A 121,436-nucleotide genomic window follows, 5' to 3' on the forward strand; every position below is an offset into this window, starting at 1 on the left:
TGCGAAGCAGCCATATCATTAAACAGACATAACTACAAGACCAAGACAGATTGCACAGATGCCATCTGATTTCAGTTTTCTTTATAATTGCTATAGAGAAAAAAAAAAAAAGCAGCTGTTCCAGTCCAGTTTAAATGAAGATGTACATTTGAAGTACCTAACTAATATTCTCAGCTGAGGTAATTTGAGATTCTCATTACGTTTATTATATAATACAGAATTTACATTGGTAAATATGTGGCTGTAATCTTTTCAGAAATCCAACTGCCAAACTGTCCATAAATTTTTTGGGGTAAAAAATTTTAAATCAAAATCCAATATGGTAGATCAATCCAGTTACAAATTTGCTAAGTCTTCCATGAAACATTACTATACTGGAGAAGAGTTTCAAACAGCTCTTCAGGTAAGTACAGCAATTAACAAAATCTTTGCTAGGTTTCAAGGCAAAAAAAAATTCACTATTTGACCTCTATATAAATAAATGCAAAGATTTCTTGCATTATTTTGGTTTATTCTGTACAAGTTCAGTAATTCATTTTATTTAAATATAACTTACAACAATTTCATCCAGGACCTTAATGAAAATGAAGAAGGTTGACAGTTCTAATATAGAACTTGCACAACAGTTATTGTAACACTGACTTAACAAGGAGAGGCATATAAAAAGACTTAGAAATCACACATTTTAAACTGAGGATGTTTTATCTCAGATTCACTATGAGGGTAATTCCTATTCTTTAGTATGCAACTTCATTCTTTACCTGCTAAACAAAGTGTACAAGTTATCACACCAAAATTTACAGAATAATTGACTTTGGCCTTGATTGTGCAAAGACCTATTTACACATTTGAGATAAGCAAGCACCTTCTTCCCTTTTAATTCTATACATGTGTTCAAGCTTTAAGTCTATATTTGGATCTACAAAATCTTGCAAGATAAAAAGTCTCTCAAATAGACACCTTGGACCATTAGAGCACAGTGTCTTTATATATGTGAACATATCATCTGCTAAATTATCCACTCTTTGCAAGGATGTGAAGCCTCACTTCCATAGTTGACTCCTCGGTGCTGATGGCTTTGTCTGCTGAAAACAGCTGTTAGCCTGGGGGGGCTATATCAAATCTTTGTGCAAAGAGATCAATGTGCCTCAAGTTGCCCCCAAATGCAACTGAACTTTTAAATAAGAGAAACATGTCCAAAAGTACATTAAATAAACACCACTAATTGGGTATTTTATGTATTTTTTTTTAGTTCTGGTTCTTAAAGGTAGATGGCAGATCATTTTAATGGAAAATCCGACCTCAATGCCAAGGAGTTAATGCTGTCTATGCACATCTGAAACAACCCAGTATACCTAAGGTTTAAAAATCCTTTAATTTGTCCTGTGACAATCTAGCAACGAGATAGATTTTTTTCTGAGTTAAATATTTAACCCACACCCAGAATGAATGCCTGCTATACAGAAGGCAATTATTCATTCCACCATTAGAATTTCTGAAGCACTGATAAGTTTGTAAGTACAAGAAAAGCAAGGTACAATTGCAATCAAATACATGACTTTTTACAGAAGGCCTCATTGTGGTAAATTATATACAACATAGTGTTCTCATTTTCCTTAAAGTGCTACCATCATTATATTGATACAAGACCATCTATTGTTTTAGGAGGTCTTTTAATACAGCACCAGCACTGGCATCAGGGGACACTGGCAGTGGTGTAAAAGTAGGCAATGCATCAGAAATAGGTTTCATAAGCAGATGTCCAGAACTACTAGCTGGCGTTATGAGAGGCACTGCTGCAGATCGAGGTGCTAAAAATGGATTTGCATCTGGTCTTCTACCCATTCCTGACACTGGAGAATCTGGAATACAAAAAAAACCAAACCAACAATGAAAACACCTTGTTAAAAAACATTCCTAAATTTATCCAATTTTTCAGCATTTGTTCAGAAAGACATTCTAAAATTGCCTATTACTCCGGCAACATGTAAGTTCTTGAAAATCTTCTTGCCATAGGCTGTAGACACCCTCAAAGACTTTTATAGGCTCTTGACTACCAGAGAATCCTTTAGGTGGAAAAAGACTCTTAAAATCAAGTCCAGCTGTTAACACAGCAATGCCAAGTCCACTACTAAAATTCTGTAACAACCCAAGCTACCCAAAAAAATGTGCACATCTGACAGGCAAGATGAACACCCTTTGCAGTTCACTTCACCTTAGCAATGCCAGACACAAAATATCTGCAGAAGTGGGGCACATGCACTAAAATGCAGAGCACAGGAAGGTTTCCCAACACATGGCACAGCTTCCCCAGGGTCAGCCTGATGAAAACCCCCATAAATAAACAGCACTTTGTACCATCCAACTACTTTAGGTGAATTGAAAAAGGCTTTTTTAGCTTCTCTATCTCTGTACATACGTATAATATGTAGGGGTTTGGTGTTCAGGGTTTTTTGTTTTTCTTTTGAGTTTACAGCTAAGTTTCAAACAAAACAAGCTTCTGCAAGCCAGTGGGCCTATATTAAGGTGAAGTCTTAAACACATATTAAAAAATTAATAATAAACCAGACCAGTAAAATTGAACATTTGAATCTTAAATGACTTAAAACAAAAGTACATTAATTTAACATGCTTAATATAAGCCTAACTGTTCTCTTTGATTTTTCTAGGTCAACACTCCTGCACTGCTTACAGAGATTTCATACCAGGCCATACACTTAACTGATTTTACTTTGGTCCTCTCTGAGCAACCAGGTTCTACACACCAGAGAGACACTGCAAAGTTATATTACTTGCATTTTTCACTCACTTCAACACAGGCTGATCAACAGGGATGCTGAAAATCAGGACTGGTTTCACTGCTACACCATATGAAGTTGTCTACACAGCAACCGTTTGGCTCTAACAGGTGCTGTTAAATCCTTCCCATATCAAAGGGAATTTGGTCCCTCTAATCTTCTGTATTGAGAGTTTAGAAAGTGAGGTATAGATGCAGTGGGAAGGAAAGATAGGAGAAGAATTAAAAAAAAAAAAAAAAAAAAAGACAAAGACAAAGTAGGACATGGTTGGGGAGAAGAAATCAAGTTCATAATTTACAAATGAGGAAGCACAGAATCATTAAAATCCTCATTAAAATTCCACCAATAGTTATTTATGTGCTGTGTAAAGATTTGGAAGTTACCTTGCATTTGACTGTTGGGTGGAGTACTGCTATTTTTACCAGTTCCTGCTGCTCCTAAAGGTTTCAGGTGATGAACAGAGAGCTTGGGTGGGGGAAGGCTTGGGCAAGATTCAGTTTCAAGGAATTTCACGAACAGTTCTGAAAAAGACTGTAAAAAGCTACTAGTTATTATATTTCATTGATGCTCTGGTGAAGAGTACTAAGTCAAAAATACATATATATATATATATAACAAAAAGCTGTTGACAGCCTGCAATCAATTTTGTACTTGTACTTGGTACTAAGCAGCTCTCAATGAGTGACAATGAAACTTATTTTCAAAATACACTCTTTGTTGTTGTCTCACTAAGAGGCATTTATAAAAAACTGATAAACTCTAGAGAAAACATACATACTCCTAACATAATTCCATTATTGATTTAAGCCAGTTATTTAAAGAATTACATGCTATTACTGACATCACAGTATTTCCTTAGTCTTTGCTCAACCAATCTCTTCTCTAGAAACACATAAAACCCCGTATTTTCTCTTAAAGCTCATGTATGCTTTATTTCATAAAGAATCTCAAATAAAGGAAGCATGGAATGATTAAGGTGTTGGTAGCATGACAAGATAAAATTTGTCTTAGTAAAGCCTGTATTATTCACACAAAAGCATTAATTTTTCTCTTTTACTTCTATTGTTAATCAGACCACAGTCCTTTAGTGGCCTCTGTGCCTGCACCATTTTAGGGGGAAAAAACCAATCCCTACACTTCAAGATGATTTACAGGAATCCATTCTCAATATTTCTAGCTCAATTGAGCAAAAAACCAAAGTTAATCCAAAAACTCCAATCCCTCAGTGCTTGGTCCTGGAGTACATTATTTATTTGCCTGCAAAATGGAAAGTTCCATAGATAAACTGCTCCCATGGATCATGCTATGAGATCTGCTATTTTACAATATTTGAAAACTTAAAATACCAGTTTTATATGCTGTACATAAGAGGCATTAGCTGCAGCAGCTGAAAAAGCTTTTCAATTTAAATTTGAAGGAGACATGGGAACACAGTCATCAAAATATGTGACAGTCTTCTATACTGTTCAGTATTGTGGAATTCCATACTCTCACATGAAGTCCATACTATAAGAACAATGAATGCAGGAAGTGGAAGAGTAGTTGTCTTCTTTATTAGCCCAAGACTTATCACTGTATAATTTTCAATGTCTAAATATTTCCTTAGTGCAGGAAAAAACCTTTTGCCAAAGCAGCTGCACAAAACAATTTACACAAGGTACAGCAGCATCAGTAAATGAAGCTCAATATACCAATAAACCAAACATGAGCATTAATAAGCAACTTCCCCATTTTTCCACTCAAACGAAGAAAATGAACGATTAATTCTTACACTATTAAAAATGTTCTGATGAGTTGGTCTCAAAGGTGTACTAGGAACACTCTTTGACCCAGCTCCTCCACCAAGCCAGCCAGTCACCCATCTTGTAACCCCTCTTTGCTCTTCAGATAACAACTAGAGAAATATTTTAAAAAAAACGAAGTTAGGAAACAACAAAAATAAAACAGCACATAAAAGAAAGTGAATAAATATGGACTGCAATGTCACATAACAATGTGGCACTCTTAGAGATAAATAAAAAATTTTATTTTTGTTAAAACCATATTCTCCACCTCCCAAAGACGGGCAGTCTAAAAACCTGGCTCTTTATTTAAGAGCAAAACCTCTCATTTTTCACAATAACTACTGGTACATATATAACAGGCTTACTTTTCTGTAACTGATATATTACAGCTACTCTACACAACAGAACAAAGTTAAATCCTTTCCTTGCTAAATTAGCATTCCTCAGCAAAATGAAATTTACCCTATTAAAACAATGTTATTGAAAGATTAGGGTCATCAGATAAAAAAAACATTAAAAAGTCCCACACAGAAAAAAAGGTGAGACAAAAGAAGAAAAAACACACTTTCCCCACAAAATGTGCAGGGACAGTCACATTTAGTTCAGTAGCAAGTAATTCCATTTCAGGTAAGGATACTGAAAAAAAAGAAAAGGTATGAAAAAAGAGAAAAAAAAAACGAAAAAGAAACTAAAAAAAGGAAGAAAAAAGAAAAAAAAATTAAGAAAAAAAAGAATGCCTAATTTTCTGCCAAGTATTACCTGATCAAGTTCCTCCTTTTTCAGTCCCAAGATACTTCCCATTAACCTTAACACTTCAAGACGTTTATTTTTTGGAGTATGAAAATGTCCAATAAAGAGATTTCTCATCAACAGTCTGCAGAACAAAAGAAGGAACTTATACAAGCTGCTATTGTGTAACAGCTGATACCATAGTACTGATGCATTTATTCCTCATACGCTTGCCTAATTTACAGTATAGAAATTAACACATCATATACAAATAACTAAAAGGTACCTCACCAATTTCCTCTTTCTGTAAGTTATTACATTTCTTACAGACTGTGGATTTGGACAGTATTAGCAATATTGTATGCAGTAAGGTGAAACTGAATGGCAACATAAGCAAATTTGGATATACATACTACAGTCAAGTAAAATGCTTGTTCTAAGATTTTGATTCAGAAGAACATTTAAAAAGAAAGCTCTGTGTACTTCCAAACCAAGACATAATGATCAGGACAGGGGACCTCATCTGCCTATCTCTGTTTCAGTTCTGCTGGGTAGAGAAGAAAAAAAAAGGACCAAGGAAGAGATTTACATGACATCCAGGTGATGCAGACACATGAAAAGGCTTGCTGTTCACACCTTGAACATTATGAAATAATTTCATTAAGAACTCTTATCTCCATTTGCAGAGCTCATGCTATGGAAGTTCACTGCTATTTAAGAAACACATCAGTGAGCCAAAGTCACATATCTATTGGTTTTACTAATCAAAATGACTATTTACAACCACCAAGCAATTGAAAAATGTCAAAATAATAAAAGTGTATTGCAAGACAACATTCAGAAGTACAGTCCTGTACTACTCTTGTGAGTGCCACATCTGCACATTGAGAGAACTAAAAAAACTTAGACCAAATCTTTCCTGAAAGACTTACTTGTCCACTTTTCCTTCTGTGCTGTTCATAAGGTTCATTAATTTATTTTGTACATCTTCTAACATTTCTCTTCTGATCTCACCTATAAATGTAATGTCACAGGAAAAGAAACAAAAACATAAACTTTGAAACATTATTGCAAAATTTATCAGTAACACATAACTTCAAAAATATTGCTATGAACCATAAAATCAATGTGATTTTTTTATAAAAAGGTGTCAAGTAAGTCATTGCTATTTGAAAGCACAAGCTGAAATTTCAGGAACAATACTCAAAGCTGAAGTACAGGAACACAAGTTAAATAAGCCCATTGCAGAAAGTCTGATGAACTGCTCTTTTCTATCTAAATAATACAGAACTGGAAAGAAACTCTTCAGCAAGGTCTGCAGTCCTGTGGTGGCAATCTTTTTCATAATGGTCAAACTCCATGCTGGCATCAGGTCTTTTTGATCTCTGCCCTTAACCTCCAATATTACCCAAGCCCAGGTATTCCGTGTACCCTACTAGCAGGTTGCTTCAGAAAGCACCAAAGGAGTTCTCAAGTTTCCTACATGAATTACTGGCTAGCAGAACAACATCAGGAGTTTGTTGAAGGCCTGCTCTGCTTGGACCTTTTCCACTCCTGTAATTGATGCAAGTTCTGGAAACAGCATGCTGGGACACACTGATGCATCACAGAAATAGTGTTGTGCTTTATTATTCAGTATACTGGCAAGAGAGACAGGCATATGCAAGATTACCCACACTTTTGGGAACAAAAACATGAATGGAAGAGATGAAATGCCACAGCTTTTACACGCCTAAAACAAGACTGAGAGAAAAATAGCAAACACGGCAGTCAGGCAACACGGCCTGCAAGCTGAATAAATAGGCCAGAATTATAAAGCAGTGAATGTGAGGTGGCCTAAGACCATAAAGACCACAAAAGCTTAATTTCTCACCAAACTGGGGTTCTGCAAGATACTACCTCTGAAGCCTAATAAAAGTACAATTAAGCCTTATTCACACACAAAAACTTGACAAATATACTATAACATGGACTGTCTCTGTGAGGGCCAACTCTACCCTACAGGTAAAAGTAGACAGGATGAACTTTTTCTCCTCTCCCTCTAAGAGGTTTAATGCTTACCTCCAAAACCTTTGGAAAAACTGCAGATCAACTTAGTTTTTGACAATTTTTGGGCTCATGTTAATTAAAAATGCTTCATTTAAAAACACAGAAGATACACTTTTGTTTTATCTATCTCAGTTAATATCTAAAAAGTTTCAACATCTTTTTAAGACAAATGACTTTTATGAACTTTTAAAGTCAAATAATCTGTGGTGCATGGAAAGGATTCCACTCATTTCCACACTGTCAATCTTTAATAAGTACATGCCACAACTATGTTGACAAAACATGGTTCCCAATTAACACCAGTAACTCTACGAGAACTCATAAAGAGATTTTGTATGTACACACATTAAAGAGCCAGTCTGTGAAATGGATACAACCTAATATGCCCTATTCAAATACTCCACGTCTTTATACAAACATTTTACCTCATAAATATGAATTTTATGGAGTACAGAATAGAACAAAATAACTAGTATCATGCTGGGAAAGTTCTTACTCAGGGAACACACAGTAATCTCCTCATTCAAAGCAAGTTAAAAACTAAAGCAAAACATGTATTATACAACAATATATCTTGTAACAACTACATCCATATGCATCAAAATCCACTCCAATAATCTGACAGCTCTTCAGCGCTCTTCTCTTAACATACCAGGGTGAGGCACAGGAGACTTAATCCATGGTTTTGAGGTTTACATTTACTTAAAATTATGCTACTTTGTAAATATAGTTAAATAGGACACCAATACTTGAAGGAAAACATAGCATATATAATTATAAAATGATACAGTTGCATGAGCATACATAGGTGAGTTGTTATTTGGATGTCCACAGAACAGAAGGGAATAAAGAGTTATACTACCAATTCCACAAAAAAGATAAACAAGCAGCATCTGAAAACAAATTTCAATTAAATTTTACACTGTTGCTATTTCTCTACAAAGCAAGACAGTTGTGAGTTGCTTTTTCAATTTTTATTCACTTCATTTATTCCTTTATGACGGATTTAAAGAAAGTATTAATAATTTAAATGAAATGAAAAATATTAATAATTTAAATGAAAAAAGATTTTATATCAAAGAGGATCAACTTTTCAGAACCACTACACAGCTATATTCCATCCAGAGTGACTATGCAATTTATCATTAAACATATTTTTTAAATGGAACATTTCCCTCTAAAATAGAATCTTACAGCTGAAAAGGACTTAAAACATGTACTTTGGGTGTATGAAAAGACTAAGTAACAAAAAGGTCCTGAGCCAAAATTCAGCACAGACTGCTGTAAACCAGACATTTACAGTCTCTAATAATTTGTTAACCATTTATGGCAATCCAGAAAACTGCATCTGGTACATCTTATACTTTTCCATTAAAATCACTTCTCCTGCCAAAAAAATCCATAAAGAAATCCTTCAAAAGATTTGGCTAAAAACCAGTGTCTGGGAATGTATTTGGCCAATTTGCAATAAGACATTTTATGTTTTCTTGTATAAATAGAGAATACAAAGTTATTTTTTTCTATAAAAATCACAATTTACTCTACAACAACATTAAAGTGCTGTTTCCTTTATGCAACAATTCCATTTCATTTTTTTTAAGTAAATTGCTTGCCAATACAACACTGCTTGATACTCAGTGTTCTCTCCCTCCTTCTTATGCAAGGGTTTAACTTCAAAATTAAACAGTAATGAAGAACTTCCCATTTAAGAGTGCATTATTTTCCTATGCCAAAGTTAATTTTTATCCAGTGTGTTTGTGAACTTTTGATGACAATGTCTGTAGTGAGACATAAATATACGGATCAGTCAGTTCAAAAACAGATCACTAGTTGTACATTATGTAGCAGTCTGAAATTTAATTTAGCTTGTAAAATTCATATGTGAACTCAGGGAGCACTTCTATGATGCCCACCTGGATGCCAAATTGCACTTAGAACTAAATTTAAATAAGTACCCATTTAAATATGTAGCAGAAAAGTAGTAACTTTTTTGTAGAGTTCTTGCTGGAATCTTGAAGACTTTCAAATGAGACCTCATACCATGTATCTGTCATAAGCAAGAATGCTTCAAGAAAACATCATTTATTACAAGGGTAAGACTAATTATCATTATAAAAGGAATAGTAATAATTAGTTGTGTATGTTCAAAGCACGAGTTACCACTGCATCCAGCAGAGATGGCAGTCACATCTGTGCAAGAGCTGCTTCCTCTACATCTCTTACCAACTGCACACCATTATCTCCACCTCACTGTACTCCTGTAACTATGTAAAATATGGTAGCTACTTTGGAAAATCTGACAACATTTGGTATTTCACCAACTTTTAAAAAAGACACAGAGCTAAATCAACTGTCTTGGTATTTACAGGGAAACCCCCCCCAAAACCAAAAAACTTCTACTGGGCTTTCTTTTGAGAAAGATGACAAACAGAAGGTAAATAGACTTCTTCATATTTGCTTTATAAACAAATAAGTCCTCAGAATGTGGCAAAGAATTAGTCTCTCATAGGATATCAGTTTTGGTTTCTTGGAATATTACATTGTCTCCCCAGCTGATTGAAATATTTTAAGCAGAAATGAAAAAAATGTACTTACCTTCTTTCTTAAGCTCTTCAATCTGCTCCTCTTTGATGTCCAGCTGCTCAGTAAGCCTGGATGCTGCATCCAGGGCAGCATTTGCCTCTTCCAAACTCACCTAAATAAGAGGGTAGGAAAGGGACAAAAAAAGCAGAGAGGTCACAATCACAATTATCCTAATACCACAGACATCAAACGTAACAGGTGAAGAGACTGCAATCACTTGTTCAGACAAATAACTGGATTGTAAACACCCTCAGAAAATAGAGGGTCAGCAGAAGAATGCTACTTTGCTTGCTCAGTGAAGAGTTACAATTTAGTTTGACAAGGTTTAATTTCATTATTTAGCCCACCTGCAATGATGCAACTTTTTCTTCTAGGTTTTCTGCTTTCTTCTTCCATTCTGCACTCTGTTTTTGGTGTCTCTCCAGTTCTGCTGAATACATAGCTTTTTCTTCTAAAGGATTAAAAATAAGAGACAAAACTCTTAATTTAAAACATGTAACTCATCTTGGGATATGCAATTGAAAAACCTCAGCATTATCATATCTAGTCTTCATGAGGTAGACCAATTCATTCCAATTTCATAAATGTGATACTGATCAACAGTTTCCACAGAATTGTTTATTTAAAGTTTTTAAACAGACAACAGATTCTGAGGTTCAGGCTATCAAAAAGGAAACGAGGTAACAAATAATTCAAAAGCACCAAAATTTGGTAACTATTTCAGTTGCAATACTTGTAATCAATGCTATTTCTTGACAAACCTTACCCTGTTGGAACTGCTCTAGTACCATCTGCAGGTTGGCCAGAGACAGTGCATACTGCTTCACTTGGTCCTGGGAGATGGTCAGCTGCATCACGGTTTCATCTCTCTGCTTGGAAACAAGGTTTAACTGCTCTTGCAAAGATTCAACTTGCAGACTAGCCTGATGACTTAATGAAAACAAGATACATTACTTAAGTAACAGATGTAATCACAGAGAAAATTAAATCCCAGCAAAAAACAGCTTACCAAAAATTTTTCAGCTCAGTTTTCAAAAATTATGGCATTTTCCCCCCTCTTTAAAAACACACAAAACCAATCTAAAAAGATATTTTAAAGAAGTCTGGCAACAAAATTTTGACAATCAAAGAAAAAATCCCAATTAACTTATTTTTTCTGAAATGCATTAGAAAAAAATCTAGTTTTTGTTCATTATTATAATAGCATCTCTACAAAAAAGAAATAAAAATCCGTATCTTCCCAGTTGTCTGCTTCAATTACTATGAATCAATAGGTCTATTATACCAGTCTTTACTTTTAAACCCAGCCTCCAAAAACTCAGTATATCTTGCTACTTTCTAGCAACTGAATGTTCCATTTGATTTCCAATTATGTAAAAATATTTTAGCCTCTCAGATTCTGCTACCCGTAAGAAATTCAATGCATCTTGCCCTATATGTTTACACTAAGAAGAAGGAAGTTCAGAGCAGTGTACACTTTCCATTGGTATCAGGCACAAAGTAAGAATGGGTATCTCGAAAGCAATTCACAAGGCATGACAGTCAGGTGTGCATTGAAGTGTATAAAATAAGACTCTTCCAAACTGAATGAAGCCTTGACTTGAAAGTAAGTCACTTTTTTAACACACAACTAAATTAATGGGTTAAGGATTTCTTTTTCTCATTCTAAGCACTGTTGACAATAGTTGCTACTAAAAGAAGAAATACTTTAAATTCTCAACAGTAGCCAAGTATATTTTAAATCATCCTCTTGATTCTCAGTAACAGCAGTTCATATATTTTTCTTTTCTCAAGTGCTTAGCATGTTACAGGATGGCAGCTCAGTATAATAGAGGCATTGGCACAGTTTAGTTTACTGTGATATTTAAAAAACTACCTGGCATTCTCCACTGCAGTAGATGAGGATGCAAGTTTTTCTTCCAAAATCAAAACCTTTTTTCTTAGCTTGACCTCTCTGTCTTCTGCAGCTAAAGCTTCTCTGGTGTAGGAGTCTTCCATTTCTAAAAGGTGATTCCGCAGCCTCTCCAGTTCCTGATTTAGGCGCTGCTCTTTCTCATGCAAATGCTGTACCTGTGTAGAACATACCTTAAGTTGCTTGAACTATCACTTCTAATAAAAAAAAAATTAAGCAAATGTAACACATGCCTATGGAAGAACATTGCAAGTGTACTAATTTTAAGTGCTTTTAACAAGTGATTGCTACTAAAATAATAAAAAAATATTACAGATGCAATTTCTTATTATTTTTTCATTTATTTCTTGCAATTATAAATTATTTGGTGGTACCTCACTCTGCAGGGCACTGCTCTCCATTTGCTTCTGTTTGAGTGCTACCATGACTTGATCTCTCTCTTGCTGAAAAGTAACAGCTTTTTCCTGCATTGACTTAACTTCATTTAACAGCTGATTCAATTCTCCTGTCTTGCCCTGTTGAAGACATATACAAATATTTCAAACATGGCCAACAGTTTTACCAGAGGCAAAGTCATTGCTAGGAAGAGTGTAAAATACTACTGATCTAACAAGGAAAGGGCAGGACATCTATGGCCCTGCAGCACAGAAAAATATCCAGGAAGAATATTATTTTGAACTTATCTAGCTTAAAGAGATAGTCATAAGTATGAACGTACATACCTGTTCTTTGTCTTTCAACAGCTTCTCAAAAGCAAGAGCTTTTTCCTTCATTGAGTGAGACTCAAACTCTTTCTCTTTCAGCATCATTGAAAATTGCATGTTAGTCTCCTGAAGTGCACGGAATTCTGTTTCTTTTTCTCTGCACCTTGCAACTATTTTTTCATTTTCTTCTTTCAGTTTTCGAATATCCATTTCTAATATTAAATTTCTTTCTTTTAGATTAGTTACAGCTTGCTTTAAAAGCTCATTTTCATTTTCTTTGTTACTAAGATTTTCACTCACGGAAAGTAACTGATCACTTTTAGATTTAATTAATATATCTTTTTCCCTAAGTGACTTCTGTAACACATCATGTTTTTCTTTGATCTGCCTCATCTCTGATTCAGTCCCTTCTTGACTCCTTCTTTCAAGCTCTGATGCTGTAGCAACAGAATCAGATAATCGCTGGTTATTTTCCTGTAGAGTCCTAATAGTTGAATCCTTTTCTTGTAACTTTTTTTTCAGCTGTTCCAGCTCTTTTTGAAGGAGTTTACACTCCTCACTGAGCGCTTCAGGAGGACTGTATTGAACACCTGAAAGCTGTGAAACAGTGGAAGCTGTTGCCACAGATGGTGTTACCAAATCCAGTTTACTCAGGAGAAGATCCTTAGTGTTATAAAGCTGCCCTATGCTGTGTTGAACTTGTGCTAATTCCTGACTAAAACTTTTCAGCTTTTTCTCATTCTGCTCATAACTCTGAATCAAGCCATTATAATCTACCTGCAGCCTTGAAGTACTATCGCTTTCAACTGAAATTTGTGCCTGAAGCTTCTGTAATTCTTCTTGGAGGTGAGCTGACTCATGCTGCATGTTCTGGACCGTGGTTATTACTTGTTGTTTCCACTCTTCCATTTTCTTTACTTGCTGTTTTAGTTTATCACGTTCTTGCAGAAGTTCCTCAAACTGGTTACTGTTGACACCCCCTGCCCCATTATCAGCACCTGTGCTGGATGTCTGCAAGACAGTCAATAAGGTTTGGCATTTTTGAGTTAGGGCATCTATTTCAATATCCTTTTCTCGAATGATACGGGATAAATTCTGAATAGTTTCTCTAGACATGTCTTGACTGCTGTTCTCAGATCTACTGGATAACCTTCGATTCTCCTCTTGCAACCTCACCAAAGCTGCTTCTTTAGCAGCGACCATGTCCATGATATTACGATACTCTGTTTTTAACTGACTGTTTTCCCTTGTCTTTTCACTCAGAACTGCTAGTACTTGTTCCCTTTCCAGAACATAAGCTTGCAGCTGCTGCTGAAGGGAAAGAACATCCTGCCTGTAGGAAGCTGAGGAAACTCTAGCATTAAGAGCTTGTATTTCTAAATCCTTCTCTTGAATGATTCGAGTAAGTTTACCAACTTCATCCTTAGACAACTGATCAATTTGCTGACTCAGAGAAACATTCTTTTCATTTAATAGCTTAATCTCCATCTCCCTTTCTTTGATACCTTTCACCAGTCTTTCAATTTCAGCTTTAGATAAGTCATGTTTTTCATTTCCATTTTCTCCATTAAGAGTCTGAACTTTGGTTTCCTGAAAAAGATCAGAAGAATCAGTCTGAATAATCTGTCTCTCCTTGTGCAACTGGGTTTTAATTTGTTCAATTGTTTTCTGCAAAGTTCTGATTTCCTCATCTTTCTCTAAGAAGAGTCTTTCATGTGTGACATTCATTTGTTCACACTGAAATCTGGACTCATCTATTTCCTTTCGCTGCTCCTGCAGAGATTGCTGAAGTTTCACTGCTGCTTGATTCTGATCTTCTATTGTTTTTTTGTGAACTTTTATTTCTTCTTCAAGATTATTCTTTATCACTTTTAACTGTGTTACCTCACTTTCAAGTTCAATAATAATATCTAAAGTTTTAGGCTCCACCCCTGGTGTAGATCTACTTTGCTGATCCTTAAGGCGTTCAATTTCTTCTTTCAAATGATTATTTTCTTCCTTCATGACTGCAAGACTTCTGTCTTTTTCCTCCAAGTTCTGTTTTAAGACATCCTGCTTTTTTGAAAATTTAATATATTCCTCAAGTTCCTGCTTCACCTGTAAGGCTTGATTTTTGTATTTTTCAATGAATACCTCTTTCTCTTTTATGAGATCTGTCAACTGCTTTTGTCCTCCTAAGCTAGTAGTCAACATCTCTTTTGTTTCTTGATGGTCAGTTTCCATCTGCTCAATGGTCCTTTTAAGCTCAGCAATCTTAAAGTCTTTCTCTTGATGAAGCTTAACCAGGCGCTCATGTTCAAGCTGCAATGCAGTGGTATCCATACTACGTGCATTTGATAACTCTTCAATAGTTTGCTTATAATTATGTGCTTGCTCCAAAAGCCTCTTCTCTGTCTCGTTTAATTCACTCTCTAACTGTCTTTTTTCCATTTTCAAAGCCTCCACAGCAGTGTCTTTTTCCAAGTAAACTTTCTTTTTCTCAGAAATGGCATCATTTAAATCCTGTTTTAGTTCTTCAATGGCTGCTATCAGCTTTCCATTTTCTGTTCTGAGATTAGACAGAGATTTCTGTAGATCTTCGTTTATTTGTTTATTTTCTGAAACATCGCTCTGTAGTTTTGCAATTTCTACTTCTCTTTCTTTTAGAATCAGATCTTGACAAGTAGATTCCTCATTACTTTTTTCTGTTAACTTGCTCAAGGATACATGAAGTTGTTCCTCTCTTTCTTTTAGTCTCTGCTGCAACTCTCCAATTTCTTTTTTACTTTGCGAATTACAGTCCTGAGCCTTCCTTAATTGTTCCTGAAGATCTTTAATATTATCTTGTAGCTCCTGCTTAGTTACATGCAAATCATTAAGTGCATATGAACAGTGGCTTAGCTTTTCTTTCTGACTCTCTAACTCTTTCATAGTTTTTGTCTTCTCAGTTTCTAATTCTGATACTTTCTTTCTTTCATAATCGATGTCAAGTTTCAGCTGTTTGATGATACTATCAGTTTCTGTGTGTTGCTTTGACAGCTGCTCCTTCAGTGTAATCATATGCTAGAAATGAACACAAAACAGAATTCATTGGGGTAGCATAACCAGCTGAACTATGCATTCATTCACATTTATCCTCTAAACAATAAACAATTTAAAAAATCAAGAGAAGAAAATGTTTCTTAGTTACCAACATAAGTTGGCAAGTAGGATCAACTAGTAATGATAAATTAACTAAAACCAAATAACAAATAAGAACAGATTACATTTCACTACAAACAAAAAAGAACACCACCCTTAAAAGAACCTTAACTATCTAAATGAAGAAATAAAAGAACTACTTAAAGAATAGAACTGTCAGAATTTGTCAAGACATTTGGAATTCAGCAAACATCTACTGCTTAAAAATAGAGTGGCACTACATTTAAATTTTCTGTATATTCTATTTTCAATTTTTTGTTTCAACATACTTGTTTGGATTCATTTCATAGGTGATTAATTGGTAAATCAATAATTGAAAACACATGGCCTGCAACTCAAATTTACAGGTCAAATATACTGAACTGTGACAAAAAGGTATAGTTTAATTCTGATTATATATAATTGGTGATTTTTTTACTCCACAAAAGCTCACATTATAAAGAACTTGCAATAAAATAACTTAAATATTCAACATAATTAAAAATTATAGAAGAAAAAGTTTCAAAAACCATTGTAATACATAATGTCATAAGACAGATCAGAATACTGCCAGGATAAATTTCATCAGAAATGTTGCAATGAAAAATCAGGGACTATTTAACTGGGCTTGTAACATCTCCTACGGATAGATGACATACTGTATTACTTCTTTGTCTAGAACAAGTGGGTTTTACTTGCACTTCTGAATTTCACATTGAGATGGTAGATATAGAGAAATACTGGCCCCAAGTATTTGTTTTTAGGCCTCAAAAGATAACTTCTATTTCCCTGCTATCTATGTTCAAAGATGAACTTAAAAGACAAACACAGGCACACACAGAATTCTAAACATTTATTCGGGTGTTCAATAATTAGTTGCAGTATGTATTACCTGAGTAGCTTCTTGATTCTGTTTGTCTAGTTCTTCCAACTCTGCTATTAATGTTTCTCTTTCAGCAACACTTTCATCTAATTCATGTTCTTTCCTTTCCAAATCTTGTCTTAACTGATTTATTTCTGAATTTTGATCCTCTGTATTCGAAGAAAGAATATTCTCAAGTTTATGTTGTGCACTTGTCAGTTCCTTCTCAAGTCCCTCAAAATAAAAATAAAATAAAAAAAAGTAAATATCAGACTTTATCTTGCTGAAATTATATTAGAAACTCTAAGCCTACATGAATACTACCCCAGTTAAATAATCTTTGATGTGAAGTATTTCTCTCTACCATTCACACATACACATTTATTTCTTCATCACTTGGTTTAGGAGTGCAGTTTATAAACTTCTGCACAAAAAGCTGTGGTATGGTAAGACATTATATCCACCTCTGAGGTTTGGATTGACAGCTGGGATAAACTATTATAACTGCAAGAGCCACCTTAAACATGACAGGCTGCATAGTGAGACAGGAAGCTTCAATCAAGGACATCTAAATTACACCATTATGACAAGTGCTATGGGAACTCTTGAATGCATGCAAAACACAGAAAAACTCAGCTGAAAAATACTACTGGATACAAAATAAAATAAACCAAATCTCTTAAGTCTGAGAGTTTATAAAGGACCAAGACAACAATGCCAAAAACTAAAGGTGTGTTATATTCTACTGCTTCACTTCATCGGTAAGACGGAATGCAGTATTATTATGATAACTACACAGAAGAGAAAGATTTCACAACTGTTAAGTGCCAAAACTAAAACATGCTACAGCAGAAGTGAAAAATGACTTATTTTACAGAATGAACTATTAGTACTTTAAAAATGTATGTTACAGCTTTCTAGGTAACAATACGATAGGTGGAATTTGAACGGTTTTCCTAGTAGAATGCACAGTGGAGTTTCACAAGTAAAAATGTATTGTTTCTATAAATTCTACGTATAATTACAGAATTAAACTACAATTATTTCCTTTTACATTACAATGTTATTTAAGTAGAAATACAAATATTAAAAAAAAACAAACAACAAGCTACCAAAATCTGTTTTCCATCAGTTACTATTGTTATGAACTTTTTTGTTGGCTTAATTTAGAAATTGCTTTACCTGATTTAAACTGGAAAGTCTTGCTATTTCATTTTCTGCTTCTATAAAGGAAAATTAAATCAAATAGAAAATTTACTACTTTTCAAACAACAATAAAATCTATTCTCCCACCTTGCCCAAATAGAACTCTGCTGCTCAGAAGGGAATAGTTTCACAGCATTTTGTGATACGAAGCATCAGTGCCATAAAAGATTCAAACATACCATCAGTCACCACTCAAAGCAGAGTATTACTTTCACAACTGATCCCACATTAGGGGGACTTTGGTACTAGAGTTTATTAGTTATGAAATATTAAAATATTTTCTACCTAGAGATATGTTTCTTAAACAGGTAGGTTAGTGTCTCCTTAAGGAGAAGATATTAGCAACTGAGTACCTTTATATACATACACAAAAATACACTTTTTGAATTTAAACAAACAACATCTATTGAGGCTTACTTCTAAAGAAAAGACCCCCTACTAAACAGTTACGGTTGGCATACATGATTAGTTCCCTAATCACAAACCCCTATGATAACCACGCTAGTACTAACAATTCTTTTCTGCTTCACCTTACTTCAATGGACAATGCTTTTCTAAATCAGCAATACTTTAAAGGCACATATTCTCATATTCAGTTTTAAATTCATAAAATAAATCGAGTTTTAAAAGTGAAAACTTGTGAAAATATATAAAAATAAAAAATAATAATAAAAAATCTTAGTTTTAGTACCTAACAATGCTTGCTGTAGGCTGACAACATCTTGTGGTAGTGATGTCTTTGACTGGAGCTGCTTCTGTTCCTTCAGGAGAGCATCTTGCTCTGCCACAGATCTTTGAAGCACATTAAAGTCAGATTTAAGCTTTTCATAATCTTGTGCTATTTGGGTTTTTTCTAGCTTTACAAATTCTTGCTCTTTCAGAAGATTTTTGTTTTCTGCTTTGGTAGAAGACAGTTTGTGATTTAATTCTCTTATTTCATCCTCTAGGTCCTTTACAACCCGCAACTCTTCTACCTGTCCTCCATCTAGACTCTGAGCTTTTTTTTTCTGTTCAGTAATTTTAGAATCATCCATGGCATCAGTGCTCACACCATCTAAAAGACAAAAGAGATTATTTGCAATTATTAACCACAACCACCACTCTAGATCTTTTATTTCTCTTCCTTCACCTCTTCTCCTGACAGGGGGAGATAGACTAAAACAAAGACCTGGTCACCATCAACAGAAAGCTTGGTTGAACAGGTTTAACATTTGAAGCCATGCTATACATATTACTGGTATAAGTAAGTAGCTTTTTGAATACTTTTACATGTCTGGCTCAGTATAATTTTACATGGTAAATGTTGCAAGACATATTTTGTCTGCAATTTAATTAGAATATATTTGATCCTCACCTCTCTTGCTGAGGAGATGACAATCTAATTTATCAAGATTTGGAATCTCTCAAATTTCTAAGAAAAAATTTACCAAATCCCAGCTAATTGAGATTGATGCAAAATCCATTTATAATTTAATTAATTAAATTTCAAAGACTTGCCAAATGGGTTATAGGGAACAATTTTCTCCAAATAATTTGCTAAATGATGCACAAAGGTTTTCAATTGAAGAAAAACATTTTTCAGAGTTAACCTTTTTACTGATCCATCCTACTGCTATACTATACTGACGTTTGTATTGCTGTACAATCTTCTATAATTTCAAGAGTACAAAAAGAGAGTACAAAAAGGCATTATCAGAAGAGTGCAGGGAAAAAAAAGTTAAACGAAAACACACTACTTGTGAATTAACTTCAAATGTGTGTCAGCTCAAACACTTGACCTTGCCCTAGTCCCTATTATCTTGTCAGACAGAATGAACAAAATAAAAATATAAAATACTCTAGTTCCTCAAAAGCCACTAGCAGTATTTATTTTGCAGGTAAGTGGAAATGTAAAAGATAAGGGACTTGTGCCTTCAGCTTCCTTAAATTAGTCCTGCTGATAATATGCACGTGAAGTGAAAAAAGATGTTACATCTTAACAGGCATCTGATTCTAAGAAATAAATTCCCTATCAGTACTACCTTTTAAGTTAGAGAAGCTGCGAAAACACTTTCCTTCTTTCCAAGAAGGGAGTAGATTTCTTGTTCCAAAAGGAGAGTATGTACTCTTTAGAAGTCCAAGTTTTACCAGGTAAATATAGAAGTTTACAGGCAAAGCTTACATATTTGTGCAAAGACTGGTCTCCAGGAAACCTAACTGACATGACTATTTTTAGAGAGTATGAAATACTGAAATGGCAACAAAAAATTATTTGAGGGAACTACTGAGCTTCTACATTGTAGTTATGCCACACACTAAGGTGTGGTTTATGGCGATCATAGAATCACAGCTTTGGGTTGCAAGGGCGTTTTAGAACATCTAGTTTCAACACCTGCATCATCGTGGGCAGAGGTGCCATCCACTAGATCAGGTTGTTCAAGGTCCTATCCAATGTGGCGACAAACATTTTCAGAAATGGGGCATCCACAACTTCTCTGGGCAACTTGTCTCAGTGTTTCACCACCCAACCTTTGAGCTTTTGTCAAGTAACCCAACTGGCACATAGTACTTCTCACAAAAGTTATTTTTTGTCCTGCTACTTTCTTATAATCAATTTGGTATATCTTATCCCTACCTATATCCAGTGTATATTGAAAAAACTACCCAGAAAGTGCAAAATTCAGAGCACAACAATTGGTATGTATAGAAAATGATCCTCCAGCATGATATATGCCACAGATGAAATGGTGTCATCCCAGTGTTCAAGCCAACCAGAGTGAATAAAAGATACAGGACACTTGTCTTAAACATGAAGCTGAACTGAAATTGAAATTTAAAATTCTAAACATGATGTATTTGATATCTATTGTACTGCTACAGGAATATGCAACATTTTAACCAAAATTCACTCTACATAAAACAGAAAGCATGGGGTAACAGAGACCTTGCTGTAACCGAGTCTCAAGTTCTTCAATTCGCTCTTCATATTCGCGCAGCTCTTCTCGGTGTCGGCGACTTATCTCTACTAACTTCTGTCTCTGGGCATCCTGCAATACTGACAGCTCATGCTGATGTTCATCTATTTCTTGACTTAAATTCTGTCTGAGCTCCTAAAAAATATCATTAGAGAAAAAAAATGAGAAAATACAGTACAGTGTCTTCTTATGAAAGAAATAATACAATACAAAAGAAAGAAAACAAGTTTTCCCCAGTCTAATTAAAGGATTTATTAAAGGATTTCTCACAGAAGTCAAGTTTCTTGATTTTTGTTGATTGGGATTTTTTAAACAGGTGGAAAAAAATTCCTTTAAAAAGTATGTTTACACAAATAGTATGCTCTACACAACACCAAATATTAAATCAATGTAAAGCAATTACTAGTCTTACATACAAAGTGGATGCACTAGGATGCATTTTTAGTAACTTTCTAGGATGACATATAAAATCCATATTTTGTACCTTCACCTAAAAAAAGGCAAGCTGCTTCTGAGAAGGGAGAAATTATTCTGTCTATCTAAAATACAGTCTCATAACTCATCAACAGCTTCACAAAGTGATTTACCCTTGTAAGTACTAATGTCACTGTTTCAAGCTAACATACTGTAATTATCAAATCATACAAACACCCTTCCTCAGAGTAACTGTTTTTAAATATTGTACTGCTGACTGAAGTGTTGCTATGCTATTACATGCCCCTGTGCATTTTTAATGCTGTCATAATAGTGCCAGTTAAAATATTTACAAGTCATGTGACTATATGCAAAACCATGAAGAGCAAAGCACAAGAAGACTAACTTGTCAGCTTACCTTAACTACATTTTGTAGTTTGCATATTTCACTTTGTTCAGCATCGTTTGTGCCTTGAATTTTGGAAGACTGAAAAAACCCAAACCACATATCCATATGAAAACTGTGATAAATACATGTATTTTTATCTAAGTGGTTCCTCTATCGATACTCAAAAGTAGAAAACAATAAAGCTAACATGAAGCAAAATAAAAATCCACTGTAATTTTGATTTTTAAAAAAATATATTTTAATGGAAATATTCTTATTTTTAATGGATTTTTATTATTACATTACAACATATAATGGGTAAAAGTTTGGAGTGGGGGTCTTATTGCTCATAGTAAGACAATGGGGTTGCTTGAGTATTTTCACATGGGAAAAGTACACCTCTGAAATCAGGCTATACCTTGAAAAATGGTAACTCACATCAGCAGCCGCTTTAAAGACCATGAATTATAACTGACATATCAAGGACTGGGAGAAGAGAAAGCATAAAAAGCATGCAAGTATACAACCATTACTTTGAACAGTACTGTGCTATCAATAAAAATCAGTATCGTAGCCAGGAGGATGGGAAGTATTTTTTTGAAAGGCTGAATAAAAATGAAACCCTGAAGTAGCATTCTAGGTGAATGTTCATGAAATCCTTTACCTAACTTGACAAATCATGCATAACAGCATTTGGAAATTAGTCACTGAATGTGTCCTTAGTCATGTGACAACATGAAAGGTTTCAGCTTTTCCATCAAATCACGTTGCTTCCATAAATTTTTCAGCATGAACTTTCAAAAGATCCACCAAATGCAACGAAAACAATAATCTGGAGGGGAGAGGGAAGGGCAGGGTAGAAGAGAAACCACTCACCACTGCAATCTGCTTCCAGTGGTCAACCTCTGATTCAAGCCTGGAAACTTCATTGGACAATCTGTTTATCTCTTGTTGTGACCAGATTATATCTCCAAAATCCATGTCATCTCTTTCAAAACCTGAGGAATGTCTGACCTCTGGAACATAGGAGGCCGATGCAGTGGCTGCTGGCAAAACACCAGCTCCCAACTGAGAATTCTGAGCAGCTGTCTGTACTTTCTGCAGTTGTTCCTGTAGTGCATTCTGTCTGGCTTTTAGATGGCTGATTTCCACCTGAATACACAAAATAAAATGCATTGTTTGAATAAGAAGAATATCAAAATACACTCCACTTTACCCTTTGTAGCCTTATGAAATGTGAACCAAACAACACCCCCTAGCACAAAAAATTGATCACTTTCATTAAAAAAAGAAAAAAGCTCCAAACATTCTCATAATGGAGAAAAAAACCACCCTTAGCTCAAATGTCATAAAGTACCTCACACAAAGACACAGGGTTTTTTTAGCAGCCAAGGTACACAGGCAGTACAACAATATCCAGGCTATATAAAGAGGGTATTAAATATATAAAGAGGGATATGAAAGTTAAGCAATATATGATGCTTTTCCAATTATTTTTATTACACTTAACATCTTTTATGCTTAACATCTCAGTGTAGTGAAAATTTACTTATTCACAATAAAGTGAAATTGGCTGCATGTAATTTTCTTGTAACAACTCTGTTATGTATTTAATAAGCAGAATTTTATACATCTCATAGTTCTGCTTCCTCTAGTTCCCACATGAATTTGTGAATAAATCAGAAATAAAACTCCCTTTTGTGTAACTCTCAGCATGCTGGCAACTTTCTTCATTTAGGTCTATGAAATCTCATGTTATACAATAGATTATGAAGCTGATGCTTCCATAACAAAGGGAAAGCTAGCTCATAAAAGCTAGCTCTGTTCTCTGTAATTGCATACATTAAGATAAAGTAATTGCTTCAAATGTGAATTTGTTCCTGTTGCCTTCTTTAAAAGTAACTGAATCAGAAATACAAAGCAATGGAGTGTCTCTCAGTGTTCTCACACTGATCCCAGAAACAACAGAAATTCTGACAGCTGCACAACAGTCCCAGAGCATTTTCTCTTGTTTCAACTATCTCCTGGCAGCTTGGCTTACATTACATGATTCAATAAAATATGTCTTAGTCTACTTTAACAAACCAAGAGACCATAGCTGTGACCAGCATTTCCACTGAAAGAGAACAGACACCATAACAAAGGCATTAAACAGCACAACAGATAAATTTATTGGATATACTCACTGAGAAATTTTACTCTGTGTCCTACCTCTTTCTGCTGAAGCTGATTCCGGTACTCAATAGACAACTGCTTTATTTGCAGCTCTGCAGCTTCATGTTTTTCTTCTAAGTCACTACAGACTTTTTTCAGTCTGTCATTCTAGCAAAAATGAGAAATGAATGTTGATAAACTCAGAACAGTCCTTAAAGAATCAGAAAAACCCAAAGCTACTGGACAGCAAAGCAGTTAAACTGTACAGATTTCTCATGTTATTTCATTCAAAACACAGTAACAGCAACGTGTGGGCCCAAAATCATGGTCATGTCCAAGCTTTCCATTTTTATATGGCATGGACTTCAGCTCACTTTCATAAAACAGTTTTTGATAACCAGAGATAAATGTCAAGAATTAAAAAACTCGGGGCTGAATTACAGCTTAACAAGATTCACAGGAAGAATTTAAGGATGGCCACAAAGCACAAATTGCAGCTAATATCCAGTGTTTTCTCTCTGACCTCAGCCAAGAGCAGATGGCAAGAAACTAGAAAGAGGACAAGAAGGAACAGTTATTCCCCAAAATAGTATCTTAACTTCACAATGCTCTTGAGGCCTGAAGGCATACATGAAAGTTGCTTATTTAGAGACATAAATAAAGTCACAAGACCAACAAGTCCTTTATGAGAGTGCAGAAAGTCACTTTCCCTGAGGGTACGTGAGATTTGTAAGTGGTTTTGGAGGAGCACGAGCAGCCTATGTCAGAATGACCAAACAGTAGGACAACAGAAAGAGAACAGAAGCCGGGAAAATGCCCACTCTTTTTAGACCCAAGCCTACTGCTGCAGTCCAAGTCCATCTGACAGGGCAGGAGCAGTCACAGTTAGCAAAAGAGGAAAACTTGCAGCACATGCAGACACCAATGAACATGTGTGTCCCTAACTCTGATGGCAGTTTGGCACAAAACCAAAGTCACACTCTAACACCACTGTTACCCTTGTTTCTGGATTTACCCAGGGACAAACAACTTCAGTGCAATATTTCAACTTTATACAAAAAAAAATAAAAATTCTATGCATTGCTTTAAATTACAATAGTGATCTGAAATTTCTTACTTCAAACTTTTGTGCTGCATTAATACTTTCTATTTCTCTGAGTCTAGAATTGGACACATGCAGTTCTGTCGCTGCATCTGAAAGAAAGTGAAAATTTTCATTTTAATTACAATTCATTCAATCTGTTGAAAGATCAGTTATTAATACTTATCTTACTTCAGACTGCTTTAATGTTCATTCCTAGGTAAATATCAAAAGCTGTTTTTATCAGAACACTGTAAGAATTATTTTTCAGGCAGTCTTTCTGAATTTAATTTAGTTCACTCATATTTAGACTTTAAATCAAATCAAAACCCTAACAGATTAGGATGAATTTAAGCTTTAAAGTAAGGGAGATAAAAATGTTTTACTTGACTATTTTGTGGCTCTGAATCTGTTTCTCATTTCAGACTTGCTCCTGACCTGAGCTGTGTGTTTCTCTGTAATGCCATGAGAAGTTTCAAAACAAGTATTAATTCCATTGAATATGTATAACAGTGACTGAATTTTCAGAATAAAAAAAACAAACCATCCACACTCAACAAAACCCACATAACAAAACATCAACCCCATAAGACTCATTGTCTCCAAAAAGGTGATATATCTATCTATATCATCACACTTTATCCAATAGAAAATGTAATTCCAGATACATTTTGATGATCAATTGTCCTCAAATTGCCTATGAGTTTACTTCTCCTATGTCCCACATTTAACAGACAGAAACACATTGCCTTTTAGCAATGAGAAATCATCCAGAATTGACTAAAAAGAAACCTTGACAATACTTCAAAATTTGAAATAAGTACAATTTCCAAGTAAATACTGTATTTCTTAATTTCCCACATGCTGTTTAAAACTGAGACAGCTCAAGTACTGTAGAGGCAACAATCTACACATGAAAACTGTGAAATGGAAGATGTACAAGTCCATAATCCAGAAACAACTAATGGGAGTCAAAACACTGAATTTAAGGGATAATATGAAAACCTAGGAAACTTTTACCAATTAGGAAATTAAAAAACCGCAAACTGTAGGGAAGTACTTGAAAAGTGTTGTTTAGGCCACACAGTATTTTAAGGTCTTTACAGAAGAATACTTGGAAGTCACTAGATTTTTTACACCCTGGAGTCTAGTCACCCATGCAAATGTACTGCTGTGAAATTTTTAGGAAACTGAGGCTGTTCACAGCAGTACCCAGCAGTGAAGTACACCTGGAAGTAACTGCTAAACATCAATACATCTCTCTTGCACAAACTCATGCCCAAATGTGTGAGTTCACAGTCTCTCAAAAAAGCAAAACAAACACCCTAGAAGACTGCACAGCTCAGGCACATAAAATAACTTCCCAAACAAAACTACTACGGATTTTGAAATTTAAAACATTTCTAAGTAATTCTTTCAGAAAAGTGAAAAAAAAAAAAAAAATTCACAATTGTCAGAATTTCTCTCTTCTGAGCATTTTACCAGTGCACCAAAAAGTCCATCCATATGAGACCCATTATATCAGCTTGCCAACAAGGTCTATACAACTTATGTTTCTATAACATTCTTTCACAATGCTTCATACATGAGAGATTATAAGCAAAGTAGCATTGCTTAATTTCACATTTAAGATGACTATTCAGAAGTCTTAGCTGTTCTTTGTGGTTTCTATTCTTAATACTTTTTAAGAAATCTAACTTTTAAAATAATTTATAGTTACAAGATGGTAAACAATACAAGGGATATTAATCTACTGATACTTATTACCACATTACACAACTACTTTACTAAAGTTTTTTTCAAAAATTTGTAAGCAAAAGTCATTATTAAAAATATGAGAAAAATATTATATACTATATATTATATATACATACTATCTATAGAATAGATTTGCTATTGGTTTATAGAATATCTTACTCTTATGTCTCTGTTTTTTTTTATGTTCTAACTTTCTGTTTTAAAGATAAATCGTTCTAGCCTCTAATCCTTATAAAGCAAGGGCCATGTTCTCCTACTTAGCTGTAGGGGAATTGTAGAACTCGACAGGTTTCTCTGGGCACAACTGAAATATAAACAAAACAGTGACAAACATTGAACCTTCGCCTGTGTGACACGTCAGACTTAGATCACACCAGTGGCAAAACAACCTCTGTACGACAACTCTACAGTTTTATGGAACCGGTGTAAAAGCAGCTAATTAACTGAGGGTTTAGATAAACTAAGCAAACAGAGAGGAAAAAGAGTGTTGAGTGCTTTCATTCCGGAGCAACATAACACTTCGCGGAATTCATAAACCTCTAAACAATAAGCTTAAAACAGGCTCACACCTGCTATTAGAACCTGGGAATGTATTTGTGTATTCCCCAGACCCTGAGACCACAAGAGCGGAACAAACACAAAAACAAAAGCAGCAAATCCAGCGGCATTCGCGAAAGGCACCAAGCCGCCAGCAGCTCCCTCCGGGCCGGTGCGCGCAGAGCAGGCCCCGCCGCCGTCGGTCCGGAGGCGACCGGCGGCCGGAGGAAGAGCTCCCTCGCGGAACCAGGCCCGTCCCGAGCCCCCCTTACCGCCCACTTCCTCCGCGCCTTCCAGAAGGATGTCCTTGGTGAAACTAGAGATCTGCCCGGTGAGCGACGACAGGCTGTCGCCCACCTGCCCCAGGGACTGGCCCAGCCCCGAGCCCAGCCCGCCCAGCCACGACGCCATCGCGGTTCGGAGGGCTCCGGGCCTCGCTCGGCCGTGCCGGGAGGCCGCTGCAGCCTGTTCGCGCGGGCCAAGGGGCCGCCTCCGCCTCCCTTCTCGCTACAGCGGGTCGCGGCTCCTGCTGCGGGCTCAGCACAGCGGGCTCGGCGGCTCCTGCTGCGGGCTCAGCACACCGGGCTCGGCGACTCCTCCGCCAAAGCCTCGCGCATCCTCCCGGCTCCTCCGGCTCAGCCGCTCCTCCCGGCTTGTCTTGTCCCGTCCTGGCTCAGCGACTCCTCCCGGCGGCTCCGGCCGCTGCCACCTCAACGGCCGCCATGACACCGCTCCCAAACACCATAGAGCGCGGCCGCCCGGGCTAGAGCGCCGCCTGGGAGGCGGATGTGGCGTGTCGGCGGAAGCAGAGGATGCCGGGATGGTGGCGGAGCAGCAGGCGGGGCGCGGAGGGCGGCGTGGAGCCCCGCGTGATGATGGGGGGCTCGCCCGCCGGGATGGACCTGGGCCACTAGCAAAACAGTGTGCTGTGCACGAGATTAGACGCGATTAATGTTTGAAAATATGTTCTCAAAAACCACACAAGATCCTGAAGCCCCGGCTGCTGTGGAGTACATGGAGGATGTACGTTTGGACGGGGAAGAGGTGACTGAGGGGACCTAATCGACGTCTATCAGAATCTTAAGGAGAGGTGCCAAGAGGCTGGGTCCGGGCTCTTCCGCTGGTGCCCAGCAGTAGGACAAGATTTCTGCAACGGTCAGGAACTGATGCACAGCAAGGTCCACCTGAATATCAGGAAAAACTACACTGTGCAGTGACTGCACGCTGGAACAGATTGCCTAGAGAGGCTCTGGAGTGTCCCTCCCTGGAGATACTCAGGAATCATCTGAGTACTGGGATCACCCTACTTGAGCACGGAGGTTGGACCAGATGATCCACTGTGGTCCCTTCCAACCCGACCCATTCTGTGAGTCTCGGTTGTATTTCCAGCCAGAACCCCAAAACTGCTTCAGTTCAAAGTTCCCTTTGTTTTCTGATCAAGTGAGGTATTTAAACTTGGGACTACAAGGAGTTACAGAAAAAGAAGTTTTGTATCAGTCAGAATGACACCATTATAAAAAAATGCAGATACTGGAAATAAAATACAGGGCAGCTGGCTCTTTAACCATTTCAAATTGATAGCTACATAAAAAGATGCATAATTAAAGCATCACATCAACAGCAAAATGAAGCTGAGAAGAGCAGGTGGAATCTTAGATTTCTTAGAAGTCTGGGAATGCAGCAGGTACAAAACACAGGTTCTAGAGTTTTAAGTGGGCAAACATTACCAGACAGACATGGAACAACCTGCTTGTTGTTTCCCAAACAGGATCTTACAGAGTCCTGGTGAAGGGTTCATGGCTGGCCTGCAATAATGTATTACCTTTTAGCTTGAATAGCCTCTGTCACTCACAGGCAACTCTAAGGCTGGGCATGGTATGTGGTCCAGGAATTTAGAAGTTAAAAATTCTTTAATTCTCTAATAAAAAATTGTTTTACCTCATCTTCACTGAACAGTTTTTCTATCAGGTTGGTAACTGATTTTACCAGTATATTAATTTAATGGTATACTTGTCACCCTTATGATTATCCACAATAAAACCAATCATACCCCACTTCAAATCCATTTCTGGCTTTTAAAAAAAAAAAAAGTAAGTATCAGAATTGTACGAAGTACAAGTGCTGTGACAGCATGGAATGTAGACATGTACCTTTATCAGATTTACTAATTTGCAATATTGAGTTTAATGGAGATGAAAAGTTTACAATGGTCAAAAGACCCCTTATCATTGGTTTAACAAAACTTGTATGGGTCCTCATAACAGTAAAGATGTGTCATTTAGTGTTTGGCTAAATAAATTTTATGGGAAATTCTCTTGGCATTTTTTCAACTAAGATCATGGATGTCCTGCACACATATAAAATATTAAGGGATGATAAAAATGTGGTTAATTTTATAATGCCAAGTAAGGCATATAGTCAATAAAGCAGCACAGAAAACTTTTTGTACTGCTCTTTTTATTTACTACTCTTGCAAAACTAGAAACTCTTTAGCGTAACAATATCATCCATTGTTAATTAGGGGCACTCTGTGCCATCCAGTATACTCTGTATTGACTAAGCTACAAGAGCAATGCATTGTGTCACAAAAAGAATGAGTATTCTGGCAGCGAAGCAGGAAACACATCAGAGATGATAAAATGTCAGCAACAGAAAACTATCCCACTGCTGTCTCTACACACCTCTGGTGCAAAGCCCACTGATACGAGGAATGAGATTTCAATGTTTGATGATTCTGTGTCCAATCTGCACATAAGGGAAAGCACATATGCAAATACTAGAGAGAAACATTAGAAGCTATAATCATATTTATTTAAAAAAGTGATATCAAATACAACCATATATATTCATGCCTATTTGGAGACCATTTTCAAAATATTGAACAGTGTTGCCATTTTCCAGTCAAAACAATGACAAAGCATTTCATTTTTCCCTTTTTAAATCTTTTCATTATTCTATGCTTTATATACACAAAATAGGCAAAAATTATACAGGAATCCAGAGCCAAAGATGTGATATGAAAACAGTCTTGACAAAAAATCTTACTGAAAATAATTTTTAAAATACACAACCATTAGGCAAGAGATGAAAAATTATTCCCTTACAAAATCCTAACTCTACACTGACTTGTACACAGGGGGTTTCATGTAGCAAAAAATAAAATTTTATCAAAAGCTTAAATGCTTTAAAGACAAGATCAAGTTTTTTATCTTTTTTTTTTTCATTTTGCTTTTGCACAGTGGCATTTGAACATTACATACCTTTTTTCAAAATCTTACAAGTCCCCTCCTGAATTCACCCAGTGGCCGTACTGAGGATAAGGAAAGATTAAAATAAAAATGTAGTTATAATTATTTTTTTGACAAAGAAAATAATGTATAAGCATTTTGATTTGGTGAAAGCAGTTGAAAAGTCACATGTTCTAACTGTCTGAAGAACTGTAACTGGGGAAGGAGCTGACTATGGCAGGTTAAATACTCCAGCATTTCCTCCATCTCTGAAATACAAATAAGGCAAAATGTGTGTATGACGATTAAAAAAAAATATTGCAGAAGAGCTCATACTTTTAAGATGAAAACCTGAATACAAGACAAAGCTACCACTTCTAAACTGAAGAACTAAATATTTGGACCCCGCCAGTTTGAATGCATTAAGTATTACTGTCACTTGAACAAGTGATTGTGTCTATGGAATAGGCATGTATTTATTACATGTTGGACTTATTTTCCTTTTTTTGGTAATGATTTGTGAATAATTATCAAGATTTGCCCGGACTTAAGTTTGCTGTATGCAAGACAGTAATGGCTTACCAAGTGAACATAATTTTCTATCTAAGCCCTTAAAAAAAGTTTCCACATCAGTTTTTCTTTTCCTTGGATTCTTATTTCAGTTCCTTCAAAAGTGATGTGCTGATAACACAAATTGCAAAATAAAACTTCTTTGTAAGTCTGAATTCTAATTCTCTGATCCTGTTCCCCTATACTGTATTTTTCAGTACAAAGGCCACCATTTTTATGTTTTCATCATTATTTGAGCCAATATTTAACACTAGAGATTTTCACATTTTAGAACTGTAACATGTTCATTTTTAAGCCTGTCATTTTTGTAATAAGACAAAGCAGCTTGCAAATTATAATATTTGTCTAGTAGACATCTGCACCCCCACCATTCTGTAAGTCTGTAATAGAAGCAATAGTCCAACATTAAAACACATCATAGATTTAAATTTGTATTGGTTATTTTCAAGTAGTCTGCAAAGTAGTAAAGTATGACAAGTAAGAAGAGTACCTTAGCTGAAAATTACACTTAAATTTATTTCAGTTCTTTGAAGGGCACAACAAGCACAAATGTTAAAGTAAGACAGTATTGTATCATACTAGTTTCAGGTCTAGAAAAATATAAGCATTTAAACAGCTAATATTTATACTTGATGTGCCTAACAAGAATTGCATAAAAGCATGACTGCATTACAACTCTTGTTCCTCCTGCCCTCACCAAGACCAAGAAAGCAGTTTGCAGAATTATACTTAGAGATGTAATTTTGGTATTTATTGTATCACTCATTCCCCCTGCCCCTTTGATTTCTACTGGAAGAAAACCATAATTTGTCCCATGGAGCATTCACTGGAAAATAGTAAAAATCTGTTGAACTAATGAAGTCTGAAATTCCCTCAAATATAACTTTTTAACAATAATATTAAAATATAAAAAAAAAAAAAAAAAAATCAACATCTACTGCTTAACAATGAACTTTGGCCTAAAGCTGTAACATGGGAAAAAGCCCAACCCTTCTGGTTGACAGGGTAGATAACACTGGAAGTACACCCTAAATTAGTAAATTAGAAGCATAGTTGAACTGCACTTAGACTATTTATCATTGAAAGAATGCACACCAAAAAATGACAGCAGTGTTTTATTGACAGCTTCTTGGCAGGTCCAGACATTTTGAACTTGAGACCTGGGTTATAAAATACGTACTGTCAGCAATTAGTATGAGTCTTTTCCTTGGGTACAGTTCAAATAGAGACCCTGTCACTCTCTACAAGTCCTGAAAGAAGGTTGTAGTGTGGTGTGTGTCAGCCTTCAGTTTGTACCAAGGGAGGTTCAGGTTTGGTATCAGGAAGTATTTCTTCTCTGAATGGGTCATCCACCATTGGAACAGGCTGCCCAGGCAAGTGGTTGAGTCTCCTCCCTGCAGCTCTTTAAAAAGAGGTGTAGTTGTGGTGCTTAGCAACATTACATTTAGTGGTGGACTGGCCTGCATTAAGGGTTGGTTTCTTGCAGGTCTTTTCCAGTGACAGAATTACATGAATTAACAGATGTAGCTGAAATTGCTCTTGTAACTGCTTGTCAATATAGACATGCCTACCTCATTCTGCTTGACATTTCTTTAAAAATCAAACTGGTAGTTGTTGAGTGACAGCATTTCCCCACAGAGGGAAATGGTTGGCCCTGTGATCACTGACTCAGCTGCACCTTTCAGGCCTTGACATTTTATATTCCTTCCATATTAAAATACTTGGGTGATGAAGTGACTGATGATGTGACATGAAAGTTCAAAGGCAAACCTCCATGTTTTAGTGATTATAAAATCATGTAGTTGGCCTGGCTTACAGTCAGTGAGATTCAAGGGACTAAGTTGTCTGGGTTTTTTTTTTAATATAAGGCTGCTAGAGCTACAGAAATAATAATTTTAGTATGTTTTTATAATAGAGGAGGATAAAAGGTCCAAGTTCCAAGTACTGGCATCAGATTGCCAGTCTATACCTATTTATAAAAATGAGTCTTATTTTAGAATTAGTTTATGGCACAACCAAAAAAGGAAAATTAAGCTGTGGTTAATTGACAGATGAGAAAAAAAAAAAAAATCAGTGCTTTAGACACCTTTCTTGCTTTCAGTTTCATAGAAATTTCAAACTGAAAGCAGAAAATCACACCCTGAAAAATACAGCATTTCAAAATGGCATACGCACACATGGACTTTTAAAGTCATTGTTCAGCTATATTATTTTGAGACATTACAAATAATTACAATATGTATGACAGGATTATTTTAAAAAGACAAAAATTAGTTTTTAGAAAGTAGTGCTGTCTCATGTCAAAATCAATATTGTGTAACACATACCAGTGGTTCCGGTTGACATTGGTGAAAATCCAGCACATGGATAAGAAAAACAGAATTTAGCCCAATTATGTATAATATCCTAAGCTATCAGGAAACCATTGCTGTAGACAAATCTTTACTGAGAGGTAAAAGCCCTTTCATGTACAGTACTACTTGATGCTGAATGTGTATTTCCATCTAGCTACCATTAATTTCCTACTAATTTGAATTAAATGTTACTATTGTGCAAAGATATAACTTTAGAATACTTTGATAAAGAAATTTTGGGTTATCTTTGAAAGATTCTTAGAATGCCTGTGCTAACTGTTAATGCTTTAACTGGACTACAGCTTATATACTCTATCTACAACATATTTCCATATAATTTATATGTAAACAGAATTTGTATTTCAAGCACCATTTAGGAAAATGAAATATCTCTCTTTTGTTGCACTGAAGTTCAAAGTCAGGTTTGGTCACCCTGTTACACATTCATCCTGGATATCAAAGCAAATGTCTTACAACCAATAACATAAGCTATCTCACAAACTTTGCTTCCCAATTTTTCTCAGGATCAGAAACAACATGATAAAAAATTGTAAGGTGCGTGAATAAAGGCCATTCCTGAAAAAACTGCAACATTCTGACAGACACTCATAAAAAGCATTTCAGAAAGAACATCCACACAGGCATAAATATTCATTCTTATAAGAGCTACTTCCACAGGGGTCATTTCAGATTGCAGGAATGCACCTTATGCATGTGGCACTGACTTTATGGCACCTAAATCCCCTCCTACCTTCTCCTAGTCTCAGTTACAGCTCTTTCATACTGAAAAGCCATAATGAAGGGTTGAGCTTGAAGAGGAAAAGACTCTGGAAGAGGTAGAAAATAAAACCTGTTCAACCCAATTGAGTATATGCTGCTTTTGAAGTAAAAAGACAGTGGCTTTAACAAGAAAGAGCGTAAGAAAACAATAATTAAAAGCAAAACAAGAAAACAAAACTCCAAGCCAAATAAGGCAAGTTATCTGCTAAAAGACAGTACATTAAACATGGGCCTAAAATTTTACAATTGGAATTGAAGGTAAAACCAAAAATTATTATAAAGTCAGAAATCACTGAAAGACTCGGGAGCAACATTATAGTCAACAATACACTGAAAATTCTCACTTGAATTGAAAAGTATGAAATTTATGGATTCTTCCTTGTTTCTCCTGCAGAATGGATAATTTCAAAAGTAGACAGCAGGATCAAAAAGCTGATGTTAAGTCATTCATAATAAAGAATCACAAAATAATTTAATATTAATGGAATTTAATTACTCTCCCCATTTTAGAGTGATCTATTAAAAAGAATTTATGAACATAACTTATTATTTGTATCTGTTTTTACATTAGTACTGAAGAAAATAATTTGATTCTGTTTTCAGCACCATTTGAATCTTCTATAGAACTCTTCAAAACAATTTAAACTTGCTTTTTTAATGCAAGCTTTAAATGCTTTACTTTTTTAAGTTACAGCTGCTACCCTTGTCTGACTTTGCATGAATAGTTCCAGTAATTTTAACACCACTACTCCTGTGAGCAGATGTTTTGTAGTAGGAGTGCTACAGTTCTCTACATTAGTGCAATCATTTTTGTATTTGCAGATCCTCTCTAAACTGACCTTCAGCAGCCCCCCTTTCATTCCTACTTCCAGAACTCTGAAATGAACCCTGCTTGTGCAACATTCACACAGTAGAATTTTAATGGAGACTTAGCGTTTTGACAATAAAAGGGAATAAAATGATGTTATTTCTCCTCTTCCGAATTCAAGTGGTTTCTAACAGACTCCAGAGACATATTCATGGCTGCTTGAAGCATGTCTTCTTCGCTCATATCACCACCTAAAGACAATACATGCAATACAAGCTGCAATAAATTCACAGTTCTTAATCATAGTTAAATGATTTTGTTGTTCCTTTCGTCCACACCCACATTTTTGTACCCCACTGACAAAATGGGTTTTGTTTTTAAAATCACTGAACATTTTGCAAATAGCATTTCACCAACAATAGTCACTTTGTAACAATACACACTGATTTTGGATCACCAACACCTAACACTGGTAAGGTCTACACACATTCTTCTGAAAATTGGTTCCAGTAATTTTGTCAGATACCAATCCAAGTTGTCATACCACTTTAAAAGTAATTTAGAAAACAAACTGTTGGGGTAATAGCAACACTCTTCAGTTAGAAATAGGATATTGACATTCAAAGGGAAACAGGCTTTTCAGGAAAGTGATCCTTTCCTTCACTCCCAATATAATGGTTGTAATACGCAATCGGAATGGCTGCTCAAGTGACGAAATAGGCAGACAAGGAAAATTAAGAAACAACACAAAGATGAAAAAGGCAGGTTAAAAAACAATACCTGTGCCAGGTTCTGGAGTGCTTGAGCTAAGAGTTGCTTTGTCCTGTAGGTTTGGGGTCTGATCTTGCTGCTGTAGCTGTTGTTGCTGTCTGAAAGTGTCATGCATTTGTAAGAGAATAAGATTAACATCAGCATGAGGCCTGAATCAAGTTCATTTCATTGTAAGGAAGGCGGGGAGTCAGAATTAGAAGCTGTTTGGTACCATATCACCCCTGTGCCCAAAATCTCTTTCCTCATTCCACCCTGCTAACCTTCAGGTACCTATCTTCCCAGTATTCTACTCCAAGCCACAAGACTATTTTCCCAGGATTCAGAAGTTCTGCATTCTTATCCAACCATGTGAAGTCTAACTCCTCCCATCCATAGCATTTCTCCCTGGTCTTTATTTCCTCTATTGCTATAAGACAGAGATAAGGAAAAGCTACAATAACTCGACTATCTATTAAGAAGGTTCACCAGAACAGTAACATAAAATATGTACAATGCTTTTGTGTGATGCACATGAGAAGCATCATTACCCAAAGCAAAGTCTTAAGAGAAATAATACTTTTTGTTGGGAAGGTAGTCGCAGAAATTTACAGGATTTCATTTAAAATACTTCTATAATGTATGTTTTCTTTTCTTTCTTCACAAGACTTTTAACAGTAGCAAGACTACTGCGTTATTAACAAACACTTTCTTACTAGAGGTTTCTTTGTAGGAACCACCTGAGAATAGTGAAATTCAGGTACTGTTAGGAAATCATGTTAAGACAGAAAAATTGAGCTGGACCTCAGTAAGAAACCCATCCACATCCCAAAAGCACTGACAAATACAACATGTACTTTCACATGCAGTTTTCTATCAGCTACTTTACTTTTCAAAATATGCTTGTCTTCTCCTTCGCAGTTCTTCTGAAGAAAGGGAGTCTGTCTGACTGCTGTGAGACGACTGAGGAACATTCTGTGGTAACGAGCCTGAGAGCTCACTTTGACGGCTACCTAAAAGCAGAACATGCCATAGCCTACTAATTATAATTTACATAATTATAAATATAATTATATAATTTTATGTAATTAATCCTACTAATTTACTAATTATAGTAAAATGAAGTTATATTTAATTTACTAACTTAAAAAATGTTTTCAAACTTGAGAAGAAAAAATACTTCTTGGAGAACTAAGCACCTAAAGTAATTTCACTTGATATTCTCTCTCATCACCTAAGGACTGTTTCCCTTTCCTCCTGCCACTCTTTGCCAATTTGTTCTTCCTTCCTAAGAATCAATGCCAACATGCAAATTACAACTTTTCAAAAAGCAGGATGGAGATAGCTACAGGCAATCCTGGATTGTCCTTCCATGCCTCACACCAGTCTTTCCAGAGATAATGACACATGCTGGAAAAAGTGCCTGAGAAATTGATTCCAGGAGGTGCTTAAAGCACTCTAAGAAATTTATATGAGCACTGCACCTTGCATGCTGAGCTGAATGGCTCTGCGAAGATCAGCTTCTTCATCCTCCATATCAATTTCCTGCCTACTTAGAGCCAGGGCTCTCTGAAAATTCTCTTCATCTTCGTCTAACATGCCTGTTCCATCAAACGGATGGTTAACTTCTATTGCTTGGTCCACATCACTTCTGGGTAGCCTGTGAAATTCATACATTCTTAGCAAAATTCAGATAGAGATTATATTAAATTTTATCATGAGGTTTAAATTAGTATGTTCTGCCAGTATAAAGCTAGGTTTAACTTTGGGAAAAACATTTTCGTTGTAAAAGTCTGTTGTGTTAACAAGCATTTTCCTGAAAAATGAAAAAGCACAAAAGGGCTGCAAGCAACTGCAGAGGGACTTGAACACATAATTGCCACATACTACCCTCTAAAGCAATGCACATGTTGACAAGAAGCTGTTAGTAAATTGTCAGAAAACGATAAACCCACAAAAAGCCATGACATGTTCTTCAAACCTACTGCTATTTAAAGTTACACAAGCAGAAGAGAGTGCATATGGTTTCCTTCTCAGCAGGCCTTGAAGGCCACTCCAAAACAACAGAACCTATGTAACACTTTACATGTCACTGCTAATTATTCCATCAATTTACATCATCAATTTAACAAAGGGGAAAAAATAATTAATTCCTCTGAGAAGTCTAAAGCCTTTTTATCAGTATGCAATTTGTTCACTACGAAAATTCAATTAAATCATTGCAGAAGCACATAAAATACTGACTTTATATGCTTTCAGTGATGTTTTATATTAGCAGAATGCATCAAAAATGAGCAGCACCATAACATTACAGTGAAATTATTCCAAAAGGGAATGCCGTATGATTTATATGATGTGGAATTCAAAGATCAGTTTCTCATTCTTTTCTACTTATGACAAAATGCATGGAGCAGTCTTAACTATAGAACAATTACTATTAACCATAGTTCATTAGACTTGCTAAACCATTTTCCTCCCTAAGTCAAAAATCTGCACTATAATATGCTTACGCACATGGAAAGACTCAATCGTTACCAAGACAGCTTTTACCCACTTAAAAATACATCTGTATGTTGCCTATCAACTTGCTTTTACTGGGTGCAATGGCAGTAAACATTGAACTAAATGTACTTGTTATTACTTCCAAATTACAAATCAATCATACTGAACATTATTGAAACAAAATCTTTATTTACCTTACCTCTGATCTCTTGACTGTGCTGCCTCTTCTCCAATCAATTTTGGTCGCTGCATCTGCTGTACCCGAATCATCTGCAGCAGCTGATCTGCCTCACAGTCTGGCAGGTCACCTTTTACTACAAATATGGAATAACCTGAGAAAAAGAAACCATAAGTCTACAGCATTAAAGTGCAGATATAAACACTCTAAAATGTACACTATATGGAATACAATCATGTGCAATATAAGATGCAAGACTCTACCTTCCATTATAAGGACTTGGGTTATTTCACTATTTCAATCATAAAACTGTGAATAGTTAACTGAATGCATAAGTTCTAAGAAATAATGATTATTACCTACTTTTAATTAATGAGATTTAACATCTACAAGTTACTATTACCTTCCTGTTGTAATTGAGCCAAGAAAAGTGCAAGATATGTATCTGATATTAGTTCTGGACCCATCAAGAGAGAGTTCAAGTTAAACCACTGTAATTAAGGAAAAAAAAAAAGGTTGAGAGAACAAATTAGCATGAAGATTACTCAGTAATCCATTCTTGTACATTGTGGTAATTTTTTATTATGGAATATCCGAATAAATTTAGTAAAATAAATTATCAAATAAGAGTTTTTTTGAGCATAATACCTATACTGCTAAAGGTTATCCTTCAAATAATCTAACAGGACATGTGAAGTGTGGATATTACTGCATGCTCTCTCCTATTACTGAATACTGGTAGCAGGGAAACATGTTAACACAGATAATCCTTAACCACTGTATTTTGATTTATTTCAGACATCATTCTAAAATTCTGCTTAATCCTAGTTTTAAACCTGAGACTAATGCAGTAAGAAATCCTTCATCAGTTAATGATACGTGTTAAGAAATTATTAGATACAGGAAACAGACACCAAATTATTTCCATTAAATACTTTCATTGAACATTACACCTTAGCTGGTGATACTGAAAACTAGTGTTTACCCTTCCTGCAGATAATTTTTAAACTTCAAAATTAATAAAAATTTACTCAAATTTAATATGCTGAGAGTACAGCACTATATTACAACAGGGGACTCTTCCTATAGACATACACAACTCATTTCTAGTTCCCCAGAGACCCTAACTAGTAATTTATAACACTTCTAAACAGAAACAGTATTATACTTACATAAAACTTCTAGAAAGAAAATATATTCAATGTGAAACAAAATATTCTACCTTTAAACTCCCATATAGTTTCCAATGAAGCTAAAGAACTTTTTTCTTAGACCTACTCATTCAGTATTATGCAGTTTTAACCAGAAAGCACCATTTTAGTTAGTGGAAGGAGAATTCTATCTCCATTCTCACAGAAATGCACTGATCTATCTACCCACACTTTCACATATGCACCCACACGTTTGCAGCCAGGCCCATACAATAATGTAAGTGACTATCTACCACCCTGTCATGCAATCACTTAATTTTCCAAAAACATTCTTTGCCACTAGGAAAGGGTAAGCAGACCAACAGTGTAGAAGAGTAACAAATAAAAAGTTTTGTAAAAAATTTGATGGACAGACTACAGTAACTTTTAAAAGACATTATGGAGGAGAAAGTTCTATGAAACTGATTTTGCTTTAACTGTGACAGAGGAGAAGCAGGTCAAATAAATCTAAGTCAACCCATTTTGTCGAATTTTCCTCACTACCCTCTAGATAACAGACACCTGGTATTGTCTTCATGTGGTTACAAGCCATGTAAAAAATTAAAAAGGCATCCTCCCTCCAGCTTAGGATGTCTTGGGTTAGAACACTGTCTCATAAAATTCCACCCAACATGGTTGCATTGTAGAATAAGGAGCATTTCAATAATTTTAAGATAACATCCAGCCTTTTTGATATCAAATAAACAAAAAATGCCTGTAAACATTAGCCATAAGTTTAAACTAAAGCAGAACAGTAGAGATTAGTTTTCTCACTCACAGGTAATTTTTCTTTTTTTTTTTTTTTTTAAATCTGAATGACAACATAAATAGCCAGAACTTGCAAAAATGAACCAAATGGGCAAACTGTCCTGTCCCACTATTACAGACTCTGAAAGCTGTTTCCCATGAAAAAAAATCCCGTAGAAATTAAACACCAAATCAGTTCACGTTGTAGAAAAGCTTATGAAGATCCAGAAAAATGACTGGCTACTGAAATAAAACACTGAATTGGTGGTAAGGGACATGGATATGAACTGAGTTGGTACATATGTACCATATACTAATATGGCCATTCCTTACCTTTAGTAACTATTTCCTGCTTAGAATATAATTGTTTCAAAGTTTTCTATAACAGTACAAAGTTCTACTTCCCCAAACCTCATTCTGCTGGATACTCTGAGTATCCATTATTGTCCATCAAAACGTTGAACTTTTCCTTGTATCTACTGCCCATTTAAATAAACAAAATGATTTTACAATGCCAATATCTTACTGCATTAAATCAAGTTTTTGAATTCTGTAGGGATCCTAATCATTGTCCAGGATTCCCCCACCCCGTCAAGTACAATTTTTCTTCAGTATTTCATGCAGGAGAGAAAAATAAAACAGCTTAAGAAGTCACATAAGACCCTCCCAGAGCTTCAGCTCCCTGAGGACACTAGGGAATTGATCCTACTGTCTTTTCCCAGGCTAACATTTACAATGACCCACCTGGCACTTTTGTGATAAAACAAACATTTACCCTTTTTTTAATATGGGACACTATTAAAACAAACTGCACAAAAGCTTGCAAAAGGGAAGCACAATCTACTTGCAATCACCTTTCCACACCCATTTCTGAAGTCAAATTTAAAATAAAAAAAGACAGTGTCACCTGTTTTCCTAACTTTCGAACTGTAAACCAGTGTTCCTTATAATTACAAATAAATGATTTTTCATTTCTGTAAAAAGAAAAACAAAAGGTATAAATAAAATTAAATACTCTAAAATCAGAGTACATAATAATGTTTAAGATCTTTGCTATCACTAATTTGAACTTATATAATAAAATTTCAGTACTACAACTACTGATGTTACATTACAGAGTACTCATACTGCTTTATAACATTCAGGAAATTGTCAACATCACTGAAATCTCCATATACCTGTGATTCTACAGATACTAAAATATGAAGGCACAGAGGACAGATGTTCTCATGCACCCCCAGAAAGGAAAAAATAAAAATAAAAATAAAATAAATCAAAGCCAGGGGGTAATACAAACACCAAAATGCAACAGACCATGAAGCAGCAACTTTAAAGAAAGATTTAAAACACATATTAAGGGTATTTTTTCTGTAAAGTAAAAACAGGGTGCTAAAAGTCTTACATAGGATCGATCCCAAGTCTCTGGTACTCTGGGCTGTTGAAGAGGATTAGTTCTAAACCCCACACTTTCAAGGCATTGCTTATAACCTGTCAAAAAAGAACACTTTTCATAAGTCAGACCAGTTCAAATCTAAGCTCAAGCAATACAACCATCTTAGCTTTAGCTACACTAAACAATTATACTGTTTTCATAAAACTTACATTTCAAAACATTGCCAGGAAACCTAGGAATCACATTACTCAAAATGCAATGGTCATGAATCTATATGCAAGCATAAAACTCATAACTTATCTAAGGAAAAGTAACAAAACCATGATTTAACTCATCTCTGTTAATGAGCTTACTCTGCTAAACAAAGCTGTAATTTCACCTTCCACAGAGACTTCATAAATTGTCATCTACTTGCAGTGCACTGCTCTACCCTACTTCCCCCCACCACATATAATCTCAATCTTTCTTCACAGTAACTGCTGGAGATTTTTTTTTCACTGGATTATCATAGGATCAGTCAGTTTATTGAGCTGAGCACCAACTCTTTTACAACAACTTCCTAAAGCTACACAAAATAATACTGTTAAGAGCTTCTAAGCTAACAATTCAAATTCCTTCCAGCAAGCCAACTGTGCCTCAAATGACAAAGCAATGACAGGACAAAAAAGTAGAATGAGGAAACATTTTTTTTTTCAGCTACTGAAGCAGCCCAAAGATAGCAGGAAAGCCAAACTGTTAATGGTTTCTTTTTAGAAAGAAAAGCAGACCAATCGACCATGAGGAAGAGAGGCTCTTAAGGAGTCTGGCAAGTACCACTGAAAGCTTGGGAGACAGACAAAGATGTCTAGAGCTCTAATCTAGGCAAAAGCCCCAAGTTGGTGTTCAAAACTTTTTTTTTTTTTTCTGGTCTATGTATTTATTATTGATTACTTTTCCCTTATGGCCTTAAAAAAAAGCAAAAACACCCAAGAAAATCTGCAGATCACTGTGATAACACTGTAACCATTGCTAAGGGCTTTCTGTCTATACTTTGAGAAAGCCATCTGAATTCTGCTCCTTCACCTACAGTCTGTGGGAGCCAAGGTCTACACCTGAAGTGCCCACAGCTTAGAAGTCAAGCTTATTGCCAGCAGGTGTCATTTCACAGCTCCTGAATCCACGTTTCTCTGATGTGTTTGAGGGCCCATGAACTGAAGAACTGCAAGTCACTGTTCTTAATGGAAAATACTCTGAACATTTGGAAGTCCAGCACTTAATCCCATTAAGCCCATGAACTTGCAACTAGATGGAAAAGCTCAATGCTATTTAAATGATATAAGAGAACATTTATTGCATAAATAGAAAATGGTGTCAGAAGAGAGCTGTGCTTACTTGAATTGAGAAGAATCCACTATCATCCATATTTACAGAAGGCTGCTGCTCAATGTGAAGTTGAGAGGGAGAAAAGGGAAAAATGGTATAAGCATAAAAGGTCAAAAATAATTGAGTTTTGAAAATAAATGTAAATGCAGATTCTTAAAGCAATGACTTATGTCTTTGTCTGTAAAGCTGATTACAATGCCTCAAATAGGCATATTAATTTAAAATTCAAACCTTTAGAGATGTTCAGTACTTAAAGGGCAGACAGACACAGGAATTTCTGTTCCTAACTGACACTGGCTACAAAAACAAAAGGCAAATTACTGATCCTCCTCATCATGACTGATCTTCCTACTCATAAGATGAAGGTAATGTAGCTTTTTGTAGAATTATCATAAAGTTGTACTAGTAACACTTGAAAATGTCACATCCAAGATACATGAATGAAAAGGCCTATAAATTTAAAAAGCTTTAGCACTAGAAAATTAACCTTGTCTAGCAATGCAAGAATAACAGGTCTGTGCCACACAATATAACATTTCAGGCAACATCAAGCAACCTCAAATGAAGGTAATTTTACCTGTAAAAAAGTCCTGTATTCTTCACTAGATACTCCTCCCTCTGCCATTCTCATCCTTTCTTCCTCATCCAATTGCTGTGCAATAGAGGATAACTCAACAGGACTAAAGTATTCCCCTTGCAGCAAATTATTCAGACAATGTTGAGCACACAAGGAGCCTTCTTGCTAATAATGGAAGAGAAAAAATTACCAATGGGAAAAAGAAAATGCAGAAAAAAAAACAGGTTATGCACACTCTGTAAAATGACTCAACTCTTTCATTCTGGCAAACTTCCTGCCCTCCCCATTCAGGCAAAATACCATATATTCTTTCAATCTATTACATTACATTACATTACATTACATTACTGCAAGCTCCCCCATCAACTTGAGGGGAAAAAACCCAACATGCATCCTACCTTATTTCCTCAAGAGAAATATATTTAATGTAAAAGTTGTTTTTGAAAACACCATAAATATTGGCAACCCATATGACCCAACAAATCACACAGAGACCCTGCAACCATCAGAACAAAGGATTCTATCCTCTTCCAAAGTATCAATGCTTGAAAAATCAAACAGTTTAGATCTCTACTTCCTAGTATCTATAACAGACAAGCTCATTATTTTTTAACTTTTCTCCCCTTCCAGGGGTGACTACTGGTAATCTGCTCTACATGTTATTGCCAAGAAAGTGATTAGGAGCTGGAGGAAGAGAAAAGCTCATTTTTCACATGAAATTTACAGATAGGAAGTAGATAAAATAGGGTCATTCCACTAGCTTGAAAATGTTGAAAACAATGATGGGGAAACAAGAAAAAAATATTAATTTCATCATATTAAAAAAAGATTTTTTTTATTTATAGACCCTTTAAATAAAAACCACTTCAGATATTTTGTTGTGCACCCAGCACCTTACAGATAATAGAGCTATAGTGTAGCATTTTTAAAATATCAGCACAAATTATAAAAGGCTGATTAACAATGTCAGTCATTTTAAAATTTTCAAAATTCAAATTTTTTTAAAATTTTAAAAAATCTCTGATCTGAATGAATGCATGACAGACTCCATCATTTTCATATGTGAGATAAAATATTTTCTTGTTAAGAAAAACAAAAACACAATGTAAACCAGCCAAAGCAATATCCATGAAAAGCAACCTTTTTCTACAAATATCTGAAAATCCAGGTGCAAGACAAGTAACATCAGTTTTAAAATCCTGCTTTTCTCTTTCACCCCTTCCTCAAGCCTGACCCACAGAGACTAAGAATACAAGACTATGCCTGTGAGGAATATTCTTTAAAATTCCAGAAAAGCATCATACAGATCATATGTAGGACCTTCCCATGATCCCACTTACAGCTGAAGCCTCAAAAGTTCCCTTTACTCTAGAATCTTCCTATGGCTTCATCACTCAGTTGAGCAATGAGTTATTAAAGCTACACTGGCTGTACAGCCAGGCTTCAATGGAATCCAGAAACCTCCTCCAGTTCATGCCCTTCCTGCAACAAGAAATACAAGACTAAACACCAGCTTCTGTCCCTCTAGGACCACATTCCTGCTGCTGGTCATATGACAAACCTGTAACAGAAGAATCTGCTCAATAAACACAGGCTTCCCCACTAGAATTATATAAAACTGGTTTACAAAGAGAGAGATAGTAAAATACAATATTACTTTGAAAATCAGTTGCATTACATGCAATCTTAATTTCACTAAAAGGACCTTTCTGTATTTGTACAGTATTATCTGAAAGCAATAAGCCTTACTTTGCATATCTAAAAGTTATACACATTATTCGCCAAATGCAAAAACCAGGTCCTACGGTATTTAACTGACACGAGCTTCCAATGTTTTGTACAGAGAAGACTGCTTCTTTTCCATAACCTGAAATTCCCTTATTGATACCTCTCCTGACATAAAATGTTGCCCTGCTTTCAGTGTTTTCAATTACTTGTATCTTATCAAGGACAAACTTCTAAGATTGGGATTCCTGAAGCCCCATACTTAAATCTTGCTTTCTGCAACTGTCATTTCTCTCTAAAAATGCCACATTGTTTTGTTAAATTTTCTTAATAAATACCAAGTTTCTCATGTCTTTTTATCAAAACAACTGGGGTGTGCAGACTCAGGAACACGCAGCACTTGTTGGGGGTGAAAAATATCCCGTAAGAAAAAAGGACAGTAATTCAGTTAGATTTTCCCTAAAATAATAGCAAATAAAAATATTTGGTGCTCCAACATAAAACACATACAGATGCACTTTAACTGTTTTACTAACTTAACAGGGAGCAGGTATGTTTCACGTGAGAGAACTGTTTACTCACCCTTCCCCAGAATGCGTAGGAACTACAAGTTACCATCACCTTGAAACTCTGAATGTACTATGCTTTGTCACTTCAATTTCAGAAGTTTTGTTATTAAACTAGAAAGCAACTTAGCAATAAGAAGTTAATTCATACCGTCATAGGCTAGGCCATGTAAGAAAAGAGTACATTTTGTTAAACTGTTTTCAAAGCCAGACTGAAGGTCACTGAAGCAGAGGCCAGCACGGCTGAAATCCAACACTCACCCTCTGACCAGCAGCTACTTAACACCACAACACTTGCCAAATTTTGCAACCCAAACCTAATCAGAAAGAAAACTTTCCATTTTTTACGGATTTCAGAACAGCAACTTTTTGAAGAAAGATACACAGCTATCTTACTTGACTTCTTAAGGAAGTCAATCCTACACATCAAAACAAAGAGAACTAGCATTAAGACGAACACAATAAAGATGGAGAGACACTGGGAAAGTGCAAGAAGAAAAAATCCAATTATTATCTGACCAGCCTTAAAACAGAAATAGGTCATATTTGGGAACCTGGATAAATCACAGCAGTTCACAGAAGCATTTGTCCTCCAAAACAGAAAATACTGTCCGGCACACAGAAGCACACTATATGAACTACGATTTCTTTATGGCTCTCCCACTCCCTGCTCATTACACCACAGCCAAGCCGGGCTCGGTGACGAGATGGGTCTGAGAGCACAGGGACAGCCCTGCCTACCGCTGCATATCCTCATACTCATTCCTCAGCCACGCGAGCTCTCTCTCAAGAAACACAAGTAGCTGCAGCCTACACCGCCCCACACTTGCGAGTTGTTTCCGCAGACCCCAGAACACAATCCGCATGCCAAAGCGGACGCCGAGGCTCAGCCCTGACTCTCCTTTCCCTGTAGGGCTGGGCAGCGTCCAGCTGGGACGGGCCATGGGCACAGACATCATCAAGCGAGGGCCGCGGCTCTCCCCCGAAGCAGAGGACAAGGCACTGCCTAAGGCTGGAGGGATGCCAGGGAGGGGCAGCGCGGCCCAGCCCGACAAAGGCCGAGCGCACCCCGGGGGCTCCGGGGGCTGCCCGGCGGTCAGCGCGGGGACGGGAGGCCCAGCCTCCGCCCCAGCAGCTCCTCAGAGAGAGCTCGCGCGCCTTCCCCGTCTCGGCGGCCCGGACGGCCACAACCGACGGCGCTGTGCCCAAGGCGGACGGGCAGCGGAGCGGACGGCAAGACTCCCCCCCAACCCTCCCTGGCTCCCTCACTCACCCGCTCGTGGAAGATCGACTCCATGTTTACTGTGGCGGCCGCAGCCCCCGCCCCACGTGACCCGCCCCGCCAATCTCAGCGCCCGCCGCCCCCCGGCCGCGCGGGGCAGGCCCCGCTGGCTGCGCCTGGCGCAGCCTCTGCGCTTGCGCCCCCTGCCGGGGGGGAGGCCGGCGGGCTGAGCCGCCGCTGGCCGCGAGCGCCCCAGTGCGGCAGCCGTGCCCGCAAGGAGCGACACGCACCGCCTGCTCGCTCCTCCGGCGGAGCCCCGCGCCGGCCCCGAGCCGCTCCCGCACCGAGAGGAGCAGTGCCCGGCACCGCCCGCTCCTGCCTTGTGCTCACCAGCTGCCCACCCTTTACACCCTCATGGACCGCTCACAAAGCTGCAGGATCTGCTTAACCACTATTCTAAACAAGCCTACAGAGGAAATTCAAAAAGAAACTTAATCAGGTTCAGTAAAAAAACCGGTCAACCACATTCTGAGTTTTTGGAATAATCCTTTAAAGGCTAGTTCATTAACTAGCAATAAATACACGGATTCCCCACCATACACAACAATAACAACACAAATGATTTTTGCATAGTTTATTCTATAATTCTTCCTCTCTTTTCCAGAGTAGGGAACAACATTTTCTCAATGCTTATGGACTAATGAAATTCCTGAATGCATATTAGTCACGTAAATAAATCAACTTCAAAAAGTAACATCACAAATTAAACTAGCACTGATGAATTGCAGATATCCTTTACTGTAGTATCCTCTCAGGGTAAAAACCATATTCCTGTTCTTTCAATATGTGAGATAAGATGATGGCTCAAACAAAAATGTCTTCCTTTTCATTATCAGCTTCTATCTCCATGTTACTTCTTCACCAGGCTTCAACTCCCTGTGTAGAAAAAAAAATAAGAGGGGAGAGACTAAAATTAGTATCTTTATTTTTAGAAAAATTATTAATAAATATAAGTGTTTATTTTTGTTAGTTAATATTCAACAATAGCTTAATTGAGAGTTACGTAAAAATTTAACTTTCCTTGCAATTGTTGTCAGTTAAAAATCTTTCCATATTGATAAACTTCCTACTTCTTTCAAAAGATTCAATGGATTGACTCCTCTGAATTTCCATTCATTTAAATGGAAGCACAGAGCAACTGACTTCTAAGGAGTTAAAAGACTTTTAATTGGATCAAAAATTAAAAATTCTACTTCTTTTAAATATAATAATCCATTTTCCACTTTAGTGGAAAGACAGGTGTGAAATGGTTATTTTTTAGTTATGCTTACAACTGTAAAAAAGCACTGAGAAGCCCTTTGAAAAATATAAATGTAAGTAAGAGGCATCATAAAGCATACCTTTTATATAATAAGCTCTTGTTTCTGAAGGCAGACAATCTTTCATCATTCCATCTGTCCAAATAGCATCCAATCACAAATCCTAAGGGAACAAGGATGTGAACCCAGTGTTCACGCACAGCTTGGGCAAAATTCACCATGACTGCTAGAAAGAAAAGTGTAACAGGTAAGAGGTACTAATAAACCTGTACTTGGAAACTATTGCATGCTTGGCACCTTTACTCTCACTAGGATTCTACAATGACATAATACACATGACAGCTGTCAAACACTTTCTAGGAGACACACACTGTTCTCAAACCCATACCTGGGTTTCTTAGAAATAATCCTAACTGTTGACATTGGGAAAAAGGATTTCATCCTAAAACAGGAGAGAAGTAGAACATCTCTTTAATTTTCTCATTAAAGCAACTCTACAGAAGTTAGCTGCTCTGCAAAACATTAGAAACACTTAAATAACCACAACTCCTGTAGATGGACACTTTACTTGTGTCAAGTCTCAGAGACAAGTTGTGTACTTAGGGTGAGCTGACAGATAAGAAAGGGAATTTCTAAAACAAGGAAGATCATTTCTAAAATCACAGAATGACAGAATCGTTACGGTTGGAATGGACCTCTGGAGATATCCAGTCCAACCTCTCTGCCAAGGCAGGATCACCTGAAGCAGATGACAAAGGGCCACGTCCAGGTGTTTGAATGTCTCTAGAGAGGGAGACTCCACGACCTCTCTGGGTAGTTGTTCGAGTGCTCTGCCACCCTCAATTTACAGAAGTTCTCCCTCGTCTTGAGACGGAATTTTTCGTGTTTTAGTTTATGGCCACTGTTCCGTGTCCTGTCGCTGGGCACCACTGAAAAGAGTCTGGCACCCGCCTTTGAGATATTTACATGCATTAATAAGATTCCCTCGCAGTTTTCTCTTCTCCAGACTAAAAAGGCCCAGCAAACCTTTCCAACCCAACCAAAACCTTCCAGATTAGGGAATTACAAGCGATTCCAGCGGAGTCTGTCACACACAGCCGCGGGCTCGGAGGCCCGGCCGGTACCGAATGCGAACACCGCCACCGTTCCCGCCTCAGCCGCTGTGGGGCGGCCACGCACCCAGGCCCTGCGGGAGCTGCCACACACCGCCCGCCCCGGGCCCGGGAGTTAACCCGCGACACGGCCCCGCCACCTCCCGGCTCAGCCGCCTCCGGCCTGCCCGGGACCCCGACCGCCCCTCCACGGACAATAGCGCCATAAACCCCACGGCTGAAGGGCGCTTCCGCCAGCCGCCGTGTCCCGGCCGAAGGGGCAGGGGACAGGGCAAGGCGCTCCCAGGGAGGTCCGACAGCAGTTCCACCCCCAACGCCGCTGCCACTGTCACTGCCGCCCCACACGCGACACCACCATTACCGCTGCTCGCGCCGCCGCCGGGACCCGCAGCGGCCGCACCAAGGGCATGGGGACGGGCGGGCCGGAAGACACCACGGGCCGCGCAGGGGCGGGGGGGGAGCGCCCTCCCCCCGGCGGGCTCGCGGTGGTTCCGCCCGCTACCCTTCCGCCTGCTGCCCCTCCTCCCCGCCTCCCGCAAGATGGCGGCAAGCGCGGCGCGGGTTGGGGGTGGTTGAGGGCGGCAGGTATCGGCTCTTTCACATCATCCTCCTTTTCCCCTTGCTCTCCTCGTCTCGGACTGAAGTGGGCGCAGGGCTCGCCCGCGTGACGCCGTCCCCGCCCGGCGAGACTCGTCCCGTCTGGCCAGACTCGGGCGCCGGGGCCCGGTGGGGCGCTGGAGCCCCGAAGCCCCCGGCCCACCCCGCGCTGTGCCCCTGGTCGGGCGGGCCCTGGGTTTGCCATCTCTGGGTGCCCCCATCCGGCTCCGTGGAGCTCCTGTTAACTGCACTGCTCCTAGGGATCCTTTTTTTTAATTATTCTTAATGTATATTGTAGAAAATCAACCTCACCTCTTTCTAATAAGAGCTGCAACAGTAGAATGTTAATACCTGAAACTTAATTGGTATCGAGCAGCTGTGCTGAGCAGTATTAACACCCTTAGCCTGCATATTTTCAGGAATATGTGAAGCTAGGTCTGAGTAACTAGAATTTTTCTTTGTGTCAGTCAATGAAACATTTTGTCCCCCATTTAGATTAGTTCTTTTGGAGAGTAAACACTTGGAGAGGAAAATGACATCGATTATCAAGTTGACTACGCTCTCGGGAGTGCAGGAGGAATCTGCCCTTTGCTATCTATTGCAAGTAGATGAGTTTCGTTTCCTTTTGGACTGTGGCTGGGATGAAAACTTTTCTATGGATATTATTGATTCTCTGAGGAAGTAAGTAGTTCAGTTCATACACCTTTTTTTAAAATAGGTCTTGGTCTTGAAAGTTTTCAAAATTCCGTGCAGTAGTATAATGTACAGTGTTGCTAAATGCAAAATTGTTCTCTTTTTTGTTTTGTTTTGTGTATGTTTTACCTGAAGGGAATCACACGGCTGAAACATTTTCTGTAAAAACTTGGGATTTTTTCTTGTCAGTCCAGTGAATTGTGTCTCTTAACTGTAATTCTCAAACTGCTCCATGTTTGTTTTGGCTTAGATGATTTGCTTGATTTTTATTGTCATAAATGTGACAGTTCAGGGGAGACTGACCTTGGCTTTCAACTAATTTAGAATTAGTGTAGGCTGAATACAGAGCAGTTCAACTCTTGGCTCTTGTTTCAAGTTGAACAGACTGTCAGGAAAACACATTCTGTCAGGACACCAGCCCTGCTAAGGGAAAAAAACCCTCCAAAATCTATCCAGACTTTAACACTGAACTTCTGCAGGTATACAGCAAGGAGCTGTGCTAATTGCCAAATTAGGACTGAAACATGAAATTTGGGAAAGAAACTTAGCTTTTTGTGACAAGTTGTATAGCACTGACACACTTGCAGTGTTCCAAATCTTTCAAGTGAGGATTGTTAGGTACTAAGGATAATTTATAATTTTTTTCAAGTGTCTTAGAAACGATTAGATAAAATTACCTTTTTTGTAACAGCCATCGAGAAGAATGCGTGTGTCCCACTTACTATGCAAGGGAACAAAAAGCTGTCAGTCCAACTTGTATTTTCATTTGTTACATGTGTTTTATGCCCTCGAGTTTTTCAATTATGATATGTAGAAAGGTTTTAGTCTAATTTTATGCAACACTTTCCCAGGAAAAAGAAAGTTTTTAAGAGTAATGAAGTTCCCAAAACTGATGTGCTACTTTTCTTAAATGATATGGTTGATCTATTCTCTGTTTAAAGAAATATATTTTGATTTGATCTTTATCAGTTAAGAATTGTTGTGTCTTTGGTTCTGTTACTTGGCCACTTTCATCAGAAGAAAAGTTGTAGTCTGTTTTTGGGTTTATAAGCAATATATAGCGCCTCTGTACCAATAATATTTTTGGTCCCTCAGTTAATTTGCTTTCTGGTGTCCACATATATACTAAGGTCTTTTTCATCAGGAGTTTGATGTGAAACATAGGTCTTCTGATCTTTAAAGTTATGCCTTCTGAAATCACTTGTGTATTTAAGTACTTAAACATTAGGAAACACCTGTAAGTTTTAACTATGATTTTTAAATCTGTCCCAAACCTTGAAGGGTTTAAATTTCATTGTTTGGCATTCAGACTGTGTATGTGTATGTATCTCAAAATAGCTCTAGCAGGAGATATACAAAACCATACAGAACTCCTTTCAATGGCTTTTGTTGGCCCTCTTCATACAGGCATGTACACCAGGTTGATGCTGTTCTTCTTTCTCACCCTGACCCTCTACACCTTGGTGCACTTCCATATGCAGTTGGAAAAATGGGATTGAATTGTGCCATTTATGCCACTATTCCTGTATATAAAATGGGACAGATGTTTATGTATGATCTCTACCAGGTATGTTTAAGTTGATACTTTCATACACAGCATCTTTGATGTGGTGGAGTGTTTGAATGCTCTGTACCTCTTTGTTTGTTTTAGTCCCGCCATAATACTGAGGATTTCACGCTCTTTACATTGGATGATGTAGACGCGGCCTTTGATAAGATACAACAGCTGAAGTTTTCTCAGATTGTGAACTTAAAAGGTATAGTTGTCACCACAGCTTCAGTGACTTAATTTTAGTGACAGGCAACAGAGTAATTAAGAGTTAAAGTAACTTTTTTAAAGGGTCTGAATTCTGAAATGCTGTGTGTTTTGTAGTGCTGAAGTCATTAGCCTCCTGTCAGTCTGTGTCAATTGCCTCAGCAGTTGTATCTAGAAATGGATAGAAATTTCAGGTAATGCAGAGGACGTCACGCCAGAGAATATTTAGATGTTTGTTTCTCTTTTGTGTTTTTATAACTTTTCTTGAAATTTACTGATGTCTATAAAAAGTATTTACTTCTAGTGGCAGATACCTCAGAACTTTTCATAACAAGAAACACAAGGGAATGCTTTCTAGAGCAGATTGCAGAGACAAAGTTACAGCATGTGCGTGATTTACTGGGGAGGTCTTCAGTGCCTCAGGTCATCCTCAGTGTAACGTATTGCTGGGACCTGTGACAATCAGCAGCTTTCCACTCGTGTTGAATGTAAAGATCAGAATAAAATAAAAACTCTCCTCTTGAACAGAGACACGTACAAGCTGACCACCAGCAGTTTGTCTCTGAAGTGCAGTATTTTACAGGTTCATGAATAGTGCTGCCAAAATACTTGCCTTCCTATTTGAAAAATAGAAAGAGGCTGTTGTCCTTGAAAGACTGTTGGCCCCTTTTTGAGATAGTTGTAGCAAGGATATGTCTGCCCTGGCAATTTTTACATCTAAAGAGTAATTTTAGTGTACAACTTTTTTAAAACAACCAACTGCTTTTATATTTAATGGAGGTGATTTGAAAAGACTAAATGGAGGCATTTAAGAATATACTATATGTTTAATTATTAATTATTACCGTGCACTTCATGCAGCAGAGCCAATGAGTAATGGTTGTGGGTGTCTCATTTTAATCTGACCAAGATACAGGCTGGTATCAATGACAGAATGCAACAGTGCATGTGAAAAGTGCATCAGGTGCTGAAAAATTCTGTCATCCTTGACTGCAGCACATGAACACCTTTTCTGCTATGGTTTGACTTGTGGGTTTGTCATTCTAGAAAGCTTCCAGATAGTGTAATTTATATAAGTTTTCCTAAGTACCTCAAAAGTGAATTACCTAGTAAACATTTAATGTTGCCCCAGAGAGGATACTGACTTTTCATCGTTGTGCTTGGTTTCTTGTGATATGTTTTTTATATAATATACTGTTATTTGTGTCTATAGTTACAGCAGCTCTGCAGTACCTCTGAGTATCAGTGGGAGGTGAAGGGAAGAAGTGATCTTTGTTTTAGTTTCTTTTTTATGGAGGAAATATCAAAGTGAATTGCAAAATATTTTGATGTTACTGGTTAGACAGGAAGGACACATTACTGCTTTTTCATACTTCATATGATTATTTTCTCAGTAGTAATTTAGGCATTCAGTTGTTTAACATTACTATCTCGGTCAGAGTAATTTTAATATGTGGATTTTAATATGTGTAATCTACCTAAAATACTGAAAACCTGTGTAGGCAAAGGACATGGTTTGTCAATCACACCATTGCCAGCTGGTCACATGATAGGAGGCACAATTTGGAAGATTGTCAAGGACGGGGAGGAAGAAATTGTTTATGCCGTTGATTTCAACCACAAGAGGGAGATGTAAGTTCAATATAATAACGTATTGTCCTTAGCTGGGTTAGGTGTGTATCATTTAGTGGGTGATAAAGAGGTGTGGGAGCATTTCCAAAAGTGCATTTCCAGTTCTAATAAGACCACTAATTTCATTTGCATCTAGATTAATCAGTTTGAAGCAAGCATTAGCTCTGTGTTTCTTCATTCCATTCATTTTTATTTATTTGTAAATTTGAAGCAGGAAGCATTCAGCTGTTGATTAGTTTGGTTTCTGTACATGCAAATATCTGGAATCTAACTGTCTTGTTTTTTTCTCATAAAATAGAAATGCAAAAAAGTGATATTTTGCCTTTTTTTCCACAGCCATCTGAATGGATGTTCCTTGGAAATGTTGAGCAGGCCTTCATTACTTATTACAGATTCATTTAATGCGACTTATGTACAGCCCAGGAGGAAGCAAAGGGATGAACAGCTGCTGAGTATGTATTGTTTGGGCTTCAAAAATATCAGTAATGTGATTTATTAGCCACTATAAATTCTTTCTCTATGAGAAATTCATCAGCATTTAAACTTAAGAATCCTTATTAAAATGTAGCAAGTTTTGAATTACTCTTTTCTGATGATACTCATCCTGTGAGTTAAATGTTTTCCTAACAACAATGAACCATATTTGAAAACAGTGTATTTTACCCAGTATCCTTAAATCTCTTCAGGGATTTTTAAATTACCTTCCTCAGCACTTTCTTCTTTTAAACTCCATTTTCTGTTTCTTTTTAATGAAAAGAAAAGAAAGAAATACCAAGGCAGAGAGATCTTCAGAGCTACTAAGAACACTCCAGCTCCCTTTAATTTTGGTGGAAATGTGGATTTTGATCTCTTTTAAAAGTTTCATTTGTTTCTGTGTTCAGTATACTTCTGAATATGATTGCTAGTGTAATACAACAAAAAAAATATAAAATCCAAGCCTCACCACAAACCTTCTAACTTTGGTTCAAAGTGTAAGTAGGTTTTTGTTTTGTTTTTAATTCTTCTTAGCTAATGTTTTGGAGACGTTACGAGGTGATGGAAATGTATTAATAGCCGTGGATACAGCAGGCAGAGTTCTGGAACTTGCTCAGCTTCTTGATCAGATCTGGAGAACAAAAGATGCAGGATTAGGAGTCTACTCTCTTGCACTTTTGAATAATGTCAGCTACAATGTAGTGGAGTTCTCTAAATCACAGGTTTGTTTTGATTTTAAAATCCAATTATGAAGAGTAAAGGAACATTTATGGAAAAGCTTTTCTTTTTAATGGTAAAAAATGGCAATACTGGGTCCTTATTCTGTAGTGCATGTTTGTGTCTCAGCTCTTTTGATCAAGTAACACAGCATCCAGTTGTGACAGTGGCATGTTTGTTGATACTGATTTCTGTTTTTATGATAAGAGCTTTAGCATGGTTTATAGTCATTCAAAAAGGAAACTTAAAGTACTTGCTTCAGTGTTGCTTATGCTCAACATTATTTCTACACCTCCTGAGAAATACTGAAGTAATCATATTGCATCCTGTACTTCATATCAAGCTTGTACTGTTGAAGAACTTCTATTTGTATAGATAACTTTCTTTAATACGTATTTTAGGTTGAATGGATGAGTGACAAGTTGATGAGGTGCTTTGAAGACAAGAGAAACAACCCTTTTCAGTTCCGCCATCTCTCCTTATGTCACAGTCTGTCTGATCTGGCTCGAGTGCCTAGTCCAAAAGTTGTTCTTGCCAGTCAGCCTGACTTGGAGTGTGGGTTTTCTAGAGATCTTTTCATTCAATGGTGCCAGGATTCCAAAAACTCCATAATTTTAACTTATCGCACTACACCTGGAACATTAGCACGATTCCTGATTGATAATCCTGCTGAAAAAGTCATAGATATTGAGGTAAGAGTTTTCTCTATAGCTCCAGGTTTTTATTGTGTGCCATCTGGAGTTATGTGGGCAAAACTGAACATAGTTTCCTTTTTAATCTTCTGGAAATGCTTCTAGTGATGAAGAGAAACCTGAAATCAGTATGTTGCATGTTTATCAAATTGTGGATAAATTTACATAAAAATAGGTCTCCTACTGAGAACTACAAAATAATTCTTCATGGTGTGGCAAATTTAATAGAGCGGAGCATGATTTTGCTTTTAAATATTTATTTTTAAACAACTCTTTCCTTTGTGTTTCTATTATAATAGAAAAAAGTCTGCTTGCAGTTGACGTACAGATTTCCACATATGATGGGTTAGTCTTGCTGGAAAATTCTCCAGGTTTGGATGAGGGGAGCATCAAGTCAAATTAGTATAATATATCTCAACAGGATTAGAAAGATAAGCAAATGCTGGGAATTAGGAGATAATTAATTGCTATTCATGCTTTCAAATTGTTTTCAATAATCTATACACCTGTGTCTACTTCTTTCTAGTGCACATTGTTAATTTATAAAAGCCTCCTGTTACTGCAGTGATAATTTCAGTACTGATGATGCACCTTTATATTGGTTTTACATTGGACTGAAATAATTGAATTACAGTATTAGATTTTTACTAGAATTCAGTTTATTCAAAGTGACCTGTACTCAGAAAACAAGAAACGAAATCTACCATGATTTTGCCAGCTAGTATGACTTTGGTAGGTTCTTCTGGTTTGATGTTAATAATAGAAAAACTAAAAAAACACTGCTCATCTGAGAGTATTTGTCTTCATTTGTTGGAGAGATATTTCCTCAACACATTTTCAGAAATTTTTGGAAAGCTTAATTGGTTTTAATATTTTTAAAAATGCTTTTATATTAAGTAGACTGTACAAATTGACACTATCATGATGCTGCCATGCCAAGGTACCACATTTTTGCCATAGTCTTGTCTTTTATGTGACATACAATTTATATTTACCTTTTGTACCTAAGGACAAATATTCTTGTCAGCAGCATAGAGGAGAAATATTAAAGTTGTGTCAGCTACTCACAATGACATGAATTTTAATTCTATCTGCAGTTGAGAAAACGTGTCAAGTTGGAAGGAAAAGAACTTGAAGAATACCTAGAAAAGGAGAAACTAAAGAAAGAGGCAGCTAAGAAATTAGAGCAGTCTAAAGAGTAAGTATGTTTGCTCATGATCAGAGTTGAGATTTCTATGTTGTCGTTCTATTAGGAACGGCGAAAAGAACGACACAGACTCTCAAGGGAGTCAGAACAGGAGAATTCCTTAGTTTATTGCTTCAGCCTTGTTTTATAGACTGGTTCGTGGAAAGTACAGAAAGGAAACTCTTATTGGTTAGTAAACTGCTACATCACCATCATTGGTCAGTGGTGAACAACACCCTCTGACTTTCTCTTGCAAAGAAAACAAGAGCAGGAAAACAACACCTGGCACGGCTGTTTTCTGTCTCTAAGATTTGTTTTGATTTCTCCTTAAAACTTCCCAGGCTACTTTCTCAGGCTGGACTTGAGAAAGCTATGGGGCCTGCAGTTTCTGCAGGCTCCCTGCAGCCTGCTCCAAAGATAGCATCCACACTATGTGATTATTCTGCTCCTTCAACACTTTTCAGGCCTAAATGAAAATTCAGTAGCCTTGTCTTGAGGGCGCTGAGGAGTCAGGAGTCAGGAATGGTTGTCTTTAATCTGTTATTCCAGTAGACCCAGTTTCATCTGCCATTTGACTTTCTTAGATACATAAACTGTCCTTGGCCTTGGTTAGTGTTATGTCAACTGTTATTTTCTAGTCAGTGTGTTTATATAATATGAAACCTGAAATAAAAAAAGAAGTGCTAGGTTTTTTTGGAATGTCATTTCAGGGCAGATATTGATTCCAGTGATGAGAGTGATGCTGAGGAGGATATTGATCAGCCAACTTTACATAAGACCAAACATGATTTGATGATGAAAGGTGAAGGTAGCCGGAAAGGAAGCTTCTTCAAACAGGCAAAAAAATCGTATCCAATGTTTCCAGCTCCTGAAGAAAGAATTAAATGGGATGAATATGGTGAAATTATCAAGTACGTGGTGGTAATGTATACTAACATAGTAGCTATGAAATAATCAAAAACTAGAAGGAATTAAATTCACCATTTTGTTTCTTTTGCAGCATTGCTATATGCTCTTCAAACTGCTAAGTCTTACAGAAAGCTTATGATAAAGATTGAAGCTGCAGAGTGCTTATCCTTGACCTGTGTTCACACCTCTTAGGATGTATTTTCACTCCTGGCTTTTTTTTAAATTCATTTGAGATAGAAGATTTTTAAATTCTTCTAACCTGACTTTTTTCCGTGTTAAATTTCACTTAATGTTAAATCTGTGAGGTGAGAAAACACTGATCATCCTAACAAAATCTAGTGATATTTGTCAGCTTTGCATAAGGAATACTTGCTAGAAGTCCTCAATTTGCTAGTATTTCGTAGCAAAGTTCTTTTTTAAGATAGGAAGGTTATATTTTCCAAATCATCTCTGTTCAAGTATGGAAATACTTGGCAGGTGTAACAAAATTGCTGGCAATAACAGTTAAAAAAAATTTAGTAGTAATAATCAGCACTGTTTGTTTTTATATTACGTAGTGCTTTGGTTTTACTCTAAAAGCAAAATGCCTTCCATTCTTTAGACCTGAGGATTTTCTAGTTCCAGAACTTCAAGCAACAGAAGAAGAAAAAAGCAAATTGGAATCTGGTTTGACAAATGGAGAGGAGCCTATGGACCAGGATTTATCTGACGTTCCTACCAAGTGTATTTCTGCAACAGAATCCATGGAAATTAAGTGAGTGACTTTGTTCTTCTCAGTTCTGCTAGAACAGTGGCATGGGTACAGTGCAAATTAGGTAAAAGGCTAGCTTGGATTTAAGAAAGTGGGAAAGGACTTGATTTTTGTTTCTTTTTTTCCCCAAGCTAATTTGTATTTGTATGTAGTTTTTCTGGGAGCACAGAACAGTCTTATGGTTGCCCATTCTTAAGAGATTTGGTTTGTTTCCTGTCTGATGGAGACAACTGGAAGAGATAGATGAAAATATACAATGTTAGCTTAGATACTTAAATATGTTTTGTTAAAAGGATAACATATTCAAATATGTTTATTTCATGGATAAGTTATTTTTTTTATAACTTTGTAAGTGGATTTTTTGAATGAATAGTGTTAGATACACACAGCTAATATTTGACAACTGTATTTTACAGATCCATAGTATACTTTGTGCTGACAGCACAAAACATGACTTCTGTTGATGTAAAGTAATTAAAAAATGTCTTAATGAAGTATTTTGAAGCACTCAAAGGTTTAATCTTTTAAATTAAAACATATTATTCTTGGGTTTTTAATTCAAACTAGAGCCAGAGTTACGTACATTGACTATGAAGGACGTTCAGACGGGGACTCAATTAAAAAAATTATTAACCAAATGAAACCAAGACAACTGGTCATTGTCCATGGACCACCTGAGGCCAGTCAGGACCTTGCAGAATGTTGCAGAGCTTTTGGTGGAAAAGATATTAAAGTTTACATGCCCAAACTTCATGAAACTGTAGATGCTACAAGTGAAACTCATATTTACCAGGTAAGATACTGGAATTTTTTAGTTGTGTAACTATTGTGGACTGTAATAGAGCTGTATGAGCAGAATGTAATCTGCTCTCTTTTCTTCGGGAGAGGAGAGGTGATACTACCTGTGAGTACAACTAGTTTTGTGTCATCAAGGCTTTTGTAGTGTTTTTCTGTCTTCTAGATAAGCATTCTCCAGAGGCTTATTATTCATAAGTGTTTGTAAGCTTGACTATGAGACCAGTGTGTTTTTACCTGAAGTGCAAAAGGCAGCATTCATATCCACGGGGCCATTGGTTTGCTTTACTGAAGTGTTTACAAATTTATAATGCCTATATTTAGAATACCATTGTATACTGGCTGCAATTCAGGGTTCTCTTTGGAATCTCAAAGAGCCTTAAAGAGCTAGAATAAAAAAAATGTTTCATACTTAAATAGTACCTAAGAGTGAACATGTAAAATTAGGAACAAGTTAATGATAAAAACAAATAATATACCCATACCCCACAAAAACTTAATGTGATGATTCTTGGAAAGTAAGGTTATGATAATGTACTGCTGTGTGTTATCCATGAAAATTAAATGCAATATATTAAGTCTAAATAAGAAAACTGGAATAGCTTGTGTGAATTATGTGAAAACTGTATATGGTCCCAATTAAATTTTTGAAGTTGTTTAGAGGGAAGGCTCTCACAAACACTTTTTGCAGTAGTCCTTTATTCCTTTGTTCTTTTAAAGTTAATACAAAAACATTGGTAGAATTGTTGAAAGATACTTCTGTCTCTTTCCAAAGAAAAGCCTGTTACTCTCTAGAAAGTAGAAAATTCCAGTTATTAAAAAGTCATCTGGTTATGATTTTAGAACAGCATGTTTTCTGCATGTAGTTTGTTGGTTGTTGGGAGGTTTTTTGTTGTTTTTTAAGCTAGTGTGTAAGAAATGGCCCAGGAGAAGTGCAGTGGCGATGTGAGTGAAGTGTCAGTGTCACAGTGTCATTTGAATGGGCTGTGCTGCACATGGGTGGGTAGCTGGTGGTTGTATCTCACACATGGTTGCAGACTTGATTGCACTATGGGAATCATGGACCTTCTAATGTGGATAACAATCTCTAAGAGTAGAGCTTTTTTAAGGATTAAAGTTCCAGAGTCCACCAGAGGAATTAGGGTAAGGGGACTTAAAAGTCTCATATTTATAACATCCTTTCTTACAAAAAAAGAGTAATTATAATTTTTTTTGAGGGTTGAAATTTACTATTCATCAGTAACCTAAATGTATCTATAGAAACTTCTGAATTTGCTAAGACCAGCTGAGGAACAACTCGGCTGCAAAAAAAATTTCTGTTTTTTTAAAGGAAATGATTACTCTTGCTGTAAATTTAAGTCAGGTTTCCAATTCTATATATTCTTTTTTTATTTTAGCCAAGATGAGAAAGGTGTTGATCTCAGCTGCTTTTTAAATTCTGATATGAGTGTTACACATATTAAATTTTAAATTATCTTGACTTGGTGATACCAGTTCCATCCTTTCTCTCCACATGTGTGCATGAATCAAAACCTTTGGAAAGATGGTGAAGAGAAACTTGCTGATCTTTAAACCTTGAAGTAAGACCTCTGTATTTTCCATGAAACTAATAGTACTTTTATTTTTGTGCAACCCAGGTCCGATTGAAAGATTCTCTTGTCAGCTCTCTTCAGTTCTGTAAAGCCAAGGATGCTGAGTTGGCTTGGATAGATGGTGTTCTGGACATGAGGGTTTCAAAAGTGGATACTGGAGTTATTTTGGAAGAGGGAGAGTTGAGGGAAGATGAAGACATAGAGATGCAAGTGGATGTGCCTTCTTCAGACTCGAGTGTGATTGCACAACAGAAGGCCATGAAGAGCCTCTTTGGTGATGATGACAAGGAGATGTGTGAGGAGAGTGAGATCATTCCTACTTTGGAACCTCTGCCACCTCATGAGGTACAGAAATTATGCTGGTCTGGATTTCTTTTATGAAGACCTCTGTACTCATTTGTCTTTTCCTAGTGCTTAGAGGTTGATCCTGTGGTCTTACTCAAATGAAAGCCTAACTGAAACTGGGTTTTCATGTTTGGGTTTCTCTTTCTTAAACCTGGTGCTGTTCTTTGTTCAGATTTTATGCTTTTCAGTGAGGATGAACTTTTGCATCCATTGAAAGTACCTAGCACACAGTACCATATATTTATGAAAATAAAATTTGAATTAGTGTGTGTCATATCTATAATTATACTTGCAGATAGAGAAATCAGTTGGTGTTAGTTACTTCTGGATTTTATTATGTTTTGTTGATGCTAATAAATACTTCAGATACTTGAGATACAGATCTTTGACATTCATACATCTGCTTCTATAGTAGATTAGATTTGAGAGTTCATGAAATTTAGCTTCTCTATAAATTTACCCTAACTCTTAAAATACTTAGCGTTTTAGAAGATAATATTTTATCCTTCTGTTGAATGATTCCAGTACCTTTTAATCCTAGAGTTGCTTTTTAAGATTCTGTTTCACAGTCCTAAACGCAGTCTATTCTGGGAGCTAGAGAACTGTGGAGACAACTCTAAAGTTTGTTTAGATTCCTGACAACCATCATAGCACACTGTACTGATCAGCAGTAATCTCAGTCCCTGGATCTTCATTGTAGCTTTCTATTTGTCTTCAATATATGAGCAAAGAAAAACCTTTTGCTTTTTGTGATGGGTAACTTCTAAGGCTTTTCTGTCCTCAAGATGTATTGCTGCAGGTGAACAGAAATAGATCCAATTTAGAGTCTATAGTCTTGGCTGCATTGCTGCCTACACAGTAATGAGATCTTTGGAAAAATGGAAGGTGTAAAATAAAAGTAGTAAAATTGTGTGTGTTGTTTTGAAGGTTCTTGGACATCAGTCTGTGTTTATGAATGAGCCAAGACTGTCTGACTTCAAGCAGGTTCTCTTGCGGGAAGGTATACAAGCTGAATTTGTTGGAGGAGTGCTTGTGTGCAACAACTTGGTGGCTGTCCGCAGGGTAGGTGTTCTGTAGTTTAATCTCTTTGGCAAATAATATTATAAAATAATACATATTATTTTAGTAATAAGTAAAATATTATTTTAGTAATAAAAGAAGCTTCTCATTAGTGTAAAGATAATAAATCGAAACATGTCTTTTGTTTCAGACTGAAACAGGACGTATTGGATTGGAAGGCTGCCTCTGCCAGGACTTCTATAGGATAAGAGACCTTTTATATGAGCAATATGCTATTGTCTAAGAAAAGTGTTGCAAAGGTGTTTTCACTTGAACTTTTACAGACAATGGAGGTTTCTCCCCGTTCTCACTTTTTGTAGTTTTCTAATTTATACAGGGAAACCTAATTCATAAGGAACAGTTAGCTGCCATGAACATGTAAATAACTGTTGTTCTGTTCTTCTGTTCTATTCTTCAACCAGTGTGTTGGTACATTCCATGTAGTTGACTCTTAAACTGTTACAACTTGGCATCTTCCACATAACACATTATAAATGAGTTTATGACTATGAATGCCTCTCAGGAAAGGTTCAATTTGTCAGGGTATGTTTTTTTTCCACAGATTTCCTGTCAGAGACTATGAAACATGTAAAAGTCATTGTTTTGTTCTAAAATAAGATTGGAAAAAGAACTTTGGTTTTGTTTGTTTTGGTTTCTGTGTGGTTGGTTTTGGTTTTGGTTGCTTGGGGGTTTTTTTAGTAATTTTGATTTGGGGAACAGTCTCAAATATTTTCCTCTTTTGTTTTTAAATTGAGGTTAGTTGAAGTACATTATTTACAGCCCACTTAAAGCTCAACTGCCTAAAGTTTCCCCAGTGTTAATCTGGCTGCATCTTAACGCTTTATCTGTTCCATCTTACTGATTTGTTCTGAAAGAGCATTTCATATTCTCATCTTCAGGATAAAAAATTACTTGGGCAATTACTCTGAGAAGATTGGATGATATTTTTGGGTAGTTTAAAATGCAGTAATTATTAGTAATAAAATTCAGAGTAACTTCTGTACAAACTTACAGAATTCATAACTCTTAGCTCTTGCAAAATGATGCCAATTGTAAAACCTTTTCTGGGTTCTGATTTTAATACTTTTCAAAGTCTAAAGCCTTTATCCATGCACTGCTGTTTGTTCAGAGTGCCATGAGCCATGATCAGGAAGAACTTTTCTCTTGAAATCTGAGTTCATGTGATGTATTCAATGATTTTGTGCCATGTTCTGTTCTAGCTGACAGTGAGACTTATTGTAGCTGCTGATGCTAGGAATTTACCTTACTTTTTAGGTAAGGATAACACTGTTTTGAGTTCATTAATTTCTCAGAAATTAACTTATGAAAAGAAATGGCCTCTTGAGTTTATTTAATCCTTTTCTCTCCTGTCCACATGTGAAACACCAGCTTTGGCAGTGGAGGGTTGTTTGCTTTTTACGTAAAACAGCAATGTAATATATGCTCCTTGTGTGTATGCTTAAATAAAACCTTTTGAAAAAGTTGCAAAAAATAGGCCTGTGGGCTATCAATGGAAAGATTATTTACTTTGCAGTTCATTCTCAACAAAAATTTTCTATCTGATCTGCAGATTATTCTGTTTAAATAAGTAGCTTAAATGTGAAGATTGTATTAAGCATTTGATAGAATTATATACTAGAAATGTAAAAAACTTGAAAATACAATACTGAGTGAGAATGTATTTTCTTAAACAAAATCTAGAGATAACTAGATAGCTCAGTGCTGTGGATTTTTTTCTTAACAGTCTAGAAAAATGTGTGTTTCCCTTATATTGACCACCAGAACTTCATATAAATGCTCTGGTTTTGTAGCAATGCTATGTAAATCCATATGATGCTGAATACTATTGTATTACTACTGTTGCTGATACTAGTGAACTTTTATAAAGTGAGTTACTTTGTACATAATCGTATTCGCCTTAGGACTTTTACCTCCAGGGCTTAGGATAGCAAGGGATCACGTATGCCTGCATGGAATACACTAATAAAGAAAAAAGGACCTTAGGAAGTCAAAATAGTACTATTTTTTAAAAAAAGGATAAAGACAACAGAGTGTGATGATCATAAACCTTTCTATCAGTTTTGTTTTTCTAACCTACTCATACAAATTCAGCTAAGATTACAAAATGTTAGTGTTATCAGTCACTAAATTCTAGTGTGTGCTGACAGATAATCCCAAATTTGTGTCATCACTGTGGAAAAGGCTGAAGTATTAGCAAAACAGCTGACTTCGTATTTTAGTCTATTCAGCATGAGTGTGGCTGAAGTGTGAAATCAGACCTAGAAAGCTGACATGCAAGGTGAAAGTTGTCAGCTAGGATTGGAGTTCTGGACTTCTGTAGAAAATGTATCTCAGACTGTACTGGTGCTGTGGGGCAGGTGTGGTCCTCACCCAGGGATTCAGTGTTTGTAAAGCAGTGTGTGCCTCAAGCCATTGCCCATAAATTTTGCCTATTCTGCTGTCAGTTCCCTGATACGTTCTTAACTATGATTTTCTTCAGACAGTAATTGAATTTCTCTGTATAATTTTCAGAGTTACTAGTCTGGTTCTTGTTTTTATCTCAGTTAAAAGATTAATTTCCCCTTACCTTCACAAAATGTCAATACTGCCATGATCTGTAAGTTGTATTTTCGGGCTTCTATATTTTCTTCATAAGCAGTAGAACTGTGACAGAGTACCACTTCTTATTCTGTGCTCTGTTGCTCTTGAGGGTAAGAGCATTAACTTCAAATCTAGGTTTGGTGTTCACCAGTTAAAAATATTTCCTTCCAGGGCTTCTGGATAGTTCCAGTTCCTCAGATAAGAAGAGCCAAGGGTATGTGGAGACACAGGAAAGGTGGAAACTTGCCTTCTTCCATCCCCCAAGTCTGTAGTACTTGTGGTAATTTCTGAGCTTTTGTAGTCTCTTCCTGTACCTCTGCAGTAGAATGTGAACATGTGTTTTAAACTATTAAGGGAATGAAGAAGCAGAACTCTAATGATAAAAAAAATAATTCTAACATTAATTATTATTCTGTTCCTATTATCAAAACATAGCTTTGCCCTGAGTTAAATAACACTGTGACAGTTTCATTTTTAATCATTTTACTTTGACAATATGGGCTGGAGGTGAAGTGAAGCTGAAAATCTTCTCAATCCTTTAACAATATTTAGATTTAACCAGATTCACTTCTCAAAATATGCTGTTAATGGAAATGCCCAGCATTCTGTCAGAGTTACAGTCTTGTGGGAGAATTTGAGATCTAATTGCTGCTATAACTTGCTTGGAAATATAGGGATTTCCCCATATTTCTACTAGCTTTTATTTGGAGTCAAATGCTATTCATTAGGAATTACAAAGCAGAGACATGCTCCCTCCCCACCGTCCCATCTAAATAATTGTTATAGATGGTTGTACCCTAAAACACTTGTTTTGTACAGAATCAAGATTTCTTTGATAAGGCATGACATGTGTTAATACTTCAGGTAGGAAAGGGGAGTGTATTGCCTGGGGACAACATTTAAGCTTGGTTCTGGCCAGGATAGGGTTGATTTTTGCAGCAGCCAGGTGGAGCATGGCCAGGACCCAGGGGTTATTCCATGCCACCTCAGGTCATTTTCCAAGAATGGGGAAGGGGTCCCTTCCTGGCTGTGGTTGGGTATTGTTGGGCTCTCTTTGGTGCAGGGCTGAGCATTCACTTGGGAATCACTCACTTCCCTTGTACACTTTCATTATTAATGTTGTTGCTGTTACTGTTCATTTTCTTATTTCATTGCTATTTCTGGTAAATTTTTCTTATCTCAACCCATGATATTCACTTTTTGTGGCTCCAATTCTCTTCAGCCCCAAGAGGGGAGGGAGAGAGGAAGGGAGGAGTGAATGAGTGGCACATGCTTTGGAGTGTTTTCGTCAGAACACTGAACAGGAGAATACCATTCCTAAACCATGAAAACTACTAAAATTTTTTTGAGAATGTATCAAAAGTAGTCTTACTGTAAGGATCTGCATGTTGCATGATATTCTGTTTCATGGCTTTTAGAGATGTTTTCATGGTTTTGAAAAGGAAGTGCTGGGGAAGATGATCTCACAGTCAAAGCTGATAAAGAAATGTATCTAGTAAACAGAATTGTAGTTCTTGGTCTGAAAACTGTGTAAGTAGCCAGTGGTAGTTCAAAATGGGATAATGAAACCAGATCAAAAGAATTTATAAAATTACCAGTTGACATTTATTTTTAAAAATAATTTAAACAGTATTAAGTCTTGCCTTCTCTTGAGACTCTTTTTGATTGGGTAAGATATAATACAAAGATCAAAATTCCATAGAATCATAGAATGGTTTGGTTTAGAAGGGGTCTTAAAGATCATCTGGTTCAGTGCTCTGCCATGGGCAGGGACACCTTTCACTAGACCAGGTTGCTCAAAGCCTCATCCAACTTGGCCTTAAGCATTTCCAGACATGAGCCATCCACAACTTCTCTGGGCAACCTGTATGCCACCCCCACTCAGAGTGAAGAATTTCTTCCTAGTACCTAACCTAAACCTATTCTCTTTCAGTTTAAAGCCATTTCCTCTTGTCCTATCACTACATACCTTTGTAAAAAGTCTCTCTCCACCTCCTCTGTAGGACCTCTTTAACTACTGGAAGAGTAGAGCTTTCTCTTCCCCAGGCTAGACCACCCCAACTCTCTCAGCCTGCTGTCGTGGGAGGTGCTCCAGCCTCAAATCATCTTTGTGGCCTCTGAAGTTGCTCCAAGAGGTCCATGTTCTTCCTGTGCTGAGGACCCCAGAGCTGGATCCAGTGTTTCAGGTGGGGTCTCACCAGAGTGGAGTAGAGGGCAGATCCCCTCCCTCACTCTGCTGCCCACACTGCTTTTTGTGCAGTCCAGGATACAATTGGCTCTCTGGCCTGCAAAGTGCACATTGCCAGATCATGTCCATCCTGCAGCACCAGCATTTATTTTGGGAGTCTTGTTGAGTCTTGTAACTCTTGGTTAGCCAGAATTGAAGTGAGCAGTAATCATCCCTTTAAGAGCACTTTTTTTATTTCCAGTGAAGTTGAAATCTTGCATTATAACACCACAAGCTTTTGTAGAAACTCATTTCCTTGAAGGGCACTGGAAGGGCAAATATTTCACTGAATGGTTTAGATGATCTAAAATGGTATGATAAGCAGCATATGTTGTGAACTATTAATTACATCACTCTGCTTGACCAGTATTAACCAAGGGATGAAAGAGCTTGTTGTTACAGATCAACTACACTAATTACATTTATAAAATTCTTAGTTCTGTATTGTGAAGGGTGTCTTAGTGTTTTCTGGCAGAGGAACTCTAAGGAGTGGTTGCAGTTCAGTGGTCAGTGAAGTGATCCTTCCTTTCAGCTCTAACACTTCCTCATGTTGGTAGAAGATGAATATAGTTATGAGTATTTGGGAGAACAAGTTTGTTTGCTACAGTGAACTTCAAGTTTTACTGTCTTTGATAGGTTATGTATTACCATTGTGATAAGAAGTAAAAACAAAAAAATTAAAAATCAAAAAACACAAAAAACCCAAAAAACAACAAAAAACACACTCCAGCATTCTTTAGTAGAACTTCCAGTAAGCCCTGTAACTGTTCTCTGGAAGGGAAGGATCCATACAAACTCTTGAGGTCAGAAGAAACAAGTTTGCTCTATGAGCTTTAAGCAGTAAAAACCTGCCTATTGTTGTATAATCCTCTTAGGTGATGGAAGCTAGATCTGTGATTCAACAGCTGAATGATAATGAGCTAAGCATCTGCCAAAAAGTATAGCTTGTAACTGCAATCTGGCAGTCATCAATTTTGGTAATGAACAAATACATTGCTTCAGTTGTGCAGGCTTTTCTTAAGTATTTTTCATTTTCAGTGCAGCTTTTGGAAGTGATAAAAACTTCTCTAAAAGCTACTTTTGAAAAACTATTCTGAAGAAATTTGCAATGGTGGTCAATTAAAAAATAATACAACCCAAACCACAAGCTTTCTGTTGAACTTGGCCCAAGGTTGATACCAGCTTTTGTAAAATTGACTATGGAAAATTACATGGGAAACCAATGGAGAGCATTCATCATGTTGTGTAGTAGTGGCTACCATGCCCTTGCTGGTATTTAAGATGTAGAAAATAAAGCATAGAATTTAATATCAATAACAATGTAAGAACTTTTGCAAGTAAATAAAAATTCCATCTTCAAAATGTTGAAGGTTTTTATTTCTCGATGCAATCAAAATTATTTTTTCCTTTGTTTGTGGCTAGTTAGTTTATAGGAATATATAGGTGTGAAGAATGAACTCGTAGCAACACAATTGTTGAGCAACTGCTCTTGGAGTGATTGATTTCTCAGGTGGTGGTTTCATTGATAACTTCTTAAAGTTGTCACTTAACTCAGTTGTCTTGTGTGCAAGAGATCTTGTCTGGTTGTTTCAGCAGTTCTGAACCATGTTGTGATACACAGCACAGTCATTTACTCAGGTGCTTTATGGCTGTGTAAATAAGAACAAGAACTCTAATTTGGAGTGAGGAAGTTTAGATCTCTGAGTTCTAGCAAAGAAAACAAATTATTAATAGCCTAGAGGTTGAAAGATAACCTTTTATTGGTGTTTAAGGTTGTAGTTTTATGTAAACCATTGCAGTTAATCAAATCCAAAGAACTGCTTCCTCTCCAGCTCTTTATATTTTTGTAGAAAGAGCAAAAATGTGACTGACCAGGTATCATACCTTATTTTCCAGTATACTTTATTTTTACGGTATATTTTACAGTGGGGTTTTTAGTCTTTTAAATCCATCTGTTTAAGTTTTATAGTGTGCTTATCTCAACTATTACCAAAGTTTCCCATAAATAATCCTGAGGCAGGAAAGTAATATATCTTTATCAGCGGTAACACTCAAATTGTGTAGTAAAATTGTACAAGAGGATTTTGAAAGATCCTTGGAAGGAAAAAATGGAACATAGAACTAAATCATCACTAAAACTTGTCAGCCATTTAATTTCAGTATCTGCCTACGGCACAATGATGGGAACAGGCATCTCAGGAATGCTTTCTGATGCCACTGCAGTGAACTTGTCAAATTGTTTTTTATTGTCAAATAAAAAACAAGTGGTCAGTAAAAAAAAAAAAAGGTTACCCACATTTACCTAATTAGCCTGTTGCATATGCTTCAATATATGAACCTGAAAATGTTTTCATGGTGTGGATTAAATATCAAAAAGTGTGATATTGGATGTTACAACATTGCCACTCATTTTGTAATTTTACTTACATGTCTGGGGCAACATGTATAGCATATCTAAGTAATTATTTCTATTAGGGCAATATTGTATCTTCAGTTGTTTTCAGATTTTCATGGAGGAAAAAGCCCTGAGCATAAATTATTGGCAGGTGCTCAGCAAGACATAGTAATGAACTTCCCTGAAAAATCACCAGGGAATTACTTTTTCTGCCGTTTTGCAGCTCCTGAAGGAGTTGCACAGCTGGCGGAGCATATTGCCCGTCACCGTGCCAGACTTGGCATTTGAAAGGCTGCCAGATTGCTTTGTGCTGTTGTGCTAGTCATGGATCAGCAGTTTGCAACAGTATGAAGATAGTAAGCGTTTTATTCTTTGCCCTTTGTAGGATCACACAAGTTAATACTGCATTTATAAAGAGTCTAACCTATTTTCTGAGCCTACCACGTACTTGGGTTGCATTACCTATTTAGGTTAACCTCCATGCTGCAAGAGTCTATAGAGAAGTTATGTTTTTGACATACTCTGGTAAAATTTCTCTTAATATCAATGTTTGTCACTCTGCATAGCCTGCTTTTCATGTTTTATGTAATTTTATTATGCTTTAGTATTTCTTTCATAATCTCCCTGATTTTACTAATGCACAATATTGCAAAAGCAGTATAAAACTAGTCAACAGACTTTAAATCATTTGTGTATCTGTAAACCTCTTATGCTGATTAAAAGTGTTAAGGCTATTAGTATTTTTTATGTAACCGTGTCTAAATTTAGTTTCTGTTGCAGTCAAAAAACACTCTGATATTGCAAACCATGATCCTAATCTTCTTCCTTTTGGAGTTGATGGTAACAGTTTTTCAGCACAGCTTTTGTGTTTCTATGTATTAATGACTTGAATGCTTAACACTTTGTTTATTGTAGAAATTCAGTGTGACTTTTAATTTTTTTGATTTCTTTTCCAGGAGTGTCAAAATACTACTTTTGTTGTGTGGAATATGATTTTATTCACTTCTGGGCATTGTTTTATTTAATTTTTTTAATTTTTAAAAAGTGATATGAGTAGCTCATAGGTTGCTGCTTTATTGGTTGGAAGGACAGAACTTAATTAAGAAGTTAATATTTTTCCTTATGTAAAATTCTTCTGGTTCTGGTATGGAGAGGCAAAAAGAAAAATAAATGTAGAACTGGAAGAAGTTGGATAGCATGTATGTAGTCCATAACTTCCAAACTGAATAGCTGCATGACAGTCTTATCCTGTAAAGCTTCACCTAATGTCCTTTCCATGTAGTCAGGTCTAGCTGTTTGAATAACCTAAGTATTATGAAAAAGGAATGAAGTCATGCCACCACATATTACTGATTTTATTTCCTGTGATATTGTGCACTGCCTTTGGCCAGTTACGATGTATGATCTTAATTTCACATGTAGACAAGTTTTATGTCATAGCTGACAACTTGATGCAAAAAGCCACCTTAAAAAAGAGAAAGAGGGCTACTGGTGTGGAGGTATTAGAATATCCATTGAAGGAAATCATAGCTCTGTGTTCAAGGAGCCCATTGGAATGACTGGACATTTTGAGCGTTTGAGTAGTAGCCTTGCTGCTACTTCCATATAAAAATGAGTGCCTTTAAGCTCATGTATAGAAATGGGTGATTTCCTTTTTTTTTTTTTTTAAACACGAAATTGAAGATTGTATTTCTAATGCATGTGAGCATGATCTCAGAAACAGTTAGAGACTACATTGTGTGAGCCATATGTACAAGTCAATAGTTAGGTACCTAAAAGTACAGCACTTGAGTGCTTCTGGTAATTTTACTCCTACATTGGCAGGACTGTTTTACTGATTGTTTTCTAAGAAACAGATAGCTTCCAAATTATACAGTTATTTTTTTATCTGTGAATGGAATTTTCCTTTGCTTGTCAGAGCACAGGCTCTAACAATGCTGAAGTGGTTCTAAAATAGCTCATCTAGTCAGGGGGCAATGTGTTTTCTTGGAAGTTGAGCATTTCTTTGAGACTGGAAAAGGATATCTGCCTTGGTACTCTTGGTTGGGAAATACAGTATGGTTGGAGTGAAGAAAGAGCTTTAGGCAACATGCAAGGAAGGAGAAATAACCAACACCATGATGACTTTCTAGGGAGATGGTGTTCTGCTCTGCTTGAGAGAGTAATGGATGTCTTGTCAATTATTTCCCATAGAATTAAGCATGAGTTTAAGATCTGGGAAGTTTTAGTGGCTAATTTTTCAGCTTCTGCAAGCCTGTCATATTAGAAGAAGATAATGGTGTATGTTTTTTTCCAGGATGAGGTTAGGTTAGGATTATGAACAGCATCATAAAGAATTAAATTCATTGATCACACAGCAGAGTCTGCAAGTCTAGGTTTGATGGCTGCAAGTCGCTTTTGAAGTGTTCTGTGCTGGGTGATTTATTTGATTCATACTTCAGGTTATGGCTATGGGCAGGGTTAGGGGCACGAGGTTACAAATGGAATTTTTGTGCAGTCTCGTGGGGAGGGAAGCAAAAATGAGGCTTAGCATTGATGACACAGATGCAGAAGAGCACTAAAGGCAAATCATGGGTATTGGAAACTTCCACCTTATCGACTGATACTGGGTTAACATCAACAACAAGAAGTTGCAAGACTCTTTATTACTTGTCTATTCATAAAGTTTTAATAAATGTTGCTCTCTGCTGTCACAGGTCAAAGCATTGTTCTGTATGGTTTTGAATACACAGCTTTGTGTAACTTGTTGGACTAACAGATATTTACTTCTGCTTTTTATTTCATCATATTGATTATTCCATTCTGCCACTTAATTATTCATTAGATAGTTCAGTCATATGCAATGTTACTGTATGAAATCCAGAACTAGAGGAAATTTTTACAGTTGGGCTGCTCAATACAGAAAAATCTTCCTCTTGTTAAATGACTTTTCATTATTATATTGCCATTTTAAAATTCCATGAGCTTTCTGAAATAGTTTAAAACAGCACTATTTTCCTAAGCGTATGCTTCTGTAAGCCTTAATTTCTGATTGCAAGTGCTCTGCCACGTCTTCTGTGTATTGTAGCTTTATATGCAGGGAAGATGCAGGGAAATCTCTGAATAGGGTATTACACTCTGCAAGTCTGCTGCCTACTTATGTATGTACAAGTGTAAAATCTCTCTCCTAGCAGTGTCACACACTGCTTATTGCACAGAGCTTTGGCTTCTTTCATGTGACTGATGAGATCTGCTGAAATACAGCATTATTTACATTATTTTGAAAATTGTCAACTGCTTTGTTTTGACTCCAAGGTTTCTTTTTTTGATTGTCTAGCAGATTTTTAGCCCTGGAATTGGTAAGTAGCTTGTATCTCTATGCAAGCAGCTGAAATTTAGTAGCAAGGCACCTCTAATATCTAGTCTGATTGAGGCGCTATCTAAGCTGATAAAATGGTATGCTTTAGGGAAGACACAGGAGAAAGATGAAAGTGAAGACAGGCAGATTCCTACTTTGTGTCTAATTATATTCCAAGTACTTAAGAATTACTTTCTGGATCATCAGCTTCAGCCTATTTGTGATGTATATTTTTAATACTCTGCTTTAGCATACCTACCTCCTCTGGGCTTTTTTCTCTTTGTTGGATGAGTAGAAGTGTTCAACTGTATGATCTGCTGTGATGTGAGGATAGAAGAGCACTTACTCTTTTACTAAAACCAGGTGTATCATGTAGGTGAAGCTTGGTGCTCCCTTGCTACCTATGGAAAGTGGAGGATGTGTTCCAGAACATGAGAAGCTATGATCTTCCCTTGGTATCATCTGAGTTTCTGCACCATGTCTCCAGGGGTTTCTATGCATTTCTTCCCCTTAGGAGTCTCTGTTTATCCATGGATTCAGTGGATGGATGGTTGTCTGGATTTCTTACTGGAGTTTATAGTTTCTGGCTCTTACAGACACCTCGTTGGTTCACTTGGAACACCCAGCAGCTCTGCTTTTTGTTTTTTTTTCTGTGAAGTCTTAGTCAACTCAATGCTTTGTTGTTTCTGCTTTTCTAGTCTTTTCAGTTTGTGCTCGGGGCAGTTCTGAAATCAAGACAAAATTAGTGTGTAGAGTCTCAGTAGCTCAGAAAGCTTGGGGATTATCTTGTAATGCTTGTGGGGTATTGACTGTTCCTTGAGAGAGGAGTTGATGTTCTTTAGGGATGCCTGTATGAGACAAAGCTATCCTTGGTTTGAATGCTTCAGTCAGTAAATGGGATATTAGAAAGAATAGAAATTATAGAATAGAAATTGTCTGCCGCTGCATTGCTACTTGTTCTTTACTGTCTCATTAAATTAATGCAGTTCATGGAATAAACATCTCAATAGTACAGTCACAAAATGTGTGGAAGTTACAAAGGCTGTCAGTCACTGTTTGAAGCATGAAGTTTTTTCCTCAATTCTATTCTTCTGGGAATAATAAACATGTCTAATTTTCCATGACTTTTAGTGAAATTTGATGGACAGAACTGTCTTTTCAGAATATTGCGTTCCTGAAGATTATAATGCTGTCTTGAATGGTAAAATATGAAGGAGGTTCTAGGTATTTTTGAGTGCTTTTCATCATACCCAGAAGCTGTAGAAATAACTTAATTTCAGAGTCCTCTTGGTTAGTTACTACTGACTGTGTCGTTAAAAGAACATTGTAGAACATGTTGCAGTTCAGAGATGCAAAGTACATTCTCCTGCAATAGTCAGATGAAAGTAAGTGAAGAATTTCAGTGCAAACTCTTCCTCTGTGCCTGTCGTGTTTGAAAAGAATTCCCAATATAAATGCAACTGCAAGCCATTTTTATGGTTGAAAAACCAAACCAAAAAAAAGAAGAAAAGGCAGAGTTTGTGATACAAGCTGGCCAGAAATAAAAACTGGTATGGCTGATATTAGTGAAGACCAATCCTTTGTCCTACAAACCCAACTCATGTGTCCAGGTTGTGTGTTTGTGTGATGTCTTGCCTGCCACATTCACCTGCCCAGTTCCAGGTTCTGTGCTCTAGAACATGCAGCACCATCAAGACCCAAAGTCTGCATTTGTGGCTGCAGGGCACATGATGTGTCTCAGGGTGGTCTGAGGCTGGAGCTGTGAAGGCCAAAGGATATTGATGATGCTCTTCACTCTGGATATTAATGAAGCTTCTTTGGAAAAGCAGGATGTTTGTGTGTCTCTGGTCCAAATAAAGTGTATTTTCAGGAAAGTGCATAATTGGAACCAAGGAAACTTTTTCTTTCTGAAATGGCATTATATTTGAAATTACATTCTGTGTCTGAATAAACTCATCCATTATAACCTTCAAGTAATTTAAAAAGTCTCACTTCTGATACCCCACTTAAAAGGATAATTGATTTTTTCCTTTTTAGCTCGCCTTTGTACAGTTATTTGAAACCTCCTGCAGAAAATGTTAATTTGTTTTCAGTATGTATATTTTTAAAATGTGAATTCCTTAGCAAGTTATGCAAGCCTTTGAAACAAAAGCTACTATAAAAAGAAATCTGAATGAAACAATTTGCATAGGAATAGCAGCCCAGTGTTGGTATGTATGCTAAAACAAATGGAAATCTGCAGGGGGAAAAATACCCCAAATCTAGAACAGATAAACAAATCCAAAGTAAATCATGAGAGGATTTTCCACAATTTCATGTCAAAGACTGCCGAAGTATTAGTGCTGTTCTCCTTTAATATTATTTCAATATTTTGACTTATCTAGTGCTGTAAGAGCAAGGGTAGACTGATTGCTTTTTTCCTTTCGCTTTTCTTCTTTTTCCTAATAGTTTGTCTCTAACACTTGTGAGCCGTGTGCTGCAGAGCAGCTGGGTGCTGCACAGCCGTGCGGCAGTGGGAGCTGTGGGCTGCCCTGCCTGGCGCCTGTCCATCGCCTGCCCCGTGCTGCTGCCAAGCACAAGGGACAGCCTGTGGCGTGGGCAGCCCGTGGCCATCAGCTCCGATGCCTTTGAGCAGGAATGGCAGCTGCCAGGGGCACCACGCTGTGAGGGCGGCTGCTCTTGGAACGTGACCCACTCCAAAGGAGGGGTCCTTTGGGGGACGGGGGCTCTGGGTGCCTCACACCAGGGTGAGGGCCCATCTAAGTGGGCAAACTGAGCTGGAAACATGAAGACATGGGGTGGCAATGGAAAAACAGTAAGAAGGGAAGAGCAGGAGGTGGGACTGTTACCGTGCAAGCCCAGCCACCTTCCTCACCCAGTGCCTCAGCAGGCAGGTGGGACGGGCTGACTGGAACTGGTCTGTGATCCATCTGAAACTGACATTAGAAAGGGGGAGGAGGGCTGCTCATGGAGGTGTTTATGCTTTCCCCAGCACTCAGATGAGCAATCAGAAGTTTGTGTTGATAAAACAAAGTTAATTTAACTGGCAATAAATTACAGTAGGAAAACAATACCCAAGTTTCTGGGTGTTCTGCCTGTGAGAGGCCTGTGACTGCCCACCCTGAGTGTCCCTTTGGGCCCACTGATCCTCTGAGTGGATCCAGGCTGTGGAAACATCCAATGGTGTCAGACACTAGTGCTTGATCAGCAATGTTACAGACTTCATGAAACATCCCATTTGCTATGACTGCCTTTGAAAGGGTTTTGCCAGCATATGATTCTTCACCAGATAAGTAAATTACATGGAATGTGGAATTTCTTGGAACCAAAGTGCTGTTGGGTTAGTCGTGTTGCCTGCAATATGGTTAGGCAGGCATGAGCCAGCTAACGTCAAAGCAGCAGATAAACTTGTCGTTTAGGAACAGGCACTAATGAAGTGTGAGCTGCCACCATATGTGGAACAAACATCTTTGTGGTGTCAGTCGTGACTTTCTTGTTGCTCTTGTTGAGCTGAGCATTGTGAGGCACTGTCTGCTCTGGAAGTGGCACACAGGGAGGGCCTGCCTATGTAAGCACTGCAAGTCAGGGGTTAGTGCTGAAGTTCTGGGCAACAAGGGATTTCTGCTAGAACTGCAAGAGGAAGGTCTTTCTTTTGTTTCAGCTGGTACTTATAGCCTCACACATAAGGAGTCAACTTGCATTTCTGTGTCCCTAAGTTTTTATTACGGTGTGTCTTAACTGACTATTTAGAATTGTACTGCCTACCATGTTGTTGAATTTTGGAATACATTTATCTACAATCACTTGTATCTTTCACAATACCGACGTTTCTCTTCGGTATTTTACCCTTTGCAGCTGTGCCACTTTTAAATGTGTTGGACAAGGGCCTGATAGTTTCCTGGGGTGATGGAGGAGGGAATATGAAGTTTAATGTGGGTTGGGAGATATTAATCTGGCTGCTGGAAAGCCAGAGGCTGCCCCAGAGAGACTGCAAGGTGAGATGGTGCTGGCTCTGATAGTGTCCCCAGAGCAGAACTTATCCTTTAGCTTTTCTCAGATCAGAGCAGTCACATCAGTTCTGTCTGCTTGCTGAAGAAAGGGAAGACTCCCATCTGGTCAGGGAAAGAAAAGGGGGGCAAAACTCACATGTCAGCCTATTGGCTTCTGCCCATGTTAGTATCTTGGCTAGGGGGGATAGAGACAGCATTTGTGGGCAAGGTAGTACAGAAATTTAGATTGTGTGATATGGTCACAAGCTCATTGTTTTGGAATCATGTGCTTAGGCTTGAGGTACTGTAAATCTAGCAGTGTTGCTTATTAGTGGTGAACTACATGCTCTGATAAATGAGAATTTCATTCATGAGAATCTGCAGATTATTTTTCTCTTGCTGCAGCTGATGTTCTAAACTAGCCAGCCTGGGAGGCTGGATCCTCTGGCCAAATATTTACCCAGCTTTTTGGATGCATTTTTCCAGCATCTGCTAGGATTTATGTTCTGTATTCAAATTCTAACTTGGGTACCAGGTAGCTACTTTTATAACTAGTTGGCTGCAGTCATGATGGTAGAACCTAGTGATGGTCCACAATGTGAATACTAAAGTGGTCAGCTCTCAGTCACTGAGTGTGTCCCACCATGATGTTGAAGCTGAGTATGGTCAAGGTCTGAGTGAATGTCAGCCTCAATGTAAGCAACCTGGACAGGGACTGCAGGCATGTGATGGGTTAGTGATAGAATAAATGTCTTGTGTTGGCAGAAAGGACCTGCTTGCTGCTGCATTTTATGTTGGCAGGACAGGGATGCTGTCAAATGGTTTAATCTAGCTCTCACAGCCTGGAGATGTGCATTTTTATCTTGGGATGTAATCTTTTTTGGTTCATGGAAGCATAAAGGTGGTTTTGAGTGCCAGATGGGCCAAGAAGCATAGCTTGAACTGAGAAAAGAACAGCATTTATTCTTTGGTAGGTTTTATCTATCTTTGGTTTATTTTCATTTTATTAATTGTACACATACATGCTGGCAGCTTCAGAGTTCTCTTTAGGATATATACTAAATTCATTTGGACAAAAATGGGAGGAAGTAAGAGTTAGTAGTAGATTTGCATGTGCACTCTACTTCATTGACTGACTTTCACTTAAATAAAACACGAATAAGAAATGCTGTTACACAAGATATTATTTTTAGGTACTCTTTAGACCTTCTCAGCATGTCAGGAGTTCAGGAATCTTCTGACCTAGACCATTCTTATATTCCCCTGACCTTGACTCTAGTGGTAAGTGAGATAGGGGCAGATGAAAAAACTGGAAACATGAGCCTTTTCTCCAATAAATGGTTGTGTTAGGACTCACATGGTAGTAGTGATAGTGATATCACTTCACTTATGTTTTGATGTGTGGTATGTGAATCTTTTTTTCAGATGATCTTGAATTTTCTCCTCAAGTGTAGGAGGTACTTGCAGAGAGGAAAAGAAGTAAGCTGGCCAAACTTTGCAATCAGAAGCTTTAGAAATAGGATGGGGATAGAGGGGCGTTGGTGTCAAATCATTTCCTCAGTTGAAAGCATACACTTATCCTTTCACCCCTAAGGGGATAAGGGGAATTGTTAAGGAAAAAGAAATCATGAAAAACTGAAAAACAAGGCTACATGGTGTGCAGGGAGTGGACTTAATTGGTTGCACTGGGAAATCATCAAGAAAAGTCCCATCTTTTGATTTGACTCACTCCAGACTGTCTTTCTCAAGTTGTCACTTGCCTGTGTGTGTGGTGGATTAAATGGCATCTGTTTCATGTTGCTGTAGAAGTACGTCTGAACATAGGAAGTAAAGGTTTTGGTTGATCACATTCTTTTCTTAGTACAAGGTCTCCAGGGGATCATCCAATAAAGACTGGCAAGTACTACTATTAGAAATAAATGCAGAGTGCTTGAAATCAAATAAAGCTCACATGTAATTATAAAACCCACACAGAGATGGAAAACCAAAGCCAATTAGCAAATGGTATCATTCGCCTCTCTGGGATTTTTGCTTACTGTCTCCACTTTTTATTAATACCAATGATGACTGTAGATTTGATTGTCAGTAGTACTTTACTATTTTGCCTTAAGGAATAAGATGCTGGATGTTTCCATGTGCCCATTGCAGAGACACAAGTTTTACAAATCCTGGTGTGGGTTGACCAGCAGTTAGGTACCCACACAGCTGCTTGTTCATGCCTCCTGCAATGGGGTGGGGGGCACAACAGGAAGAATAAAAGCAAGAAAATGCCTGGGTCAAGGTAAAGACCAAAAGTTCAAAGGTGAAGGAAGGAGGGTAGAGGGAAAGTGTTGCTCTCGCCATCTTTCATACTCAGACCAATGTCCAGCCAGACTCTGAGCAATGGCTATGCTGGAAGGTGTTCCACCCCCTACCCCAAGATTTTTATCTCTGAGCATGAAGGTGCACAATATGAAACATCCCTTTGACCAGCTTGTGTCAGCTGTCCCACCTCAGTTCCCTCCCAAATCCTTGCCCACCCCCAGAGTGACAAACAAGAAAGCTTTGATGTTGTGCAAGCACTGTTCAGCGGTAGCCAAAACCACCGGGGTGTTAAGTAATGCTGTTCTAGTCACAAACTCAGAACACCGTAGGGCATGGTCCCCTGTGAAGAAAATGAACTCCATTTCAGCCAGAGGCTGTATACCACGTTTGGACACAGCCTTTCAAAATGAAAAAGTCCTTTCTTAGTGAGATGAATGAGGTGCTGCAGGTCTGATGACTGATGAGGATATTTCTGGCTATCTAAAGCAAGGTAAAATAAGGACAAGTCTGGAAATGTGTGAAGTACCAGAATAAGAATCAAAGTTATGTAAACCTTTACCTAAACTTAGGTTAAAAGTTTCACTGATTTTTTTTTCTTTTTTTTGTCTCCCTCAAATGCTTAACAATTTTGTGGAAATATCTTACAAATGGGCTTTCATCAAGTATCATGACAATGAATAGACCTGATATATTTCCAAGAATAAACGCCAAAGAGCTATCATATGAGCACTGAGAAGAGGGAAGAACTCTTTCTCTGTTGCTTAATAATTAGAGTTGAGTAGGAGAAAAAAGGAGAAAAGGAGGTGAGAGAGAAGGAAGAAACAGCTTTCTGATTAAATCTTACTTAACTTTCTGAAAGCACAACGAAGTATCTAATCAAATAACAGAACAGAAAATCAGATTGACTGGGGGATCTAATATGAATTTTCATCCAAAGGTGGCACTAGCCTTTTGCTGTTGGAGTTCTTGTTGTGAACTAGGAAATGCAGATACCAAGAAGCCCTCAACTAATCCAATGCTTACCATTAATCCCAAACAAACCATCATTAGTATCTAGATTTATCCTGCTTAGTCCTTGCTGGATAGTGAATTATGTAACCTTTGTTTTATTAACATTTAATGGAAGCTTATTATCAGGTAGGCTATCTCTGGAATAAAAGGAAGACAAAAATTTTTTGCTTTCTGTTTTTTTGTTTGAGTGATTTTTAAGGTTTTCTTTAAGAAGTGATTGGATACTTCATGATAATTCCATAAATAAACTAACTTGAAATTAATTACCAAGTTATTGCTTGGCAAGTATATTGCTTGGCAAAAAACCAGCTGTTAGAAAAATTACATAGCCCTTTTCTACTTAACTAGCAGGTAATGTTGATGACATAATTTAGAAGGAATCTTTTTGGTATGAAAGAATCTGATGTGATGTTCAGGTGCGAAAATAGATACTTTAAAGACTTTTCAACAAATGCCTACTCTTGTGTCCTCATATATTGTTGCAGACTAGTTTTAGTAGGTGTGGTATGAATAAGATATGACAGAATTTCCACAGTCACAAAGCTCATAATGCTCAAGATCTTGGCCTACTTAGGGGGAGGAGTTGGTGCTGGAATTGTAAACAAAAGTCACTAGGTGAGCACTGCAGGGAGGGGGAAGGATTTTGAGGTTAAAACATATGAAGGCATCTAGTGCATTAGGATGTTAGGATTTTTACATGCTCATGATGCAGTATTGCAGTGGCTGGTAAACAAGTAATTTTGGATCAGTTATTGGAGTTGCATCAGACTAAATGCTGATTTAAAAGGAGAGAAAAGTTTTGTAATCCATGATGTAAATGTGTATGCTGAGCAGCAGACCTGAAGCAGATACTCTGTGATTTGAGCACATTAATGTGTGATGAGAGAATATGTTTAATTCTATTTACCAGATGTTTGCTTTCAATTTCACTCTCATTTTTCCCAAATGATAATGGTTCATTATCAAATTGTCAACATTTTCTCAGTATTGATAAGACTCCAGAGATAGGAGAAGTCCCAGCAGTCGGTCTGAAGCACTATTTCATGGCCAGTCTGACAGAAACAGTAACAGAGGCTCTTCTAGGGCAAGTGTTGGAACAGTGCTCTCACAAAAACCATAGGCTGGACAGTCCTGCCTTGATGGGAAACCTGAGGAAACTCACTGAAGGTCTTGAGTGCATTTTCAGCTGAGTCATTGTGTTCTTCTGAGCTTACACAGCAGTTCAGCTCCTGAAAAAGGCTGTAGATTTTAATTGTTGGAATAAACTCCAGAAAGAACTTTTGCTGTGCATGTGAGGTGTGGCATCAAAGTTGTGCCTGCACTTGATTGCCACATCTGAGATTATCACTTGACACACTTTAATAATGATTAAATGCCTTTCCAGAAGTGAGAGATTAATCAAAAATACATATTTTTAAAGCTCTTCTTGAGAAGATTTCTGTTTGGGTTTTTGTTTGTTTGTGTGGTTTTTTTGTTGTTGTTGTTGGGGGGTTTACTAAAAAAAGCTAGTTGTTCCAATCACATAGTAAATGGAAAACATCTTTACTGTTGATGAAAGGGCACTACAACTGTAAAGAATCATTCCTAGTATTGAGTCAAATTTATAGCCTCTCTCTTCTAGGAAAACTTACACTGAGTTATTACTATTATATTATTATTTGAGAATAATATAAAATTAGAGGAACTTCCATGTAACTTTGAAGGCAATGTGTGATGTAAATATAAGTAAAAATATTCTGAGGACTATGTTCACAACTACCTTTTTGTTTCACTACTGCAAAAAAAATCTGTGATATTTGAATGATACAAAAGTGACCCAAGACATTTTCAAAATTTGGTCGAAAGAAAACAACTCTTTTATTAATTAGGTGATATATTTTGAAAATACAAATATTTTCATAAATACTTCTTTTTTCCCCTAATAACAGATTCTGGTTTTGCCAACAAATTTTTATCTCTGGTATTATTAGACCATCATAGCTACTGTAGTGATTTACACTCATGAGAAAAACGTTGAGTCATACAGAATTCTAATGAAGGTGTTTTGATGTTTCTTCACAAAGTATGAGTTTAAGCTGCCTATTGCAAAAAACAAACATACTAGGATAATAAAATCACTAAATTACTGGGGGAAATGACAGCAATCTCATAAACTCACTAACACATTACATGAACATTCCTGTGACTGTTGATATCTGCACATATCTGAGCATTTAGATTATTTTGAAAAGTTCTGAACAAAAAAATAAAGTTAGGTGTTTTCTAGATGTTTCTTAGAATTGAATGTGTTTGACTTCAGCAAACATGTAAGAAACATAGAAAATTGTGGATTTAGCACACAGGGTGATTTTAAAAAATCCTGATGTTACTGCTGATTCCCAGATTAAATGAATCAAACTTTTTTTTTTCAAATAATTAATTTTGATTTGACCATAATATTCAGTAAAACTCATAATGACAATTTCCTATCCCTTCAATCACTTCATCTGAGTGAACAGATCTTTAGCTCTTTAAAATACTGTTTTAATAATGCATGCATTCTACCACCTTGCAATCTGTGTGCTTGGATTTCCCAGCACTTGCCAGTTTGTGTTGCTGTTAAACAGTATTAGGAGTGAAGCAGAAATGTCAGTTAGAGGAAAGCATCAGGGACAGAGGTTTGAGTATCAAGATTCTACAAGGTATGCTTGACTTTATTGCCTTGTGTAGATATCAGCTATATTCCTCCTTCCTCTTTATCAACTGGAAAAGAGGAAGGCAAGAGTAATAGAAATATGGCTGGCTTAAAGGAAAGGTTAAGCAATAATTTATTCAGCTGATAAACGTCCACACTGTGACACTTATATTAATAGAGTGTGCTTTGCTTGGCAGCTGAAGGGATGATGAAAGCCCATCATCTCTTGGAAATGAAATGACACAGGAGGTACGAAGCAAAGCATTAACAGTGAAGGTAATTAACAACTGAGTGCAACAGTAGCTGACATGGTAGATTCCCTACTGGGTAGAATTTCAGTTTGAAGGTGCAAGTCTTATGAAGTCTTGCTTCAACTCAAAATTGTGAGCCTTATAACTAGTGGATTCAGAGCTGGACCAACCATGTGAAATCCTCTGTTCTATGTGTACATAAGATGTTGGTGGGTGTCTGATCATCCCTTAGGGGGACCTGTGAACATTAGGTCTGATGCCTAATGCTTGTAATGTGTTCCAGGAGCTTTGGCTAAGAGACACAAATAATCTTTTATTGTGATTATTTCATCTACTTTATTCCATACTAGATAAACTAAATCAGCTTGAATTGATTACATGTAAATTATTTAAAAAATGAGAGCACAAGACAAACTTTTCTTCTTGCATTTAATTTTCTGATATACATGGATAAAGGGGTCAATTCTAAAGAACATAGACAGAGTTAAACCCTTGCATTAGAATAAGGATGGACTTCTAATCAGTTAATTCAGAAAAATATGAAAGCATCAGGCACTTGTTGAATCTGGAGGTTTTAATACTGAGAAATCACCAAGGATGTTAGCAGAGTCAAGTTCTCAAACATAACAATTGCATTCAGAGAACTTAAATCCAGCTGGGATGTGAGGTTGTTTCCAGCAGGTGGAGTTGGTGCCAGCAGCATGTTGAGATGGGAGTGTGTTTGGAGTGGCTGGCAGCACGAGCTGCTCGTGGGTAAAAACACTGTTGTCTTATGCCAAATCTTACAAAGGTCTCTGTGTGCCAATGTTCTGACGTCCCAAAAAACGTGGGGATTCCTTTGATTTTAAACAATCCAACAAGTTGCCAGCAGAAGTGCTAACATATGTGGTTTATTCCTACTCTCCCCATCCCCCTTATTTACTATAGGAATTATTGTAATGTAGAGAGATTACCTATAGAATTCATAATCCTCCTTCAGTGGTTTTGACCCCCAAATAAAACTTCAGTGGCAAAACAGCTCCCATATGGTCTTCTAGTCAGAGGTTCAGAAAAGAAACCCATTCTCTTGTAAATCATATAGATAGGGAATTTTTTGAGATGTTGTTAAGATTCATTTCTATTCTGTTTCTGGGGAGTTGTGCTATACTCTATTATTTTCTTTCCTAAACACCAGGTATCCTCTGCTCCAGATTTGACAAGGTGGCAAAATGCTGCAATGGAAGAGAATCCCAAGATAAAATATTTAGGCAGAGCAGAGATCAGTGGCTTCCTCTCTAGCACCAGCTATGTTGAGACGGCGCCAGGTAGTGGAGAAAAGGTGAGTGTGCAGCCCAGTGCAGCTGTCAGCAGCAAGGGGGGGACTCTGTTAGAGGTCTGTACTGAGCAACAAATGCACGTGAAGTAGCAGGTGGTTATCTGAGCTAAGTTAAGAAAGATGTGCCTAGGCACATTAAATCCAGCTCGAATAATCTTCATCAGTGAGGACAGCAGATTTATGTTCCTATGAACAGGCTGTGTCTGAAATAGCGGACACGGCTCCCAGAAGGGATTTTCACAGGCTTTGGCAGGCAGTCTCCAGAGGGATTTTCACTGGGTGGGTGTTCCCAGAACAGATCGTGCGCATTATTTTAAGGGAAAGTTAAGAAATGAAAGCATTTCCCCTCTACTCAAACACTTGGCCAAGTCTGAAATCCTTCCTAGTTGGGTTCCTGCTCTGCTGACCTGCCTGCAAGATGCCTGACAAGTGTAGATGAGGCTGGGGAAAGTTCTTGCAGTGAAATGCTGGCTATCCTTGTGTTAGGTGTCCAGGGACTGTGCTGTACCTATATGCCTGTGTATAGGCTGTAAAGCTGAACTGAGGGAGCTGGATGATGCTGGAGGAAGAGCAGCTTGCTTTGCTCCCTGAACCACAAACTGGGTGTGCTACCATAGCCACACCCCCCAGCTCTGTCCAGTGAGAGCACTGAACATCACTCTTTTTTAAGCCCACCAGCACAAGGAGTCTAGTGGCTGAGCAGAAGGGAATCAATCTAGCAGCAGCACCAAGCACAGAAGCAGGACAGAGGGGAGGGCGTCTTTCCAAAGGTCAGAGCCTCCCTCCTCCTCTGCCCTAAACACATGGGAAAACTGTCTCTGCCACTGGCTTCTTACCATGGCTCTGTTCCCAGTTGCAAACCAGTCACTGTGCTGACTAATGAGGAAGCAGCTCCTAGAGAGTTTGAGTGTCCCCCTTGCCAGACCCCGTACTTCTATCATATCTGTCTGCCCTCAGGCCAGCTGGGTTCTGCATCTTTGCTGTGCAAAATTGGATCTTGCCCTGGGAATTTAATGCGATTGATCTGGCAGGTGGTTTTCAGGATCAGTTCTGATAATGCCAGGTAGGTAAGGCAGGACAGACTGTGAGAAGCCACACAGTCCTACATATGTGGGAATTACAGTGAGTTTTTTCTCCAGGGCCTGAGAAAAATTGTGAAAAACTCCTTCAGCCTAAACATGGCTGCTTCTTAATCCACTCTTTCTTATCTAGGTACTAATTATGAACAACTGCTAAAACAATCCCTGTGTCTGTTGTCCTGGAATTGCAGTGGCTGGTACCTGCAGCACTGGTGACTCCTGCTGCAGCACTGCCCCAAGGCACAATATCCAGGAAGGACGTGCCAGCTCAGAGTACAATACTCCATTTTTCTATAGTTTCAGAAAACCTGATTAGTTTAAAGAAGAAGTAAAAAAGTTTTTTTTTGTTTGTTTCTATAACAACTTGCTGTGCCATCTGCTGCTTTTTATTCTTGGGTGCCACTCAGCGAGGCAGCAGCTCAGGTGCCTGCTTTTGCAGTAGCAGCTAAACACCAGTGGTCCTGTACCCTGGAGCAGCATTGGCAAGACCCCCTTTCTTCTAGGGAAAGATGGCCAGCTTTCTCTGTGCTACACAGTCCATATCTGTGTAATTTTACTCATCTGTACTTTGAGGGTCTGGCACATACATTCATGTAAAATTATAGTGAACATTACCCTGCTGATGTCAATTGGCTCAAGTCCCTTGGAATCAGTGAAAGCTGTTTTATTCTGACCAGAAAAAAGGTGCATTAGACTTTAAGATGTTGTTAGCCACAGCCAGAGACGTTTTGCATCCTCAGTGATCAGTGGAAGTGATATGAGAGGCCTTGTCTCACCCTTGTGCCCTTTTAATGTAAATATGGTGCCTCTGATTGTGGTAGGACTAGCCCAGATTTGTGTGTGAGTGTGAATATGGGGACTTATGTTCTGCCCCACATCACTCACTGATTTGTATCCAGATCAAAAACTGGGAAAGCAATGGCAAGACATGCATGGCACTACACTGCCCATTGGTGTGGTTTCTCACAGTAGTTTTGCAGCCTGGTCATTTCAGGGGATAGTTAATTATTTATTATTTTTATTACTGCTATTGTCATTATTTGAAATTGGTTGTGATTGCAGTATTGCTTAGAGACCACCTCTGGATAATCAGGTAAAAAAAAATCTTCTGAACACTGATGGAAAGTCTCTCATAACCATAACTAGTTTAAACTAGTTAGTTTAGCTAACTGGAAATATTAGAAAGCCTCTACACTTCTACAAAATTTAAGTTTTGAATCAGTTTAATTTTTAATAGTTGCCTTCACCTGTAGTAATCTTTTTTGCTATTTTGATCTAATATTTATTGATTCAAATCTCCTAATAACTGAGGGAAGTCCATAGACAATGATAATGTGGAAAATGTGCTTTATGATGTAATATCTATATTAGAAAAATCATCTTGAATCATCACTCTGCCAGGTGTTTGTGTTAAAAATCATAAATCAGTCTTGGACAATACATGGTTTAAGTTTTTATATCTGGATTTTGACTTCTGAACATGCTGCACAGTGAAGTTTTGCAGTCTTTTAAGCTGGAGGTTTTCAAGCTCCAGTTCAACAAAGCCATGCTTGACCTGTTCCAGTGTTGGAAACGATCCTCCAAGTGGGAGATTAGACAGTCCAGGAGTCTCCTTCTAATAGAGAATTATGTTATTTTGAATCTGAATTACATTTAGCATCTTTTTCCACAGTCATGAAAACTCAACTTTTACAACCACATGAAGTCATGAAAGCATAAAGGAAACCTTCTAAAACTGAGACTTGAAAGCAGGGATGGCAGTGCTAAAGAACAGCAGAGCCTGAGAGTCACTTCATAGCAAACTTGAAGGCAGTCTCAGCAAGCTTCTGACTTTACCTTGAGAACTAACCTGGAAAAGATACTTTGGGATCTTATTTTGGGAATATTGAACGAGACAAAGTGACACCCAATAGGATAATAAAGATCTCTCCCAGCTGTATAGCTTTAGGATTCTGTCCAGTGGGGGATTCAGCAAGAATGATTCCCTGAGTAACATGAATATAAACACTTTGCTCTTTATAGAAGTATGTGGGAAAGTAAGGCTGTCGGCTATATAATGTGCTGTGGAATCACCAGCATAACAATTCTGATCAGACCTGACACCTCCCATCTGTTTCTATATGCAGTCTGTTCAGCATAAATCATAAGCAGATGGTGTCATGGTGTCAGTGTCTCACAAGTCATGCTGCAGTCACCGGGTACTAGCTAGGACTCACTCAGTGCCTAACTTCGCCACTTTACCCTTAATTCTTGAGTATGTTTCATCCATAGAAATAACCTTTATCCTTCTGAAGCCAACTGCTTGCTGGTTTCCATGGTGTGGGTGGCCAGAGAACAGGTTTTCCACCAGCCAAGCTGTTCATCTTCCAAAGCTCCCTGGCTGCAGCACCATTGTCAACAAGTTTTTCAGAGGATCAGGGGCTGGTAATGCATACTGACTCCCTCCAACCCATTTCCCATCTCTTTGCCACCCACATTGTTAGCCTGATTCTCAGAGAAGCACATGCTTTCACTCTTTCATCCTACTAATTTGTTAGCTGGGGTAGCCAGTCCTTTTGCTTTACTCCACTTGATCTTACAAGCTAGGCAGGGCTGGAAGAATAGCCTACCTTCATGTAAAAAGCCTCCCATCAGTTAAGGATTTTGAAGGATTGGATAATGGTGATGTAGGGCTTAACCCTTATTATTTGTGACTACTGTTGAACATCTGGCACTTAAGTGGGAGTTGTTTCTGGTTCAAAATCCAATCAGCTAAATTCTTCCTCTCTGATTTCTCCCTCAAGTTGCAGCTGAGCATATTCAACTACATTTGAATGACTGAAATTAATTTTTCTCTTTTGTGGTTTCCTCTTTGGTCTTATCAAGGATTGAGTTTGAAATTCATCTCCCTAATGCTCTGATTTAAATCAGCAAAGCTGGAGGAAACTCCAAATTTCTTAATTCTTCTTGGTATTGTTGAGATCCAGAGTCTTGGCTGTCAGTTTCTTGTTCAGCAAGAGACTGCTGCTTCAAAGCTTGGATCTAAGTCTGGACCTGACAAGTTCAAATAGCTGGGAAACATCTGTGCCTCACTTTAACTGATACCTTTATCAGACTCCTGGGCAGCTGCTTTTAGCAGTGCAGCTGCAACTCTGGGATGTGACATGAACTATCAATGGCTCTGTCGCAGAACCAATGACACAGGATGGACTTTGTCCAAGGGGGAATGACTCTTAGTTTGCAGAGGCAAAGCTCCAGGATATTAATTCCTCACTGCAGCAGCAGCTTTAGGTCTTCCTGGATTTCTCCAAAGCCTATGTTTGAGAAAACCACCATGTGAGAGTCAACAGCACCTGAATGTCTTGCAAATCAGAACAAAGTTCATCTGCTGTCCTGTCACTTTGACATGTGTGTCTGTGTTCAGAAGCGAGGCACTGCATCACTGATCTATTTCAAATCAGCAACAACAGACAAAACTCCAAAGCAATTTTCAGCCTGAGTAATCACTGCAAATTTGCTCCAAATGTTGAACAGATGGAATCTGTATATGACTTCTCTGAGTATAAACACAAGCACCCTCTCATATTTCAATTGCTGAAGTAACAACACAATGTGGCTCTTGCTAAAGGGAAGGTACATGAATTTGGGGGTCTGATTATTTGTTTTCTCAGTGCAGTAAAAGATCTGGTGCAAATAACTTGCAAATAACACATGACACTTGCCAATTGGTTCCTCTCCATTCAAATATTAAATCAGCAGAGCAGTAGCATGAGTTCACTGCAAAAGGAGTATCATTGATATCAAAACAAATTTAGACTTAATTTGGCTTTCTCTTGCCACATTTGGTCACTTCTGATATACAAAATGGCCTGAAAACAGAAGTGGAAGAGAGGGGGTTCTTTTCTTGAGTTGTGGTCTCCTCCCCAGCTGAAGAAGGAGCCTGGCAGGGCTCATCCACAGTCTCCTCACTTCCTCTCTGGATTTAGGAAAGTCTCTTGCCTATTCATGGTTGTATCTGTGTACTGAGAATAGATGAGAATAGATGGTCTGAGATCTGTTGATGAAAAACATACAAGTTTTTCATACAACATACAACATCTGACTGTTGTGGTTTAAAGATGGGGATTTCAAATGGGAGAGTGGGGCTCAGTTCTACCTCTGCTGTTGTGTTTAAGGCCCTGCACAAATACTGTTGTAGCAAAGGAGGAATAGGGATAAAACACCCTTACTTCTCAAAGGAGTGACTGGACACCCCACAGTCTTCTAATGGGCTGCCTGGGACAGGTTATCCTGACCCTACAAAGGTGTTTCCCAGAAGGGACCTGTGCCCTCCTCCCCAGTATCTCCAGATGACTGGGATCATGGTTTTCCTATGAGTGTGTGGAAACCACATTGTTTCTCCCTCTCTCAATACCTGGCTTTAACTTCTCCATTTTCCTTCTATTCCAATAAATTAGCTGGAATATTCCTCTCCCCTTCTTCCCTTTCATTGCAGTGAGTCTCCTAGCACTGTTCTCACCTCCTGAGCACCTGAGATTGCTACCCCTTTTCCTTCTTCCCCCTCTGCCAGCTCCAGACCTGTGCCTGATGGGAGGTATCCCAATACTACACCACTTGCTGAAGCCCCAGTGCAGCAGGACTCGTCTTTCAGAAAACTGGAACTGCTGCAGACAAGTGACCTGAGCTTTTCCTTCCACCTTTTCCCAGTCACATAAGTTCATTACATCCAAAACATATCCTGAGTGGAAGAGGACTCAGGCCAAGCATGATTGCTGTAGCTGATTGCAGAATCTGCTGGAGCCTCGTTAGTGTTTTAGCTTTCAGATGTAGTTGTGGGATAGATTTGCTAGCTTCATTTGCTTCCAGCAAAAGCTGTTTTAGGCTTACACATGAGGCCGAGTACCCCAAGGGAGGATTTAACGTGGCAGACCTATGTGTTAATGTTTTACATAATGTTTGATAAGAAAACAGCTGTCATTTGCTCTTAGTCAGTTGACTGGACCTTCAGCAGATTCCAATACTTAGGGCAAATTTCTTTCCTGCTAAGATGCTGAAGGTGCCAAAACCTCACACATAGTACAATGTTTGGGAACGTGCTATATTCTGAAATGTGTGTGGATTTTCCAGCTTCCGCTCTTTCCTTTTAGATCTTACTAATATCATCTGTATAAATATAGAGACATGCAGATTTTCACACCTTAAACTTCTTTTACCTTCTCTGTTATCCTCCTCTTCTGTTTAATACGTGCCTTTAATCTCTTCACTGTTGGCAGGTTCTCATCACCTGCCTCCACTCAGGATCTAGTTAGATCTACTTGAATTTTTTAAACTCTTTTCATTATTTTTTTTCTCCATTAGAAAAAGAAGGGGAAGGAAGGCTAGAGCAGTGTTCCCAGTAGAGATCTTCCAAGGGACTTTTCATCTTGTGGCTGCAAAAATCAATTATTGGACTCTCAGCACTGCCATTGCTGTCATAAAGTGCAGAAGTTGTCCCATGAGCTTCCTATGGTGTCACTTGCTGACTCTGCTGCCTTGTTTGTGAGCTCTGGCTAATCTGATTTTTATGACAGGCCCTTGCTGTCTCCCGTCTGGAATCTATTATACCAATGTATAATATAATATGTCAAAATACATACCAATAATATTTGCAAATGAGAAATTATAATCTAGGGGATAAATAGCAATTTGCAATTTTGCTTTTCTCACCTTTGCTATTCCAAGTCTGTCCTGTGTGTGTGCGTGTGCCCTCTGACATGTGATTGATTAATTACTTTCAAATGTATGCATTTGGTCATATTTTTGTTGCTTTGAGTTATTTCTTGCTGTTTTTCAGTGATGAATGCTGTGTCATAGCTTGTAAGTCACAGGATGGTCTCCAGATTCTCACATGATCAAGTAAAGGAAGTTTATTTTAGTGCCCCAAAGCTCCTGCTAGTCCCTGCATGCTATGTACCTTTTTCAGTTATGTGCTGAGAGGCTGCATAAATCTTTTCCAGTTGTATCATTGCTGAGCCTCAATATCCTTTAACTGGAACCTCATCACCCTAAATGGGCTTTCATCTTTGCTGGCTGGTTTCCATTTGATGTTCTACTGCTGTGAATTGGGAACTGATGAGTTTCATCCCACTGTTGCTACTGGGTGGATTTAATAACACTTTGCAGTCTGATACAGCATTTTCCCAATACTAAGCTAGGTAGTTCTTCTAGTAGTGGTATTTATGAGAATTAAATGAAAGCACATTCAAAGATACAGGTATCTTCCAAGTGATAGAAAAAGATAGCCTTGCTTTTCACTCTGCCTCATGATACAGAAAGCCACAACTGAAAAAAATGCAGACTTTGGAAAATCGGGATAATAAAATCTTATTGAAAAAATGGTCATTAATTTGTTCAGGGCTGAGATTTGCCTTGGACCTTGTGTAATGAATTCTGTGTGGAAGGTAATACCAAATGTTACTGCTCTGATGCTGTGCTTTAGAGCTTTATCCCTCCTCAACATTGCTGCCCAAGGGTAAACTACAATACCATGGGTCTAACCCAAGCTGCTTGCAGCAGGAACAGCCTTTAACCCTGCTCCCAAGGGAGAGGACTTGTCCTGTAGGATTTATCTGGTTTAATTTTTAAAGACCCGGGTCATGAACCAGTGTTTTTCCTCTTTACCAGTTCATTGAGAAAGTGCTCACTTTTCCTTTTACAGTTTAGCATCAGATGGAAGATGCTTTTCTGAAGAAAGGGCAAGGAAGAGCATGTCCCTGGGCACCTGACCTCAGTCAGGATGTGGTACTGCAGATGCTGCTAAAAGAATGACCACTTGAAAGATCATGAGATCTATGTAGTGTTTCAAAAGCTATCTGCTTGCTCAGCCAAATGAAACATATGAAAAGAGGTCATGCTGTATGTTTTTATATTGTTTTTACAAAACCAGAGTATTTTTTTCAAACTAGGTAAACTGCTGTACATGTGTTTTATCATCTGAGTAATATATAGCCCCACTGGCACTTTTTAACTTTCTGCATATTTTCAACTGCTGCAGAATTTTAAATCCTATCTATTTAATATAGTTTTCACTGTTTGAATCCTTGAAAAAAAAACTTGAAGTGTTCCCTGTACTTACACTTTTGAGAGCTGAAGCTGTGCCAGAATGCCTTCACAGATCCTGAAAATGGTAATTATAGAAATGGAAGTTAGATGTATGCACCAGGAACCTGGGGAGCTGCAATGTTTCTAGCTGCAAATAGATCCATGGCCTAGGAAATTTTAGCGTGGTGATTCTTGATAACAGAGAGGCATGTAAGAAATGTGGACCAAAGCAAGTACTTTTCCTCCTTTTCCCATTATTCTTGTTATTTGCAGTATTACTTTCAGTCACACATGGCTTCCCAGAGGAGAACCCCCACTTAAGTCTCTTACTGGTCTGTAATCTCTACAGTTTTATGTGGCAACTTGAGCTGTGGACGGCGAAGAGAAAGAAGGGCTATACTGGGGATAACAGAACCAAAAGGCTGCTGGGTAAGCAAATGCCAACTTAGACATGGTGAAATCTTCTTTCCTCTATATGGAAAACACTAATTAAAAATAAAATTCATAAACATCAAATTCATAAACATCAGTGAGATTTTTTTTTCCCATTCTCAGCAAATGAACTCCAGGAAACTCACCAAAATATATAGCCAGATTTATCTATATTTTTCATTTCCAAAAGAAAAATGTATTTCTTTTTTTAAAAAAGAGTACTCAGAAAAGTATTTGGAAAACATGTTCTAGTATTTTAGAAACATGCTCTAGTTTCTCTTCAGATCATATAAATCTTTCATATAAAGTGTATACTCTCTGTTGAATAAGTTTTGGAATAAAATATCTGGCCAGCCTCGGTCTTTGTAATCAGCACTGCAGCTGGTCTGCAGCCTCAAATCAAGTGAAATGTAGATTGTAGTCATGCTGCAAATGACCTTCTTCCTCCAGTGTTTCTGAAAGTTGCTTCTTTTTCACTGAATATTTTTGACTTGGTTGTTCCTGGCGTGTGGCAGCTTTGCATGTAACCAGAGCACTTCTCCTGTGCTGTATATAGCTGCTGCAGCAAGTGCTGCCTCTCCAAAGGCAAGCAGGCTGCCTGGGAGGATGAAAACCTAAAGCCCAGGCGTCAGGCTGTGTTGTACTGGGTACAGGAATCTAACCTGCATAAAGAGAGCCCAGCACAGCTCTGTGATCCCCAGGGTGTTGATGTTCTCCCAGCAAGTGTTAAAACAGCCCCCAACTTGGCTTGGCAGCACGTTTACCCTGGTTAGAGCTCCCCAGGGCCCTTCTGCAGGCACTTTTTCTGCAGGGCTTGTACCCTGGGCATTAACAGCACACAGAGTTTGTTTTTTCTTTTCAACATTGCCTGAAGATTTGTTTCTCATTGTTTTTCAATGTGTGCCTGCTTCTTGGAACATGTTTGTGGCATCTTTGTGTTCCTGGAGCTGTACATGGGCACTGTTTTGACAGCCTTAATCTAGTCCAGAGGAAGTCAGTAAGAGAGCCATGAGGTCAGCTTCTCTCTTTAGGGAGCTAAATAATGTTTGTATTATGTGACTTAGAGTGAAAGGACAGATTTAGCTTATGGTATCTCAACAAACACTCCCATCTTTGATGAGTTGTGATGTCACTGGAGATAAAGGTCGCATCGCTGATCTGAAACAAGGGCATTTTCTGAAGCTGATCTTTGAATAGATGAACAGATACTCTAACAAACACCCTGAAGACATTTACATATATTTTGAAACAAATTTAGTAGCTAGATATTTTTCCTAACAAATGGTGGCTTGCTTATGATAATTGAAGTAATTGTTTTTTTCTTCTTCATGCATCATCTTGTGGTAAATAATTTCTTTAATCCATCACAAATCTGTTGAGTACATTTGGAGAAAAAGAAAAAGAAAAATGCAAAGAAGCCGCCACACCTGAAGTGCTGCTCCCTGATTTTTCTCATAGCCATTAGCTCCTCAGTGCCCCAGTTCAGCAGAGATGGCATCTGAAAAGATTTTTGTTGTTTTCTAGAAACCTTTTTGTATGAACAGTATCAAAAAGATGACAGGGAACATTCACATGTATTATTCACTGTTAACACCAATACCCTCTTTTGGTCTTTTTATAAGCGACACCAGGTGAAGGAATCTGTGCAGACCTGCAACAGAGCAACCTACTTAGCTTTGCTTTGTGGTCCTAAGTAAAGGACTGCTCAAAACTTTTTGCAAAAGCTATTCAGTAACTTTTGTTTTTAATCAAAGCAACAGTGTTGGGTTTTGTAAATGCCTTACTTGCCTACAATATCTAATAGTTTTTCAAATTACAAAAAATGGGATTGTGTAAGAAACTTTCACTTCTTTTTCTCTGATTATATTTTAAATTTTGCCGGGAAAGAAAAAATCTGATCAGTTTTTGAAATTTTTTGAAACAACCTCTCTGTGGCCTCATTTCTTTACAGGGCCATATACACTGGTGCATTTATGTACAGCACGCTGTTGGCTCTGCCTAATTCAGCTATGGTCCTTCTCAGAAAAACATCTTAATGGGATAATTCCCACTGCAAAATCAACCACTCATTTGCAGATTCATCCTGCCTCATCATTGTAGGTAACTAACCTAACTGAGGTTTTAGGGGGATCTTACAAAATTGTATCTCATTTCTCTATATTAGCAGTAGAATCCAGGGTTGGGAGAGCTCCTAACTTGTTTGGCTTAAGTTACATGTCTGAATACAGAAATGTGGTGGGATGAATCCAGGTTACTGCCCCTTGCCCTTTGTCCATCTGGAGTGAAGTTAAAAACAGCATCACAGAGCACAGGGCCCAGTCTTATGTGTTGGAGGCTGCTCTTGTTATTCACAGTAGGGTTTGCAGCAGGATTTCCTGTGTGCTCTTTGAGTCTCCTCTGAAAGCAGAACTGGTGCTTTCTGGACAGGCTTTTTCCTAGTGCTTATTGTCCTCTCCATGCTCTGTGGCCTGCAGTGAATTGATTGCTTCATCCCCGATTTGCTATTATTCACTTTTTGCTGATAGGAAGTTGAGGGAGGGAGGGGAAAAGGGCAAAAATATCTGTAAGATGGGGCTTTTGGGGTTAAAAGGTTATCTGCACTTTTAGAGTGAGTCCCTCTTTTGCTGACATACAGTCCTTTTCTGGGAGGGTGTTTGGGTATAAGACTCTGTGTCCATATAGCTAAATAAACGAACATCTGGTAGTGAGCTTAAGCCCTGGACAGTAATTATCCGTGTCACTTAGTTGGCAGGTTACTGCTGTCTGTGGCTGGGCCATGCCAGTTGGCAGTTGGCATGGCTAAGGGAAGATGATGCTCCAGAGACCATCCCTCACAGGCAGGATGGAAAATACTGTGCAGTGTCTGACCCCTCCTCTGTCCCCTGACATGCTCCAGCAAACCCTGCTCTCTCCAGCACTCCTGTAATGCCCTTATGCCCTGCTGCATGGCGCAGATATTTCACCTGCACTTGCTACAAAATTATCACTCTGCTGAAATCACATAATGTGTTTAAGTCATGTTATTTCAGGCCTTTTGAATTCAACACCATCCCCTGTCCCAATTCTCAAGGACACAAAGCTGCAGAGGACATTTATGATGTGGTCTATGCAGAGATGAGCAGGAGGCTGAAATATCTCTCTTATGTTGAGAGGCTGAGAGAATCAGTGTTGTTCAGCCTGGAAAAGAGAAGGCATCTTCCAGTACCTAATGGGACTCAAGAAATGTGGAGAGAGACTTTTATGAAGGCATGTAGCATCAGGACAGGGGGGAATGGCTTCAAACTGGGGGGGCATGGGTTTGGATATTAGGAAAAGATTCTTTATTGTGAGGGTGGTGAGGCACTGGAGCAGGTTGTCCAGAGAAGCTGTGGATGCCTCATCCCTGAAAGCGTTCAAGGCCAGGTTGGATGGGGCTTTGAGAAACCTGGTCTAGGGAAAGGTGTGGGCCATGGCAGGAGAGATCAATGAGATCATCTTTAAGGTCCCCTCCAACCTAAACTGTTCTATGATTCTGTGACCCACTGTGGTTCGTCTGGCCCCAGTCCTGGTCCTGCTGTTACTTAGGCAGAGAGGCTGGAGGTCTGGAGCCAGGTACCTCTGTGGGGAAAGGGCAAATGAGAGGGGTGCTGACTGTGAGACATGGATCTGAGAGAGCTCCTGGTGTTCAGTGAAAATGGGGAAGAGACATCTGTAACATAGTGGCACTGGCAAAAGGCTCTTTTTTGTGCCAAAAATACTGTTATTTTGGGATTTATGAAAGCTGATAGTGCAGCCAAAAAGTCTTGCCCTGAAAAGAAGGTTGAAACAGCCTCTGTCTGTTGGGATTTATATGTGCTGTTTGTCCAGGTCTCCAGCTTATAGTCTAGGGCAAAAGTCACATTATTTATGTGTCCTATTTTAGGTTTCTAAAAGATCTTTAAATCCTAGTAAATAAAGCACACCCTGAAATCAGGTAGATAACTACACATGGATGAATGACTCTCCTCTTTGGGCTTCTGGGGAAAGTTGACAGAGTAAGCCTGTTTTGGCTTTTTTCCCCCTTTTTTCTCTGCAATTCTATTTGGTACCAGAGTTAAATGCAGAAGTTGTATCCACTGTGCCCAACTTCTGCACATTTGACACCTCTCTGAGGTCTGACACTGACTGCTAGAACAAAACAAGAGTGAGTGAACTTGATAACAGATGTGAATTTATCTGTCAGATATCAGAATCTGTCAGAATAACAACAAAAACAAAAAACCAGTTATTTCTGATAATTTTTCTTCATGAAGTGTGCAAGGCTTTTTCCCCTCAGAAATAGAAAATGGGAAGTACTTTTTGGTCAGACACGTCCTCTAAATTCTGTGATTTGTGCTCCTTATAACTGCAGTTGCTGACTAGAAACAAGTGATTACTGTTTTCTATTGTTATTTTTAGAACATAGATATAAATGGTGCAATAAAAGCAGAAGGGACAAAATAGTGTAGTGCTTCAAACTTTCAATGTTTCAAAAACAGCTACTCAAGTCAGGCTCATGCACTAAGCTGTGGTGTACCTGGTAATACTGTCAAGAGTTGGGTGTATGTGTCTGCAGTGTGTTAACAGCAAATCTGAGGTGACAGGTTTTACAAGTAAGCCAGATGAGACATTTGTAGATCACAACCTGTGCCAAAACGCAGTGGCTGCACTTCCTAAGGCTCTCTAGGAGGCACGAGTCTGGAATTTTCAGGAAGCCACTAGATGTAGCCTCTAACAGCTGGAAATTATGAAGAATGTTATCAACTAATGAATGAAGAGTTAGCAGCTCACTGAATGCTAATACTGCAGTGCTGGGCAGCCCTAAAGGTTGTTCTGTAACCATTGTAAAGTTTAACTTTTGAAACTCCTTATCCTTGTCTCCAGTGTAGGACAGTGGGTGATCATGTTTGCAGAAAAGATCCACTGATGAGGAGAACCAGATTATAACTTGGGGATATGGTTGTTTGCCCACAGGCTGAGCAAGCATTTTCTTTGTTCTTGTTTTGCAATGGCCTGCTTATCCTCCTCTTCTCCCTGTGTGTGACGTTCCTTTAAAGGGGTCCCAGTGGGAAGGGCTGTAGGAGATAGCCTCAATGACACCTGTATTCCTGTGCTGAGTATCCTCTGTTGGCTGAATCTGTAAGAGTTTAGTCAGCCCAGAGGCAGACTTCTCAGCATTCTTCACTGTCTAGATACAGCAGCAGCTCATTCCCTCTGAACCATAACATCCAAGCAGAAGCCAGCACCCTTCTTTTGCTTGTTTTATGAAATTGAAAGTAATATTTATGTGATACTCATTTGGACTCTGAATTCCTCTAGGTTCACTCACCAGATTTAATCAGCATTACTCAAATATTTTACTAGCTTCCTACTGACCCTCAGGACTATAATAAAACCTGAAACAGAGCAATTTATTTGCAAGCCTTTAGGACAAGGCAGATCTTTTTTGAAATGCATCCTCCAGGAGGATAGAAAGTAATAGCTTTCCATTTTACTCACAAAGAAGGATGAAGTTTCATTTTTAGTTAAACTTTCACACATTCACAACCTTCCTCTCTAGGTTTTACTAACAGCCACAAGGCTTTCCAAGCTCTCAGAAAAAAGCCAGAAAGGACTGTAAGAGGCAGAGGTTTCCATAGGACATTTGGGTTATACATGGAATGCAGACATGGTCTTTCTGTAGCTCAAACATTGTACTGTTTGGCCTCCTGGGCCAGCACTGCAGCTTCCCAGTGCAGTGCCCTGGGCAGGAGCAGGGAGTTTGATGGGTGCTTCCACCACTACATGGGAATGCACTACATGAGGCCAAGCAAAACTCAACTACTCTTCCCCCTCAGTTCTGCCACCATTTTTGAGCCTCACCTGCAAGAACTTCTGCCCTAACCTTTGCTGGGATAGCAAATGCCGCTGCCTGAAGTTTTATTGCATTTAGACAAACACTCACTGATGACTAAGCACTCTGTCTACAAATTCATGTAGGACAGGGACATCTTCCCACTAGGTCTGTTTGCTTAAAGCCATTTCCAAACTGGCCTTGAACACCTCCAGGAATGGGGCATCTACAATTTATCCAGACAATGTGTTCCAGTGTCTTGCTACCTTCATCATAAATTTTTTTTTATTGCTAATCTAAATCTAATCTCTTATAATTTAAAACTGTTGCCCCTCATCGTGTCACTACAGGCTCTGGTAAAAAGCATTTCTCCATCTCTTGTATAAGCCTCCTTTATTAAAAGCTGCAATAATGTCTCTCCAGGTTGAACAGCCCCAACCCTCTCAGCCCCCTGACAATTTGTGTTCCCATTTTCCATTTCTTACCCGGAGTGGAATCTGTTTTGCCAAATACAGGAATTGCTAAATGATCTCCCTGTCTTTATCTCAACACATGAGCTTTCTTGTTCCTGTTTTTTTTCCCTGTTTTCTACCCCATCCTATTGGGTGTCTGAGGGTGGAGAATGAGAAGCTGAGTGGGAGTTTGACTGTCAGCCAATGCTAACCCACCAGAGGTAGCATCCCTGAAGCACATTTAAAATACAAATATAGAACATGTTTCTTCCAAAGTGATTGCTCTTGTGTGGAGTGTTTGCCTATTACACACTTCCAGCCCCTTTCTCTGCTTAAAAGGAGTCAAATTTTTGCTGCCCTGCACTCTTGGCTGTATAATACTCTGGTTTTCTTCCTTCCCTATTATAGCTGTGATTTGGGAAAAAAAAAAAGAACAGATTAAGTGTTGGCTGGAACAGGGGCAGTAGGGAAGAGTAAGTGGTACACTGACTTGAAAGGCTCGTGCTGGCTACTGTCCTGACCAACTGTTTAATATGCATATGTCATTGGAGGGAATGTATAAACAACCCATGGAGCAGAAATCAGGATCTGGGGGACCAAAGAGTTCAACTCCCTTTTTGTGTCTAGGGTATTCAAGGATGTCAGCCTTTAGTTTGAGAGACAGTAGTGTATGGAAATTATTTGGTGAAAAAGGACTCTGTCTTCTAGGGACTAGAATTTCCTAAAGTATCTTTGGCAGGCAGCAGGTCTCCAGAGCTCAAATGGATCATGAAGGCTTGCCTCACAGAGTTCAGTTCCTTGTCCCAAATCAGCCAAAAGTGATGATTTGGAATTATCTAACCATTAGCTGGACCTGTTTCTCTCTGGCTTTGAACAGCCAGTTTCAGAAATGGGCTCACAGCTGACATTTCTAAGCAGACACAACTGCATGTTCTCCTTGGTGGCCTTCCCTGCTGGCTTGGCTCAGGCAGCTTGGTGTGCCCATTTTCAGTGAAGCCAGCTCCCCTTTCTTACTGCCCTGTGGCATTCCCTGGGGAGCCCCAAACACCCTACCCAGATCTGTGGGCTCTCTCAGGCTCTGACAAATTCAGGTCCCCTTTGAATTAGCTCTCAAGTCAAAGTATCAAATTTGTCTACTTTTTTTTGATCCTAATTTTTAAAAAAGGTCTCTAGAAAGGTGGAACGTTAGTGTGCTGTATCCTCTATCTGCATGTCACACGGGCAGGTTGGAGACTGCATGTCTGAGCTAAACAAATCTGAGACAAACTTCTTCAGAGATCTGACAGCATTCTTAGCATTCCCTTGAGTCCTCTCTTCCTCTGCTAATCCAAACACCCTCTATTAAAAAGTGAAGAGGCTTGTGCTCTTCATAATCCCAACAAGACACTGCTAACCTTGCTGAGTTTCAGTACTCTGTGCACTATCTGGTCAATTGTTTGTTCATGGAGAAAAGGCAGATTTTTCTTGTATTACCATTACTCCTGGAAAATAGAACATAGAATAGAATGATTTCATTTGGAAGGGAACTACAATGATTATCTAGTCCAACTGTTTGACCACTTGATGGCATGTTAATAATGGAACTGTCCAAATGCTTCTTAAACACACTGACTGAAGGCTTCGACCCCTCTCTAGGAAGTCTGTTTCAGTGTTCAACCACCCTCTTGTAAAAAAAATTATTCTGAACATTCAGTCTAAGCTTCCCCTGGAGAAAAAAAAAAATATGCTAATAAACTACTTTTGCCATGGCTATAATGGAAAATACTTCTACTTAATTAACTCAATGTATTATCGCATTTACTCACAATGGCATCTGGAGAAGCACTTGGTCTGAGAAAAGGCTGTATTGTATGTGGAAGGGTTAAATTGGACAAGTTCTTCCTGCAGAGTAGCCATATGTGTCTGTTTTCCTCTCCAGACAGACAAGTCCAGCAGTACCCCTCTGAGGATATAAATCATGAGTTTCTGTGAAGCTCTACAGTGTGGGCTGTTAGGAGCCCAGTTTCATCTTCAATCAGATATGAAGCCAAGTCTGGTGAGGATATGGATATGTTCTACCTGAAAGGCTTGTTTGGGGTTTTTGGATGATTTTTTTAACTTCTTCATGCCTTAGTTCCAAGTTCATTAGTATGGTTTAGTTGTTAATTGTAGACCATTAGGTAGAGTAGTAAGTGTCTATTTTCTATGACTTTCCTCTGAGTCATGAAGAACTGGACAGAAAAGCAGTTAGCACTGCTGGAAATGCTGCTGGAAAAAATAATCAGAGTCCCAGGTGCTAATTATGACCTCTTCAGATTAATTTTTCAAATTGTCTTTTCAGAAATTATGAATTATTCAGGTACTAAACAATGTCATGTATTTGTCATGTCATATATAAAGTTTTGAGTTCTCTGTACTTTCAGCAGCAATGGCTCTCTGTACCTATAAACTTAGAGAGATTGGGTGAAAACCAGTGCAAAATACAACATTACTTTTCAGTCACTGGTGACAGATCAGATAGGCCCAAGCAGTCTGTCCATCTCTGCTGTCATTATTTCTCTGCAGTACTAGATCTTATTGAAAACTTTGTTCTTGGGTTTTGAGTATGGTTTCAGTCTGTCTCACCGGGAATGCACAATATTGAACAATTCAGCAAATTTTCCCCAGTGAATCTAGTCATATTTTCTATATCCTAAACTGTCCTGGTGGTCTGTATACCTGTTCTGAGATTTGCTTGACTCTGATCAGGCACACATGCTCCTTCATAAGCAAATGCCCCTCTTCTGGACTGTTGGCTCAAAGTTCTGTTCTCTTCTAATTTCAGAGAAAATCAAAACCACTGTGACATTAACTTGGTGAATTAAACTTTTGTTTCAGTTGAATTATCTTTAAAGACAGAAATAAGCTAGAATTGAAACTGCACTTATATTTATTTTGTTTGGCTGTACCTTCCTTGAAGGTAACTTAGAGCCACTGCATTTTTAGTTGGTACTGAGAAAGTAAGAGTTATAGCTATCTTGTAGAAGCACAGATTTGATTCAAATGATAGTAATATTTCTCTTCCATCCTTTCCATCTCTGGCTTGGTTGAAATCTTTTGTTATTGGTCTGAAAGTTTCAGTAGATTAAAAATTTCTTTGGCACATCCACATGAAGCTTGTGGATGTTATTTACTGCTCCTAAGGCTGTAACAGTAATTTTATATCAAATAGCAGAGTGGAGCCTCCAGAGGTTGGAATTTCCTCTGAAACATTAAGCCTGTGACAATGCTGTTCACCTTGTCTAACCATATGCTCCTTACATATGTGTACATAAATTTCTAATTTTACTTATATCTTAAAAATACTCTATTAAATCTTGTTCTGATTTAAGCATTAATTCTTAAATGTTTTTCTTGGATCTCAGAGATTTAGTTCTCACCACACTAGAAAATTCTTTTACCCCAAATAACTGATGGAAATCTGCAGTGGAGAACTCCAATGTGGCTGCCATAGAGAAGATGTGGTGAATAAAAGGCAGAGAAGGGCCATGGGGTGGAGAGCTGTGCCCAAGTCCTGTCGAATTAAGCAGAGCTAATGAGTTTTGAATTGAGGCTGGGAATCATTGGTTCTCATACTGCTTACAACAGGAAACCAGGAGCCCTCACTCTTTGCTCTTCAGTGACACCTTGTAAACACAGCTTGAGGACTTGGAGAGTGCAGTTAGGATGATTTAAATTCATTATTTAAATAGATACAATGACTATCTTATTGACTTTCAATGTAATGTTTGTCTTGGAATCTCTGTTTGAAACACAACCCCTAATTAAACACCAGGAGGAAGAAACCTTTACATTTTCATTAAGCTCCAATCTTTTATTTTATCTCATAACAACAGTTTTGCTATTTTATTCCTTTGTATTGAGCCTAAGATCAAAGTAATAACTTTGTTAAAAAGCAATCAATTCTAATCAGTTTAATAAGCAAATGAAGAATTGCTTTGACTAAATGAAGAGGGTGTAGCCAGATCTCTGTGACTGTGAGGCTGTGCCTGCTGGGACTGCTCTGTGCTTCATGACTCAGCCTCCCTTGGTCCCTGCCCCTTTCAGTCCCTGGCCTGTCTCATCGAGCTGTGGGTATGTGCCTACTTTTCCTGCTCTGGGAGCTTGAGCAGCTTTAGTCTGTTCAGCTCACATAAGAAAGGCCTGAATAATTACACCTTGGAGACTTTTCTGGAGCTGAGGGTAAACAGCAGGGAAGCAAAATTTTATTCACTTCAAAGCAGAGCTTACCCAGCTCTTGGTATCCAGTGTGGAACATACCAGTTTCTTACTTTTCACTTAATGCTGTCCAGTCCAAAAGGAAGCAGTAAATTGGTGCATATGCTCAGGCCATTTACTTCTTACAGCTTTCACATACCAGGGCTACATTTCTGAAATTCCTCCTATTCTTTAAAACATAAAACTCCAGTTATCTCCAACCTCCGGGTGTTAACAACTTAATTTACTTTTCAAATTGTGCCACTGTGATCTGGAATGCCAGGGAAGAAGGCAGTGACTGGCACTGGCGTTAGCGTTATCCTCAAGATGGAAAACAGTATTCCTCCCGCCCCATTTAACTTTTAAATAATAGATGATAGAGCAGAGTGTACCCTCAGCAAACTTGGAAGAGGGGCTGATACAACAGAGGGTTATGCTGTCAATCGAAGAGACCTTGACAGGCTGGAAAAATAGGCTGACAAGGAACATCTTCAAGTTCAACAAGAAGAGCAAAATCCTGCACCCTGGGGATCCCCCGGCTGGAAAGCAATTTGGAAGAAAAGGACCCGGGCAATCTGGTGGATACTAAGTTGAACAGGAGCCTGCAGTGTGTCCTTGGAAAGAAGGGCTAATGGTATCCTGGGATCCAAAGCCTTGCCAGCAGGTTGAGGAAGCTGACCCTGGCCCACTGCTCAGCACTGGTGAGGCCATGCCTGGAGCACTGTGTCCAGTCCACCAGAGGCAGATGGGCACAAACTGAAAGAAGGTTCCTTCTGAACATCAGAAGATACTTTTCTGTGTGAGGATGGCTGAATACTGGCACAGGTTGCCCAGAGACACTGTGGAGTCTCCATCCTTGGAGATACTCAAGAGTTCTCTGGATTCAGTCCTTGGCAACTTGCTCTAGATGATCTTTCTTGAGCAAAGGGTTGGATTAGAGGACCTTCAGAGGTGCCTTCCAACCTCAGTCATTCTGTGATTCTGTGATCTTTCCCTGTTACAGACTGTAAGTCAGAGGATCACCTTGTCACTCAAATTTAATACTGAATGTCTTTGTTCTAGCTAATGTAATATATGAGAACAATTTCTTGGTGCAATTCTTTTCTGAAATCAAATAGCTTGAGCTAGAGTGTATTAAAAGGAATCCTTTCTCTGAGACCTTTTGGGATTAAAGGAAGGACCCACAGGAAGAATTTCTAAAAATAAATGTGGCAGGTAAACCTAAATATATCTGGGTGCCAGCTTTCACATCATTCATGTTCCTCTTTCGCCACCCACAACTTCCTCTGAATGGACCCTTCAGCTAAGGCAGCATGAGAACAGCACTGAGAATCTTGCATCCTTCTTCCAAAGTAAAAGGTGACTCTCAGGCAGCAGTGAGTGGGCAGGCCCAGATACAAGAAGGTGCTGTGAGGCAGTCTCAGAGAGAGCAGAGCTGTACACAGACACCAAGTCATTCTTTACACTATGAAAGGTCTCATCACACAGTACTTGGACTGTGCTTTTCAAAGTACACTCTGTGTAGTTATATTTTTCATTGAGAAGCTCTATTAAGCTTTAGAACAAGACTGTAATCAATCACAACAGTGTTTTCTGATGTTTGTGATAATCAGCTGGAATGTGCTATTTAATATGAAAGAGGTGTAGGCATAATTTCTACTATAGATTAGCACTGAATAACCTCACAAATATATGAAACTGTTAATTTGACTTTAGTTTGTCTAATGCTTCAGTCTCAACTATGAATTCTTTTACTTAGAGAGCATTCATCCCTTTTAAAATAGAGCACACTGTTTGCCTTCCTTTTTAAATACCTCAGCTATAGAACAGTTGCAAACATTAAAGTCAAAATATTGTAAAAATCGTCAGGTGAATACTATTATTTTAAATTTACTTTCAAGTACTTTTCCTAGCAATGTCAGGGATATATTTCTTTTATTTGATGATGCACATTTGCTGATACGCCAGGTACATTAACATTAGTACCACACTTAGGGTTCCCTAGTGACAGTCGAAGAACAAAGGTCTTGAAAATGATTAACAATCAAAGCTAAGGATAACAGCTGACTTGAGATCAATCTGATCTTTACCAGAATGCATTTGGCTACAAAGACATGAAGTAACCCCTGTAATCCTTTAAGTGAGGTTACTCCAATCATACAGAGGCCATAAAAATAGCACTTGAAATTTAAGAGGTTTATGATGGCCAGCGCCCTACATGAAGGAACATCAAAAGAAAATATTCATCAACTGTTAAGTCTGCTTAGGCTCGAGAAGCCGTTTAACAACTATGACACATCCTTCAAACTGGGAAAATGCACTTCTTTTTCTTATCCTGCACACAACCAGTTAACTCTCAGTTCTGCCACTCCTTCTGTCCCCTCATCTTCCCTAAATCCAAGTGATCTCCTCTTATACAACATTTAGGTGACTTACTTTCTTTCGAGTGTGCTGTTGTACTCTACTCCAAATGTGATCAGCTCTTAGCTTTTTCACCTTAATTTTCTGCTTTAACTATGCTGAATCCTAAAGCATATTCTATTTTGGGAGCATCCTAGCTTTTGGCATGTTTATAAATCAAGTCCTCAGCAACCTGAAAGTAGAGTGATGGTTAGTGTCCAAGGCTGCAAATCAGCTTAGCCTGGTTGCTGATAAATATGACAGAAACACGTGTCTACAAAGAGTAATTTTCTCTTACTAGGGCATTTCTAGGGGCAAAAAAGGAAGATTTTAACACATCCAATTGAAAATCTCTCCCAGACACATTATCTATATCTTCTCAACATACTGTTCTGGGGCTGCTAGTGTAGAAAGAGCAGGGAGAACAATTTAAACCTTACTGAAATTGAGCAAATTGGATTGTGGCGGCTAAGTTCAAGTGAAAGCTTCTTGTAAATGAGGAGCTTACAACTATTTGGCTGGCAGAAAGCCATGTGATCTTACTCATCTAATTTGCAGGAGACTTTGAGATAGTGACAAATCCTACTGCTCCAGTGGCTGCACGTGTGCAGGTGAAGAATCTCAGAGGTGCTCCAATGAATAGTGAGGCATGAACAGAAAGAAGAACAGGATGCTGCTGCTCTGTTGTCAGTGCTGCCACTTGCTCCTTGTGACAATTCTGTGACTGTAATTTCTTATTTATCACCTTAATGTCAAAGAATCAGGAAAGATGGATTCAGTTCCCAGTGTTGTAGGTACTCTGCAAACACAGAACAAAAAGGTGATTTCTGCCTGCAATCTAAGAATGAGATACTACCCAGCAGGATGCAGACAGCTTAGTAGGAATACGTGGGATCCAGTGGAGACATTATGCTCTCTGTCAGAGGCAGGCTGCTCCAGCTACCAGCAGCCTGGCTAGCTGGTAACATTTTGGTGACATCATGGCTAAAGAGATTTTAAGAAATGTTTGAGCATACACACAAGCACATCTATGGAACTTCATTGACCACTCGTTGTGTGAGGGCAAGGTAAAGAATGATGACATGTTTTAGGGCTCCAGATAAGTGGGTCATGCCAGAGTCTGTTTAAAAGCATATTTTAATCCCTGTGAGAATATAGAAGACAATAGCTAGACAGGGGTAGAGGTTTGAAGAGCTGGGAGTGAAAAGATGATAAAGAAAAGACATTAATGACATACAAGGAGAGGGAAAACTGAAAGATCCAAATAGCATCACAGGAAAATCATCTTCTAGAAGGATTTTGAATAAGACAAATAGATAGCGGGGATACTGGTGAAAACAACCTGTCAAACAGATGTCTCCTGGCCATGGAGTCAGAAGATAAAACACAGAATGGCAGGGGTGAAAGGCTAGCAGTGTTTCCCAAGTGAGCTGGAGAAATAAAAGGAGAGATGGTGGGACAGATGGTAGCCCTATTGACTCTGTGTTGGATATCACATGTGTATAAGCAGCTATCAGACAGACAGATCTGCTTGTAAGTGAAAAGCAGGCCCAGGTGAGGGAGGGCAGCATTTTTATGGACAAAGGGCCAGAAGAGGTTAGAGACTCTTAGTTTAAGTCCAAATCCAGTTCATAGTGAGTTTGAGAGAAGTCTTACCCTTCTCTACACATCATTCAGCTACCTGTAAAAGGCAAGGGTAGTGTTAATTGGATGGTAAGAGATTTAACTGATACATGTACAGTGCTTAGAAATCTCTGCATGGTTCTATTATCAAAAGTGCAGAATATTGTTTACCCAAATCTAGAAAATACATTCTTTCTTTCACAAGTTGCTTTGCTGACTTCCAGACACCTGCTATTGCTTCATTGCAGGTACAAGAAAAACCCCACCAAAACTAGGTCCACGATTTTCAAACAACTTCACTACTTTAAAGGAACAGCCTTGAAGACCATGAAGTTGTGGGGGCTGAAGATCTCTTCAGTTTCCATTCTGAAAGACACCTTAATCTAGCCAAACTTCTCACATGTATTAGGCCAAGAGAGTCGCAGTGGTTTCCCAGGTTACAGTTCATTAGTGTCTGTATCACAGGAGGCAAGGAAGCACACTGAAGTAAGTACAATGCAGTTTCATTGTGGCGTGGTGCTGACAGAGAACTCGCTTCTCACACAGAAAATTAGACAGGCCCTGGTACTCCAGGTATTTTTAACTCATGTTATGATGAAAGTTTTAGGAATAGGAGAGCTAGCATAAAGGACTGCATGTAAATCCACAGTTCACAGTGTAAGGTGCTGTTCTTTCAAGCTTATGGCATCTAACAGCCACTGTAATAAATACCCACATGTGGGGAGGAACGATCTCCTGAACACTCTGCTGGACTTGGCTTTCTAGAACATGCATGCTGGTAGGTTTTCCAACTACTGGGGGGATGGCTTGAGGCCTGAAGGCCTACCCAAGGGTGCAACCACAGAAAATAAGCACTCAGCACTCTCCCAACCCTATTCCAAGGAAGTATCTCCATTAGCTACATGACAATGCACTACTTAAAGGCCATGGGGAGACTGGGGAAATTTTCTGCATTTTTATGCATTCACAGGACCTGACCTTGGAAGGTGCTCCCTCTGGGAAAACCACAGTGTCTGTATAGATCTCCAGCAGGCTCAGTGGTCATCTTGTACATGCAGCATTCCACACATACAGAGCATTTTTCAAGGACCAGGGCCATCAGTAATCAGGCTAGGAGCTGGGACTGCTCATCTGCCACAATCAGTGCTTGTCATACTTACTCCTGCTGCTTCAGTGGTCCCTGTACTCTGCTCCCTGGGTCTTGTTCTGGTTCCTAGGGGCATGCAGCTTTGATAGTCAGTGTTTAATAGTGCCCAACACCACAGGCTCCATCACAGTCTTACCACAGATTAACAGAAGTAACAGAAACAGGCAGGAGGGAACAGCACTTTCTGTGTCTGGTGCTATTTCAAAAGAACTGCATAGCAATGTACACCAAATACCTGGAGTCTGACTTCAGAGACATCAAAAACTAAGTTTCATAGTGATTAGAAGCTACTGAATGAAAAGATGAGCCTGGAAAATAAAAACAGGCTTCCTCATTCCATTTTCCAATTGTCCTGAAAGGAGAAAAAAGGATCTTTGTCGAAAGTCTCTAAGAACATATTCCCTTCCCAGTTACTCTTCTGGACTTGCTGATGGATGGGACAGCTCACTGAAGAGGTTATTGGTACATTCAAACATCAGTTTCATAAACCTATTATTACTAGAATCTGTGGGATAATTAATGCTTGCATGAGAAGTTAATGAAGGACAAAGATTCTTTACTGCTGATGGTCTCAGTGAAACAACAGTCTGGAACATATAAAAGAGCTATTGTCAGTAACAAATTACCATTACAGAGAGCCCCATGAATATAAATCTTTCAGAAAAGGTGACATGCTCTTTATTTTGTAGCTCTTATTCTAACAGTGACCCTACTGTCCATGTGCATTATCTCTCTGATGCACTCATTTGACTTCTTGGGGCATTTGTTGAAGGTTTTATCATTTTGCAGTTCTGACAGAATCCCATTTTCCTGCCACCTGAGTCTTGTTCTTCTCTCTAAAAACTCCTCATCTCTTCTCAGTCCAATTTGACTGTCTTATGTGGTCCCTGAGCCAAATACCCAGATGCAGAGGCCAGCATTTTAAGCAATATTGATGTCACTGTTGTGTTGCTGAACAAACAAATATCATGCATCCTTCACCTGTGCAACGTGCTTCTGTCTAGTGCTGCTAACCTGAACCTTCATTTGGATGGTATCTTTCTCTAATGGCTGAAGGCCAGCAAATCTTTGAATACGAACTTGGAGGTAATTTAACTCACATCTAGTAAATCAACTGGATAAGAGTGTGCCAAGAGCACAAATCCTGATTAAATTTAGGCAATCTAAAGGTAACAGGATAGAGAAGTGTAGGTCTGGTTAACACTGTTAACATCATCTGCAGACAGAATCATGTTTGCTACTCACTTTAAAATGAAATGTGACTTACAAGCTAGATGTCACCAAAGACTACATTTTCTGTACCTTTCAACTTCTCTTGCATATTTAAGAAAATGTTATATAAAACAGAATTGCTTTTCCTTCTGAGAAAAAAAAAATATTTTTCTTCTGATTCTACTTGGCTGGCTAATGAAATTACTTTCCATATGGGTCATGATTATCTGGCTGACTGAGTACGAGTTGATCCTCATCCCATCAGGTTGTGATTTTTCTGAGGTTGCTGCGAATCCCACACAAGTGTCTAAAAACTGTCAGTTTTCCACTAGATTTAAGTTAGTTTAGGTTTGTAAAGCTGCCGGGGGAAAGAGAGATCTCTGTGTATTTGGCCGCTTGGAAAGTTCTTGTACATTGTTTATCCCTGCTGGTACTTGAGAAGACTTGTGAGGACAAATTGGTGCATGGTTTTGCTCAAGATGTCTGTACATTGCTTGGGCTTAAACCCTGAAAATGAATACTGGCCAGAGGAAAATTCCTTGAATGTGGACAGTAAAGCTCTTTCATATAAAACAAAGACTAAAATAGAGAAAAACAGCTCATCCCACAAAACCTGGTGTGGTACTTTTAGCTATAGGTGACCCTTTGTCCTTCTCAATCTGTTTTGGGATGGCAGTTCATGTGTAAACCTGGATTCTGGACCAAACCTTTCCAGTGACACCTCTCTTGGTCATTCTTATTGATCTTGCTGAGACAGGAGCCCATACCCTGTTTACAGACAGGTTATTTTCATGTCGTTACTTTAGAGTGGTTACAGTTCAAGCAAGAATTGTTTTTACTTAAAAGGAAGGGCTGCAATGCTAATGTTGGCATCTTCATCCAGGTAAGAGCACACAGTGTGCCAACACAATCCCGTATGTACGGAGCATTCATATATATCCACACAGGGTTAGCATCATTGCCTGACTGAAGTTTTATTAAGATTGTTTGGAAAACATCTTTAACATAATAGAGAGCAAAACTGGCTTGATCTCTATGTAACCTTGAGGAGGAAGAAGGGGAAAAATTGGGAAGATTTTTTTCTGTCCTGCGATGGATCTATTTCAGCTTGAGGGGCAGGATACTGGTGACTTTTCTGCTGCAAACTTTATTGACCTCATAATGGTCCCTGTGCTATATTGTATTGCTATAGACCAGTCCTTTTTGACATAAATGCAACAATATTTAGTCGTATTTAGTCGTCTTTGACAGACAAGATGAGTGAACCCTCAAAGGTCATGCAGGAAGTGTAGAACTGAGCAGGGTGCTGACCAGTGGTTTTCGATAGACATTACTCCATATAGGTGAAGCTGTTGAATGATTATACCTCAAAGTTCAAGGAATTCTACTTTCTGGAAATGCTAGATGAGTGGACAGAGTAACTGGAGAAAGGACTTGTCTGTTGCATGGTGTGGGATGTCTGCCTTTCATAATACTAAATAGCATACAGGAAAAGAATAAAATAAAAATAAAAATAAAATCAAAGAAACATAATTATAGCAGCACTCTTCATCTCCTATCCTTGCAACGCTGGACTTAGGGGAGCATCATTTTAGCAGCACTTATCTATAGACATAATGCAAATCAGAGTAAACTCAGCCATACCATCAGCTGCAACTGGTAAAAACAGCTACATGTGTTAGCAGGAGCATCAGAACAAGACGAACCATAAAATGCCAGTGATGCTTTAAAAATAATTTAAAAAGATGTCATAAATGAAAAGTTTCTTTGTGAGAAAAGATCTGGAAAAACAATAAACCAGCATATCACAAAACATTCTGCTCCTGTGCTGTTATTTCTAAAGAGGTGAAAGTGTCAGAAATTATAGGAAAAGATAAATGTGCTTTATTAAGACTGTTCAGGGAGCTCACATCTATACAGCTAACAGCTATAGATATGCATATATGAACACATCAATCTGTAAATACAAGACATGAGTGGTGAAGAGACTCATGGTCGTGAAAAGCATAGAAAATACACCATTACTTGTGCAAATGCAAATGGCAGAGGCAACAAACTGAATATAAAGGAAAACATGAAGATATGATGGTGAGTGATGGAAAGTGGAAAATGTTTCATGTTTTAGGTCACATGCAAAAATTGTTGCAGAGTTTTCAAATAAATAGAATGAAAAAATAAATAGCATTATACCAAAACAAAAAGCAGCAACTTGAAGTGTGAGATTGGTTATGTCTATGACATGATAGAAGCTAAATAGTTTTCAAACATTTGACTGGCCTTAACTGCAGAGGTCAGACAAGGATACACAAGTAAAAGTAGTGTAACATCAAAAGAGAGTGCACAGTTCCTTTAAGATCAAAAGGAGAAACTAGATCACCTAGCAAAAATGAGTCATGTTATAGAGAGAACCAAGTGTGAATAGATTTTGAACCACAATAAAGATGGGCAGTTTTCACATCAAAATCAAGTAAAAGCAATCTCTTAGGAATGAGCAGAATCTCATCATCTCAGCAGAAGGATGTAGACATCAGGTTCTGTATTGCAAACAGAATAAGAACACCCTTGATACAATGGAGGGTGTTCTGCAATAATGGAAGGGCTGTAAGGATATGGAGTGACTTAGATTCAAAAATCTAAGGATGGGGAGAAATTCAAAGCCCTTCAGTGCTGACATGGGGAACCCCAAATATTTTTGGTAAGCTGCAAATCTGCTCTGCATTACAAGAAAGAGAATGACAGGTGGGCAGACAGACAACTGTTGCCTTATCTAGAAGCAGCCTTCTAGTATAAAAAGGCAGCAACAGAAAATAAACTGTGCAAACAATGCAGACACCCTTTTCTTCTGAAACATCAATGAACCAGTGAGACAAGCAAAACATCTGTACAAATACAGCTGACTCTTCACACCCAGCTCATTCATTCAAATATACCTGCTAATCATCCAAACTTAGAAAATGAGATTATTAATTTTCCAGATACATTGGTACAATAGTACCTGGAAAAAGAGGGCAGTTCTTAATCTTAATCTGAAAAAAGATGAGCACAGACCCATGCAGAGATCTAACAATGGATATCTGACATAATATTAAGGCATCTTTAATTGCAAAAGATGAATCAGAAAAAAAAGAACAAAAACCCTTACAAGAATGGGCAAAGCTCAACAGGCAGATAAAATTGCTAAGAGATTAAAAGAGGTCTGCAAAAAGTAAAGACAATGGTTGGTAAGTTGTTCTTAATAAAAGTAACCTGTCACAATGTCTGATACCATAGTTGGACCAGGAGTGAGTCTCCAGCTCACAAAAATGGAAGAGAGACATTTGCCAATAAGCAAACTCAAGAACTCTGAGTACTGTGAGGTCATATAAGGATCTAATTGTTTTGGGGAAAAAAGGGCAGAGTTTCATTTCATGGGGACATGAATATGTACAGTCAGTACAAACACAAGGCAAAATCATAATGATGAAAGATGGTGAAATATTGAAATCTTGAGATTTGAGCATCAATTCTTAGAAAAGACATAGATCTAACAAGAGCTATTGGAGGGAGCACTCAAACCTGAATTGCTGTGGCAGGAACAACTGCCACGGATCTCCTGCATTTCCTGGAGACATGCACTCTTGCCACAAGTAACTTCTCTGGAAAACTACCTGGTAATAAAGCATGAAAGAGCTACTGTTCTAAACTAAGAGGAAAACATTCTCTGTTGCTAAGGGAAATCAGGGCTTAGTTAACTCATCACTTTTTTCATAGCGGATACACTTATATATGAGTACAGAATATGTCTCATGATGCACATTCATGGAATGATTGCTATATGAATTGATTAACTCCTTTCATAGACACGATTCTCAGATTTAGTTTTGTTGTTTACATTCTAGTAAATGCCATTCTTGATTTCAGTGTGGGGAGATATTCCTTCTCTACCTTTTTAGCACTGGATACTCTTAGCAACCCAGCATACCTCCAGGTTTGGTGACAGCTGATAGGAGTTGCTTTCTGACTTCTTTTGCAGGTGACATTTAGCCTCTGGGCTATTCTTATTGGTGTTTCTTCTTTAACTCAGTCTTCATATATACAAAAAATAATTTTTCTGTATTTTACATTTTGTAAATATGCCTGCTTTAGGTAACAATTTAGCTCTTTCTGGGACAATGAAGTGTCATCTCGTGTAGTGAAAAGTCAAACGCACCAGTACAGTGATAACCCTCCAAATATTTCTGGTTGTTAACCTTGGATTTTCAGACCAAGAAAAATGCAAATACATCATAAATATAACTACAATGTAATGGCAACACTTGTATTTTGCCATCTCAGTACTGAGAAGTTTGAGGCTTAAAATAGTGATGTGCCTGCTGCATGGATGCTATTAGACAGACAGATGGTACACTGTTCTCACTTCGTAATCACACAGCCCTTATTTCCATGGACCTACCTACTGCCTGATAAGTCAGCATGTGAATACAAAAGGTTAACCTGTTAGGTGTGCCCTGGTAATTGGAGAATTGTCAAGTGTTTTCTGCACTGCTGAACACACTGGTGCATGCTGACTGTTTTCTAGGGTTTTAAAATATATCTTACTCTTTTAATAACTCTTGCTGGAATGGAGAAACATAATAGAAACTGATGTACCTTCCAAAGAGAATTCCTTCTCTCTTGCTGTTCATATATACACAACTGGGAAAGTCATCTTCCCCTCATGCATCATCATAGCTGCTGACTTAGTGACATATCCTATAAATGGGGTCCAGTTTTCAGGGGAATTGCTAAATTTCCTTTGAGGCTCCTTCCAACATACAGACTCGTGTTGTAAGTGTCCTAGCTTGTTCTTTATCACTATTTTTTTTTCATTAAAAAATTCAATTCATTTTGTAAATCATTCACAATAGTGGCTGCAATGATATCACTGGTTTAAGCACCTTTTTCCATTTAAATTTTCCAGGATTATATGACTTTCTAACCCTACTGTGTAAGCTCTGTAGCAGTTGTTCTGTTCCCTTCGTAGCTAAGCTTATCTCAACTGTGATTTCTGTTTCTTTGTTTCTGAAATATTACCTTTATTAAACTTTTGCTTTCTTAGATAAGGTATGAAACAAGCATTGCAGAGGTGCATAGGGAAACACGTTGTACAAACAAGGAGTATCTTCTTATGAAGATATAAAAAAAACTCTATCTGAGAACTCCTCAGATATACAAAGAGAACAGAACTCTGCAGTTTCTCTCCAGGCACAGTCTACTGTTTTTTCTGGGGTTTATCCAAACAAAAAAATCAAATTTCAATACTGGGTGACTACCCAGAAATATGTTCCCAGGACTCTACATAAAGGTTTTCCTTAATTTCTACTTCTCTGAAATAATCTCATTATACAAACCCAAACAATGCTCTGGGAAGGCTTAGGCTAATATGAGGCATATTATCTTTGATTTTTTCTGTTGCCCTGCACACAAGTTTATCTAATCAGATGGCAATTGCAGAAGCCTGGATCCATCACAGTTGTTAACTTCAACTGAGGTTTGCAGAGTCCTTCCTTTTATCTCTCTTAGCATGTCCTGAGACAGCAGTTTTCAAATTGATCCAAAGCAGCTATTGCTGGAATGACTATAAAGAATAGTTAAATAATGATGATTGGGCAGAATTAATTTATTATTCTTATTATTTTCTGCATGGTCATCTCTTTTCTATGGCTCACTACAGTGTAAGGAAAAGATCTGATTCCTATTATAAAAAAGAAAAAAAAATTGCATTGATTTCCTTAGATTCTTATTCAGGTTCTGTGGCCCATTTTAGTCATAACCTTGTTAGGGTCCTGATCACAACAATTAGTGCATTACAAAAACAGTACAATACAAAACCAGTTTGAATGCTGAGAGCTGTAATAGTTGGCTAACTGACAAGTGAATCCTCAGTTTTCATGTTCTTCAAAAATTTTGTACTACAGGGCTGGGAGCCATTCAAAATTTCAGTGTTTTGCTGTTAATGAGAGCTTTTTATGGTTTTATGGTTGTGTATACCTAACAGTGTGGGCCAAAGAAAATTACCAGCCTTGTTAGGGGCTGAGTCCCATCTGTATTCTGCAGCACATAGCTCTCATTCTCTATTTGTCTTTTGTAGGAAAGTGTTTTAATTCCTACTGGAATTCCTACTGTGAAATCACATTTGGAGAAACAGAGAAACTGATGCAGAGACTAATACATCTGCCTTGAGGCTATTCTTTGTTGTTTTTTTTTTAGCACAACTAGCCTAGTCCAGCAAAACAAAATAAGATGATAGAAAAGGTAAAATGGTTTCTTCATACTTTCTTTTTCATAAACAAACAAAATGTACCAAAGGATCAAACTCCTCCAAGTATCAGCATTTAAACTAGTTAATTAAACTAGTCAGCTATCTGGCATTAAAAACAAGTCTTCTTGTTGAGACTCAAGTTCTTCAACCTTGTTTTGCAGCCTCCAGTACTAATTGGTGCTCAAGATACATGGTGGACTAACTGGCTTTTCTATTTGTTTTCATCAGCAAAGCCTCTCTCTATCATCAATAAATTATTTAGTCCTTTGTGTGTATGGATGATCATTAATACTGATTCTTACTAAGTTTCTATATACATACACACACATATACATATATAAAATGTTTTACTCATTTTACTTAATGGACTTATACAGTGATCTATTGAGACATGATACTGTGTGCATGTTGTAAATAATTCAAGAGTGAAAGAAGCTGCCGGAGCCTTCAAAATAAATATTGCACATCATCTAAAGTCAGGCAGACATTTGAATTCACTTCTTTAGCATTCCTCAGGTAGCAAAAGAGGTATGACTAAGAAGTTTAAAAATACTGCTGAGCTAGTTCTAAAATATTTTCTCTCTCTCCCTCAAGGTATGCTTCTTAGTGAAGTCTGAGACTGTAAAATATTTCACTTGCTAAATAGCAATACGTTTCTAAAAGTGTGATGATGCCTTAGTACCTTTGAGTTCAACAGAGAAATCATGAGTATTCATTCTAGACAGATATTTTATCAAGGCAAGGAGAAGATTTTCAGTGTTTTGGATTCTGTTGCATTGATTTCTGGTTGAGGGTTTTTCAACAGCCTGTAAGTAAGAAAATTAGCAGTTAGGATACTTACCTGTTGTAAGTTAGCGTTTGAAAATCACGGTGTCTGTTGGTCACGGGTAACTCAGTGTGATCCCCTCCACAAAGCTCTGAGTCAGGGGCACTGTCTCAGGGACAGCAAAATGGTCTGGATTTCATGTAACTCTACTCACATGAATTGGTTCACCTGCCTGTTCAAATGTGGAAAAAAGTATCAGGCCCTGAGCATGATTTTTATTTTGTGTGTGTCACTGTTAAGTACTTTTTTAAACAACTAAGTATTTGAGAATTTAATCAAGTTTTTTTTTGCTGCATGACTGGCTTGCTCTGAGTTTTGACAATGATCTGGAAGAGTTCTTTTCCTCAGGACTTAGCCCAGGGTGCATCACTAGGGAACAAGTGGTGTTTGTGCTTGTTGGCTTCCTAACCACCCCAAACCGTGCAGCAGCACAAATCCCAAAAGCTGGGCCTTGCTGCCTTCCCACCTCAAACAAGCAGCGTTACAGGATGTCTGCCATGGCAGCTCACACAGCCATGGCACATGGCAGAGCAGGCTGTGCCAGGCACAGAGCAAAAGGAAAGCAGGAGGCAGCCTGCCTCTTGGAGCTTCTGATCTATTCTGGGGGGACAAAAACAGCTAAAACAAAGCTGCGCCCTTGCACTTGGTATTCTTGGCTAAGCCTCTGGAGATTTTGTGGGGCTGCTCTGCATATAATTAAAAATTCATTAATTGGGGTTAATTTAAAAACTGAAAACAAATTTTCAGGCTAGTTAAATCTTCCAGAATTCTTGCCTTTTAAAAAAATTAATGTATTAGAGTTTGGAAGTCTGACATAGGAAACCATTCAGTTACACAATAGCTTGCTATGAAACACTCACCTCAATGATCTGATTTATTTCCAGCTTATCAACCATCTTGATAGCTTGGGCAGGAAAATTACAATAGATTTCCAACAGCAAGAACAAAATATTGCACAAAACACAACCCCACCTCTCTTTTCTTTTTCACAGTCAATGCCAACAACATAACCAATTCTGTGAGACTCCATCAGTCCCAAGGCTAAATTCAACTTTTTAAAATGATTGTGAAAGGGACAGCACATCACTTTTCTCCAGATGAACATTTGTTTAGATGTATTTTTATGTTATTATTGAAGATGCGTGTACATAGAAATAATTGTATAAATTATTTTTTTCAAAAGCTGTGGTGTGAATGTATTTTATGATGATCATTCCAACCAGTCTGATGCCATGGTGCTCTGCCAGCCAGTTGTGAATTGGCCTGGCTGTTCACTTCCATGTGCCTCCAAGCCAGCTGTGTATGGGTAGGATCTATTCCTAGGGATTTGCTGGTAGCAGGGTCTTGCCAGTGTTCCAAGCCTCAGTAGACCGGATCCCTCATGATCCACCCATAGCTGACTGAGGCTGTGGGCTATGTGGAGATCTCATTTACCATCTGATCCTCTGTGAAACCTTCCAGGAGGAAGATGCTCTCAATACTGCATGGTCAAATCAGTGTTTTAGGCCTGTAGGATCTGGTCAGCCCTCTGGCACCTCAGAGTTTTCCTAATGTGCAGTGGCAGCTGTTTAGCTGAACTGAAAATACTGACAAGACTCTGAGCAAAAATCTCCACCAGTAACGCTTCCATCTCCTTATGGATCCCTATGAAGAAGAAAACCACTGTTTCAAGGACAACTTTGGAGGAACCGAAAGTCAGTAAAAACGTCAGTTGGTTCCAGGAAACACCGAAGGTGACATTTTTAGCACATTCTGGCACCTTTCCTGGGGAAAGCAGCTCTGGAATGGGTCCTTCAGGCCGCCCTGAGCACCAACACGCTGGTGTTCAGTGTGCAAGTAAAACCAGAGCTAGTGCTTTGCTAGAGGTGCATCCCTAAAATGACTCCAGATGACTCAAGACTCCAGATCTAGAGTCTACAATTATGAAATTTTTCTAATGGCCACTGATGGTAGGAATGATTCTTCTTTTAATCATCAAGACAATTTCCAGCACTAGGAAGAGGTTTTAGATGTCTCCCAGGACACTTCCTTTGCCCACAAGTGAAAATATGATGGTCATAAACACGGTTTAAAAGGTTATAAAAAGCAAATAAAACCCAAGTTTCCAATGCTTTGTTTCTGAACCTGAACAGAACATTTTGTATGGATATTTAAACATATTAAGTGTTTCTGTGGTCAATTTGCTGATGCCTGAAGTGAATATGATATTCATTACAAAGGTTTATATGAGTTTTGTTGCCCAGAACACAGTTGAAACATTGGATTTTCCTTTGTAACCCTCACTACAGGAAATACGTAGTTCCATAAAGCTAAGGCTGAGTAAAGTCACAGGGAAAGGTTTTATGATGTGAGCACAGGCAAAAGCCACGAGCTGTTCCTTCCCATGCTTGAGAGAGGTAATTATGGTATTTCAGGATATATAGTGACAGCTGGACAAAGGTAGGCTTTTATATTTATCCATAAGTATAATTTAATACCCACTTCTGAGCAGAATTCCTCTGCATATTCATTTGCATAATTGGAAGGGGCTTGACATATCTAGCTGCATTTTCACTTCCAGTAAGGCTAATCTTCTTTTTCCCATGGTCTGATTAAACTTTGCAGGTGTCTTGTATCACAGCCCTCTGATGCTCACAGGGCTATCAGGAGGGAGTTCTGATTTGTTTGAGGAGGCTGGTGCTGCTGACCCTTAACAATACCAGTTTAGTTGTCTGATCTTGCTGATTAAGTAACTCCAGTGGTCATCTCCAAAGGGTGGTATTATCTCTTGTGCCAGAAAGGACTTCAGCTACTGAAAAGTTTGTACAGGGAAGATTTGTTTTCTTGTCACATGCAAAAAAGTGAACTGTTCTCACTAAGAAGAAAGCAATAAGGACAAACAGATGCTCAGCAACAGCCCAATAAATTATCCATTTTATAATTTCCAGTTACTCCAAAGCATGGTTTTACTGATAGATGACTTACTTTTATGTTTAGCTGCTTCCTCACTCCATTGTTGCCATGGTAACACCTCTGAAACATTGCTTCTTTCTGAGGAGATGAAACGTAAAGTGGCTGGAATATCTGAGATTTTAAATATTAAATGAAAACAACAGAAAAATGGTGGAGTGAGTCACACATTACAGGCAGGTGACACCCACAATACCTGCTAGTAAATTGGGCTATGGGGTAGAGCTACCTTTACTGCTCTCCTCCTATAAGCTGAAAACAGCAGACAGCTCTTAGGAGTTGTCCTGAACCTGGGCTATCCTGATGCTCAGAGGCAGGTGAGCACATTTATGACCAAGCCTGGCTAAAAAACTGGCTAAATTCTGCAAGGAGTAAGGAACAGCAAAAAATAATTTACAGAAGTGCTGTATTTATTATTTTCCAGTGATAAACATTTCTTGTTAAAATTGGCAATAACCACAAATTTTCTTGGTATTTTGCTGTAAAATCTGTTAGGAAGCTAACATGGAAATACTGTAAAAAGCATTCCTGCCAATGTTTGAAAATACACCAACATTTGCTTTGACCATGTCTTTTCACTAATGGTAACAAACATCAGTTATCTGGGTTTGGAGGGGGTTGTGCTGCAGATGTGTCCATTTTTGTAAACTTAAAGGGAACTTCTGTGGAGGATTCTTAATGTGCTGCAGCTACAGTGATGTCTCCTGCTACACCAACCCTTTTCAAATTCACAGTGCAAGACTTGATCTTCAAAGCAGACATAGTGGTGCTCATTTCCCCAGTCTAGTTTGTTTCACTCACCCTTCTGATCCACTTTGATTCAGGTTGCCTCTCCCTGCTCCCACCAATGGCTGTGCCCAGCCCACTGGCTTAAAACCATCTCCTGTTCTTGGGTGCCAGAGCTCTCCCTTCCTTAAATGCCTCCTTAGACAAAAACCTTTCTCCCTCCTGTTCTGAACCTGAACTTTAAACCAGCTTTCTCAGTTCTCTCCTCTCTTGTCTGAACATAATGGGGTGCAAATTAACCCCCCTTTCTTATCTATTCCACATGAGACAACATGAAACAGCAATGAAATAAATGCCCTGAATTCCGCATACAAAACATTCCATTGAGCACTATTCCCACTCACCTGATTTCTGCCATTCCCTCTAGACTATCATTTTACATGATTTTATACA

At 38.2% G+C, this 121,436-nt stretch overlaps 4 protein-coding genes across 7 annotated transcripts; 1 reads left to right on the forward strand and 3 right to left on the reverse strand.

Annotated features, from left to right (window-relative positions):
* Positions 1-490: 490 nt before the first annotated feature.
* On the reverse strand, positions 491-27,843 carry TRIP11 (thyroid hormone receptor interactor 11). Its single transcript, XM_014249928.2, has 20 exons — positions 27,345-27,843; positions 24,814-24,890; positions 23,754-23,864; positions 22,419-22,694; positions 21,573-21,641; positions 20,710-20,875; positions 18,478-18,840; positions 17,763-17,803; positions 16,611-16,814; positions 12,578-15,601; positions 12,230-12,370; positions 11,820-12,013; positions 10,710-10,873; positions 10,291-10,394; positions 9,956-10,055; positions 6,244-6,325; positions 5,342-5,456; positions 4,570-4,692; positions 3,182-3,329; positions 491-1,862 (listed from the first exon to the last, which is right to left on the reverse strand). The coding sequence occupies exons 1-20, from the start codon at positions 27,481-27,483 to the stop codon at positions 1,654-1,656; spliced, it is 5,850 nt and encodes a 1,949-aa protein (XP_014105403.2). The 5' UTR covers positions 27,484-27,843; the 3' UTR covers positions 491-1,653.
* A 2,018-nt stretch (positions 27,844-29,861) lies between these two features.
* Positions 29,862-47,127, reverse strand: ATXN3 (ataxin 3). Of its 3 annotated transcripts, none has more exons than XM_014249925.2 (11): positions 47,072-47,127; positions 43,508-43,672; positions 42,940-42,984; positions 41,578-41,663; positions 41,083-41,149; positions 38,642-38,729; positions 38,260-38,392; positions 37,043-37,218; positions 36,448-36,571; positions 35,592-35,680; positions 29,862-35,062 (listed from the first exon to the last, which is right to left on the reverse strand). In XM_014249925.2, exons 1-11 carry the CDS (start codon positions 47,093-47,095, stop codon positions 34,968-34,970), a joined length of 1,092 nt encoding a protein of 363 aa, XP_014105400.1. In that variant the 5' UTR covers positions 47,096-47,127; the 3' UTR covers positions 29,862-34,967. The 3 variants fall into 3 exon arrangements, with proteins under 3 accessions (XP_014105400.1, XP_014105399.1, XP_014105401.1); XM_014249924.2 differs by lacking the exon at positions 47,072-47,127 and adding an exon at positions 45,815-45,928; XM_014249926.2 differs by lacking the exons at positions 36,448-36,571; positions 47,072-47,127 and adding an exon at positions 45,815-45,932.
* A 512-nt stretch (positions 47,128-47,639) lies between these two features.
* On the reverse strand, positions 47,640-49,909 carry NDUFB1 (NADH:ubiquinone oxidoreductase subunit B1). 2 transcript variants are annotated; one of them, XM_005520184.3, is made up of 3 exons: positions 49,813-49,909; positions 48,421-48,565; positions 47,640-47,956 (listed from the first exon to the last, which is right to left on the reverse strand). In XM_005520184.3, the coding sequence occupies exons 2-3, from the start codon at positions 48,558-48,560 to the stop codon at positions 47,920-47,922; spliced, it is 177 nt and encodes a 58-aa protein (XP_005520241.1). In that variant the 5' UTR covers positions 48,561-48,565; positions 49,813-49,909; the 3' UTR covers positions 47,640-47,919. The 2 variants fall into 2 exon arrangements, with proteins under 2 accessions (XP_005520241.1, XP_087913721.1); XM_088057595.1 differs by having other exon boundaries at positions 48,421-48,562; positions 49,813-49,892.
* Positions 49,910-49,933: 24 nt separating this feature from the next.
* Positions 49,934-63,280, forward strand: CPSF2 (cleavage and polyadenylation specific factor 2). Its single transcript, XM_005520183.3, has 15 exons — positions 49,934-50,036; positions 50,544-50,729; positions 52,149-52,308; positions 52,393-52,498; positions 54,000-54,129; positions 54,466-54,581; positions 55,138-55,325; positions 55,722-56,012; positions 57,110-57,210; positions 57,909-58,109; positions 58,709-58,861; positions 59,426-59,651; positions 61,291-61,590; positions 62,518-62,652; positions 62,801-63,280. Exons 2-15 carry the CDS (start codon positions 50,581-50,583, stop codon positions 62,891-62,893), a joined length of 2,349 nt encoding a protein of 782 aa, XP_005520240.1. The 5' UTR covers positions 49,934-50,036; positions 50,544-50,580; the 3' UTR covers positions 62,894-63,280.
* The last annotated feature ends 58,156 nt before the right edge of the window (positions 63,281-121,436 follow it).

The sequence above is a fragment of the Pseudopodoces humilis genome, chromosome 7, assembly GCF_049639895.1.
Source record: "Pseudopodoces humilis isolate 2021_Gansu_Grassland_sample_001 chromosome 7, ASM4963989v1, whole genome shotgun sequence".
NCBI lineage: Eukaryota > Metazoa > Chordata > Aves > Passeriformes > Paridae > Pseudopodoces > Pseudopodoces humilis.

Excerpts from the sequence above, each read along its gene's own strand:
- TRIP11 (XM_014249928.2), bottom strand. The coding sequence starts at position 27,483 with ATGGCGTCGTGGCTGGGCGGGCTGGGCTCGGGGCTGGGCCAGTCCCTG. Across the intron at positions 21,642-22,418 it reads ACTGGAAGCAGATTGCAGTG|TCTTCCAAAATTCAAGGCAC; the intron begins GTGAGTGGTTTC and ends GGGTTTTTTCAG. Across the intron at positions 15,602-16,610 it reads AGAATCAAGAAGCTACTCAG|CATATGATTACACTGAAGGA; the intron begins GTAATACATACT and ends GTTCATTTCTAG.
- ATXN3 (XM_014249924.2), bottom strand. The coding sequence starts at position 45,850 with ATGGTAACTTGTAGTTCCTACGCATTCTGGGGAAGG. Across the intron at positions 42,985-43,507 it reads AATACAGGACTTTTTTACAG|CAGCCTTCTGTAAATATGGA; the intron begins GTAAAATTACCT and ends CACATTGAGCAG. Across the intron at positions 35,681-36,447 it reads AGACAAGCATATTTTGAAAA|ACAGCAACAACAGCTACAGC; the intron begins GTAAAGTAGCTG and ends TGACACTTTCAG.
- NDUFB1 (XM_005520184.3), bottom strand. The coding sequence starts at position 48,560 with ATGGTGAATTTTGCCCAAGCTGTGCGTGAACACTGGGTTCACATCCTT. Across the intron at positions 47,957-48,420 it reads AAGAGCTTATTATATAAAAG|GGAGTTGAAGCCTGGTGAAG; the intron begins GTATGCTTTATG and ends TTTTCTACACAG.
- CPSF2 (XM_005520183.3), top strand. The coding sequence starts at position 50,581 with ATGACATCGATTATCAAGTTGACTACGCTCTCGGGAGTGCAGGAGGAA. Across the intron at positions 50,730-52,148 it reads ATTATTGATTCTCTGAGGAA|GCATGTACACCAGGTTGATG; the intron begins GTAAGTAGTTCA and ends CTCTTCATACAG. Across the intron at positions 57,211-57,908 it reads AAATTAGAGCAGTCTAAAGA|GGCAGATATTGATTCCAGTG; the intron begins GTAAGTATGTTT and ends ATGTCATTTCAG.